The sequence below is a fragment of the Chrysemys picta genome, chromosome 17, assembly GCF_011386835.1.
Source record: "Chrysemys picta bellii isolate R12L10 chromosome 17, ASM1138683v2, whole genome shotgun sequence".
Classification (NCBI taxonomy): Eukaryota; Metazoa; Chordata; order Testudines; family Emydidae; genus Chrysemys; species Chrysemys picta.
The window spans coordinates 4,624,083-4,742,091 of record NC_088807.1 but is presented as its reverse complement, the minus strand read 5'-3'; the positions used below and the strand labels follow the sequence as shown (position 1 = coordinate 4,742,091).

The window sequence follows — 118,009 nt, the reverse complement described above, 5'->3', positions numbered from 1 at the left end:
CCCTAGCACTGCACCGGGGTATTGGGGTCAGCATGTACTGCAAGGGGAGTGCGCCTCTATCCCTGCAACACAGCGCCCCCTAGCATTGCACCGGGGCCAGCACTGGCTGCGAGTGGAGAGCACCCCCTACTGAGCCCCTCCACTGCATGGTGAATAAATGTACCCTCTAGCGCCGCTCCCCCGCAGGTCAGGGGCCGTCTCCCAGGGGGGCCATGGTGGGAAGCTCACACGGCTGCTGACCCTGCTCTGAGCACGAAGCCGCCCTGAAGAGGTTTGGTTAACCAGGAAGCAATGCTTCCATTTGCAAAACTCTCCCGTCCCACACCTGGTATCTCTCTGTTCCCCTGCTCTTGCACTTAGGGCAGGAACGGGAGAGGGGGGAAATGTAACATTAAGCCTCCCCCCACCACACACACACACACACACACTCGGTATGGGACATGCCAGGTCTCTGGTGTAAGACAGAGTCCTGCAGAACCAGGGAGTCCTCTATGAATTTTCCCCACAAGAAATCTTGATTTTCCTCAAACTGCATTTTCCTGTTTAAAAAAAAAAAAAAAAAGAAAATTCCTAACCAGCTCCAATATTCAGGCCCCCTAAATATGTGGGCCTGGGCTTACATGAAGTCCAGTACTGAACCCATAGTGCACATATTACTATCTACCCACCCTTCCACACGGTCTCTATCCGTCCATCTCTCCATCCTTCTGCAGTAGCTTTCTAGCCATCCAGTAGCCACCCAATGATCTACCCTCATATCCACCCATCATCTATCTATCTATCCCCATAGTCACCCACCCATCATCTATCTAATCTATCTAGCCTCATACCCACTCAACCACCTATCCCCATAATCACCCACCCATCATCTATGTAATCTATCTATCCTCTGTGAGACTCTGTATCTCGCGGGAACACCCTGCACCCCCATGTTCATCGTTATGATGGTGTGGTATCCAATGCAAAGTTTGTCATGTTGGGTGTCTTCGGAACGCTCACGATGCACTGAGCATTGTTGTTATAGTAATTGTTGTTATAGTAGTGTTATAGGTTGTAATTTCATGTATACTGTTATGAGGCTGAAAATGTGTCCTCATGGCTTAAAACGAGCCCAGGCAAAACTCTCCAGGAGCAGAGGGGCAGTTCACACCTCATCAGGGCATGTCTGGGACAAACCCAGCCCAGCCTCACAAGAACAAAGGACACTGGCAGAGGATGAGCAGTCCCAAACTGACCAAGGGAAGTCCAAAGGATCTATTGGACTCTCGAGTGAGTCACCCCCTTCCCTTGGTCAGTTTGGGACTGCGATGAGGTAATGCTCACCTGACCCTGAAGGGGTGGGGGGCAAAGCCAAGAGGGACGAAAGGACATGATAAAAGGGAGAGACATTTGCTATGCTCTTCCTCTCTCTTCCACCTCCATCTACAGACACCACCACCAAGCAACTGAAGCGCTGATCAAAGGGGAGAGCCTGGCTGAAGAGAAACCAGCCAGCCTGTGGTGAAAAGCATCTAAGTTTGTAAGGGCACTGAAAGTGTTAAGATCAGCTTAGAATGTGTGTGAAGATGCAGTGACTCACCCCTGCGGCGCCTCCTGCTGGTCGTCCAGGAATTAGCTCTTCTTACCAGCTCCAGCGCATCCTCTGCCAGTGTCTCACCGTTGCTGACCCATGTCCCTCCCAGACCCTGATGCCCTTTTACCTGGGGTGCTGCCCCTCCAGGCAATATCCCACAGATCTGGGTCTCCCCTCCCCCAGGAAACCCCCACCCTCTATCCCCACCTTGCCTCAGCCTATGGGCTACTGCCAGTCATCATCTAGCCCCCTTTCACTGGGGCCGACTGCAGTCTATAAGCCAGTCATCATAGGCAAGGGAGGTTTTGACCTGCTGCCTTTCCCTGCAACCCAGTACCTCCAGGGGCCTTGTACCTGCAGCCTGGGGAGTTGCCAGCCTGGAGTGCCCCAGTTCCTCTGGCCTTTCCCCAGCCCTGCTTCACTCCGGTACCCTTTAGCACTCACTCAGGCAGCTAGGTCCATCTCCCTCCTCCGCTAGAGGGAGACTCTTGTGCCTGGCCCACTGCTCTCTTATAAGGGCCAGCTGAGCCCTGATTGGGGCGTGACCAGAGCTGAGGCTGCAAGACCAATCCCCCAGCCACAGCCCTATTTACTTAGGAGTGGGGCAGCCCACTGGAGCAGGGGGGCGGGGCGGGGCCATGGGGAGCTGCCGGTGGGTGCTCAGCACCCACCAATTTTTTTCCATGGGTGCTGCTTCCTCCAACCCGGTGAGTCCAAAGACATATAAGGGGTCAGCTTGACAGTGCTGATTGATCTGGTCCGCTCAGACTTGCTCTGTTAATGTGTGTGTGTGTGTGTGTGTGTGTGTGTGTGTGTGTGTGTGTGTGTGTGTGTGTGTTCATCCGGTTCTGGGGCTGGAGGAACCCAGCCCTAGAGAACCTAGGTCCTGCAGGATAGTTCCATTGGGAGGGGACTTGCAGAAGGGAGAAGTAGAGCTCCATATGAAAACACACGTGACACAAGCAGTACATTACAAGAATGACAGAATCCCCAACCCCCACCTCCACCCCAGAAGAATAACGCGAATAAATGAGCATACCCCAAAGTAACGGGCAAATCTGGTAACAGTGCTGAATAGAGCAGGACAATTATGTATGACTGGCACGCGAAACCTTAAATTAGAGTGAATAAATGAAGACTCGGCACGCCACTTGTGAAAGGTTGCTGACCCCTGCCCTAGCCTGTGCTATCCAGGAGGACAGACTAGATGAGCTGCCGGTCCCTTCTGGCCTTAAACTCTGGGAACCTCTGAATACGAAACCCAGGTAATCGGAAGCTACTCCTAGGAAATCCAAACCACTCTGGGTGCTCCAGATTGCAAGCGTTCAAGTTGTCTCTGGTGTGTCTTATACTTAGATCCTTGGGGACAGGGACTGTCTTTCTGGGCTAAGCTTGCACAGTGCCTGGCATAGTGAGGTCCTAGCCCAAGACTGGGGTGCCTAGGGGCTACCGTAATACACCTAAGAGTAATAAAAATGTACAACGCCTAGCACAATGGGGTATTGGTCTGTGACTAGTGCTGCCAGGTGCTACCATAATATACCTAATAGGTATATTATGGTAGCATAATAGGTATATTATGTCAAGTATCAGGAGGTAGCCATGTTAGTCTGTATCCACAAAAACAACAAGGGGTCTGGTGGCACCTTAAAGACTAACAGATTTATTTGGGCATAAGCTTTCATGAGTAAAAAAACCTCACTTCTTCAGATGCATGGAGTGAAAGTTACAGCTGCAGGCATCATATACTGACACATTGAGAGAAGGGAGTTACCTCACAAGTGGAGAACCAGTGTTGACAGGGCCAATTTGATCAGGGTGGATGTGGTCCACTCCCAATAATAGATGAGGAGGTGTCAATTCCAGGAGAGGCAAAGCTGCTTCTGTCATGAGCCAGCCACTCCCAGTCCCTAGTCAAGCCTAAATTAATGGTTTTAAATTTGCAAATTATGTAAATTATGCAAATTATGCACAGCTCCTGATTCAGTGGGGGCTTGGGTGCTCCCGTAATACACATAATAGCAGTAAAATGTATAGCACCGGGAACAATTGTAGCGGAGGCCTGGCCTGACGTGAGTAATTAACACCTGGAGGAAGGCATCACTTTTCGGACAATAGAATTAGGGATGTAGATAAATCATCCAGTGGAAAATAAGTAACTAGGTCAGTAGGTTAAGAAGACAGAATGTCTGAAACTAAGATAAAAAGGAGAACTCGCAGGGAGCTATTTCCTATGAACTAGCTAGCCTGGGATGTTAGGAATGTAGAGATGAGGTAAAGAAGAAGTCAAAGCCCTGGTCAGAGCGTGGACAGTGCGTGCTGCACAGGGATTGGTTCCTGCAAAGTAACCAAGCCAGTCCAAAAATGTGTGATGCAATGTCTGGTAAATGCAATGAGATGTGTGATGTATACAAAGGGAGAAGGTTTCCATGAGGGACCCTGCAGCCATCCCCCCTGCGTTTGAAACTGATCAACTCAGCGTAGCACTGCGATAAGCCAAACAAAGACACCTGAGTGACGGAGGCTGGAGTCGAACTGAGCTCTTGGGAAGCCGAGTGGAAAGGGGTCTCGGAGGGAATCCCAACAAGGAGGGCCTAGTCCAGTGGCTCTCAAACTTTTGTACTGGTGACTCCTTTCACACCGCGAGCCCCTGAGTGCGATCCGCCCTTATCATTTAAAAACACTTGTTTCTATATTTAACACCATTGTAAATGCTGGAGGCAAAGCGGGGTTTGGGGTGGAGGCTGACAACTCGCAACCCCCCATGTAATAACCTCATGACCCCCTGAGGGGCCCCGACCCCCAGTTTGAGAACCCCTGGCCTAGTCCATGACTGGGGGTGCCCAGCCACTACCGTAATGCACCCAATAGCCATAAAAATGCCCAGCTTGTCACCTCTATCTGCCTCTTCCCAGGCAGGTGCTCCACGGAGGCAGGTGATAAGGGCCGAAGCACCCTATTATCCCTGTTGCTCATAGGAAAGGAGCGGGGAGAAGGGGGCAGCGCCACCCTGAGCTGCTAGGTTCTTCAGTTCCCTCCTCCATCCCGGTGAGAATGGCTTTGGGAAGGGGAGAGAGCTCAGCCCGCCGCAGCGCTGCCGGTTCTCCTGCCGCAGGAAGCGGGGCAGAGGCGCGGGCAGCCCGTCGGAGGGCTCAGATATGCCAGAGGCCGGTGGCTCCGGCTCCAGCCCCAAATCCCACCACCGCGGGGCAAAACGTGGCACCGGTGATGTCACAACGGCGTTCGGTGTCGCATCACCAAGCGATGACATCACGATGTGGCGGTGTTGGGTCACCGGGCGATGACATCACAGTGGCGCCTCAAGACGTCAGGGCCACACCGACGTCATGGCATCATCACCCGGGCGATGACATCACAAGGCAGCCTGGCCAGGGGATGACGTCACTATCTGGCGCGGGTACGTCCCCCTCCCCACCCCGCCGGGCACGTGGAGGAACCCAGGGCTCGGGCAGCCGCCGCCTTCGCTTCCGGCCTCTCTTGTCCCTGCTGGCGGCCCGTAGCGGAGCGGCTGAGGCGCGCCTGCGCAAACGCGGCCCAGGCCTAGGCGGAAGGCTTCTGAGCCTGCGCAGTGCGCGGCCTGGCGGGTGGTGCGGTTGCTATGGAGGCGGACGGGACGTACGAGCCGGGCTTCGTGGGGATCCGCTTCTGCCAGGAGTGGTGAGCGCGGGGGGGGGGGCCTGGACCCCCCCCTCCCCGGTCCCGCCGCCCCTCCCCCTCTCCCCTCGGGTCCCTCCCCCCCAAACCACCCCGCCCCCCCCGGGGCCCCTCCCCGAGTCCCCCTCCCCCCCCCAAACCTCCCCGCCCCCCTGGTCTCCCCCCCGCAGTCCCCCTCCCCCCTCGGGTCCCGCCCCCCCGGGGCCCCTCCCCGAGTCCCCCTCCCCCCTCGGGTCCCTCCCCCCCAAACCTCCCCGCCCCCCCTGGTCCCCCTCCCCCCTGGGGTCCCTCCCCCCCAAACCACCCCTCCCCCCCGCGTGAGCTCCCCGCCCCCCCAGTCGTCCCCCCCCGGTCCCCCCCCCCCGCAGGTGTCTGCCCCCACCCATCTCCTGATCACTCCCCACCCCTCTCCCCAGAGCGTGGGGAGCTGCAGGTGGCTTTTTGCCTTGTGATCAGGCCAGGCACGTGGCTTGGAACAAGAGACCCTAGAATAACACCAAGGGGCGTGTGGCTGGGTCCCCCCCCACGGCAAGCGGTCCTACAATAACATGCTCCTGGTGACAGGTATCCGAGGGGCAGCCCTGTTAGTCTGGATCTGTGAAAAGCGACAGAGGGTCCTGCGGCACCTTCTAGACTCACAGCCGTATCGGCGCGTGAGCTGTCGTGGGGGGACGCCCAAGCGTCTGACGAAGTGGGGATTCACCCACGAAAGCTCACGCGCCAATACGTCTGTTAGTCTATAAGGTGCCGCAGGACCCTTTGATGCTCCTGGTGTGCAGCCTGGCACCCTGATTAAATGCAAAGGCCCTACAATAACAAACCTGTGTGTCTGCCGCCTGAGGAGAGAATCTACAGCAGCCAGCCAGGCGGCACGGTCCTACAATCCACACGGCACCCCACAATAACAATCCCAGTTGTAGCTGCAGTAAAGACGGGGAGGGAATTTTTGCCTCCAAGGGTCTAATATAAAAAGCGAGGGAAGTGAATCTACCGTCTGCCCACTGACCCATGCAGGGACCTTGCTCCTCATTGTTGTCCTTTGTGTTTGTAATAGCAACAACATGCTGTACCCCAAGGAAGACAAGGAAAACAGAATCCTGCTCTATGCGGTGAGTTTCAAATGGCTGAGGCCAAATTCAGCCTGGTCTGAGCCCATTGAATGTAGCAGAGTTGGTCCAATTTCATACTGACTCCGCTGTTAGCCATCTCTCCCTCACAGTAAAATGAGGCGAGGGCTGATCTTGGCTTCCCGAGGGGAAGAAACCGCTTCAAAAGATCCTAGGGTTTAACCTCAGATGCACCTGGGCTGCTTTCTGCAATAGTAAACTGGAGCTTGCTATGGGAATTATCCTGCGCTCCCCTTCCAGGTCTGAGCCCACCATCCCAGTCCTTTCCTTCTGAGAAAGCAGGGTGGGATTTCCTAAAGTGCCTAAAGCACTGATCCTCCAAGGTATTTCAATAACTCCCATTGATTAAGTGCCGAAATACCTTTGAGATCTGAGCTTGAAGTGATTTAGGAGTGCAAATCCCATTGAATGTCAGTAGGATTTATGCCCCTAAACCTCTTAAGCTCTTTTGACACTTCCTCCAACCCCAACAGAGGGAAGAGGTGATTCTTGTACTTAACGTGCCCGTTGCATTGATTTTTATAAGGGTTAACGGGGCTCATTAAACAACTAGTCACTGCTGTGTGTTAGGAAATGGTATGTATTTGGGGAGAGGTTTTCTCTGATTCCTACTGGCTTTTCCTCTTCATTTTACTTCCCTTCCCTCCAACCTCTTTTTCCTCCTGGCTATGGAGGGCTGAGGATAGCTTCCCCCTCTGATATGGGGATCCAGATCTCACAGCAATGGGTGTGTTAGGAATAGCTAGATAGGCGGTGAACTTCGTGCTGTCAACAGCGAATCATTAGGTTGAGGTGTTGCGCTCTTTCTTCTTCGCTCCCAGTTTGTGTCTGTGCAGGAATAAGGAGTCAAGCTCTAATAGTCCCTTCCCCACACACACACATGCGCTATACCTCTGTGCTTCCTGTTTTGCCACAATGTCAGGGTTATACACCTCTACCCGATATATCGCTGTCCTCGGGAGCCACAAAATCTTACCACGTTATAGGTGAAACCAGGTTATATCGAACTTGCTTTGATCCACCGGAGTGCGCAGCCCCTCCCCCCGAGCCCTGCTTTACCGCGTTATATCCAAATTTGTGTTATATCGGGTCACGTTATATCGGGGTACAGGTGTATTTAGAATGGTTTAAGTAGAGATTTCCTGCCAGGAAAAGCAGTGAGAAATAAAGACACCAAGGGTATATCTTTACTGTTACCCTGGGCTCTTTCCCAGGTTTTAGCCCTAGCCTGCCCTTACCATCTACACAGAAAACCTCTGACCCAGGTCTGGAAATGCATTAAGTCCAGGCTAGCTGGAATGGCTGGAGAGGGATATTAGAGCCGGGCTCTTCTTTCACTTGGGTTAGAACCTGTCTACTTTGCAAAATCACTGTCCTGCTGATAGTCCTCCAGTGCCCTTCCCAAAATTCCCCTGCGAAGGACAGACTGGTTCTCCTGCAGTTAATATAGTTGACTGGGAAAGAATCCGAGGCCTGATCTAGGCCAAGTTTGGTGCTCAGATCTGGGAACCAATCACCTGGGCTAACTGTGCTGTGAAGACCTACCTTCATGCAAGGAAGTGCATCTGATTGGTTATATTAGTGAGACTGAACAGAGCTTACTAAGGTAGCAACTTCCGATTGGATATCCCCATTCTAGGGTACATTTTATTTCTCTCTTGGTTTCCTTCCCAAGTGTCGAAACTGCGATTACCAACAGGAAGCCGACAACAGCTGCATCTACGTCAATAAGATCACCCATGAAGTGGAGTGAGTATGAGAGGTTCATACCTGGTGCTGAACAAAGTCTGTGGCCATTCCAAGCCGTTGATGATCCCCTCCCCCATTTACCAAGCTGTTGCTTAAACACACCTCTCCTGGAGAGAATGTGGTGCAGTGGTCGGAGCCAACGGCTGGAGCCGTAACTGCGCTATCCCAGTTGTAAGCGTAACTGTGGCACCGTGAATAAAAGTTTATAAAATGTTGTTATAGTTTATCACAAATGTTAATGAGCAAAGATGTAAAAGGAAGACAGACTACGGGGGAGGGATAGCTCAGTGGTTTGAGCACTGGCCTGCTAAACCCAAGGTTGTGAGTTCAATCCTTGACGGGGCCACTTAGGGATCTGGGGCAAAAATCAGTACTTGGTCCTGCTAGTGAAGGCAGGGGGCTGGACTCGATGACCTTTCAAGGTCCCTTCCAATTCTAGGAGATGGGATATCTCCATTAATTTTTTTTTTAAATAGTTTAAACACCTTATTAATACAGTGTAAGAATTGTGTTAAGATTATGCCTGGTAAAGAAAAGAAATGAATGGATTAAAATTGATGTAGGGTTGGGGGTCAGGAATTCCCAGCTTTAGTCTTGGTTTTGGGAGTGAGCATGGTCTAGTTGTCAGAAACAGGGGACTGGGAGCCGGGACTCCGGGGTTCTCTTCGTGGTTCTGGGTATGAGTGTGCTCTAGTGGTTAGTGCAGGAGAAGGTGCGTCAGGACTCCTGGATTCTGTCTCTAGCTCTGCCATGCCGTGTGATGTTGGGCTAGTCACTTCACCTCTTAATGCCTGGTTTTCCCCCCCTGTTGAATGGGGGCAGCCCCATCCATCAGCGGGGTCATCATGAAGCACTTGGAATTGGTGCTGGACCGTAGAGGGGGAATATGGGTCCAGTTGCATGAAGGGTGATAAACAGCTATTTCACCTAGTAGAAAAAGTCATAATAGCACCCAGTGGCTAGAAGTTGAAGCTAGACAAATTCAGACTAGAAATAAAGATGCATATTTTTAAGGGAGGGGAATTAACCATTGGAACAACTGGCCTAAGGACAGGGTGGATTTTCCATCACTTGAAGTATTGAGGTCAAGACTGGATGTCTTTCCCATACGTCTGTCAGTCTGAACACAGGGTGGAGTCGTATGATTATCACGGTCCCTGTCTGCCCTGAAGGCAGCTCATTACTCATAGATTCTTAGCTCCTAACAGATCTGTTTTCATTGCAGTGAATTGACACAAATCATTGCGGACGTTTCCCAGGACCCAACTTTGCCCCGGACAGAGGATCACCCATGTCAGAAGTGAGTGTTAACCCCTATGGAGCCTGCTGCCAGCCATTCTTTTAAGTGTTTGGGGTGTGGAAATGGCCAGTGGCCTGAGGGTTACATGAACTGGTTAGCTCTGACATGCAAGATTTCCAAGAGTCTGAAGATAAACCAACACAATCACTTATCTGGAAACCTCTAGCTACAGTCTCACAAGCTAAGCAGGATTTCCTGGTGGGGAGATTGCCAAGGAAAACCCTGGCTGCAGCAGTCTGTAGTGCTCACTAGGGAGGGCTGGCCCCTCCAACAAGGCAGCTCCATCTATCTAGAGGTGCCATTTCTCAGATGAAATGTTAAACAGAGAACCTCCCGACCTGTGACCATTAAAGATCCCAGGTCGGTTGTGTGTGTCCAGGCTTGGGTAATTGCATTCTGCCTCCTTAAATTCCCTGCACCATTTTACTAGCAGGTGGGATTGTGTCCATTTCCTGCACTCCCCTGCCACCCCTTCTCCTCCGGCTCCTGCCCCCTCCAGTTTTCCTAAAACCTCTGCCCAAGCCGGCACTTCTGAACTGCAATTCATAGCCCTGCAGTCTGAGCCCTCAGGGGACTTTTATTGCAGTGCTGATAGATCCTGGGATAGGAACTGTCTGTACAGAACTTATCACCATGGGGCCTGATCTTGATTGGGCTTTAGCCACAACTGTAATAAACATGGTTAACAATAACATCATGTGTTTAACCACAAGACTCCCAGTGATCCTGCTGGTTCATTCCCAGCTAAACACCGCTGCCAACCCAAATCCGTTCTCTGAGCTTACATCCGTACTCTGATACAATGCTGACCTGTCCCTTCTTTGCAGGTGCGGGCACAAAGAAGCAGTATTCTTCCAGTCTCACAGCGCAAGGGCTGAGGTGAGGGGATCTGCTCCTAGGTTTGGAATAACATAGAGTTAGTTGGGGGCTTATTTCCATGTACCTGCCTGGCTTGGGCCCATGTGGAGCGGTTTCAAAGTTGTAACAGGAGCCACTGGCTGGAAGTTGAAGCTAGATGGACTGGGCTGCATCCCATCAAGGAATGGATTAGTCTGAGTGTGATGCACCTCACCACCAGCTGCCCTTAGCATGAGGACGCTTGGTCTGTGCTTGCCAGGGCGTAGCTCTCCACCACCACCAGCCTCCCCTCTAGGCCTACGCAGGTCCTACCGTCTCTTTGCAGGTTAACAGCAGACACAGCAATCCTCAAGCATCCCCCTGTGGTGTCCAACCCCTGATCCACTGGGCGCTCACAGAACTCCCAGCTCCTCCCCACAGTACATCACAGCATATCAGTTACACCACAGAACACAGCTTCGCTCAACCCACAGCACTTAATTTGTTTATAGAGAAAGCAAGAGTCAGGTTATTTAACAAAGAACAGCATCAAAGGATAGACATCAGAATTACTGGAAACACAGGGTTACATAGAAAATAAAACCATACCACGCATCCTAGAGCCTAAACTTAACTAAGACGACATTGTTGTGCCATAGAGCAAAAGCTCTCTCAAAATCCTTCCAGCGTATTACAGCCAGGCCTGCCCGGGATCTTTCATTCATGAAACAAGCACGCGTTCCTCCTCTGTGGAGTTTGTCTTTACGGTTATAGTCCAAAACTCCATTGTCCGCACTTGCAAACAGGACAACCCCTGGAGACTCTGTGATCACTTGATTAGCATTTTGCTCAGACTGTAAATGGATGTCCATTGTGACCCATCCAGTACTCACTTTACAAGTAGGCAGACAGCGAGATAAACAGCTCTTGCCTGAAAGAAACCCATTTCTCACCTTTTCTGGTGACAGGCCCCAAGCCACAGACCATAAGAACATAATGTTCAGTATCGATACCCAGCTCCTTGCATATTATTGGTATGTACGTTTTGCAATGATTATGGACACCAGTGAGACACAGGCTTTTAGTAGAGACTTTGTGACACTCTTTGGAGAACTAGTAAGGTACCAGACCCAGGGGATCCCTGTAAACCTCATGCATTTTAATACAACTAAATGTATCCATCTGGGAACAATGAATGCAGGTCATCCTTAGAGGATGGGGGACTCTATCCTGGGAAGCAGTGACGCTGAAATAAATTTTGGGGGTGCGGGGGGGATAATCAGCTGACTCTTAGCTCGCAGTGCAATGCTGGGACCAAAAGAGCCTATGCGATCCTGGGATGCATAAACGGGAATCTCGTGTCGGAGCAGAGAGGTTACTTTCCCTCTGTGTTTGGCCCTGGTGTGACCGCTGCTGGGATCCTGGGTCCAGTTCTGGTGCCCACCGTTCAAGAAGGATGTTGGTGATAAATTGGGGTCAGAGAAAAGCCACAAGAATGCTCAAAGGGTTAGAAAACCTGGCTTATTGCGATAGCCTCAAGGAACTCAATCTATTTAGCAGAACGAAGAGAAGGTGAAGGGGTGACTTGAGGGGTCTCTCAGTACTGACAGGGCGAACAAATATTTAATAAAAATGGGTTCTTCAGTCTAGCAGAGAAAGGTCTAACAGTCATACTCAGACTGACGCTGGAGAGCCACAAGTGGCCCTTTAATGCGGCTCTTTGCAGCACATATTTAAACACTTAATTATTAACCAATCTAAGTTATTAACCAATCAGGATGCTTGTAATATGTTATTAGCCAATTGTAGTTGATACAATATTTGGTCATTTTGCTGTGAGAATTATATATAACTCAATGTTTCCTATCCTACTCTTTCAATATGAATCTATAGTACTATAGAAAATGAAACCATGAATTCCCACGACTGTGGCTGTTTCGGGAAATGTTGCTTGCTAATCTGGCTCCTGAACCACTGAGGTCTGAGGATCTCTGGGCTAACATGCTCCCATGGCTGGAGGTTGAAGCTAGAGAAATTCAGACTGGGAATAAGGCATACATTGAACAGAGAGAGTAATTAGTCATTGGAACACGGGTCCTGGTGGATTCTCCATCAAGGACAATGTTTAAATCAAGATGGGGATGTGTTTTTAAGAGACCTGGGGCTGTTCTCTTGCTCAGGCTAGGATGGAGGTCAGACTAGAGGATCACAACTGGCCCTCCTAGCCTTGGAATCTGAGTCCCTGCACCTCCCACTAGTTGGCATCAAGATGTTCCTGGGCCGCACTCAGTTGTTGCTTTCTCCTGTTGTCTAGGACGCCATGAGGTTGTATTACGTATGCACCGCCCCGCATTGCGGCCACCGCTGGACTGAATAAAGGGACAGCCGTTTGAGACCTGACATCACCTCTGGCCCCCGGTTGTTAGAAACACTTGGGCTCTGTTCCCATCTTGGAAGAGCCTCTGTTCCTGGTTCTATCTAACCGTTGTATTTTTGTTAATAAAAAGGTTTTATTTTTCAAGTCACACCAGCACGTACTTCTGTGAAATCGGGCCTGTTGTAGCCTAAGAGTGTGTCTTCACTACCTTATTAACTAGAGGGACCTGCCTCGCGGGAGAGAGAGCACAACCCCTTGGGCAGGATGGGTCACCTTGCTCTACTTTATCAGGAATAGAGCTAAAGAAAGGATCTGTTAAGAGCTACAAGCTGCTGGGTGAGGATTATACCACAGTAAAGGAAATTAGAACAAACAAGTCGTGTCCCATTGCAGTGAATACTCCAGGCTCTGAAAAGGTGATGCTGCCGGGACTGTTTCTAGGGATCCGCCCTCTCAAAGGCCCCTCAGGTGTGTTGTCCTTTCAGCTCTTTCCTGGTTGAAGGTTTTCTTTGTTGCTACCAACAGGCGGCTGGCTCACCAAGAGAGCAGCGGATGTGTTTCAGCTACCGTGACCCCTTCCCCTGCAGCAGCTGCTCGTTAGGAACACAAGGACCAGCCAGACAGGCTCAGACCTGAGGCACATAGCCCACTATCCTGGCTCTGATAGCGGCCAGGACCAGTCGCTTCAGCGGAAAATGTAGGCACCTAGCGGTGGCAGTTGTGGGATAATCTGCCTCCACCCTAGATCTCGCCTGATCTCTATTAGGGATCAGCTTAAATCATGCAGCAGGAGGTTTGTCCCCTTGCTTAACGCATGAACTCTGGCTATTCTCCATGGAAACATCCACTCGCTTTTGGACTTAGCGGGATCCCGTGACAGAGAGTTCCACAGGCTAAATACCGCATTATGTGACAATGCACTTCCCCCTTTATCCTTGTGTTATGAGACAGGGAGAACAGAAGCTCCTGCGTTCCCTTCTCTCTCCCGTCTCTGCTTATTTGCATCCTAAACGTTAGGATCTCTCTTCCTCGGAGAGCGTTTCCAGGCCTCTGATCCGTCTCCGAATCCCCTCTCATTCTAACGAGGCTGGACACGCCACCTGTGTTTAGAAAAGACCTTGCTGGGAGGGCTGATCACCGTCAAACAACGTGGGGAAATCGGGGGAGTTCACTGAGGCACGCTGTAGTTCAGAGAATCGGTGACAGCATGCTGAAGGACTGGAAAACAGGCCTTCTCGCGAAAGGCACTCAAGCTCATCAAAGAGAAGGCAAAGAGGTGACTTGATCGCAGCCGGAGAGTACGTACGTTGGGAACAGAAGTTGGGTAACAGAGGGCGCCTCAATCTAGCGGGCAAAGATCGAACAAGAGCCGCTGGTTGGAAGCTGCAGCTTGACAAACGGACTAGAAATGTTTTACAGGGAGGCGAATCAGCCCCTGTACGTGATGTAGGGCTGTGACGGAGCCTCCCACGTGGACTGTTTTTCTAAGAGCTCTGCTCTCCTTCAAACAGGAACCAATTCCAGGCAGCCCGAGGGCCTGTGTTATACAGAGGCCTGACTCAATGATTACAAGGATCCCTTCTGGCCTTAAGCTCTGTGAATCGATGAAAAGGTCCCAGCAGCCCAGTAGATTCTTGTCCCTTAGAAGGGGCTTGGCTGTAGGGAACAATCCGTACTAGCCCTGTCGGGTGGCTAGATATCCCCTGGAGTGGATTGCTGGGGGATCCCAGCATGCACTGGTGCCGGAAGTCCCACGGCACGAGGCTCTGGGCCTTGCCTCAGGCGTAGTAGCCGCCGGGGTAGAGGAGGAAGCGGAGGGAGGCGGGGCCCTGCTTGCGGAGGTACGTGCGCAGCAGGGCGTTGCCGGGGTGGAGCCGCCGCACGTGGCCGTAGTACTCCTCGCCGGCGGCGCAGGTGAAGCCGCACTCCTCGCAGACGAAGAGCTTGGCGCGCCGCTCGCGGTAGGCGTAGTTCTGCTGCACCCCGTGGATCTTGCGGAGGTGGGACTCCAGGGAGCAGCGCTGGGTGAAGGCCTTGGCGCAGACGTGGCAGCGGTAGGGGCGGATGCCTGCAGCGAGGGGGCCGGGGTTAGGGGACAGAGAGAACCCAGGACCTAACCTCTCTCTCGTCCACACACAAACCTTCCCCCCCAAATCGGGGGGTGTCAATGCAGGCTAATGGGCACAGAAGCAGGATGATCCGGGGTAGGGCACCAACCGAGCACTTGGGAGACCTGGGTTCAGGTCCCTGATTTGTCCCAGAGGCCCTGCGGGACCTTGGCCGAATCCCACCTACACACAACTCTCAGATCTGGCTTTGCCGGCGCTTTAAACTCGGACTAACTGGGTTCTGCTCTAAGCTGCCCACTTTGTGCAGCGTGGACCCAGGCTACTTACCTGGGGTCCTCCAATGCTTTCCCACAATTCCCCTGGGGCTGCCTTTTCCTGCCATTCCACCTAGCTCCCCTCTCCTGCCCCGGGAGTCCACAAGGGAGAGGGAGAAGGAGCCTAATTATAAGCGACCTAGGCAGAAGGGAGGGACTGAGTCGAAGAGCCTCCCCCTTTTGCTGCTTCCCAAGTGCAGCCCCAGCCTCACCGGTGTGGGTCCGCGTGTGTCTCTTCAGATCGAAGGTGTCGTTGAAGCCCTTGCCGCAGTACCGGCAGACGTGCTTCTTGACCGAGCTGTGGCACTTCAGGTGGCGGGTCAGCAGGCGCTGCAGCGGGAAGGCCTTGCTGCACACCGGGCAGGGGAAGTCGCCCGGCCCCTGGGGGCCTTTCCCCTGCAAAAGGGAGCGGGGGGGGGGGGAAATGGAGCAGGTGTGGAGCACTGCCCCGGCCGGCTCCTGACAGAGCTGCTGAGCCAAGTGGTGTCGCTTGTTGACTTGAAAATCTGTATGCCCCCGCTTTCCCTTTCCCCCCATGCCAGGGGCTCTCGGTGCCCCCACATTCCTCCTCCCATGCCAGGGGCTTGGTGTGCCCAATCCCCTTTTCTTCCCCCAAGACAGGTGGGAAAACACCCCATGTTTCCACAACCAGGGTCATGGCAGCCATTGGGATCTTCCCCTCACGGCTGATTACGATCTAACCCTGGTCGTGCCTGAGGGGGAGCGTGATCACAACCCTACAGGAAGGGGGGAGGGGTGTGGCCCACCCTATGCAGGCACACGGGCAGCCATGCTGGGTCCGGTTTTATTTTTGGACAGCCCCAGGGGCTTGAAAGGAGCTGTACGGGCTGGAGCGAAACCTCCTCCCTCCAGCCTGGGAGAAAGGTTTTCTATCCTGGGTACTCACTACATTTCCCCTTTGGGCAAGGTCATGAGGTGCAGCGGTTAGCGCAAGCAACAGGGAATGGGGGGCGGGGGGGTGGTCTATTGCTGGCTTCTCCACTGACTCACTCTGAAGCTTCGTCCTCAGCCATGGCCATACGACCCAGGAGTCCCGATTCTCAGTCACCCTGAACTGCTAAACCCGCTCCCCAGAGCTGAGGACAGAACCCAGGCGTCCCGAGTCCCAGCCCGGCCCCCCACCCTAACCACTAGTCTCCCCTCCCCTCTCAGAGCTAGGAACAGAACCCATGATCCTCACCCAACCCCCTTACACCCCATAGCTGGAGACAGAACCCAGGAGTCCTGACTCCCAGCCCGCCCCACGCTAACCCACTTGACCTCACTCATCCGTCAGAGCCAGGAGTAGACCCCAGGAGTCCAGATTCCTGTTCATCTGCTCAAACTGCTAAACCAGTTCCCCGGAGCTAAGCATGGAACCCAGGAATCCGGACTCTTCGTCCCCCACACCCCCTCTAGCACACTTCGCCCCCAGCCAGGAATAGAACCCAGGAGTCCTGGCTCCCAGTCCCCCTCCCCGCTCTTACCAAATAGCCCCCACACTTTACCTTCGCTCTAGGGTATTTCGTTGCAGTATCAGGGGGCAGCAGGTTTGGACGGGGCCTGGGGGAATTCCCCTGACTTGGTCTGTCCCAGCCGCTCTTCCTGTCCTCTGGGAACGCCCCCGAGGCTGGGGGGCCGATGCTCATGCTGGCCTCTGGAAGGTCAAAACGCACATGACTTTAGACTTCCCTTGCTTCTGGGTGGAAATCAGGCACGGAGAGAGAGGCAGGTGGGGTGGGATCAGTGGGGGAGGCATGATGGGCATAGGTTGGGGGTCAGTGTGTATGTGGGGAAATCCCCTGAAAGAATCGCTTCCTGCGGGGTATCATCCTGGATTCACAGCCCTCAACAGCCCCATGAAAGCAAGGGGCAGAAGGTTAGCCTGCCCTGCGCCCATACATCCAGCCAGCCAGCCAGGCCGCCACGGCACCACAGTCGGGACACCATGGCCATTACGTGGGAGGGAATTGGACGGCTCAGGCTAGAACGAATCTTCCCTCGTGGCCACTGGTTCAAATCCCACTCAAGGCTCTCTGTTCCCTGTGCGGGCTAGGTGGGGGGGCCTTATGGGAGGCAGGGCCAGGTCACAAAAGCCACCCCTGTTGTCCCTGCCTCATTCACAGCCGGATCCCAGAGGCTGGGAGATGGAGCGCCCTTCTGCCCCAGAGCGGGTGCAGCTCCCTGGGCTGGGCACTTGGAGGGTAAGCAGAGAATATCAGAGCGGTGAATCTGGCCCCTTTCGCCAGCATTAAGAGTGGCCCATGCCCTAAAGTAAGTAGAATCCCCCACCACCCACCAAGGGTAATAAACTAGGCACCTACCTGGGACATAGGCATCACCCCGGAGCTGGTCCGAGAGCTCTCCCCAGTCCTGGGATCCCAGCGTGGCTGCCCGGTGTCTTTTCACCAGGAAAGCCTTCGGCATGGCGGATGCACTTACAGGCTTAGCCAGGGAAGTTCTCAGCAGTCCCCGTGGACCATTCCCCCACCTCGACGTTCCTTGTCCGACGCCCCGTTGCCAGGAGTAATAGGGGCGCCGAGGAGCAAGTAGAAATGGGAACGCCTTTGGTACAGGCAGGCGGCAACACGGGGTCTAGTGATCGAGAAGCAGCCGATCGCAAAGAGCACCAAGAATCTTCAAAGAACCACGGATGCGTCATGCTCCCCCCAAGGTGGCACGGTCTCCATTTTACAGATCGAGAAAGTGAGGCACAGAGAAGGGGAACTGACTCCGTCAAGCTCTCAGGACCCAAGAGTCCAAGCTCCCAGCCCCCCTGCTCTAACCACTAGACCCCACTCCCCTCCCAGAGCTGGCGATAGAACCCAGGAGTCCTGGCTCCCAGCCCCCCTGCTCTAACCACTAGACCCCACTCCCCTCCCAGAGCTGGATAGAACCCAGGAGTCCTGGCTCCCAGCCCCCCTGCTCTAACCACTAGACCCCACTCCCCTCCCAGAGCTGGCGATAGAACCCAGGAGTCCTGACACCCAGTCCCCTGTTCTATGCACTAGAGCAATCCAAGCGCCTAATCTAATCCATTGCTCTAACATCCAGACATGCCGCTTCCCTGCTGAGAGGTGCGTCACTATTTATTACCCTCTTTTGACACGTGGGGAAACTGAGGCACGCCCATTCAGTGCGGCTAGTCTCAGGTCACATCACAGTAGGATTAGAAGTTAAAGTTCCCAGAACTATGCTCAGTGCCCTGGCCTACACTGCCTGTCAAGCAAATAAATATGGATAGCAGCACCCTCCCAGATCAATCTCCTGCAAAGCTACCACCTACCCTCCAGATCAGCAGGACAGGGAGAGTGTGTGTGTGTGTGTGGGGGGGTGTTTATATAGACACTGATGGCAATGAGGATTTGAATTGCCCGAGCGGGCCAGGAATACGAAGCCTCGTTCTTTGCATGCTCCGTGCTCTTAGCTGCCAACAAAATAAACCCCTCCATCCTCTTCATGCAAATCTACAGCTCCGGCCCCAGGCGGAATCGCTGACGGTTACCTGCCCTTTGTCAGCAGGCTCGGATGGAAAGCGGGCTCGCGCCGCATGGGTGATCAGGATCCGGCCTTGTTAACTGCACATCTAAGGGACCCACCCGGCTCCCGCTCCTGTAGCATTTGAGCACCTTGCCATATCAATGAAGTCACCCTCACAGCCATCTTGTGAGGCTGCGATAGGGCAGGTGCAGACCTGAGACAAAGGCCCAGCTTCTCCGAGGGTCTGGAAATGAATGGGAGTTAGGTACCCAAACACCCGAGGATCTGGGCCCAGGTCACACAGGGAACCGTGGCAGAGCAGGGGCTTGGACCCAGGTCTTTCACAGCCTAGGCTAGTGCCCCAAAGCACTAGGCCATCATTCCGCAAATTAACACCCCTCCGATTGGATTCCTTCCAACCCAAATCAAGTCAGTGGCAGGTGCCAGACAGGCTTGGAGAAAACCATTCCTGCTCAGATCATTTTGGACGACCCTGGGGACCGGGAATGGGAGACTGAGTCTTCTGTACTCTTTGCCAGACCCATACATCACCCACTCCAACCCAAACTGGGCGCCCTTGGAACCGAGACGGGGGTTCCCAGCCACACTCTCGGACCTTCACTGCGCTGTAGATTTACATCCTGGCTTGCCACACACTAAGGATATGTCCACACTGGCAGCATTACAGCGTCGGCAGTTACAGCGCCGCTCAGAGCGCGCTGAAGGGAAACCGCTGTTGTGTGTTCACACCATTAGCTGGCCTGCCCTATAGCATGTTACCACTTGCGGCACTTGAAGCGGCATTCGGAGCGGTGCACTCTGGGCAGCTATCCCACAGAGCATCTCTTCCTCTTCTGCCGCTAAGAGTTGTGGGAAGGCAGAAGGGGTCGTGGGGCATCCTAGGTCCTGTCCCAATGCCCCATGATGCATTGCTTCGCATCCCATCAATCCATGTGCTTCCATCCGCATTTGGCGCCATCTTTCAACGGTTTGTGTGCTGCACGCTCTGCAGGAATGGATCCCGCACTCTTGACCAATATGCTGCTCGCTCTGACTAACACATCACAAATGGCAGTGGAGTTCTTCCTTAAACTACAAAGGCAAGAGGAGTGTGACACTGATCTCGCCACACGTAGTAGCTACAACACGAGAGTGCTTGTGGCATTCACAGAGGTGCTAACCACAGTGGAACGTCGCTTTTGGGCTTGGGAAACAAGCACTGAGTGGTGGGATCACATCGTCATGCACGTCTGGGATGACGAGCAGTGGCTGCAGAATTTTCGCACGAGGAAAGCCACATTCATGGGACGGTGTGATGAGCTCACCCCAGCCCTGCGGCACAAGGACACGAGAATGAGAGCTGCCCCATCGTTGGAAAAGCGCGAGGTGACTGCACTGTGGAAGCTGGCTACTCCAGACTGCTACCGATCAGTCGCTAACCAGTTCGGAGTGGGAAAGTCGACCGTTGGACTCGTGTTGACAGAAGCGTCCAGGGCCATTAATCGCATCCTGCTCCGAAAGACCGTGACGCCGGGCAACGTGTGTGACATTGTGGATGGCTTTGCACAAATGGGCTTCCCTAACTGCGGAGGGGCAATAGATGGCAAACATATTCCAATTCTGGCACCAGACCACCTAGCCACCAAGTACATTAATCGGAAGGGGTATTTCTCAATGGTTCTCCAGGCGCTTATGGATCACCATGAGCATTTCACGGACATTAACGCAGGCTGGTCCAGAAAGGTGCATGACGCATGCATCTTTCGGAACACTGGCCTGTTCAGGAAGCTGCAAGCAGGGACTTTCTTCCCGGACCAGAAGATCACCGTAGGGGAAATCGAAATGCCCATTGTGATCCTGGGAGACCCTACCTACCCTTTAATGCCGTAGCTTATGAAGCCGTACATGGGGCAACTTGACAGCCGCAAGGAGCGGTTCAACAACAGGCTGAGCAAGTGCAGAATGGTTGTTGAGTGTGCATTTGGCCGTTTAAAGGCCCACTGGCGCTGCCTCTATGGGAATCTGGACCTGGCTGATGACAATATTCCTACGCTTATAGCCACGTGCTTATGCTCCATAATATTTGTGAAGGGAAAGGTGACAGCTTCACACAGCACCTGGAGGCTGAATTTGAACAGCCAGAGACCAGGGGTATTAGAGGGGCGCAGGGTGGGGCCTTACTTCCGCGCTGCTGCTGGCAGCGGCGTTGCCTTCAGAGGTGGGTGCCTGGCCGGCAGCTGCCTTCCGGCTGCCCAGCTCTGAAGGCAGCAGCACAGAAGGAAGGGTAGTAATACCGTAACCCCCCTGCAATAGCCTTGCGACTCTCCCCACTGAAACCGCGAAATGTACGATTTAAAAAATCCTGTGACTATGAAATTGGATCTAGACGGTTCTCAGTGGTAGCAGATGACAGAACAAGGAGCAATGGTCTCAAGTTGCAGTGGGGGAGGTCCAGGTTGGATATTAGAAAACACTATTTCACTAGGAGGGTGGTGAAGCACTGGAATGGGTTCCCGAGGGAGGTGGTGGAATCTCCATCCTTAGAGGTTTTTAAGGCCCGGCTTGACAAAGCCCTGGCTGGGATGATTTAGTTGGGGATTGGGCCTGCTTTGAGCAGGGGGTTGGACTAGATACCTCCTGAGGTCCCTTCCAACCCTGATAGTCTATGATTCTATAAGGATCAGGGATGCCTTGAGGCAGCAATTTAAAGCAGAAAGCCACTAATATGTGTCGCTATGCTCGGGAGTGCGTGCTTGTAATGCTAGGAGGTGATTGTGATTGGTGCAGATGATGCACTATGAAGGTGTAAAAAAAATTACCTGTGGTTTTGCAGGGCTCTGTTTGCTTTCAATTAATGGAATACAGATGGCTTTCAAACCAAAACAGTTCTTTTATTAAAAAACAACCACCACCAGAGGAGAGAAACAAACAAAAAACCCTACATCAGCACTGAGGGGGAGGTGGGATCCCAGGATGGTTAAACATTTGTGTATGTCCAGGTATCATCTCTAACCTTCTCCTTTGGAGTACAGCGCAGTGGGTACTATACTTCAGCAGGGCTAAACTGCAGAGGGACGGGTGTTGAGTGCAGTGGGTACTGGGAGTCCGCAGGGCTGGGCAGGGATGGGGCAGCAGTGGAACGCAGCGGGTACAGACTGGAGCCAGGAGGTTGATAAGAGTGTGTTGGCGGTGTGTGGGAGCAGATGGGAAAGAGTTTTGCGACAGCGGCTGCAGGGGAGCTGCTCGGTTTGCAGTGCTCGTAGCGCCTGGCGCTCCATAACGTTTAAGAGCCGCTCCGTGGCTTCGTTCTGGCGCTCCGCGTTCTCCTTTCAGTCCCTCTTCTCGCTGTCCGGCCACGCCTTCAATTCTTGTTTTTCGGCCGCGGAGTGCATCACGACCTCGCGCAGAAAGTTCTTCGTGGCCACTTGCTAATTCTGTGCAGCCGTTCAGCCGGCGATAACAAAGAGGGAGGCTGGGCTCTCAAGGTCATATCTGGGAAGCCAAAATACAACATTTTACAGAAACAGTATTGTTTGCAACACACAGAGCCCTGATTGAAAACACAGCCACTATTCACACACTTGTCACTAACTGGCTGACCACAGGCAAGCACACATGAGCCACCAGACCCACAAAATAGTGAGTAACCGCAGGGGCAGGGGAAATCACTCTTCCCGGACCCTGCTGTACACTGGGCACGTGGCTCTTGGGAAGAGCCAGCACTGTAGGGGGGGGGGGGGGGCTGATAATCATTCCTGTCCCCACATTTTCTACCGGCTGTGTTCATATCTCGCTCCTGAGGGCGAGCAGGGAATCAAGGGAGGGTCTTCTCCAAGACTGGGGCTTCTGCCCTGGCCCTTACGCGGCTCGCCTGTGTGCAGCAATGGTCCCCCCCAGTGACAGCAGAGCGGCGCGGGAAAGTTACCCTTCATGGGGGCAAGAAACAAAGCAGTTCTGCCAAAGAACCTGCGGCAGCAGATTGCCCAGTGTCTCCATGAGAGTTTCCTGGAGATCTGAGGCAGATTCCCGTGAAGTGAGGGAATCAATCAACACCCTGTTCTGCCGCTCTGACTAGGCATCTGGTGGTACGCGCATCTTACAGACACAAGCCTGCTTTCTGCAACCCTCCTGCCCCCAACAACTCGCTTCAGCGATTCCCAAAACCAAAGCCACTTACCAGGGGCTTCCTCTCCTGTTTGCGCTTCGCCAAGATCCGACAGCTGTGACCGGCTAGCCTCCTCCAGAGTAGAGAACTCCGGGCTGCATGCATCTCTGACCTCCGAGTCGTCCTCTGCCTCTGGGTCCCCCTCCACGTCCTCGTCCAAGATTTCCTCCTCCTGGCTCGCTCTACTCTCGACTGGCACGTGAGCCACCGAAGTATCCACAGGGGCCTTCGCAGTGGAGGTGGGGTTGCCACCAAGTATCACGTCCAGCTCTTTGTAGAACCGGCAGCTCTCGGGAGCAGCACCGGAGCGGCGGTTTGCCTCCCACGCCTTGTGGTAGGCGTTCTGCAGCTCCTTCACTTTGACCCTGCACTGCAGTGTGTACCAGGCATGGCCCCTTTCTGTCATGCACTGTGAAATATGTCCATAGGTGGTAGAATTCCTGCAGCTGGGACTGGACAGCCTCCTCTCCCTAAATGCTGATGAGGTCCAGCAGCTCGGCATTGCTCCAAGTGCGGGATCGCCTGGTGCGTGGAGCAGGTATGGTCACCTGGAAAGATGTGCTGAGACCAGTGCACGTGTCACCGAGCAAACAGGAAGGGGACTTTCAAAATTCCCAAGGAATTTAAGGGGTGGGGATGACGATTGGTCACCTGAGGGCAGGGCAGTCGAGTTCAAACCAATGACCAGAGAGGTGAGAACAGGCATTGTGGGACACCTCCCGGAGGCCAATTGCAGCGCTGTAATCGACCAGGGTGTCTACACTGGCACCGCGGCGCTGTACCCCTGGCGCAGAAAGCTGTACGCCTCTCGCTGGGGTGTTGTTTTTTAAACAGCGCTGCAACTGTGGAGTTTCTGCGCACTAAGTGGCTTGGCAGTGTAGACAAGCCCTTTGGTTACAGAGCAAGCTCTCTGAGACAGAGTCGGCCTCTTTTTAGAAAGAGCAGTGAGATCGGCCCTGGGTCCAAACACAAGTGGTTAGGTTGGATAGAGGAATCCATGGGTTCAGACTAGATGATCATTATGGTTCCTTCTGGCTTGGAAATCTACAAATCCAAGGCACTTCCAACACCGTTCCGGTCAGATTTGCAGGAGTGAAACAAAGCTAAGAGGTCACCCTAGTTAGCCGTTCAGACACAGCCAGGAGAACACCAGCTGATCTCTTCTCTTGGGATGTTTGTTAGTCAAATAAAGGGCAAATGCATAAAATCAAACTGCTCGCAAAGCTGTCCATGGAAACAGGTTTATTCAAATCAAAGCACCAAGCAAAACCGTGGCAGAGGGATATGAAAATGTGGGTCTGTTTAAAAGAGATTTATTTACTTTGGTATCAATTAAGTGTCCGAGGAGCAGACAAGGAGCATTGGCTAGTGAACCCAAGAAGCGAACAGATCCCATCCAGTCTACACTTTGGCTAGTGTAACAAGAACTTGGCTTACCTCTAATAGCAATTTCATCTGTAGGCCTCAAGGCACTTCATAAAAGTTGGCAACTATTCTGCAGAGAAGCAAACTGAGGCAGAAGGCGGAGGGGAAAGACTTTCCAAAGATCAAGTGGCAGAGCCAGGAATATAATTCACGTCTCCTGGTTCCCAATCCAGTGCATCATCCCCTAGACCATATTGCCTCCCAGGAAAGGCATTGTTCTGTACAGTGTGTCATCCAGTCTAGGTTTTAACTGCGCCAAGTTCTGGGCTTTCTACATCATTCCCTTAGGAATGTTCCACCAGCCAGGAGTTCTCACGCTGGAGCCTTGATTCTGTCGCCACTCCGGTGCTCAAAAGGTTGTGTATAAGGTTCAGCTTTGAGTAAGACTTTGCCTACATAGCCAGTTCTCTACCACTATAGTTATACAGGTCTAGTTACACCAGTTTAATGCCCTGTATACACGACTTTTATTCTGGAATAGCGGCGGCTTTTTTCCCCGATCTAGTTTAACCCCCTTCACGAGCAACATAACAGGCACGAATTTTGGAATAGCAGCGGCCACACAGGCAGTTATACCAGTACAGTAGCCGTATAATTACGCCAGTAAATTTCCCCACATAGACAAGCCCTCACTTGCATTACACAGAGCCCAGGGCGTTCCCCTAGGACTGACAAAGGGCAGGCTTGAAAGGAAGTAGGGGTTATTTATAGCTCCTCTTCACATTTGGAGACTAGAGCGAGGCAGCCCGAGCGCTGCACACGTTTCTCATTTGGTAATTAAACCCCTTCACACCCACTTCTCTTCATGTCCTCTTGTGCGGCTCAGAACCCTCCGTGGTCTTGCTAGTCTCATCTTTCATTCTTCTCTCCCTGCTAATCTAACATTGGCCTCCTCTCTGGCCCATGGGGGAAACAAGAGCCTTCTCGTCCGTAGCTCCTGCCGTCTGGAACAGCTTCCCTGTGCCTCTACCCCCCCGCCATTTTCCATCTCGTTTCAAATCCCAGTCTTTGTGCAAGAGGTAATTCCTTTGTCTCTGGTTTTCCCTGCTAGACCTCGTCTGGTAAACGGAGCTCCCATTTTCCCATCTTCTGATGGCTATCGCCCTCGCCAAAATCTCTCTGCCATCCTCTGGCCTTTCCCCCATTATCTTCCTGGAACCCGACACGCCGATCTCTGCCAGCCTTTGTAGAATACCATCCTGAGCTCCAATTCACGGCTTCCTTACTCTCTCCTCCCAGCCCCGTGTTGTCGGCCCTTTCCAAACAGCTGATCAGTTTGGTTGGTTCTAGTCCCTTTTTGGTCCCAGCACTTAACATCAAGTCAGTTTCTGGCCATATTCCCGCCTAGCCTCCTTCCTTCAAGTGCATTTGCTCACCTCCCCCATTCCACTCCCCACCTGGTGCCGGTCTGATCTGACAGCGCTCAGAGTATGCCTGCCTCCCGCTGCACAGTGCCTCAGCTCACTGATATACATAGCTTGTATACTCAAGCCTTGGCTGCCTATAACCATTACAAATCCCACAGCCAAGGTAAGGGTTGAAGCTCCATTTAGCTGTAGGACAATCGGAGCATGGGCAGTGACCGGCTCCGCTTCCCTAACCTCTCTTTCGGGAGCTCTGGGGTTCTAGAGTCTTAACTCGGCCACTGACCTGCTGTATTGCTGTAGGCAGGTCACTGCCTTTCTGTGCCTCGGCCTCCTCCTCTAAAATAGGGAGACTTTTGGTCTTCTGGGTGACCGTGACAGTCTCCTCCCCTCCCTGTGCCTCAGTTTCCCTATTTGCCAAATGGAGATAATGATACTGACCTCTGAAAAGCATTTGAGCTCTTGGTGTGAAGAGTGCTATATTAAAAGCATAGTAGATAATCATTAGGCTACTGGGCAGTCTTCAGATGGGCTTCCTATCATGGTCAACGTAGGCGGGATTTGAACCAGCCGACTAGAGGTGAAAGGCTCAGTTATCCCATTACCAGTCTTCCAAAGCCATCAAATCACGAGTTTCCCCAAAGCGAACCCTTAGAGCAGACCAGGACGCTGGGACGCGAGCCCCGAGACAACAGCAGCGTTGAAATTCTCCAGCGGTGCCACGCAAGGGTCAGAGAAGATATTCGAGTGATGGCCCCTTTAAAATCTATTCAATCTATGAAGCACTAGGAGGACCATTCCTTCAAATAAAACACATTTATTTTAAAGACTTCTCGAAAGTGGCAGGGATCTAAAAAAAAACAAAACACACTTGTGCCGAAGCAGCTTACAACACACCAACCTAAAATACAGTTCCAAACCAGATCGACGGCACCTCAGTCCTCTCCCCTTGTTTCCGCTGTAACAGTCTGAGCGCTTTCTTCCGAAAAGGCCGTTTGTTAGGCTACTGCTTAGGACCGTGTTCGCGGAGGCCATTAAAAATACAATTTACACACACAATAAAACAAAAAACCAACAACAAACAGCAACAAAAAAACCAGTGCAGAAGACAACCGTTCACACGCATCTTATGTAAAAGGTCTGACTCCGCAGGAGTCACATGTGGGGCCTTGATTTAATTTGTGTTCTCTCAAGCTCTGCATCGCAATAAAATATACCCTGGGCAGATCTACTGGCCGGGGTCACTCAAGCCACTTCTGGTTTAATAGAGTCATCAAGTTTTTTCTGGACCATTCTCACCAGCGATTCGGAGTAATGTTTCAAGAGATAAAGCGTCTCGTTGTCATGCAGGCGCTTGAGCTGAGGGGACGGACTGTCCGTAGCCGTTGAGACGTCAGCCTTGTTTTTGACCGCTCTGGAATCCAGTTCAGTTTTCATCCAGCTGAAAGTGCTGGCAAGCATGGTTTTTATCTGGAGGAGCTCTTCCTCCGTGGATTCCTTGCATGAGGTCACCTATGGAGAGAGAGCTTTAAGGAACTGGACAGTACACTTATGGAAAGACTAAGAGCCAAGTAAGCTGTTTGAGTCCGGATCAGATCTATAGCCGCCTGTTGAGTGGATTTTTGTCAACATAGGGTCAGTTTCGTCATTAAACTCCTAGATTATTGACGTAATCTTACATTTTATGCTGTACTTAATCTTAGGTTTAAAGGATCCCAAAGAGCAACACAAGCTGGTGTGCAAACTATACCATATGGCTGCACACAGCCCCAAGGCCTAGGAAACACTTCAGGCCTGGCTCTGCCACCCTACTTCTTCAGTGGACTTGTGCAAGTCACAACCTCCGTACCTCAGTTTCCCCTCAGAGCGACACTCGTGCCTACCTCTCAGAAGCATTCAGATCAGTACTTGTGAAAGCACTTGGACAAGGCGCTGCTGTTTAAGTGCTCCATGTTAATACGCATTTTCAGCCCTGGGGGTGGAACCCAGCTGTTTTACAAGGCACAGGAATGCCACGCCAACCCCTGCGAAGACCTTTTCCAGCTGATGATGCAGATGGAATCCAAGTCAGCAGAGAGTGAGCACTCAGGATGGAATTTTCCTCAGCCAGCACCGAGCGCCACAGATGAAAGGCACTGATCCCACTGACATTCTACCTCTGACACAGCCTGGGGGCACATACCCCGGCTGAATTGTGTGCTATTTCAGGCATACTCCTTTCAACACAGCAGCAACGACACTCCCATCCTCTAGGCGAGGGACTACAGGCATTCAGAAATACACCAAGCACGCACACACACCCATCCCCTTCCTCTCTCCCGTTAATGCGCAAGTTCCTTCTTTCCCCATCCCGCGACGCGCACGGCGTATTGGGAAAAGGGCCTAGCATTTATAGAATCATAGAAATGTAAGGCTGCAAGGGACCTCGAGAAGTCATCGAGTCCATCTCCCAGGGCTGAGGCAGGGCCAAGTAGACCTAGACCAGCCCTGACAGGTGTTTGTCTAACCTGCTCTTAAAAACCTCCAATGATGGGGATCCCACAACCTCCCTTGGACGCCTGTTCCGGAGCTTCACTCCCCTGAGAGTTAGAAAGTTTGTCCTGATCTCACCTCAATCTCCCTTGCTGCAGATTAACCCATTTTGCTCCCTTGTCCTACCTACAGAGGACATGGAGAACAACCGATCACTATCCTCTTTACAACAGCCATTAACATATTGGACGACTGTTCTCCGTTTTCTTTTCTCAAGACTAAACAGGCCCAGTTTTTAATCTTTCCTCATAGGTCAGGTTTGCTAAACCCTTTATTATTTTTCTTGCTCTCCTCTGGACTCTCTCCAGTTTGTCCGCATTTTTCCTAAAGCGCGACAGCCAGAATTGGACACAGCACTCCACCTGAGGCCTCACCAGTGCCAAGCAAGGCAGGACAATTAGCTCCCACCTTTCCCAGACCCGTACCTCCCATGTGGTGTTTTGTATCTTCATAATGCTATTAAGGAAGTCTCGGCACCTCTGTGCTATGAGAATTATCCCAGTTTATAGCTGGTGAAGGACAGAAAGGTTAAAAACCAAGGGACAGATTTACAAAGGGATTTAGGCACCTAAAGATGCAGATAGGGGCCTAGTGGGGTTTACAAAGTGCCTAAGCAGTTTAGGTAGTTAATTCCTATTGAAAGTCAAAGGTATTTAGGTGCCTAACCACTGCTTTCACCCCCAACAGAGAGCTATGCACCCATGTATGCACCTTCCCTACCGTGCACCCACCCATTGAAATCAATGGGCGGAAGATGGCTAGAATACCTTTCAAAATTTGGTCCTAAATCGCCAAATATACGCATCTCTCTGATTCAGGTGCGCAAGTAGGGTGACCAGACAGCAAGTGTGAAAAATCTGGATGGGGGTGGGGGGTAATAGGAGACTATATAAGAAAAAGACCCAAAATCGGGACTGTCCCTATAAAATCGGGACATCTGGTCACCCTATGTGCAAGTGCCAGAAGAGAGAGAGAGAGAGAGAGAGAGAGTGTGTGTGTGTGTGTGTGTGTTTTCACAAGCTTACACACAGTGGAGGGATTTGAAAATTTCAGCTCAGTTACTTGCCCAAAATGACATCACGTCAGTTTCAGAGCTGGGATTGAAACAAGAATTTAGCACCAGCACCTACATCTGTAGTTACTCTACTACAACTGGACATCTCTAGTAGGCACGATGGCACCATACATGGACCATTTAGGGGACAGAGTACCCCACATCGGTCTACTATAGGGTTCTTTACATTGTCCTCTGAAGCATCTGGCCCTGGCCACTACAGGATACAGGACTAGGTGGACCCAGTATGGCCACTCCTATGACAATCTGTTATGGCAGGCCCAGTCTAGATGAATCACATTGTAAAGTCACCGAAGCAGGCTCAGTGGGCAACAGTTAAAGACCACTCCTTGACGGTGTTCCTCTATGCTAATCTAGACATCATTAACAAATAGCTTGCAGCCATTTTGATGATAAACATCACGGTGAGTTTCAAAGGCCAGTAATTCCAACAATAGGTAGGGCTCCTAGCAAGGATGTTGGAATTTGTTATTCCTTCCCTGGGTGTGATAACATCCCATGCTTTCAGTTTATCCCACACTGTACCTTGTCATAAAGCTGCAACGTCTCCTGGAACGCAGTGCACAAAGGCTGCAGGTTCATTTCAAAACTTCTGATGAGGATCTGGGTTTCTAAGAATAAAAAGATTTACTGGGTTTGGACATGCAGTTTCCACATCTGGAGCTTTCCTAGACAAACGTCATCAAGTGGTTGTACTGCAAAATTCAGCTGTCATCTTCCATTATTTTAGCCAGCGACTTTCTTTAAATGATGGTGCTAAACCTTTCCAAGAGGACGAGTATAAAACGTGAAGTCTCCTCTAATCATTCTTGCAGATTTAGTGACAAGTTTTTGGCTCTTCAAGGGCAACTTAGAACCTTTCCTTCTCTTCACAAAGTCAGAAAGATGACATCAGAATTATCTCAGTCTAGTAAACCAATTACAGCTAGAGTAGATTAAGTCATGGGAGAGTTTACGCAGAAGGCAGAGAGAGAGTTCAAGGCTAAACTGTCACAGAATTCATTAATATAGGAACAGTCCCATTTACATTGCTGATCACCTTAAAACTTACTTCAAGGGCTCTCTCTGTCTGGTGCTGGGACAAGCAAAGCTACTATGAATTAACAAGGGAGGCAAAGAAAGGTCTTTCTGAAGAGAAGAGAGCAAACAATGCCACCTTGTGGAAGTCAGAAGGGAAGGCGAGAGCTACTACAAAAAGGACAGGAATACTTGTGGAATCACTCCTGTTCTTTTTGCGGATACAGACTAGCCCGGCTGCTACTCTGAAACCTGTCAAGAGCTACTACAGCAACTCTGAAGATTCAAAGTGCGGTGCGCATGCCATTTCTGCGTATTATGGACATCACTGTCACGAAAGTTAAACCAAAGACAAGCGCAATGTTTTCAGAAGCTTCTAAGTGACTTAGGAGGCTAAGTCCCATTGATTTTGAAAATGGAATTTAGGTGATTTTGAAAATTGTACCCAAGCTTTTTCAGACCTATATTGCTAAATTCCGACAGACAAAAGGCACTAAATCATGTTTCTAGCCCTTTTTTTTTTTTTTTTAAAGCCAGCTGTATACTTGTGGGAACAAATGTGAAGCATGCTTGGGTCATTTTCCATGTTTTTCCCTTCCCCAAATGAAGGATCTCGTCTTGCAATTAATCAGCATCTTACCTGAGGGATTGCATGCCTTGGAGTCTGTTTTTTCCACCACCTCAAGGGGCTTTTCTTCCAATGGTTTCTTAAAAAAAATATACACAGAAAAGTAGGAAAATAAACCCATATAACAAAGATCTTAGTTTGGCTACAGTGTGTTACGAAAGTTTGAAATGATCCTCTAAGGTGGAATTTTCAAAAATACTCCAGTCCCATTGATTTTCAAATGGGATTTATGCATCTACATTACCTACTTTAATAAATCACACCCTTCGTTTTCATTTCCTCTCAATAAGACATACACTATATGTTTCGTATATCCTGGTTTTCATATTGCAGTAACCATTGTGCTGTGTTACACAGAAGAAGAACACAGAGGAAACCAGTATTTATTAGATACAGGCACTACAATCTTAACAGAATACCGAGGTGGACTTAAAATGACAAATTCATGAAAATAATGTTTTCCCTCCACTTCCAACACTCATAGTAACCGTTCTGTGTTTTCCCCGCTAAGAGCGAATAACATTGCTAGAACAGGAAGCAAGTGAACAATGAAAATCCTGCTGTATTGTAGCTGATGATCTATCACCATAGGTCCTGAGAGCCTCATAATCTTGAATTGTGAAAGTGAATCTGTAATTGATTCAGTTTACATGTCAAACGGTGATTTTCTTAACAGGTGGCGTCACAAATGCCACTGAGCATCTGAAAACCCAGCGGTGCCCTTTTTGCTTTGGGTATCATCCCTGGCAATACAGATCCTCCAATCAGAGACTAGCTGGTGTATCTGGGGTACTTATATTTCCCACAGTATCTCGATGCCTCACTGCTTTTTTATTTTTATTCTCACAGCATCCCTGAGAGGCAGAACGGTGCTATTATCCCCGTTTGCAGAGACGGGGAACTGAGGCCCAGAGAGGCTAAGACCCAGGTTCTCAAAAGATATTTGAGTTCAATGGAAGTTAGGAACCTAAATACCTATGAGGATCTGGGCCTGAGTGACTTGCCCAGAGTCACACAAAATGTCTGCAGAGGATCAGGAATTGAACCCAGGCCCTAACCACAGGACTGTCCTTCTCTAGTTCATTTAATGCCATCACCTCTGGGGGAGGGGAGGAGAACGTGTGTGGGGGGGGGGGGGGGGGAGGAGAAAGATAACTAGAGCCCTGGGTAAATCACATTTTCACAGAAGGCATGGCCCCCAAATGCCCCCAAACAGTGATCTTTTAAGTTGTTTGTGTTTGTTTGGTTGGGTTTTTTTGTTTGTTTTTTAAAAGGAGAATGTCTGCCAAAAGGCTTTCATACAAAAAATTATCCTAACTAGTCAATTTCAAGAATGGAATGAATTTTTACAAGTAACATTGAGACTAACCTTGAAATTGACTACATTTACTTGAAAGGTTTATTCTGTGCAAACTATGTAAAATTCAATACTTTGCCATTTATGCGGTTATGAATTTTCTAAAAATTGTGAGTTATACAGGGCCCTAGATCAAGAAACAATGAACCATGTTATTAATTGTTTATTGCTTTGAAGATTGAAGAGATCCCATCTGGTCAGTGTAATTTGTGGTCAAACAGTTTCTAGGATTGGAGTTAAAAACACACCCTTTGTCACACTTCCGTCACTTGTAATAAGACGCAGTGTCTCATTCAGTATTCTGTATCAGGAAGGGTTCTCTTTGGAAGATGAACATACCTCTGAATTCGTGGCCTCACGAGATAATTTACTCTCTTCCTTAACTTGGTTTATTGCATCTGTAGTACTTTGCAATTGCTGACGTGCTCTTGGAAGAAAGGCAGCGGCAAGCCTGGATGTAAATATACATGAGTCTGAATCAGGTTTGATGGATCAGTTAAAGTTGTGTACCAAGCAACCTTTATGATAGACAAGGAGCTTTACCACGAAAGCCCTGAAATTACCAGCCAAGAGACAAGACAGTTGTCAGTTTACAGACATTAGATTATTGTGGGCAGTGTTGTAGCTGTTTGTGTCCCAGGTTGGTTGTTGGACAAGGAGGATGAGGTAATAACTTTTATTAGAACACTTCTATTGAGCTTCTACAGAGCTCTTCTTTAGGTCCTTTAAAGATCTGAATCTAATACTTTAGGTTAGTCCTCTCTGTTCCCAAGTAAAATATTAAAGTTGTAGTTGAGTTTCCAAAAAGATTAGACCCTCCAAGAGTCCATACGTTCTACTTTCTAGAGCGAAGATGCTCAACTTGCATTTTAAAGCTTGAAATTAAACCTCTTCAATGGAATGCCCGCAAGCAGCTGCCTTATCGACTTAGGTGCTTCTGAAAAACCCTGCGCTAACAGAGTTAAATGACCAAGTTGCACTGGAAGTCAAGGAGATACACAGTTTGAAATTGCTTAGGTACTTTAGAAACCCCCACCTTTAAATCACTGTCACTATCTTTTATCCAGCCGTCTTGGACTAGAACTAGTGTACACAGTTCGGAGCTGGAGTCGTACCGATGAACAGTACCACTTCCTGAGAACTCAAATGACAGACAAAAAGGGAATTAAAATAAAAAAGAAGTGATCCAGTATGCATGGCACTTTACAGCCAAGACAGTCTCTGCACCAAGTGTCTTGCTGTCTTTAGTTATTTCAGATACTACGGTGATTGATGCTCTATAAACAGGATAGATTGAGACAGACTGGTGAGTGAAAGGGAGAAATAACCATATGAAAAGGTGTATTTGGACCCAGGAAACGTGCTGCACCTACCTGCTGTTCTTCTGGCAGCGTGAGAGAAATCTTGCAGAAATACTCAAACGTGGATTCAAGAACAGGTTTTTTTCGTCATCCGCCTCTTCAGGTGGCTTCAAATCTTTTAAGCAGCCATCAAACTTTTCTGTGTTTAAAGGAGAGAGAAACATCCTATCAGAACTGTGTTCTGATTCCCTAGTCCCACTGCTCTAGAATCACAGACCAATAATGAAAAAGTTCAAGAGGGGAAAAAAAAAAATCCTGTTTATTAGGGTAGTGCCCAGGGACCAAGTGAGAACAGGGCCCAATTGTGCTATGTGCTATACCAGGGATCGGCAACCTTTGGCTGGCGGGCCAGGCTGGTTTGTTGACCTGCAGCATCCGCAGATTCGGCCAATTGCAGCTCCCACTGGCCGCGGTTCGAATGGGGGCTGCGGGAAGCGGTGGACAGCACATCCCTTGTCCCACGCTGCTTCCCGCAGGCCCCACTGGGCTGGAACGGCAAACCGCGGTCAGTGGGAGCTGCGATCGGCCGAACCTGCGGACGCTGCAGGTAAACAAACCAGCCCGGCCCGCCAGCGGATTTCCCTGATGGGCCACGTGCCAAAGGTTGCCGATCCCTGTGCTATACAGTAGTAGACCGATCCAGCTCCAAAGAGCTTACAGTCCAGCAGACTAGACACCCACAAAGTAGGGGAAAGGATAGAATATTCAGGCAGAGTGACGTATAGGGATAATTATATTGACCACCTTTGTAAAGTGCTTTGAGATCAGAGATTGAAAAGTGCTACATCAGAGCTAGGAATTTATTCTTATCTGATTTCAAATACAGACTCAGAGTATAAAAACCAAGACAGGCCATAGTCTTTGTGCCTCAAGAGAGAGAATCGTGTGCAATCTGCCTGGGTTCTGAAGTGAACGACACTAAGCCTCAGTACTGTGTGCATTCCAGATACTGAATACATACTAATAAAGGCAAATAGAAGAGCTTCACGTACATGAAGCAATTTCAAAGGTTGCTGCCAGAAGTGAAGCTCCTTGAAATACCCCCAAGAAAGCCAACAAGCTGTTAGACAGGCTGTGGTAATAATTAGGTCTTTGAGCCATACAGGACAGTTGTATTGGCTTTGAGATGAAAAAGACAAGATCTTTGAAATCAAATGCAAAAGTCTCACTGACTTCAATGGGAGGGGCTGATCCTACTATACAAACAATTCCAGATAAGATGTAAAATGGGTGTGAATTTACCACACTACATAGATTTTTGATACACAGTAATTATGATTGAGGCACATGGGTACAGAAACATTACATACGGTTATGCTGAAAGGTGCTAATGGCTTGGCTCCAAAGACAATCACAGACTTGCTAAAGCCAATGGGTGAGCCAAGCACTCTTTCACGCTCAAGGGAGAAATCAAGCCTCTTCAGGTAGTTTAAAACAGCTGCTGCCTTGGGCAGTGATCCCTCATTACCCATAGGCCACATAGCAGCACAGTGCTGAGCTGTGTGGACGGAGGGGTTTTCCTGGCTGCAGACACAGGCTAGGAGACTGGTTGTAAGCTGCAGGATGGGTGTAGAAGGCAGAGAGCCAGAGGAAGAAGATAGTAGAGTGACCCTAAAAGGAAGCAGAGGGACAGGGCTCCTTGTCCATAGAGCCCACTAGAAGGGCAGATGTCCGATTTCTGAGAGAGGAAACGTTTGATTCTACTATGTGCAGGGAAACAGGACGCTCTGGACAGTGTCCTGTACATAACCAAGACCACACAAGCATATACCTGATTGGTATCATCAATTTCTCATCTTAATGAAGACAACCCTACAAAGCCCCGAATTTTGGTGAACCACTGCGGCCAAAGGGGCAACCATATATGGCGTTATTTTCATAGTTTATTTGGTACTTAAGCGGTACCTTCAGCCTGGGCATCTGCCAAGGTCTCAAAATGATGTTTCAGGTACTTCTCTTGTTCTGGGGTTTGGGGTAAAGAACTGTCTCTCTGGAAGTTTCCATCCAAATCAGTTGTTTCTATTTCCACGTCCAAGTCTCCATCTGAGCCCACGGAGTCCTCATCTAGCATTACATTACACCGATCAGAAAGAAAAAAAAAAGAGTTAAAGAGGAGAGGCAAAAGGAAGTGATAGTGGAGTCTGGCATATGTTAGGTTTTCTATTAATAAAGTCACACCCAGCTTAAACAGCTTTTCTGAATACTTTTAAATACTTCAAAAACGGCCATGGATATACAACTCCATACAAGTAGAGATTTTTAAGCCCCAACCCGCTGCTTTATCACCCTCCCATCGTTTAATATTATAAAGGCTGGTTATGCTGTTGTATTTTCAAACCTTACCTTCCTGTGGTCGATCAAAAGCAGATGTTTCAGAATCCAGAGATGTGACGAGGCAGCCTTTGTCTTTCCCATTTTTGACTTCCTTCTGATAAAGGGGCTGAAGATGGAGCTCCTTCACATATTTACTTGAAAACGAAAGGAAAAAAAGAAAAAAAAGCAGGGTGATGCATTAAGAATTCTCACAATTTTCAAAGCACTGTTAAAGCATTGGGTTTTTTATGATACACTGGGAGAGTCAATAACTCAGGCACAGAGGGTCGTTCATCTGTAGGCAACAGTGTTCAGCCATCACATAGTAAGTTTTGATCTACATTATATGATTTGGAAATTCCAGTCTGGCTTTTCACGGGTGGATAACACTGAGTGGGGGGGGGAAAAATCCCACCATCACAATTATTCTAGCTCAAAGGCTCAGCAGGAAGGATCAGGACTGAGTCCCAGATCCTCAAAAGATATCTAAGCTCCTAACGTCCATTGATTTCAGTGGAAGCTAGGAGCCAAAATACCTCTGAGAATCTGGGCCTGCTGCTTCTTGAGGCTAAAATACTTTTTCATCCGGAGAGGTATTTCCCACATCAGGGTATTAGCAACAAGAGCGAATGAACTTTTAGAAGTTACACTGAAAAAAGTTAGTTTTGAAATTCTGTTTGAGAGTCTCAGAATAGCCACATCATAAATAAGTGTGTTTGGATGGTAGAATATCTAGTGATTTCATTTGTCATCTCTTTTTCCATTAACAATCAAGAACCATTACTTAAACCGAGCAGATACTTTGGAACTGACACCCTCAGGCGAGAAGCTTTCTGGGCCATCTGAGAAACCAAGGGCTGGATATTAACCAGGCAAGTAGGACAGGAGGAAAATAGCAGGAGGACAGGAAAGAGAAGAGTAACAAGCAGCAATTACGGATAAGTAGTTTTATCTTGTCTTCTCTTCCCCAGATCTAGAGAGAGACATACGAGGCCTAATAAGCTGAACAGATTTGCAGAAGGAGCTCAGAAAACCCGAGGAACGAACTCAACACTGCAACCAGTTCTATAGGAAAGTTAGCTGCCGGGTGGTGAAGGAGGCAAGCACTACCTCATGAAGGAAGAGAAAAGCCACGTCCCAACTATCATGCGGCTGACCCATCACTTTAAGTGGAGCATCACTTGCTCACAGCATGAATGGGGGACAGGGAGCAATAAAGGATATAAAGCCAAGTTTGCCCAGTTGGTTTGCCAGAAGCTGGGAATGGGCGACAGGGGATGGATCACTTGATGATGACCTGGTCTGTTCATTCCTTCTGAAGCACCTGGCGTTGGCCACTGTCGGAAGACAGGATACTGGGCTAGATGGACCTTTGGTCTGACCCAGTATGGCCGTTCTTGTTTTTCCAATCTGCACAACAACAGTTGTTTGGATTGCTTTCTGACCTAACTAGGGCCTTCCAGTGAAATTATTTTGCAACATAAATAGCCTTCTATTGTCCTTTGTCTACAGAAGAGCTTAGGGTTGCAACCTCACAACACAGACATGGCGATTCACCAGGGAGGTGGCTAGACAAGTGGCTATATGGAAAGCACAAAAGCAGACACTTCCCAGTTTCTGACCCCTAGCCGCAAACTTCCTTTTTCCACCATAGGAAACGTTAAACTAGTCTGTCTTGCAGTTATCGGAGCACCTGACATGGACCAAGACCCCGTTGTGCCAGGTGCTGTACAGAGAATTGCCAGTACTTCGGGGAAATTAATTCTAGAACACACAAGTCACTCAGCCCAATAAGACCTATGAACTGCTAAGACTAACATATGAATGAATACCTTGATACAGCTCTACAAATAGTTTTAATTTGGCACAAAGGAAGGGAGGGCTAATACGTAGGTACGTGCCAATTTAATCTTATTGCGTAGCAACACTAACCTTTCTGCCTCTAGAGACCTGTCTCCGGTCTGTGCATCATATATGCTGTTTCCACTAGTTTCAAGAGATTCCAGCTCCTGATTGGTTTCGTCCTCTGAGAAGAGATCCGAGCGTTTGAAGTCCTCAATGACATTGCTAGGGGAATTCTCAGTCTGTAAGAAATACAAAGCTTCATTTCTTCTTAAAACACAAAGGTTCTCAAGCTACGCGTTGGCTTGCAGACCTTAAGGGTATGTCGTATCTACGCTACAATCAGAGGCGTGATTGCAGCTCGCATTGGCATACCTGTGTTAGCTTTAATCTAGCTAGCGCAACTGAAAAATAGCGGTGAAGACGACATGGACCCCAGCTCAGGCTAGGAACGTGAATATGTATCCAGAGTTCCAGGCGGGCTGCAATCACATCTCTGACTGTACTACACTGACCGCCCTGAGGCTAAGTAGACGTACTCGGAGATGGCTGGATGTGGTTCTTTACACAAGGTAGGGTAGGTACAAGTGCTCAGGAATCATATTTCTTGATAAACAGCAAGTGCAATAAACGAGGGATATTGACAGAAATGAAATTTATTCTGAACAAAGTGACTTTGGTTCTCTTAAAAGAATAAAAAGAGGACAGTCTTAACTATAAGGATCACTAACCTCCAAGAGTAGTTGGTCCAGATTCTTCGGCTCGAGTTCAGTGTCACCCAGGAAGTCATTTTTTATTGGGGTAAAGTAACTAATCTCGGTGTCTAAAAGGGTTTTAATTGGCTCTTTGTCAGCACGTTCCGCCCATCGTCCTTGGGGCTGGTAATTCACCCTTGGGTTAAATGTCATGCTGTCCGAATTTTCTGCCTCTCCCAGCTAGAGAAAGAAAGTTTTCCACGTTTTTAAAGCACTGTGTGTAGTTTCTATGGATTAAATGCAATTGCAATCATTTTTTCAGTTCTCAGTGAAGTTATGAAATGAGTAGACTTAAAATATTTTAAGGACAAAAACAATGTGTTTGAGAGGGAGAAAAATCACTGTTTTACTTAGCCGCCAAGACATCAGTTTGAGATCGGAGGGTTACGCATTTGGAGAACTGCAGTAAGTAAATTAAAAGGTAAGCCATTTTGCTGACGTTTCTAACAGAAAAGCCCATACTGATTGGTGACTGACGTTTTACTAATAGAAGAAATGCACTTTCTGAATGCAGATGGCCTGTCTTGATCTGGGGGAGAATATCCAGAAACCGTTCAAATCAATGGAAGAAGAGAAAGTTTGGGATGACCCCCTTTTATAACTCTGGTTTATTATGTCAAATCCATGGCCACTGTATGAGCGTTTACCCCTGCCCCATGGTCAAACGGTTTTACAATGATTTTAGAACCCTCAACTCAAAGTGGGCACCTGCCGAGGCAGTTTAATGATGAAGGCTCCTTAAAACATCTCATATGCCCCGTACTTTTTAAATCATTTTTGTAATTAAATGAAGGAAGCAAAGGACAACAGCTTTCTTTTTAAGTGCCCAATTGTATCTCCAAGAATTGTTTAGAATCCTGTCAAATGCCTCACCTTTCATGAAACTCATGTTAGAGTCTATGAATCTTTATTCCTGCCCCTCTCATGGGTATATTTAAGGCAAGGGAGAGAAACGTGGCCAGCAATTTGTTGCTATTATTGTCAGATGAGGGACGTGTGGAGAACAATACCAACCAGCTCGTAGATTGAGATCTTCTGATGAAAAACACTGAGAGCTGCATAATCTTTAATGTATTTATCACCACAACATCCCAGTGCTATTGTCCCCATTGTATAACTGGAGAACTGAGGCCCAGAGAGGCTAAGTGACTTGCCCAAACTTACACAGGAAGTCTGTGGCGGAGCAGGGAAATGAACCCAGGTCTCAGACTAGTTCCCCAGCCGCTGCATCGTCCTCTCTCTCAAGTAAAGCCCTTTTATACAGCTACATAATAATGCCCAGCTTACCAGTCTCTTTGCCCACATAGGTAGCTTGCCATTAGTTAGTATGCAGATAGGATCTGAAAAACAAAACCAAGCGACTGTTGAGACGAGCAATACAGTTTATGCTGGGAAGCACGGACTGCAGCGGAATGCACTGAAGGGCGTGGGACCTTGTGATTTCTAGTCCTGCGTGTAATGGGTCAGCAGGCAGCCAACCACGTCTGTGTTTTAACCACAGGAACATGCTCCCACTCTACTGAAGTTTAAAAGACTCCTTGACCACCTAAAATATTTTCTATTCCCCTCTCCCCCCTCTGTGATTCCCCAACAAATTTCCAAAAGGCTCAGGGTGCACAAGCAGGAGAGTGCAAAAGACAGTAAGTTTACACAAACATCACAACGGATTGACACACTAAGCTGGAGCGCCTGCCTGTGTCAAAATCTTCTTTGGCTGGAGTCTGCAGAGAGGACTCTTCTTCCCTCTCCTCGTCAGTATCGTAGTCGGTCGGCTCTTCTGCCTTCTGGGACATCCTTCCACTTGGCACAGCAACATACGTCTCCCGCCTGAGGAACATTGTAAGTGTACAACCGTTACCCGCATCCTCTGCCTTACTTGTTACTCACGCACATGCCCTACGTTAGAAAGTTCCGGATTAAGGTAACAGAGACGGCAGCGGCCACTATCCCCAGCGGAAGTTCAGGCTACCAGCCCAAAATACCATTAGGCAAGTGCAGCACACATTTGGCCAACCATTGGGCTGAAGCTGTAGTTCCCCATGTGGGCCAATAGATGCCGCCATGGAGCCCAGCGTCGGGCAGACACAGAACAGGTCTTCCCCCCATCTGGCTGCTTCCCCTGCTCCATTGGAGCAAGGAAGAAAGAGTGGGCAGTCATGGCATCATCATGGTTGCAGCAAGCGGTGAGGAGGTGATGATGGCTGATGAGTGGGGACAGATGGCAAGGGAGCCTCAATACCAACCCCAGGCTCTTCCAACTCTCCCAGATGCCACCCACCTACCTGCCCCAGCACTCACTCAACTCCAGTGACCCACTCCCCCAGCACCCATGCCCCTACTTGACCACACCCAGTTATCCCTAGGGGGGGCTCAGACCCCCCAATTAACCCAGGCACCCACTTGCACCCCCCCCTCCCCAGAGATATCTTCCCACCGCTACCTGCCAAGTTTTGTGCAGCTCCTTCTCCTACCCCCAACCACTGCTTGGGGAAGGGTGTATTAACCATAAACTTAGCTTTATGGTCATCTGCGAATTATTCAAATATCCAGGTTCGCTCACTGCATAATTGGCAGAGAAGGTCAAACATGGAGCTGCCGAAAACTTGCAGCTATGAATAAGACCTGCCATAGAATCAAATTACTAACCCGCAGTTAATGAAAGCCCACTTTAATACCTGATTTGATTAGACCAGTTTAATTCCTTGGCTTTCTTCTGCTGTTGTATTTGATTGAGCTCCACTAAGTGCTGTTTCATACAGTTTGTAATCTCGGGGCCAAGGTGCCATATAAACACACAACTGTTGATAAAAAAAGTTTTGTTTAGGGCCTAATAACTTTCAAGCTGAAGAATCCCAAATTGATTTACAAAATCTAATCCTACAAATTACTGAACTCTTCTCAGTTCTGAATAAAGTCTCTAGCCAATGGTCATCAAGTCAATTGAGTGAGCTAGAACCCACCCAGAACGATTTAAAAACAAACCACACGCACCACACACAACCATCCAACACCCTCAACCCAAGCCAGATCTACTCCAAACACCATCATCAAGATATAAACAGAACCAGAAATACCAGGTACCACCTCACCTGTTCATACCATCAGATTCAACTCCAATCTGGTAGACCCAATTCAACTCCCATTGAAGCCAACCCTTAGTTAAAACAGATCTGTAATCTTCCACCGATGATGCTCCATTGACAGTAGCAATGGTGGGAGCCGTAGCATAGACATGGTGCAGTTTTCTAACAACCATCACATTGTCTACATAGTGAATAAAAAAAAAAAGCCTGTACCCTGGCTACACTGCAGATTCCACCATTGCTACCAGTGATAATGAGTTGTGTATTCCAGGACAAAACTCGTCATACAAAGCCCCCATTAACTTTGATGGGAGAGAGAGCCTCCTCCCTTCCCTCCCATTCCCCTCCCCCAGGAACGATGGCTTACTGAGTAAATATGTTAAAATATTCATATTTGCCCTACTTTAGTACCTTCCCTTGGAGTATTACATTCAAAGTAGCGCTGACATAAGCATATTTGGTCAAGGCACACACGTACCTGTCTCCCGAGACTGTGATTAAATGCTTGCAATCATAGGTAAACTTCATCCCAGTTACTATTTCTGTAACATAAGAAATTAAGCACTAGTGATCTCTTGTTCAGAAGACAATGAATTTGTGTAGTACTTTTCAGTATTATTCAAGATGACTTTAGGAACAAAATGAGTTTTGGTGAGTAAGGGCATATTCTTGGTTCAATATGAAGTGACTGAAGACACAGTTGATAATTAAGTTACGGGCGTATCCTGATTTGAATTAATTTAATCATATTCCTCTTTTCTCACTGGAATAGTTCTAGTTACGTGACAAGCTACTAGTGATCCCTGATCAAAGTTCTCATTTCCTAAATATTAGCTCTCTGGATACAAGCAATTCTGGAGGATAGTGTTAAGACAGCATGTAGGTTTTGATATCTTACTGAATATTCTGATTAAAATATTTCTAAAAGCTTTGGAAAAACGTATTGAAAAACACTGGGTTGTGCTTGGCGTTTAAAAATGTTCTAAAATATGCTATTACTGGATGAAATGAACCATGTAACTAGGATTAAAGCTGGTTAAGATAATTTAATGAAAGGCATTTAAAAAAAAAAAAATCATGTCCCTTTTACTACATTTGCTACTGAGGGCAGGTCTTCACTATGGGGGGGGGGGGTCGATTTAAGATCCGCAAATTCAGCTACGCGAATAGCGTAGCTGAATTCGACGTATCGCAGCCGACTTACCCCGCTGTAGGGACGGCGGCAAAATCGACCTCTGCGGCTTCCCGTCGACAGCGCTTACTTCCACCTCCGCTAGTGGCGTAAGAGCGTCGATTCGAGGATCAATTGTCGCGTCCCGACGAGACGCGATAAATCGATCCCCGAGAGGTCCATTTCTACCCGCCGATTCAGGCGGGTAGTGTAGACCTAGCCTAACTATGCTTTATAGTTTACTGTTTGTTTAGAACACACAGGATTATTCCTGGTAAAGTTTCACCTGAGGAATTGCTGGCTAGGATAATGCTTTGGGGAAATCTTTAATAACTTAGAAGTTTTCAATTCACAGGTGAAATGAGTAGTGGAAGAGACAAGCGCTAAATTCTAGATTAAGTGTTGTTGAGATAAGCAAATGTAATGATAAAATGGAAAAGCACACCTGAATGGCCAAACATTTTTGCAACGCACTCGCCGGAATGGAAGTCAATGACCGAAATACTCTTATCGGAGCAACTGGTTGCTAGAAAAGTTCCCGAGGGATCCAGCTGTACCTGCAGAAACGAGAGATTTCAAATAAATCCTCTTATGAGAAACTGCATATCCTCCTTCCAAAGCCTACAGAGCACAGGGTAGTTACCTGTAACTACTGTGCCCAGATAATTTCAACCACAAATTATGGAGTTATACATATTGACCGTTGTGGGAGCATTAGAAACTGTTGAACTGGTAGATTTCCAGTCAGCTCTGTCATGCCCAGAGTTCTTTTTTTTTTAAATGAGTAGACATGTTGCCTTGGAGGGATTAATCCTCCAAAAGGTTTGAAGAAACAGCTATCAGATTGTTTCGGAGCAGATTCAGGTTTCAGAACAGAGTAGATGCTCTGGGGAACCTACCAAGAGGTTGGATTTCTGAGAAAATAGGACAACTGAATGGATAAACAGAACTCTCAAGATGGGAACTGGACGGAGATTTCCTGTGGAAGAACCGATCAAACATGCACAATACACCAGTGCCAACTCAAAAACAGAACAAAAAGAAACGCTGATAATTGGCAAGTCTAAAGCCATCGTATGGATGGCTCTCTTGTCCCTACCACAGCAAAAACATCTCAAAGAGTGCAGCTCTTGACAGCCCACATTCAGCCATTGCTGACAGAGTTGGCAATGCCCTATCAGGGATAAAGTTACAAGGTCCCTCCCAAGACAAGAGATCTTACTAGCCCTCTAAACGTGAGGGATCTTTAACTGTGGAATTGGTTTCCTCCCTTGGTCCACACTATAAACTGGATTTCATTATTTCCCAAGTATGCTGTAAAACCCATCTTTCCCACCCAGACCATCACACACACAGGCTTTTGGGAGAGAAGTGTTCATAAGGATTGTAGATGGTACAGAATATTGTAGGCAACCTGTGAGTCTAGTAGATATTTTTCCCCTGCCACGGCAGTCAGAAATAAAGGGAAATTATTAATTGCAGACTTGCAGGATAGACGACTGAAGAACTAAATTATTATATTGATTTTTTTTTTTTAAATGTTGTGGCTGTGTATTTCAAGAGAGATGTGCAGCGCTTAGTGCTAGATAAATTGAAATAAAACAAAATAGGGAAAAAGTGATCAGCAAGAGATGGACACGTATTATTAGGACACAATGAATGGTTTCATTCGAATGGGTCAGCTAAGGGTCAGGCATTTAAAGCCTTTTACGCAGAACTACTAATGAACGAAGAGGACTATGTAGATCAGCCAAGACTAAGCAAAGAATTACAGAGGACTTGGGAGCCGTAAAGCGTGTCAAAGATGAAAAAGGAAAAGTGCTGATGGATGACAGTGAAATCATTAGGAGGGGGCAGCAGTTTTATGAGAAACTGCTCAATGAACTGAAAGTGAAGAAACAGCTGAGGTAAGTATGCGCAAGCAACAGCCTCCCAAGAGCTATCACCACGGTGGAGACTTGGACATCGGCAGTGGGACTGGCTTGAGACATTTAAAGCGTTTGACCATGGGGAAGTGGCGACAACGAAGAACTTTTTCAGCTTAATTCTCTGTACTGGAAAAATGCCCGACAAGTGGAGGAAGAGCCCATTGGTCCCTGTTTTCAAGCATAAAGAAGTGTGCAAGAATGTAGAAATTGCCAACCCATCAAGTTAATGAGTCACACGATGAAATGGCTGGACAGAACTATGGAGGAAAGACTTTTGGAGGAGCTGGAGCATCGAGTAAGCTGCAACGAATTTGGATTTAGGCCGGGAAAGTCAACAATGGCTGCAGTGTTTGCAGCTCGAATATTGCAGAAGTATAGGGTGAAAAGCAGGGAACTGCACTTCGCGTTTGTGGATTTGCAGAAGGCTTATGACAGAGTTCCTGTAGAATTGTTACAGTGGCGTCTGTGATCGTACAATCTGCCGGAGACATAGGTTCACGCTATTATGGACATGTACCAGGGTAGTACAACAGTTGTGAGAAGCAGCTGTGGATTCAGTGCGTCACTGACAGCGAGGGTAGATCTAGATCAAGGATCATCAGCCTTAAACCCATTCCTATTTCTGGTTGTAACGGACACCTTGGTGTACGAGATTAAGACAGAAGCTCCGTGGAACATGCTTGTAGCCGATGATGTCATGTTGTGCTGTGAAAATAAATATGAACTGGAAAAAGACCTAGAACTATGAAGGGCTGCATTAGAAGCAAAGGTCTTACAAATCAGCAGACAAAAGGCCGAAGAGATGCAATCCTTTGTTCAGAGGGACAAGGAGAAGCCAGTAAAACTAGATGGTATAGAATTAAAGTCTGTGCAACAAGTTAAATACCTCAGTTCGGTGTTAAGCCATAATGGGAACGTTAGGATGCTAGCAGCTGCATGACGAGTGCTTGCTGTCAATGGAGGGAGCTGATGGGAATTCTATGCGATGAGAATATGCCGAGTAAATTAAAGAGTAAAGTGTATAAGATCGTGCTTAGACGTATGGGTCGGAATAGTGGCCAACGAGGAAGAGAGAAGAAGAACTACGTCACACTGCCAAAATGAGAAGGCTCAGGTGAGTGCCAAGTAAGATAAGAGCTGATACCCTTTCATTGCATAGTCTATGAGCCACGAGGCAGGTAGCCCCATCGTCAAAAAGCTGAGGGAACGTCGACCGAGATTGCATGGTTATGCGAAACAAGGAGATGTGGGATACGTTGGCCAGAGGGTACAAGAGCTAGCAGTCATGGGACAAGGACCAAGAGAAAGACCTAGAAAAAAAAAGTAGTTCACGTTGCTGAAGGAGGACACGAAGAAAGTGGGTGTCAGCTTGGAAGATGTACTTGACAAGAACATGTGGAGACAAAACAGCAACTGACTCCAATTGCCAGGACACGGGAAAAAGGAAGAAGAAATAGTTTCATCCAAACCAGGGGAGCGTTGTGACTCCTGCCTTGCTAACCTGAAATGTGACAAATTCAAGGGAAATTTTGGAAAATTCCCATAGTCCCTTGCAAACCACCTATAATATGTTTCACCGGACTGTAAATCTAGAAGCGACGGCGCTGTAATCTCTCTACATCAGATTATGTCTCTTTAGACTTTAGACCTACAACCATGAAATACATAGAACATTATGCTTTAATTTCATATATGCGTACCCATAGCACAAGTTTCAACAGAGCACTTTAAAAGCGGCAGCAATTACTTGCTTACCTTTAGTAACGACCCATCATCACCTTGCGATCCTTTGTAGCACCACTTTTGTTTCCCACTGACAGTGTTGTATACTCTGTAAGAAGGTCATTCCTTATTTTAATGGTGTGCAGTAGACAAGTGATTTGGCTCAGTCAAGACTTGCCTTATGTGCACACGTAACAAACGGAACAGGGTAACTTTGCCAGGTAGTTTTCAAATCAAGAAAGACCTTTATAAAGTACCTGCTTATAAAAGCACAAAGCTGCTAAACTAAAACGCTTCCGCAAAAAGAAGAACAGGAGGACTTGTGGCACCTTAGAGACTAACAAATTTATTAGAGCATAAGCTTTCGTGGACTACAGCCGAAGTGGGCTGTAGTCCACGAAAGCTTATGCTCTAATAAATTTGTTAGTCTCTAAGGTGCCACAAGTCCTCCTGTTCTTCTTTTTGCGGATACAGACTAACACGGCTGCTACTCTAAAACGCTTCCGCGGTTTGCCCTAGGGCTTGTACATATTTCTACTTATGTCGGTATAATTTATGTCGCTCACGGGTGTGAATAAGTCGTAAGTTACACCGACCTAAGCACCAGTATGGACAGCGCTATGTTGACGTGAGACCTTCTCCCGCTGACACAGCTACCACCCCTCACGGAGGTGGTTTTATTATGCTGACGGGAGAGCTCTCTTCACCAGACTAATGTAGACTAGCCCCTGGTCTCTGATATCCCAAGCACCTGCAATTCACATTGGGAAAAAAAAAAAAAACCCAGGTCCTAAATCTCAAGACAATAATGCTGCTTGAACTCATATGCACTTAGCTACATGTGGTCTCCCTATAGATGTCACCTTTCGGCAGCCTCACAGAAGCATGTTACCACCCCTCTGGTACAGCTGGACCTTCTGAAAGGGGGAAATCTGTTCGGTTATTAATAATAAATAATAATTATTTATTATTATTATTTTAAAAGACTGACTTGAAACTAGAAACTCTGGTTAGGTGCAAGTTCTAGCCCTCTGCACCAAGAAAGTCACTTTGCCAAAATGCTATCAAACTATTTATAAATGGCAGTTTTAGTTTACATATTCAGGGTATTTTAAAATTGCATTTATTCTCTCATAAGCTGTTTGAAATTTTTGCTGTACATTGTGCCATGTTTTAGTTCAAAGTCTTCTTAATTATCGCTTAGATTTCAACAGTGCAAAAATAAAGTGTGCCAAGCAATTTCTAAACGCAGAGGAAGATAGAACTTGTCTGAGAAAAGTGTATGATGTACAAACAGTTTCTATAATGAGAGTTTACTTCATACCTGGCTTACGGAGAACAACAGACAAGCCAGTAGCATAACAAATAAATAATAAATAAAATAAATTAATGGAGATATCCTAGAACTGGAAGGGACCTTGAAAGGTCATCAAGTCCAGCCCCTTGCCTTCACTAGCAGGACCAAGTACTGATTTTGCCCCAGATCCCTAAGTGGCCCCCTCAAGGATTGAACTCACAACCCTGGGTTTAGCAGGCCAATGCTCAAACCACTGAGCTATCCCTCCCCCCCTTAAACTTAAGATAACAAACTTATCTACTGAAAGTGAAACAGACCTTTGGAAAAAAGTATGGGGTAAATATAGTACTCTGATGTTGTGGAAAGTCAGCAATGAGGATTGGACAGGATAGGTTGGTATTTGCCCATGATTGGTTCCACCAGAACCATTATCTAAAGATGAATTCTTGGAAGAATTGGACATTTACAAATGGTTCAGGTTAACCAGCGTATTAAAACTGCTGCAAGCTTTGTTGTCAAAGATGGGGTCAAAGCATCAGAGGAGGATAAAGAACCTTGGAGTACCATTTGTTTGAGGGATTACTAAATAAAGAATTACCATTTCATTAAAATGGGCACGGCCATTATTAGGGCACTTAAGACTCTGGTGTCTTCTCTGACCTTTGAGTTTCTCGACTCAAAGGCTACCAGACAACCCTTGAGATGTATTCCTGTTATTCAGACATATTGGGGAAAATCTCTCTATTAGGAACAGTGTGTTTTATAGTCTAGCCCGCATAAATAAAGCAAATAAAACAGATCACCTGACATTTCTATCTTGGCAGGCAACAGCTACGTATTTCTGTGTGATATCAATATCCATGTCATATAAGGTGGTTTTTTCAGCAACATGGTGAGTTCTAATGAAATTAATCCCATCTGCAACCTGCATAAAAAGACGTGCAGACCAGAAAACAAGATTGGAGCACTCTGCTTCTTGTACTAGAACCCTGACTTCTGTCAACAACTTTTCCCCATCTGTGTTTATGGGTACAATTAAAAAATCCCATATAGAATGGACAACCCCATGTCAGATAATGCCAATAAATCCCTGCTATAGAAACCCTGTAAAATCTACAGTGCCTGCAAGGACCTGAAATTAAATCTCAAACTCTAGACAGAGTTTTGATTTTTCAGGGGTAAGTTTATAGTATGCAGTGTAACTTCAATTTTGTTAAAGAGAGTACACACCACAGAGAAGACAGCAGCTGATCACTGGCAAGATACTATCTACAGAGGGATGCTACAGCTTACCTTCTGTGCACTGCGAAAATAAATACTTTTATCAGCTCCACAGCTTATCATTTGAACTTCTCCATTACCTGAAGGAAAAGGAAGGAAGGAAAAATGAAGTCAGAGTTTAAGGTAGGCATCAAGCCCTAATAAGGATTCATTGCAATACCTCCCTTTGAAGAGCTGTAAAGCAAGAAAGCTAAAATTGCACTAAGTAGCGTATTTTAAAAATTAAATGCTTAAGATCTAAAGGTCAGATCCATAGCGGATCTAAATCTGCCAGGCTGTATAAGAGTCAATGAAGCTACTCAGCTTACATCAGATGAGGATTTGGTTCCAAATTTCCATTGACAAATAGAGAGTTATGAGAACGTGCCGAAGATTGCGTCCCATCTGGGGAAAACGAACATATGGGAAACCACTCTTTGTCATTATGCATTAACACTCAATGACAATAACTAGTCCCTGGGTCAGGAAAAGGGTAAGAATAGACTGGTTTTTCGGGAGCTCACCTAAGATGTGAAAGTGCCCATGTTCGAGTCCCTGCTCCAATGACTATTTAACGTATACAAGGTGGAACAGCTTCAGCAGGAGGAACCGAAAAAAAGATTTGCCCCAGAATATGCCACAGCCCAGAGGTTAGGACACTCCCCTGCACTGTAGGAATCCAAGTTCAAATCCCTTCTCCACATCAGGCAGAGGAGGGACTGAACCCAGGTCTTCACATCCCTGGTGGGTGCCTTAGCCTCTGGGCTAAAGGTTATAAATAGGCTTGGAAAGATGTGATTAAATGTTGATTTCAACACACACACACACACACACACACACACACACACACACAACCTATTTCCATCGATAATAAAAAGTTTACAAAGTTCTCAAGCAGTGTTTTACTCAGAGTTTGATTTACGGCTATTTATTTTGTCAACATCATATGTCAAAATATACAATGTGTATTTTAAATGGTTACAAAGCTTTAACTTTTTGAATCTCAACATCCACTGTAATTAAATAAAAACTGTGACCACCCCCATAATCTCCCACAACTGTGAAAATTTAAAAATCAATAAAACAGAAAAAAAATGCTTAAAAATAAACAGTCAAAATTACAAAAAACAAAAATCGAATGTTACCAAGTCTAGTTATAAGGGAGCGGACTTCAACAGGCACTTTAGAAGTGCCCCATACCAAAAAAATCTATTCACTGATATTTTAATTTTTGTCTGTGCAAATTTTGGGTTTCGATTTGAGTCAAACTGAATTTCCCCCAAACACAATTTTTCTGAACTTCCAGCAAATTGGAAAAAAAAAAAAAAAAGTTATTTGCCCAGCTCTACTGCCAAGCTATGCAATGAGACATCCTTTTAAAGAAAAAATTCAGTTACTTTACAATAGGTTTTTAAGTTCTCTCTTCGCAGCACTAAGACAGATCAATGAAAGTTTAATAGAAACAATAAGTGTTAATATGAAGTCTGGAAACTTACCTGCAAATTTGACAGCTGTTATGGCAGATGAATGATCATCCAGAGTTTGCTCCAATTTATAATTTTTATCTACGTTTAATACATGAATCAGTCGGTCTCTGCTTGCTGAAGCCAGCAGTGCCATACCTAGAGACATTAAAGGGACATTTGTAAAGGCATGGGGATTTCTGTTTCCTTTAAAAATAAGCAACATTTGTTTGAAGCATCATATTCTGAAAAATTACGATGTAAAAATGGAATCTTCTTACACAAATGATCATGTGTATTCAGACTCAATCTCATTTTACTAAAAAAAAAAAAAAAAAAAACACCACTTTTTCCAGTAAAATATATTAAAATCTCAGATAAAATATTTAACAGAGCTAATCAACAGAAGGCAGTTTTAGACGAATATTTCTGCTAACCTAAAGTTACACATAGCTTGACAGAGGGTCCTGTGGCACCTTTGAGACTAACAGAAGTATTGGGAGCATAAGCTTTCGTGGGTAAGAACCTCACTTCACTTCACACCCACGAAAGCTTATGCTCCCAATACTTCTGTTAGTCTCAAAGGTGCCACAGGACCCTCTGTTGCTTTTTACAGATTCAGACTAACACGGCTACCCCTCTGATACATAGCTTGACGCAGACTGAAGCCAAAGAAACACAAATAATCCTTCAATATATTTTCAGCACCTTCCATGTGTTCAATTGTGCTTTTGTCATTTTCCTCGAGTTTGTTTTCAAAAACTTACCAGTTTCTGGTTTGGAATACTCCAAGCAGAGAACTTCTGAATCATGAGCTTCCACCTTAACCACTTCCTGCATAAACTGTAACTCATGTATCCTACAATAAAAATGCAACAGTGAAAAGCCAGCAATTTTACCCATTGATGGGGGGGAGGAGAAGCAAACCAGTCCAGCAAAGCACTTTTTAATTATGTTTATTATGGTAGTGGCCTAAGGGCCAACCAAGAATGGGGCCCAGTTGTGCTAGGCACTGTACAAACACAGAACAGCAAATGGCCCCTGGAGAGTTTACAGTCTTAATAGACAAGACAGACAGAGCGGGGAAAGGGATATAACACACATAAGCACATGCTTATCTTTAAGCACTGAGTAAACCCACTGAAGCCTCAAAAAATGATTTGAGGACTGGGAAAATGTCTTACAGTGAGAGATTTAAGGAGCTCGATCTGTTTAGTTTATCTAAAAGAAGACTGAGAGGTGACTTACAGTGTATAAGTACCTTCATGGGGGAGAAAAATACCTGGTACTAAAGGGCTCTTTAACCTAGCAGAGAAGGCAGAACAAGAACTAGAAGTTGAAGCCAGACAAATTCCAATTAGAAAGACACAGATTTTTAAACACAGTGAGGGTGATTAACCATTGGTACAAACTCTCCCAAGGAAATGGTGGATTCTCCATCTCTTGGAGTCCTCAAATCAAGATTGGATGCCTCTCTGGAAGAGATGCTTTAGTCAACACACAAATTATTGGGCTCAGTACAGGCATAACTGGGTGAATTTTGTGTGGCCTGTGTTATACAGGAGGTCTAGATGACCTAATAGTCCCTTTTGGCCTTAAAGTGGATGTATCAATGGGACTACATACATGCTCAAAGTTGAGCACATGCTTAAGTGCCTTGCTGGATCAGGGCAGAACTATACAGTCCTAGCTTATTACACACTGGCCAGTCAGATAATAGTGATAATACAAAACCACTAACATTTAAGGAATAAGACTACTCTCATGAGGAGTTTTGTAACTAGACACAGAAAAACCCCAATATGGAGAAATCACAACCAAAAGCAGGTATTAGCGAGGGGATGAGATGAAGTGGGACACTTCCTCCAAAGTCAGGATTGAAAGATACATTCTTTCATTGCATATATGAAGATAAGTTTAGCAGTAACAGGAATTCTTGGAGCACTGCATATGCATCTTGGGATGAGCATGTAACCCTGGATCTGCAAGTCACATGCTCTCTTACAGATTCAAACATTCACACCAAGGTATAAAAGAAATCACTCCAGTTGCTTACCACACATCCAAAATCCAAGTGGAGCTGTTCAAAGCGTTTTGCCCTTTCGGCACTAGTAGCAATTTTGGCTTACTGGGAGCACAAGACATGGTACTTATGGGAATCGTTTTTGAATGCGCCATTCAAACCAGTCATACTGCAGTAGAAAATACCCTTTCCTTCTTAAGGAAAATGGAGCAATATCTATTTAGACTGTCCAGAAAAGTTAGTGCTGCTAATCTATTTAGGGATTTATATTGCTGCCCATCATGGTGGTATCCGACCATCTTCCACGTAAAATCAAAAGCAGCAGCAAAGTCCCTAGTGGGGTTCATGGAGTCTCTGGCACATCTCACCTTTTAGGGTCAAAACTCTGCTTGCGATAGGGGGTTTTGGAGTAGAAAGGGGTGTCAATGTCAAGCATCACCTTTGTGGTAGCCAGGTTTGAGATCTGGACCAAATAACCATCCATGACTGAATGGAGTTGGAGGGTGTGTCTACACCCAAAATTAAGATGTAGGGTGGGAAGACATAGCTGTGCTAGCGTTAATCTAGCTAGTGCAGGTAACAATAGCGGTGAAGACACAATGGCATGGACCCCAGGTGTGCTAGCAACCCAAATGTGCACCCAGGGCCCCCAGCAGGCTTGTACGCAAGCCTGCACTGCTGTGCCTTCACCGCTATTCTTACCTGCACTAGCTAGATTAAAGCTAGCACGGGTATCACTACCTGTGCCACAATTATACCTTAATTTGCAGCGTAGATGTATCCGGACAGGTACAGAACCTGTAGCTGTTTTGCATTTCCAGGATCATTTCTGTTAAAACGTGCAACATTCAGTGAAACGGAGTAGAGGTGACAGCTGATAGATATGATCATACTTGCCTCAGGTTGCCTCCTCTGTCACCTGAGGCTAAGTGCTGGCCATCAGGGCTAACCTGCATCACACGAACACCTGCTTTCACATCTAGATATCCTGCATTTTCATTTCGGTCAGGCACACTGGTTGAATCTTGCAAATGCTGATTATTATTGTCCATGTACACCACCTTCAGCAAGTTCTTTATATTGTGAGGGGGAAGAAAGAGCGAGTTAGGTATATACCATAACAACAAACAATAGAATGCTTGCGACCGTCTCCGGTAGTAGAGTAATTTTGACTTCAATAGTATACTAGTACCTTAAGGATGGGATTTTCAAAAATGTTTGAATGCTTGAGGAGCACAAGCCCCAGTGACTTTCAATGGGACCTGTGCACCTAAGTCACGCAAGTTTCTTTGAAATCCCACCTTAATGTTTATAATGCTGTCTGCCCCGAGAACTCAAATCATCAGCATCCCTAGTTGTAATATGGGGCTTTCCATCAGCAGATCTCAATGCGCATTATAAAAGAGGGCAGTGTCCTTAGCCCCCTTTTACCGATGGGGAAACTGAGGCACAGAGGGGGATGTTCACCCAGTGGCAGAGGCAGAAACAGAACTCAGGTCTCCTGAGTTGCAGTTCAGTGCTCTATCCTCTAGGCCACACTACCTCCAAAGCACTGTCAGATACTGACTGAGCCTCACGGACGCCCTTGCAAGGGTGGTAAGTATCCCCATTTCATAGATGGGAAAATGCGGTACAGAAGGGTGAACGCAGTTTACCAGTCTTGTTCTTTAGCCACTAAATCCTCATCTCTCACTTTCAAAAAAGGCAAATCTGTACAGAATGTTGTTGGCTTAGCTGAACTGATAAATGTGGATAGGAACTGCTCCTATAGGCAGGAATAAGATATCCAGGAACCCTGGGTTCTTCAGATCATTGTAAAACTTCTGAACATGTTTAAAATAAAAGCTAAATACCTAAAGGCTTTAAGTTGGAAGTAACTTGTTTTGAGTCAGACAAATGCATGTGAAAGAGAGAGATGACTGCTGAAGAGAGGTACTGAACCAGTACATCCCACCTCACCTCAATGTCTTTCTAGCCAGCACCAACCAATTTTTCAGCTGTGCTCTCTCCCAATACTCCAGCACAGGAGAGAGATTTTATCTCATTTCCACCACTAGACTTTCCCTCCCTGCAGTACACTTAAAGGCTCATCTGCCAGGCTTTAGACTGGGGTAAGCCACCGGTGAATTTGGCCCCATTATTCTAAAGCTGTGTGTGCCGGTCAACAAAAAGCCACCAGGGTGCGTACATTACTGTAAATGTTCTTCTGGAACATAGGTCTAGCGTCGCTTTCCGCATTCCAGAATCGTATGGTGTTATCGGATGAACAGGTTAGAAAAGATCCTGGAGGTAACCGGGCCCTGTGATCCTCAAACTCAGGGTAAACCTACATATTTCCACAACATAAAAGGGAGGTGGGGGGACAACGGAGAGAGGAAAGGTACAAATTAGTTTACATTCCAAAAACAGAGTGGGAGTCCAGGAGCTTAAGTAACAGCAGAAGTTTGTTCTACAAGACTCCTCTGCAATCCTCTGCTTAAAACTGGAGAGATTTTCTCTTCATCACATGGCTTTTTTAGTAGGTGAAACTGACTAATAAAAAAGGGAAACTGGAAACCTTTGTCCAAATGGGGTGGGGTTTTTTGTTTGTTTATCTGAGTTAGGGGAGTTATATTTAAAACAATCAATAATGATAGAATCTCTTTATTTGTGCCTAAAGGTCCCCATCCCCATGGCGTTAGGCACGCTATAACATATAAGACAGTCTCCGCCCAGAACAGCTTTCACTCTAAGTATAAGATCACAACAGGTGGATACCACAGACCGGGAAGCACAATGGAACAGTGATACGGTTATAACGGTAATAGACAAGAGTCACCATGACCAGCTGTCTCACCATCCCTCACCACTGCCCTTTCAAAGAGCTCCCCCATCATCAGATTCCTTGTCATGGCCCCAGGGGGAAGATGACTGTGACGTTGTGCAGTCTATATGGTTTTATAAAAACATAATAAGAAGTGAATATAATGTAACTGGAATATGCTTCATGCAAAAGGTCTCTTGTAAGGGATCATTACAAAGCTTATAATCTACTGAGTGTGATCATCCCATTTGTATAAATGTATCACTCTTGTATCTAAAACTAGAAATATAAAATGTAACTCTGAGGGCCTATTGTAATTGTGTAAAGTGTGGGCCATTAATGATGGTTTGGAAGCTTGATGACTCCCATTAACAAGGACCATTGTCTGCAGATGGCTGTGTTTACCTGATAGCCTTCCTGTATAGGTGTGTGCTGGCAAGTGGGCAATGAAGTCTTGCAGTGACATGTGATCATGTCACCTGAACTGGAATCCATCTTTAACCTGGTGCTTTTCCAGTGAGGGCGGGTGGAAACCCAGAGGGACAAAGGGTTCCCGCCTTATGCAAAAGATATATAAAGGGGTGGAAGAGAACAGAGGGGGAGAGGAGCCATCATGAAGAATCCCCTAGCTATCACCTGAGCTGGAACAAGAGCTGTACCAGGGGAAAGAATTGTGCCCAGGCCTGGGAGGGGTCCAGTCTGAGAAAAAGCTTACTGAAGCATCTCTGAGGGTGAGATTTTCTGTATTCAGTTTGATTAGACATAGGAGGTTGACAGTATGGTCTGACTAGAGGGAAACCTTTATTATTAATCAGTTACTAGTCGGATATGGAAATAATAGGATAGTAAAAATCATCTTTTCTAAGTGGGTGAAGCTAGTAAAGAAGCTTATAAGTCATTTTTATTCCCCACCACCACCTTCAGAAGCTCGGTTTAATGCTAGCACACGAACTACATCTTACCTCAACATTCCATACAAAGGAACTGTGGAAGAGGTCTGACCACACTTTGCTAACTTTGTTTGTGTCTTTAACATCCCAGATGTATATACTGTGGTCTTTATACACACAAGAGAGCCAACGATTGCATGGGTCAAAGGCTAAGGCAATGGTGTCTGGGTAGACGGAATCTGGTCGTCTTAAGAGACAGAGAAAGAGGAATTATTCTTTTTAGCTGAATTTAAAAAACAAAAAATGCAAGCTAAAGTATGATATATACAACAATTTCTGTTTTAAATTCACTAATCTTCCAGCCTACCGAACATCTTAAAACCACAGCTACATTTTCTGAGCATGTACCTAGTCTCACAAATGTCCATGCTAGATGCACTTCAAGTCTTACAGTGCAGATCATTATTCTTGGGTTTTTACCCTCGGCCATCCAGAATTTCATATCTGTGAAAAATCTCTATGTCCTGGGTACAGCCCAACAGACTGTTCTGATGATGCACAGCTCCGAAAAGCCACCTAGCTATTTGGAAAACATTCACGCCAGTTAGTTACACTGAAAGAAAAATCAAATTAATGATACCTACCTCATCCGTAAAGTGCTTTGAGATCTGTCGATGAAAAGCCTGATACAAGAGCTAAGTATTTTATTAAAACAGGCAAAGAGGCTGTCAAGTCTGATTTGTCTTAAAACCTTACATTGTTATATGCAAAGTATCAGGTTTTAGTTTCTTCAAGCTCTTTCAGAAACCCGTTTTAATGTTAATAACACTGGATTAGAGACTCTGAAAGATGACTGATTTCAAGTCAATTTAATCTTAGATATCCATTTTCTTCTTTTCTTAAATGTAAGACTGAAACACACAAACTTTCAGAAATGCTCAGCTCACATTAATAAGGGTCACTGGCCACTTCTGAAAATCTGGCCTTTGCTATTTAGCCACTATCTTTAGAAGCTGTATGAAGTATTTAAGATGCACAAAGAGAAGGCACTTTTTCCTTCAAGCCAAGTCAAACATAATACACACAGTGAAGCACTATATTTCATGTCAAAACTTTGTACCTTGGTTCAAGCTCTTTGGCTACATCAACGCCCAAGTAGTGAGGTTTCGGTAGATCAGTGAGATAATGCATGTTGTGGGAATGAAAGATCCTCACAGTTCCATTTGCACAGCCACAAAAAATAAACTCTTCACTAACACAGATGCAATTTGCTAGCGATACCTGAAGGAAGAATTTCACACGCATAAAGTTACCTTTTTTATAACAGAAAACAACTAGGAGTCCATGGGTGGTTTTTTACCCACGAAAACTTATGCCCAAATAAATCTTAGTCTTTAAGGTGCCACTGGACTCCTTGTTGTTTTTGTGGCTACAGACTAACACAGCTACCCCTGATACTATAACAGAGAACGTATTTCTATAAAACAATTACAGTAAGATATAAGGGAAGCATAGGTATCTGAAACTAAATGGAATTATTTTACAATAATTAGGCAACAAGGCATTTTACCTTCAGATCAATCCATTTTTCCAGCATTCGCTTCTCGTTAAATTGACAGAGAAGTCCAGAATAAGACACACAGAAAGTGTTGCCCAACAATTTCCCTTGCCCGCATGCTACACCACAAAAGATGTTATTGTGAAGTTCTCCCAGAAGTCCAGAGCGACCAACCAATGGCACAGTCTCTTTAATCTGCAATGAACACATTAGTTTGCATTATAAATACGAATACATTTGTCCTTCTGATACTTTTCACCGAGGATCTAAAGAAAGCCTCAAAATATCCCTAGGAGATAAGTAAGTTTTTCCTTTTTAAAAATGGGAAACAGGATTGTCAAACATATTGATTCACGTTTTCTGGAATCCGGCAAGTATGCAATAGCTCTGTCAAAGAACTGACACATCCTGCAAATGCGTTTTAAACGTTAATTTAGCAATTTCTTGCCCCTTCATCCCTGTGCTCTATTGTGAATGTGATTTTTGAAGACTACTTCCAGAAAGCTAGATTCAAAACCCACCTAGAGCTGCCTGGCCATAAGTCATTGTCACCTGCCCTGCTTCAGGAGAGAGATTGAGTGTAGGGCATGAAAAGCCTTACTGCTCTTTGGCGCCACTCACCTAAACGAATATTCCTGACTGCTGCAGGGACAGATACCTAGTCAACTGTCTGAATATCCTGAGCACCTTTTTTTAAAGTCATGTACTCCCACATCCAACTGGTACAGCACATGAGAAAGGTTTACCTTAACTTCCCTCGATGCGTCCAAGAACCAGAATTTAACATGGCGGTGGCCAACAGTAACAAAGTAGCTGTCCTCAGAGAAGGATACTGCAATAACTTTACAGGACACTTTGTTTGATGCTACTAGGGTATCCTTCTGTAAAGAGACAAAAAATGTACAAATTATTGGGTGTTCATGAGAGATACACAGCACAAGAGACATGGAAGTTACGACTGAAATCCTGATTCCACTACAAGGCCAATTTTGACACACTCCCACTTCATCCTCATCACTTAACAATTCATATGAATATTGACATGAAGTACAATTTTGCAAACAATTCATCTGCCAGAAAAGATGGTTTTTCTGACAATTTGGACAAGGTTTTTTTGTGAAACGGTGATTCTCCTGAGTGCGAGATGCAGGAATGCTGGACGCTCACTAGAAATGGAGGGGAGGTACAGGGAGGCACCAGTGCCCGAACCATGGCCCCACCCCAACCGTTCCCCGAGGCCCCACCAAACACCTCTTCTCCCCCTCCCCCCAAGACCTCCACCTCTTCCCCCAAGACCGTGCCCCTCACTTGCTCCTCTCCGCCCCCTCTTCCCTCCCATCGCTCACCCTTAAGGTAAAAAGTGATGGGGCCATTGACCCCTGCCCCGTTCCAGCCCTCCTGGTGGGGTAGGGAGGAGGAAAAGGTTTTGAAAATAATCTAATACTTCCTCCACTCTCCACCCCGGTCTCCTAATAACTCTAAGGCAGCTTGACCTAGAAGCTTCATGTGTATACCGCTGAGCTGACTCAATCAAGCAGGACTGCCTTCACTGGACTTCTCTTTTTCGGAGTAAACATACTGCAAAAGGTGAATAAATCCTTTAGGATATACATGTGCTCTGCAGGCATTATAATGTATTACCTTCCAAGCTCTGCACGAATGATATGTGATCTACACCTGCTCAAGATGACAGGTCCTAGGTACTTTCATATTACAATGCGTGTGACAAATAATACAGTGGGGAGGCAGGAAGGAGAGAAGACAGTGAAATCAAATCGTGTTCATCTGGGAGCAGGAGGCAGGATAGACAAGCAAGTGAAGAGGAGAGATCAGATAATGTTCATAGATTATAAGGCTAGAAGGAACTATTGTGATTATCTAGTCTGATCTTCTGTATAACATGGGCCATGGAATTTCCCTGAGTTAATTCCTGTTTGAATGAGAGCATCTTTTTTTTTTTTGTAAAAGATCCATTCTTGATTTAAAAATTTCCAGTGATGGAGAATCCACTACAATCCTTGGTGAGTTGTCCCAATGGTTAATTACCTTCCCTGTTAAAAAATGTGTGCCTTATTCATCAGGAAAAGGGAGGCAGGATAGTCTCAACAAAGTCCTCAGCTCTGAAACTTGCCCTTGCTCCAGGAATGCTAGAGTTTGCTATGTGCCTACAAGATTATCAAAGTCCAGCTGTTTTCCCCAAGTGAGATCGTTTTCTTGGTTTGAATGAGGGAGGGGTTATTTTGATTGCATTTGATTATCATATAAGCTAACAGATATATTATCTTTTATTATAAAGGCATCAGTAAATTCTTTGCTTTTCAGTGAGAAATGACAGAGGCTATTTGTCTCGGACATCTGTAGTGCCTTACCTTCCAGTCCCATACATTGACAATCATGTCATGTTGATAGCCCACTGACACAATATACTTCATGTTGGGAGAAAAAGCCACACAAGCCACTCCATGTTTATGGCCATGCAGTTCAGATACTTGCATCTTCTCCTCGACGTCCCACACTCGTACAGCTGGCCTGTGCCCGTTCTGCAAGAGTCATTTGAATATGTGAAGCCATTTGAATTGTACACACAAAAAATCGGAATTGCCATCCCAGATCAGAACAATGGTCCATCTAGTCTAGTATCCTAGTGCGGACAACTCACAGTTCGGCCACGTTAGTCTGTAGTTTAAATGCTCATCTTTACGGTTTAAATTCCAGATTAGTACTACCTGATCAACTGGCCAGAATTCAACCAATGTATGGAGGCCGGAAAGCTAGCATCAAAACAGAGGGCACTAACTGGGCATTCCTTCTAGTCTTACTATGGCAGGTTTTCCAGGCATACAAGCATTTGCATTGGTAGAGAAATCAGAAATTCCATTCCAAGTGTACACACTATAATACACTTCAGCAGAACTCACCTCACCAGTAACAATAAATTTTCCATCAGGTGAGAAAGACAGAGCACTCAGCGTTTTCCTGAAAGAAAGATATGGCTTTCGTTTTCCCTCAGAGAAAGTTCAGACAGTGCTCACTGCAATAAACACTGATAAGGAAAAAACATTCTGACGTTACCCACCATAGTGTTATTCAAACACACAGTCTACGATAGCTTATCTACTTAGACTGTCAGCTCTTTGGGGGCAGAGACTGTCTTTTTGTAATGTGTTTGTAAAGCAACTGGCACAGTGGGGTCCTGGTCCGTAAGGAGGCAGATAGCAGCCATGCACAGTATCAGTTACACTTTGCTCAGCTGAGAGTCACATTCCTTTCTCAGCAACCCAAATCCCAAAAAGCAAGTTTGGAATAAACACTATCGAGGTGGTGAGTAAATTTAAGCATTGACAATACCTGGAAGTATTAAAGATGTGTCTTTGTTTATTCTTTTGGGGATTTAAAATTACAACCACACACCTGAAAAGAAAGAACAAGACATTTACATTAATAAGTGTTTCACCTGGTTTGTGGAGCGCTGGGGTGTTCAGAGGAGGATGGCAATCTTCAGAGTTTGGAAGACTTCCCAGAAAAGGGAAAGCGTTGCAGAGAAAAGCACATCCTATTTTTTTAAATAAAAACAACAACAGCAACCCTAGCTCGGCATCAGTCAAGCCCCAAGTGCTTGACAAAGGGGGTCAGTATCATTATCCCCATTTTGCAAATGGGAAACTGAGGCACAAAGTTGTGACACGACTTGCCCAAGGTCACCCAGCAGGCCAGTTGTAGAGCCAGGAATAGGACCAAGGTTTCCAGAGTCCAGTCCAGTGTTCTATCTACTAGGCCAACTTTAATATGTTTATGTTATGTTATATTTTTAGAAGGCTTTTGTTCTAACACTAACCTGGAGATTACTACAATAACTGAAAGTGTTACCTGAAACCCCTGTTCCCATCGTACAGCAATAAGCACTTACCCTTAAAACATGACTGAATCTGGTTTCAGCCTCTGACAATGGATACCGATGGTGATAGTGTCACTTTTGACTAATATTTTAAGTTAAACAGACCATTTAAAGTATAATTTAGGGTTTGTTAAAACAAGCTTTTACAAGGCTAATAGTTTTTTTTTCCCATTTGTTTTTGTTTTTAAATAATACCAGTGTAAATAGTGGGATTAAAAAAATAAAAAAAAGAGACAATCCTGCAGTGTTTGTATGCCAAATGCCACAGCATCAGGCCAGAAAATGAATCTGACTAGTAGTTGGCTTTTAACAAGCCAAGAGAAATGCAAAGCAGTTAACATTCAGAAAAGTTTTCAATTTTAAGAATTCTTTCAGTTGTAATCATTCAAATCAACAGTCTTTTTGTTCTGTGTTCGTACTGCACCTAGCACCAGGCCGCCCTGGGCCATGATTGGGGCAGCTAAGTGCTACAGCAATACAAAGAAATAATAATTTGTGAAATAGGTAAGAATGTTTCTTAAAAATAATTCTCAACATGATTGACTCTTTCCCTCTATTTCAGTTGAGCACCATAAAGGAAACAAAATATTTAAAAGTTTGTGTTAAAAAATACAAATCTATTTTGTTCTTTTGAATAATTAATCCTGCAAACATTTTTTAAATTGGCTGTAATGTATCTATTCTGTAACTGAGCAAGCTAATTTTGACCTGTGCTGTTATAACTTTCAGTGGGTTAGCTACTGATTAATCAGGTCCCTTGATTTGCTGTTATATGCTCACAGCACACACACAGAAGTTAGATTAAAAACAAACACTCTTGCTGGAAGGTTGCAAAGTAATACAACTTTGTTTCTTTGAAATCAGAACGATGACACAAGAACCCTCAACTCAAAAACAGAGAGAGAGAAAACAGGCTGCTCCCTAGGGCAGCAAGACATATAAGCTGGCTCTTTTCAGAATGACTCGGATTGCATGCTTTGCTACAGACCCAGCCCCCGTGCTGCAAGCAGGGCCAAGAAACCACCCCGCATTCTAAACATGAAAGCTTGCAATCCCAATATAGTCCTCCATACCCCACACCTAACACATTTTATAAACAGCAAGCCAGGCCAACTGGTAACTCTCATACCACGCACTGTCATACTGGGATCAGAGGTCAGGACTCTTTCTTGGTCACTTTCTTGACTCTCAGCATCAGAGACTGAGTCTGAAAGTAGGGGTTCCGGAACAATTTTTATAGTGGGGGTGCTGAAAGCCATTGAACCAAACTGTAAATCCTGTATATGATGGAAACCATGTTCAGCCAGAGAGTGCGGCAGCACCCCCAGCACCCTAAATTCCAGCATCTATGCCTGGAAGTGGTGGAGTCAATACAGAGGAAAGAAAAAGTATAGCTTAAACTACTCCATTACCATGAAACTCACAGGTCTAATCCAGCAGTGATATCAGACTTCTGGATGCCCATGAATGAGAAGGTTAACTTAAAGCACTCGAAAATACCTCTTTAGCCAGATCTAGAAGATGTAAAGCTCTTAACAACTATTACATTTCCAGCCCTTGGCTGCTTGAGGAACCCTGTGAGATAAGGTTTAGAGAAGCCCCACAAGGGGAAAAAAAAGAAAAAACCTACTAAGGGCTCACAGCCCTATGAAATGCTGAGTGTCTTTATCTCCTACTGAAGTCAGTTGGAATTTTGATGCTCAAGCATGCCTCTAGCTACTCTGAATATTCTTACAGTGGTAGCTGATTCTGTCATGGGATGGGATCCAACCTTTACTCACGCAAGCTGTCCCATTAGCCTCTGCTTACGTAAAGCCTACCTGAGTGACAAAGGACTGTAAGATGGAGCCCCAAAGTAACAGTGAAATAACAATACTGCATACACACAGTTGGCAAAACAACCAGGGCCCATGTCCATTTTTTTCTCTGTAAGTTGCAGCGGTTTCTAGAATCATGCAGGTAGACACAGAACATAAACTTACACTTTTCCACATTTATATAGTACACTTACCCTGTAGGATATGCTATCTGCCCGGTGTTTGGGTCACAAGCTAAACCACTACTGGTTTGGGTAGTTATTCCCAATACTTTCTCAAGCATAACCTGCCCAAAAAAAAAAGGGAAAAAAATATTGAAGTCTAGTACAGTCAGAACTATGTAAGAGCTTATAAACAACTCCCAATTATTAGATTCTTGAAGCAGTTGTTCCAGCGACCTGGAAGGCATGGTTTCCCGCATCAGGTAAGAGGGAACCAATAAAAATTCAAGCAAACAATCACGCACAACATACAAGCTTAACACTGAACTTTATTTAAAAATGGAAACATTGCTTAACAGCCCAAATCATTAGAGACTATATGTTCAGGCTTTACAACAGTGGCTGGAAATAATTCCCCCCCACATACTTCCAAAACCAGAGATCAAAGTAAGTATCTTAGACTATGTTTATACTAGTCTATGCTGGCATAATCCCCAGCATAGATGAAGCCTACACTGACAGAAGGACTTCTTCTGCCTGTGCAGGAGCACCGCCTTCCCAATGGACACTGTACTCTTCAAATCGGCGTGGCTGTGTCTACACTGGGAGGTTTGACAGCACAGCTGTGTCGGTCACAGGAGTGGGGTTTTTTTTCCACACTCCTGATCAATCTAGCTATGACAATATAAGTTAAGTGTCTGTAGGTACTTATCAAGCCCCCCATTACCATAGTATCCGAACACCTCTCTATCTTTAAAGCATTTACCCTCAACACCCCTGTGAGGCAGCTTTATATCCCCATTTTATAGCTGGGGAACTGAGACACAGAGGCCAAGATCCTCAAAAGTATTTAAGTGCCTAACTGCTATTGAGAACCTTTGAGGAGCTAAGCCACAGAGTCTAAGGCCTGGTCTACACTTCAAAATCAGATTGACCATCACGAAGCGCAGTGAAAACATCTCCTGCCCTGATTGCCAAAGTTAGGTCGACCTAACCGCTAGTGTAGATATAGCTAGCTCAACGGAAGAACTCTTCCATCAACCTAGTCACTATCTCTCGGAAAAGTAGATTAACTAAATTGACAGAAAAACCCCTTCTATCGATGCAGGAAGTGTTTACACCCCGATGCTACAGCAGCAGCACCATAACCGTGCCGCTGTAGTATAGAAATGGCCTAAGTAACTTGCCCAAGGTCACACAGGAAATCTGTGGCACAGCAGGGAGACCATAGGAATAGAGCTCCCCGCAAAGGCTTAGGTGTCAGTGATAAAAACGGTTTGAAGAGGAAATAGAATTGTGAATGCAGGTCTCACTAGCTTAAATGTTTTATTCAAAGATTCCAATCGGTTAGTTTTGAAGGGATGCTTTCAGAACTTGTTAAAAAAGATAGACTTTGTAGAAATCAGTTTTCGTTATTTTCAAAATATTGTAGTAGATTAAAAAAAAAAATGAACAGTTCCTGTTGCGTTTCTAACCCATATGCTGCTGCACTGGGACATGAGACTCTCAATGAGATATAAACAAGAAAAGCAGACCAATCAGAAACTATTACTTCACTGTAAAAAGATATGATTACATCAAGACAACTAACTCACTGAAAAATTCTAGTAGAAACAAGACTGTGGTTTTACTTCAGTGTAGCAAATTGAGGTCAACCACAGCTGGAGGAAATAGCTTGGTCTTCACTATTAAAAGTACGGGTTTTTTAACCTCGAGGTAACTAACACATGAGCTATCCCAAGGCAAAAGCATAGTGAAGATAAGAACAGGAGTACTTGTGGCACCTTAGAGACTAACAAATTTATTAGAGCATAAGCTTTAGTGGACTACAGCCCACTTCTTCGGATGCATATAAAGAAGATAAGGTGTTTTATTTGTCCGGTGAGGTCAGGCTGACCTCAGCAAGTCTACCTTGCTGTAAAACTGAAATATTTGATCTTCACTGTGCTTTTACCTGAGGATAACACATTAGTTACCCCCAGGCAAAGGACACACCTGTTTTGGCAGTGAACACAAGGTCTGTAGGGCTGATCTTGTCAAGATAAAAAATAAAAAACTACCCATGCTGTCTCCAGGAGGATTTTACAGCAAGTTAGCTATCTCGCTGCTGGAGGAGGTAAGGAGTTGAATCCAGCGAAAAGGAATCCCAAGAGTGCAAGAAGCAAACAAGCCACCCCAATGGCACAACAGACTGTACAAGCCCTCAAGCTGCTGAAGCAGCCAGGGGGTGGGGGGTATTTGTAACTTGTATGTGTGTAACTTCCACCAAGAGCCCTGCTCCCATTGAGACCCAACCCCCATCCTCAACACACACACACAGCCATACACCCATTCCCCAAAGAAGTTAGACCCACCCAGCTCCATGCTAGGGGATGCTCGGGGGCAGGGGGTCTACATCCAAGAGGGGTGAAAGACACCCGCAGGAGGGTCTCAAGTCACTGCCCCTTTTCACCTCTATCTCCCCAGCCCAAGAGACGACCCCGCCCACTTCCTTAATCCAACCTCCCCACGCATCGCCAAAAGTTTCTCACCCCCCCACACACCTCCCCAAGCCCCGCCTCTCATGTCGCCCCGCCCCCTCCCCATGTCTCCCCAAGCCCCGCCCCCTTTGCATCTGCCCACGCCCTGCGTGTCGCCCCGCCCCCGCCCCATGTCTCCCCAAGCCCCGCCCCTTTGCATCTGCCCACGCCCTGCGCGTCGGCCCCGCCCCATTCGCATCTGACCACGCCCCGTGTGTCGCCCCGCCCCCTCACCAAGCCCCGCCCCCTTTGCATCTGCCCACGCTCCGCCCCCTCACCCAAACCCCGCCCCCTCATAGGTCCCCCAGCCCCGCCTTCTTTGCATCTGCCCACCCCCCCCGCGTCACCTCGGCCCTTATCCCCCAAGCCCCGCCCCCTCCGGTGTGAAGCCCCGCCCCCTCAAGCCCCGCCCCCCATTGCCTCAGCCTCTCTCCCGCTCATCCCGTCCCCTCACCGCCTCCTCCGGGCCCTGGTGCCTCGATCTCCGCCTCAGGCTCAAGAGCGGCGGCGAGTCGGCGCCCCCGCTCCGGGTGTAGAAGCCGCCGCCGCCGGACCCCGCCATGGCTGCGCGGCCCTCCGCGCCCCTTCACCCCGGCGGGACCCCCCCCTCAGCAACCGCTCCGAACTGCGCGCGGAAACCCGGCTCCCCGCTCCTATTGGCCGCCGCGCACGCCAAACATCTCCGCCCGCTGCCAACGGCGGCGGCTCTTCCGTGAAATCCCGCCTCCGTAACGCCCCAATGGGTGACGTGTATGCTAATCCTTCCTCGCTCAGCCAATAGTGACGGCGCTGCCATTAAAGCTCGCCTCCCCTGAAATATACTGTCAGCATAATGGAGGGGAGGGGCGGAGAACCCATCATTTTCAAGATCAGCCAATAGCGGCGGAGCTACCGTAAAATCCCGCCCCCTGTCTCTGGTTTAGGTCTAACACCCAGCAGGGGCCTGAAGATTGGCGGTTCGAATCCCGCCCCCCCCCCTCAATGCCACGCGTTAATTATTTAAAACCCAATTAATGAATTAGCACCCGTTCTCAGCAATTCAACCATGAATCCGGGAGGAGAAAACTAGAGCCCTATGGTGCAAGCCCTCTCCCTACACAGGCGCCCGCTGAACCCAATAGTCGTTCTGTGCCAGGTAGGGCTTGTGGGAGCAAGCCTCATATTCAGACTCCAGAAGATTGAATGTAACTGGAAGGATCGGAAGATGCTTCACAGCTTGTACACGCTAAGCTTATTGCACACACATCGAGGGACGCAGGGAACCACTGGTGTCACACGCCCTGAGAAAAGGCTCTATGCATGCCCCTTTCTCCCTCAACAGGGTGCCCATTTCCCCCTCCCCCATGGTAGGGGCTGTGTGTGTGCCTCCTATTTCCCCCAGCCTCTTTCCCAGTTAAGCAACTTAACAACATAAGAACAATCATAGTGCATCCATAATGGTCCATCTGGCCCAGTGTCCTGTCATCCAACAGGGGCCAAAGCCAAGCGTTTCAGAGGGAACGAACAGAACAGGCAATCATCAAGTGATCCAACTCCTGTCATTCACTCCCAGCTTCTTCCACTCACAAGCCAGGGCTACCCAGAAGATGGGGTTGCATCCCTGACCATCTTGGCTAATAGCCATTTGATAAACCTATCCTCCAGGAATGCATGTCTTTTTTTTTTTTTTTTAAACCCCATTACAGTTTTGGCCTTCACAACATTCTCTAGCAATGAGTTCCACAGGTTGACTGCATTGTGTGAAGAAGTTTAGTTTGTTTGTTTTCAACCTGCTGGCCTATTAATATCCCCTGGTTCTTGTGTTTGTGAAGGAGTAAATAATTCTAATTCGCTTTCTCCACACCGGTCCTAATTTTATCATATCCCCTCTTAGGCATCTCTTTTTTCCAGGCTGAAAAGTCACCGTCTTTTTAATCTCCCCCCCCCCCCCAGACAGAAAGATGACATTCAGGGTGTTGTCAATATGCTAAATTCTATTGGGAAGATGATCAGAGATGAGGTAAGAGTATTACCAATGGTTTGATCAATAGATAATTGCAGTGTAGCTCCATGGCATTGAAATAATTTTTTTAGTGGGGGTACTGAATGCCATTGAACAAAACTGTAAACCCCTTTATCTGACGGAAACCACTTCAAGCCAAGGGGTGCTGCCACATCCCCAGCACCTCTGGTGGAGCTTGAAAGCTATGGCTGTGCTAACCAGATGGGAACACCATACATTCCCCCCGCCCCTGATTTTGCCCATTTGGTTTTCTCCAAAATGGGGTGTGGGTTCTGGCCATGGGTGTCAGGAACATTCCCTGAAGTTTTGTGAGGTTGATTGAATAAAGCATTCTAGAGTTTAACATGTTACAGAGAAATGTTGTTGAGTTGACTATAAGGACTTCACAAACTTACCCAACGAGGCTGATTGGAGGGGGGGGAGGGCTGGGTAGAATAGGGGGGCAAACAGAGTTCCTCCCATAGGGTGGAGTGAGGGACCTGGGAATGGGGGGTAGTGTGACCCCCCATCCCTTATTTTAAGGGACCATCGACCTTATTTAATAGATTTTTTTTCCTTAAGGTGATTCCCCCCCAACCCTTGTTTTAAGATGTATTGAAATGTATTAAAACCTGCTCAGAAGTCCTATTTTAAACATTACATTGAAGCTAATGATAATTGCATTGTATCCTTGAGGGCAGTAGAAATGTACACTTCAGAGAAAAAAAAAATATATGATTTGCTAAGGGAAATAGTGTTTCTTTAAAATATCCCTTAAAATAAAGCAGCCCCTTATTTTTCATGTGGTTTCCCCTTACTTCCATCCAACAAAGGTGGTCACTCTAACCAGGGGAAAGGGGGAATAGGAGCAAACAGAGACTCTGGCTGGGGAAGGGAAGGAGAATTGGGGGGGGGGACAAAGTCCTTGAAAAAGAGGGGAATGGAAGGATTCAAGTCCCTGCTGTGTGCAATAAGTCAGCCTATACTAGCTACAAAGCATATAGCCCCAATAGTAAATATTAATAGTATAATTCAGTACATTTAAATAAATAACCTGAAAACATCCTGGCTAGACCTGGGAAAATGTCTGCTTCTATAGACCATCTACTCCGGGGAGCACATCTTCCATTTACCTCTGACTGGCTTATCTTCAAGCAGTTCATTCCCCTTCCTCCTTTCACTCTGGGTACCATGTTCTCCTCCTTCCTCCCCCAAACGTAGGGCTTCGCTGAGCAGGGGGAAATGGTTCTGCTGTTTTGCCCCGGGAGGGATCATCACTGGTATATTCTGCTAAAGCCCAATCCAGTTCTAGGACTGAGTTTTTAACCCTTGGGGGAGGGCTCTTTAAAAAAAAAAAAAAAAAAAAAAAAGCTTTATGTGTTTGTCACATCTCAGTGCCATCATTAAATGCTTGGTGAGAAGAGAAGCCCAGAAAGCAAACGTAATGATAATCAGATTGGTCTGTAGACCTAATACTTATGGCCAAGCTAGAGTTGAGGTATAAAAACTTAACAGTGGGGGAGGTAAAAGCAAGGTAGAGGGAACTCAATAAAGCTGAGTTGCTGGTCTGTGTATTTATCTGTTTACAACTTACACCTGTGCTGTTCGCATCAGTGGCACCAGCAGTCAAGGAACCTCTAAGGGCCTAATCATTGGGATAGCTAGGCACCAAGGCTAGCATCAAGAATTTCACAATAGACCACACTTCCTGTCCTTTCCCGACTACCTAGGTTCAACTGCCATCACTTAATTTTTTAATACACTTAGAAAGCTGAGCTGTGACAGCAGTAGCCACTTTGCAGCGAGGTGGGAATTTAGGGGACAGAGCACTGGACTCATGAGACCTTGGGCAAGTCATTTCAGCCCAGATCCTCCAAGATCTAGTTAGGTGCCTAACGCTCATTGCCATCCGTGGAAGTTAGGCACCTAAATACCTTTGAGGATCTGGGCCTCACCCCAATGTGCCTCAGTTTCCCCATCTGAAAAAATGGAGATAATGATACTGACCCTCCTTTGTAAAGCGCTTTGAGAGCTATGGATGATAAGAGCAAGATGTGGTTATTATTATAAGTGATAAAGCAGAGGGATAGCAGAGGGAGTGTTGCCCAATGATCAGAGCACATGACTTGAGAGTCAGGAGCCAACGGTTCCAAAAGTAACTAGTGATTTTGAATAACTCAGTTTTTTAGTGGTGGGAGGGAGGCCAAACTTGAGAGTCTTCAAAGGGGCTGTCCACAGGGTGGGCTGTCCCTTTAAGGGGAGTTGGGCTCTGACCCACCTGCAATTAATTATCTGCCTAGTGGGTGGTGGATTAGGTGACCAGGCCATGACAGATTTGGGGGATACAAGTGTGTCAATATATTAATTCCATTTTGGTGTTGTGGTTGCCACATTATAGTTCAACCTCTCATCTGAATGCAACCTGGAGTTGGGCTTGGAGCATTCACTGTTGTAGGAGACGCAGGATGGAGAAACCACATCCAGGAAGCTGTGACAGAGCAATCGAGTGCCATTAGCATTGAATGGTTCTACCCCAGTGGAACAACAAGTTTGGTGCCAGCCTTGACTGTGAACCACTCTCTGCCCAGCAGCCTAGTGGAGGGGTTGGTGCTGTGCAATTCTACCACAGCGCAGGGGCAAAAAAGAGGCGGTGTTTAAGAAGATGAATGCTGTCTAAGCCAAGGGGATATATACACTGCGCAGAGATGTGATTGCAATACAGGTTGATACCAGACACCTCTGTGTTCTTGGGGAACCAGGGTGTAGTATCCAGCCTGACTCATGAAAGACACCCCCCCCTCCTCCAGCCTCTGCTTAAACCAAAACCCATGAGAGGAAAAACTTGCAGAGAGCAGTGAAGGGCGTTGGGAGACACACCTAGACCCCTCCTGACAAGGGTGACAAGATGAAGACATCTCCATTAGCATACAGAATGGAGAGCAGAGACAACTCCCCTCGCCTCAGCTGCATGGAAAGATGGGACAGGGTAGGGTTACCATTCGTCCGGATTTACCCGGACCATGTCCTCCTTTTTGTGCTAAAAATAGCGTCCGGGGGGGAATTTGTAAATCACTCACAATGTCCGGGATTTCCCCCCTCCCCCTGCAGAGCAGAGCGAGCGGCTGGGAGGGCTGCAGGGAAGTCCCGGGCTGGACTCAGGAGCAGCTGTAGAGGAGCCGGATCCGCCCTGCATTCTGAGCCGGCAGCTCCCTTGCAGCCCAGTCCGGCAGCACTGTGCAGAGCCAGGGACCGGGTTTTGTTGTGCAGGGGCCAGGGGACCGGGTTTTGTTGTGCTGGGGAGCGCAGCCACGTGTCCGGCTCGGCTGCACAGAGCCCAACACTCTGTTCTGAGCAGCAGGGTAAGGAGGTCAGGGGGCAGGAAGGTTCTGGAGGTGGCAGTCAAGAAACGGGGGGGGGCTTTTTGGGGGGAGTGGAGAAAGTTTTGGGCAGTCAGGGTACAGGTAGGGGGGTAGGGTCCTGGGGGGCAGTTGGGGGGGGTCTTAGGAGGGGGCAGTTAGGGGACAAGGAACAGGGAGTCTTAGGTAGGGGGTGGGGTTCTGGAGGGCAGTTAGGAGCAGGGGGTCCCAGGAGGGGGGCAGTCAGGGGACAAGGAGCAGGGTGGGAGTGTTTGGGGAGTTCTGGGGGGGGGTCAGGGGACAGGGAGCAGAGGGGTTTAGATGGGTTGGGAGTTCTGGGGGGGGGGCTGTCAGGTGGCAGGAGTGGGGAGATGGATCGGAGCAGTCAGGGGACAGGGAGCAGAGGGGTTTAGATGGGTTGGGAGTTCTGGGGGGGGGGCTGTCAGGAGGTGGGGAGTGGTTGGATGGGGCGTGGGAGTCCCAGGGGTCTGTCTGGGGGTGGGGGTGTGGATAAGGGTTGGGGCAGTCAGGGGACAAGAGGCAGGGAGGCTTAGATAGGGAGTGGAGTCCTGGGGGGCAGTTAGGGGCAGGGGTCCCAGGAGGGGGCAGTCAGGGGACAAGGAGCGGGGGGGAGGGTTGGGGGTTCTGGGGGGGCGGGAAGTGGGAGGGGCAGGGGCGGGGCTAGGGCGGGGCTCCTCCCGTCCTCTTTTTTTCTTGCTGAAATATGGTAACCCTAGGACAGGGAGACATCTCAATTTGCACACAGAATGGAGAACAGAGAACCGCACTGAACTCTGGGACCAGAAAAAGCAGGGAAGCACTGCATCCTGGGAATCTCTGCTCCAGATGCTAATGAACCTACGCCTGCCCCCACCCAGCTCAGCAATTATCAGACCAATTCTAGTAATGAATCTTTGATTGATATCCAAAATACGGAAGCAGCCTAGTTGCATTGTGAGCTCCTTGGAAGAAAACCCCACCCATAGCCCAGAGTGATCAGCTCCTATTGTCTAGTCTAAAGAAAACCCTTGAGTCATCAAAAACAACAAGGAGTCTGGTGACACCTTAAAGACTAACAGATTTATTTGGGCATAAGCTTTCGTGAGTAAAAACCTCACTTCGGCTACCCCCTGATACTTGAGTCATCAGTTTACCTATAAACAAATCTAGAGTTCTCCCTTCAACCATTGTAATTTCTCTACAAAAATCCCTACTCACCCTCCAGTCACTGTTCTGATGCTTAGATCCAAAGTATGCATCAGTTCCACTGGGACTCCATATATTCTCCTGACTGATCGTGCTGGGGACTCTACCTGTCTCCTGCCCTCAGGACCCTCAGCTACCATCACCTGGGAACCCTGACCAGTTCAAGCTTCAGGGAGCGGCGAGATCCCCTTCTCTTTCTCTCTCTCTCTCCTCGTTTTCCTTTCTACCTTAGGTATTAACCTTTAATAATGTATGTTATGTTGGTTTAGCTCCTTGTGTAGTTATCACTAGTATTCAATAAATAACTTTTATGGTTAAGTTGGTTGCTTCTCTCTCTCGCTGAACTTTACTCGTTTGTGTTTTAACTTCCCCCATTCACTCTACAGCGACGCTTCTTGTACCTAAGCTAAAGATCCCTGCAGCGCCCAAAATACTGTGTGGTTTGCTCATCGAGTAGGTTACTGCCAGTACAATTGTGATGTGAGAGTGGGGATAGGGACGTGCTGAATCTGGGACACATAAGGGTAACAGCTTGAAAGTGCTGCTTGACCCAGTCCATGGAGCCCAGGGGCGTATAAGGAGAGGCAGCTTGAAAGTGCTGCTTCCTCCAGCCCAGTGAGTCCAGAGACATATAAGGGGTCAGCTTGACAGTGCTGATTGACCCGGTCCGCTCAGACTTGCTCTGTTAATGTGTGTGTGTGTGGGTGTTCATCCGGTTTTGGGGCTGGAGAAACCCAGCCCTAGGGAACTTAGGTCCTGCAGGATAGCTCCACTGGGAAGGGACTTGCAGAAGGGAGAAGTAGAGCTCCATATGAAAACACAAGTAGTACATTGATAGAATTACAGAATCCCCTTCCCCGGAAGAGTAACCCGAATAAATGAACATACCCCAAAGTAATGGGCAAATCTGGTAACAATGTAGACCCACCTTAGCTAGCGTTAATCTAGCTAGCTACCAGAAACAGAACACCCTGCTGGAGTAGGATGATGACCAGGTGTTCAGTTTTCAACAGGAATACGGTCAAAAAGGGATCCTGGCGGCTCCGGTCAGCACCGCCGACCAGGCCGTTAAAAGTCCGGTTGGCAGTGCAGCGGAGCTAAGGCAGGCTCGTTCCTACCTGTCCTGACTCTGTGCTGTGCCCCGGAAGCGGCCAGCAGGTCCGGCTCCTAGGCAGGGGGGCCATGGGGCTCCGCGCGCTGCCCCTGCCCCGAGCACCAGCTCTGCACTTCCATTGGCCGGGAACCATGCCTGCCACGCCTCCGCCTAGGCGCCAGACCTGCTGGCCGCTTCTGGGGTGCAGCGTGGAGACAGGACAGGCATGAAGCCTGCCTTAGTCCCCCAGCTGCGCTGCTGAGCGTGAGCCACTGGAGGTAAGCCTGCGCCCCAACTCCCTGTCCCAGCCCAGAGCCCCCTCCCACACCCATAACCCCTCTTCCCCACCCCTCAGTCTGGAGCCCCCTCCTACACCCCAACCCCCTCCTCCCTGGCTCCACCCCAGAGCCCTCACCCCTTCCTGCACCCCAACCCCTTGCCCCACCTCAGAGCCTGCACCCCCAGTTGGAGCTCTCACCCCCACCCGCACCCCAGTTCAGTGAAAGTGAGTGACGGGGGGGAGAGCAAGCCACCAAGGGAAGGGGCATGTCATGAGCGGGGGGAAGGGGGATGGCAAGGACATGGCCTCAAGGAAGGGGCAGGGTTAGGGTGTTCGGTTTTGTGCAATTAGAAAGTTGGCAACCCCATGTTGGAGGCTAAACTCGGGCCTCACAGGAGTGGAGAAGATATGGAGAGGGCTGGCATTGTTTTCCATAGATCTGGAACTGGGAAACCAGAGCTCCCATCGTCAGAAGGACTCTGGGGGGAACAGGTGGAATCTATGAAGGGAGTTGGGCATTGCAGGCTCAGGCTAAGAGTGGAGGTAAGAATTTTGTGCTTTCAGCTAGCCTGGTTGACTACAGTGCCCTGTGGCTTTTTCTACAGAATCAGAGGTCACCGGACCACAGTGGCCTGCACTGCCTGGAAATCTTGCCCAGAGACCAATGCAGAAATGCTGTATAAAGACCTGTCTCTTGAGGACGTGCTACAATTAATGGCCACCGCCCATCTTTCGAGATGTCCCTGTGCCTTCCCACATGGTGCATTACGGTATATAGCACTTGCTGAATTAAATGCTAGTTGTGAGGAGTGTTAAATTCTATATCAAACAAATGACAGCTCGGCATAGACGTTAAACAGAACTGCGGCAAAACACATCCATTTTTATGGACCCTACCGCAGCAATAATGCAAGTTTCTTTTAAGAGTAATATCATCATTTGCAACAACAATGCAAGCTATGGCAAATTAGGAGTATGGAACTAGGCAATATAAACGATGCCTCAACCATCCAAATGTATCAGACAATCATGAGTTTGGAAAGTGGAGAATTTGGGATGGCTTGTTTTTATAACCTTCCCAGCGATAGAGCACATTATAATGGGATGGTGATTTTATTTTAGTGGAGCACCTATTCTATACCTCGGAGCAACGGTTCCTGCCCTAATAGGTTATTGTTTTCTAAATGGATATTGGTGGCAGAGTTTTTCTGAATGTTCATTCGTGAAGGAATCAAGGAGAAATAGAATAACAGGCTGTCTCCAAGTTATAAAGAACAGGAGTACTTGTGGCACCTTAGAGACTAACACGGCTGCTACCCTGAAACCTGTCCAAGTTATAAATGACTTGTATTGAAAGTAACTATCTTCCATTTTGACCATTGGGATTATTTAAAATCAAGGTGTTATCTATGAATAGGGAGCTTCTTATGTGAAGGTGGTGATCATTATATTTTAAAACCGAGTGCTCCTTTTCCAAAATAAAGAGAGGAAACTAGTCTGTTACGTGTAAATTTCCAAGAGATTACAGACTGCACCACAGAAACAAACATCACTGCTACAAAAATCACTAGTCGCACCAGAGGAATTAAGTGCACATTTAAAATCTTGCATCTGAAGAAGTGAGGTTCTTACCCACGAAAGCTTATGCTCCCAGTACTTCTGTTAGTCTCAAAGGTGCCACAGGACCCTCTGTTGCTATTTAAAATCAGCTTCATTTTGATAAGATTCTCAAGATTTGAAGCTTCCTTTGTATTTTAAAGAAGAGTTTTTTGTTTGATCAACTTTGTAATTTCCTCTCTTAGAAATAAATGAAGCTCCGATCTCAGTTGGGGTCTCTGGGTCCTACTGTACTATAATTTTCCTTCTCTTTTATTCTGCCATATCCTTCGATGTTCTGTTTCTTCTGGAATTTCCAGCATGTACAATCCTTAAACATATTTTAGTGACAGCTCATCCTGCTAACAGTGCATCCAATAAGAGAGTAAAAACAGACGACAAAAGCGTGGTTTGTTCCTTGTGCTGCTCATAATTGACGTGATACCAAGTTTGATTCCTGTGTAATTCTGCAAGAGGATAGTGAAGAACAAAAACAGTTCTGTGTGGGCCAGACCTTCTAGCAAGCTCATTTCCCTATGGCAAAGAAAAGCAGAAGGGTGGTCAAGAACATGTACACTCAATGGCTAGTCAGTTTTTTCCTATTATTCATGTGGGTCTTTAACACAGAGACAGACCTTTAGCTGGAGTAAACCAGTGTAGATCCATTGACCTCACCATTGATTTACACCAGCTGGGGTTCTGGCCCATGGCTTCAAACACAAGGGAGATAAAACACTGTTAAAATAGGAAAATGTGACCTTAAAACCACAAATTTTGGCAGGTGGACTGAGAGAGAAAGATGGGGGGGACAGGGCCTGGGACTATTTTTGGCCTCCTCCCTCCCTTTTTTGGGTTGACTAGATTTCAAGGTGATGGCACCTCTTAAATTATGTTCGGTTGTTTTTTAATTGCTGCAGAATTCCTGGGACCTGATCTGGGTGATCCATGTCTGTGCTTGGGGCATGGACAAGTTTGGGTGGAAGGGGGAATTTAAGGAGGCTTTAGGCCATCTGTACACGCCTCATTATCTGGAGACATGCAGGGGTTTTCTCTGGGCCCCCCATGTCAATTACAAAAGACTCAGAGGCCCCCTGCATGGGGGGATCCTCAAGGGGCTGTTTCCTCCCACTTTAAGGCCTCTTAAAGCTGCCAGAGCAGGGCAAAAATATTGTTGTGTAACTGGCCATCAGCCTTCTGGAGTGTTGGCCAGGTGCTGAAAGAGGGCAGGCTTTGCCAAAGACTGAGTGAGTAAGGACATGTCTACACTACAAAATTAAATCAACCTAACTTATGTCAGCATACAGCTACCACGGTAATTACATCGCGTGTCTGTGTCTACACTTTGCTCCTTGTATCAGGGGTGCTTGTTCTCACCAGAAGCACTTGTATAAATTGTACTGTCAGTGTGGGGGCATTGAAAGGCTCCTGAAAGCCAGTACCAGTCGGCATAAGCAATGCAGTGCCTTCTACACTGACACTGCATTGATCTAACTACCTCAAACTTGACTCTGTGCCGCTCGTGGAGGTGGAGTTATTAAGTCGGTGGCACCGAAATTTAACTGTAGACACTTCCATACTTATGCCGATGTAAGCTGCCAGGCATCCATCTAACTCTAGTGTAAACCAGGCCTTAGGAACACAAAACTCACTGAAAGTCACTTGGAGGTGGCCCTAGGGGAGATGCCATTTATACTGTTCTCAAACTGCTATAAATCTAGAAAAAGGACTTTTTTTGCCAGTGTAACTGCATCTACACTAGGGCTTTTGCCACACAGCTATGTCAACCAAGGGTGTGGTTTCCTCCCTGCCCCAAACACACATGCACACACTCCGCCCTCACTAATATAGCTATGCGAGCAAAACTTTTATGTGCAGATCAGGCTTTGGTTTAAACTCAGGCAAAACTCCCAGAAACATCATCTAGAGTTGCATCCAGTAAAGACCTCAGGGTGCAAATCAACCGGGAATTCCTGACAGCGGCCTTTTTATGGGGACCTCTAGCTGTGCTGTGCAAAGGAACGTACACAGCACCTCTGGAGAATGGCACAAAGGCGCCGCTCTTCTGAAAGCCACGGAATTGCAAAATCAATTATTCAGTCACCTCTAATCCCTCTCTCTTCGCTGCTCCTTTTAGAGCAATGCCCCACCAGCCCAGATCCTTCCTCCCTTCTAGGGTGACACCCCCACCTCAACACTCCCAAGGGGACCCCTCCAGCCCAAGCCCCCTAATTCAGCCCCATCTCCAGGGTGAACTCCCATCCCAGGCCGCGCCTCCCTCCTGGGGTGACACCCCCTAACTCAGCCCCTCTCATAGCAACCCCCCATCCCAGACCCTGCCTCCCTTCTGGGGTGACACCCCCTAACTCAGCCCCTCTCATAGCAACCCCCCATCCCAGGCCCCGCCTCCCTCCTGGGGTGACGCCCCCTAACTCAGCCCCTCTCATAGCAACCCCCCATCCCAGGCCCCGCCTCCCTCCTGGGGTGACACCCCCTAACTCAGCCCCTCTCATAGCAACCCCCCATCCCAGGCCCCGCCTGCCTCCTGGGGTGACGCCCCCTAACTCAGCCCCTCTCATAGCAACCCCCCATCCCAGGCCCCGCCTGCCTCCTGGGGTGTCGCCCCCTAACTCAGCCCCTCTCATAGCAACCCCCCATCCCAGGCCCCGCCTGCCTCCTGGGGTGACGCCCCCTAACTCAGCCCCTCTCATAGCAACCCCCCATCCCAGACCCCTCCTCCCTCCTGGGGTGACGCCCCCTAACTCAGCCCCTCTCATAGCAACCCCCCATCCCAGGCCCCGCCTCCCTCCTGGGGTGACGCCCCCTAACTCAGCCCCTCTCATAGCAACCCCCCCATCCCAGACCCCTCCTCCCTCCTGGGGTGACGCCCCCTAACTCAGCCCCTCTCATAGCAACCCCCCCATCCCAGGCCCCTCCTCCCTCCTGGGGTGACGCCCCCTAACTCAGCCCCTCTCATAGCAAACCCCCATCCCAGGCCCCGCCTCCCTCCTGGGGTGACGCCCCCTAACTCAGCCCCTCTCATAGCAACCCCCCATCCCAGGCCCCGCCTCCCTCCTGGGGTGACGCCCCCTAACTCAGCCCCTCTCATAGCAACCCCCCATCCCAGGCCCCGCCTCCCTCCTGGGGTGACGCCCCCTAACTCAGCCCCTCTCATAGCAACCCCCCATCCCAGGCCCCTCCTCCCTCCTGGGGTGACGCCCCCTAACTCAGCCCCTCTCATAGCAACCCCCCCATCCCAGGCCCCGCCTGCCTCCTGGGGTGACGCCCCCTAACTCAGCCCCTCTCATAGCAACCCCCCATCCCAGGCCACGCCTCCCTCCTGGGGTGACGCCCCCTAACTCAGCCCCTCTCATAGCAACCCCCCCATCCCAGGCCACGCCTCCCTCCTGGGGTGACGCCCCCTAACTCAGCCCCTCTCATAGCAACCCCCCATCCCAGACCCCGCCTCCCTCCTGGGGTGACGCCCCCTAACTCAGCCCCTCTCATAGCAACCCCCCATCCCAGACCCCGCCTCCCTCCTGGGGTGACGCCCCCTAACTCAGCCCCTCTCATAGCAACCCCCCATCCCAGACCCCGCCTCCCTCCTGGGGTGACGCCCCCTAACTCAGCCCCTCTCATAGCAACCCCCCATCCCAGACCCCGCCTCCCTCCTGGGGTGACGCCCCCTAACTCAGCCCCTCTCATAGCAACCCCCCATCCCAGACCCCGCCTCCCTCCTGGGGTGACGCCCCCTAACTCAGCCCCTCTCATAGCAACCCCCCATCCCAGGCCCCGCCTCCCTCCTGGGGTGACGCCCCCTAACTCAGCCCCTCTCATAGCAACCCCCCATCCCAGGCCCCGCCTGCCTCCTGGGGTGACGCCCCCTAACTCAGCCCCTCTCATAGCAACCCCCCCATCCCAGGCCCCGCCTCCCTCCTGGGGTGACGCCCCCTAACTCAGCCCCTCTCATAGCAACCCCCCCATCCCAGGCCCCGCCTCCCTCCTGGGGTGACGCCCCCTAACTCAGCCCCTCTCATAGCAACCCCCCCATCCCAGGCCCCGCCTGCCTCCTGGGGTGACGCCCCCTAACTCAGCCCCTCTCATAGCAACCCCCCATCCCAGACCCCGCCTCCCTCCTGGGGTGACGCCCCCTAACTCAGCCCCTCTCATAGCAACCCCCCATCCCAGACCCCGCCTCCCTCCTGGGGTGACGCCCCCTAACTCAGCCCCTCTCATAGCAACCCCCCATCCCAGACCCCGCCTCCCTCCTGGGGTGACGCCCCCTAACTCAGCCCCTCTCATAGCAACCCCCCATCCCAGACCCCGCCTCCCTCCTGGGGTGACGCCCCCTAACTCAGCCCCTCTCATAGCAACCCCCCATCCCAGACCCCGCCTCCCTCCTGGGGTGACGCCCCCTAACTCAGCCCCTCTCATAGCAACCCCCCATCCCAGACCCCGCCTCCCTCCTGGGGTGACGCCCCCTAACTCAGCCCCTCTCATAGCAACCCCCCATCCCAGACCCCGCCTCCCTCCTGGGGTGACGCCCCCTAACTCAGCCCCTCTCATAGCAACCCCCCATCCCAGACCCCGCCTCCCTCCTGGGGTGACGCCCCCTAACTCAGCCCCTCTCATAGCAACCCCCCATCCCAGACCCCGCCTCCCTCCTGGGGTGACGCCCCCTAACTCAGCCCCTCTCATAGCAACCCCCCATCCCAGACCCCGCCTCCCTCCTGGGGTGACGCCCCCTAACTCAGCCCCTCTCATAGCAACCCCCCATCCCAGGCCCCGCCTCCCTCCTGGGGTGACGCCCCCTAACTCAGCCCCTCTCATAGCAACCCCCCATCCCAGACCCCGCCTCCCTCCTGGGGTGACGCCCCCTAACTCAGCCCCTCTCATAGCAACCCCCCATCCCAGACCCCGCCTCCCTCCTGGGGTGACGCCCCCTAACTCAGCCCCTCTCATAGCAACCCCCCATCCCAGACCCCGCCTCCCTCCTGGGGTGACGCCCCCTAACTCAGCCCCTCTCATAGCAACCCCCCATCCCAGACCCCGCCTCCCTCCTGGGGTGACGCCCCCTAACTCAGCCCCTCTCATAGCAACCCCCCATCCCAGACCCCGCCTCCCTCCTGGGGTGACGCCCCCTAACTCAGCCCCTCTCATAGCAACCCCCCATCCCAGACCCCGCCTCCCTCCTGGGGTGACGCCCCCTAACTCAGCCCCTCTCATAGCAACCCCCCATCCCAGGCCCCGCCTCCCTCCTGGGGTGACGCCCCCTAACTCAGCCCCTCTCATAGCAACCCCCCATCCCAGACCCCGCCTCCCTCCTGGGGTGACGCCCCCTAACTCAGCCCCTCTCATAGCAACCCCCCATCCCAGGCCCCGCCTCCCTCCTGGGGTGACGCCCCCTAACTCAGCCCCTCTCATAGCAACCCCCCATCCCAGACCCCGCCTCCCTCCTGGGGTGACGCCCCCTAACTCAGCCCCTCTCATAGCAACCCCCCATCCCAGACCCCGCCTCCCTCCTGGGGTGACGCCCCCTAACTCAGCCCCTCTCATAGCAACCCCCCATCCCAGGCCCCTCCTCCCTCCTGGGGTGACGCCCCCTAACTCAGCCCCTCTCATAGCAACCCCCCATCCCAGACCCCGCCTGCCTCCGGGGGTGTCGCCCCCTAACTCAGCCCCTCTCATAGCAACCCCCCATCCCAGGCCCCGCCTGCCTCCTGGGGTGACGCCCCCTAACTCAGCCCCTCTCATAGCAACCCCCCCATCCCAGGCCCCGCCTCCCTCCTGGGGTGACGCCCCCTAACTCAGCCCCTCTCATAGCAACCCCCCATCCCAGACCCCTCCTCCCTCCTGGGGTGACGCCCCCTAACTCAGCCCCTCTCATAGCAACCCCCCATCCCAGACCCCGCCTCCCTCCTGGGGTGACGCCCCCTAACTCAGCCCCTCTCATAGCAACCCCCCATCCCAGGCCCCGCCTCCCTTCTGGGGTGACGCCCCCTAACTCAGCCCCTCTCATAGCAACCCCCCCATCCCAGACCCCGCCTCCCTTCTGGGGTGACGCCCCCTAACTCAGCCCCTCTCATAGCAACCCCCCATCCCAGGCCCCGCCTCCCTCCTGGGGTGACGCCCCCTAACTCAGCCACTCTCATACCAACCCCCCATCCCAGGCCCCGCCTCCCTCCTGGGGTGACGCCCCCTAACTCAGCCCCTCTCATACCAACCCCCCATCCCAGGCCCCGCCTCCCTCCTGGGGTGACGCCCCCTAACTCAGCCCCTCTCATAGCAACCCCCATCCCAGGCCCCGCCTCCCTCCTGGGGTGACGCCCCCTAACTCAGCCCCTCTCATAGCAACCCCCCATCCCAGGCCCCGCCTGCCTCCTGGGGTGACGCCCCCTAACTCAGCCCCTCTCATAGCAACCCCCCATCCCAGACCCCGCCTCCCTCCTGGGGTGACGCCCCCTAACTCAGCCCCTCTCATAGCAACCCCCCCATCCCAGGCCCCTCCTCCCTCCTGAGATTGACACCCTCCAGCCCCGCCCTCCCCGCGGCCACCCCCTGCGTTACGGCCCTTGCGGCGCTAGTCTACGGCCCTGTTGCCATGGCAGCAGGGCCCCGGAGATAGCTCCGCCCCCTCCACCCTGCTGCGCAGCCCGCGCGCCCTCGGACGGACAGGCGGCGGCGGCGGGGGGAGTTCTATGCGTAGTGACGCACGACGTCGCCTTGCGTGCGGCCGTGGCGCGGCGCGTGTCACGTGCGAGGGGAGCCAGCCCGGCGCTGGGGCGGGCGAGTGACGATGCCCAAGTACTGCCGGGCGCCGAACTGCTCCAACTCGGCCGGGCCGCGCCGGCCGGGCGGCGAGCGCCTCAGCTTCTATCGGTCAGTTCCGCCCGCGCGGCGGCGTGACGTCAGGACACGTCACGCGCTGGTCCGTGATGTCACGCGCGGGGCGCGCTCGGCCGCCCCCCCCCCCCCCGGACAACGCGGGCTGGCAACGGGAGGCGAGCGGCCGAGCCCGCGGGGGGGGCACGAGGCGTTAGAGGGTGGTGGGGAGGCAGGAGCTAGGGGGTGGGGGCTGGGGGTCAGGAGGCAGCAAGGTGGGGGAGGACTGTGGAGGGGGCAGGTGAGGTGAGGGGGCAGGACACAGTGGGGGGCGGTCTAGGGGGCAGGAGGCAGTGGGAGGACCGTGGAGGGGGCAGGAGGTGGTGGAGGGGGCAGGAGGCAGTGGGGTGAGGGGGTGAGACACAGTGGGGGGCGGTCTAGGGGGCAGGAGGCAGTGGGAGGACCGTGGAGGGGGCAGGAGGCAGTGGGGTGAGGGGGCAGGACACAGTGGGGGGCGGTCTGGGGGGCAGGAGGCAGTGGGAGGACCGTGGAAGGGGCAGGAGGCGGTGGGGTGAGGGGGTGAGACACAGTGGGGGGCGGTCTGGGGGGCAGGAGGCAGTGGAAGGACCGTGGAAGGGGCAGGAGGTGGTGGAGGGGGCAGGAGGCGGTGGGGTGAGGGGGTGAGACACAGTGGGGGGCGGTCTGGGGGGCAGGAGGCAGTGGGAGGACCGTGGAAGGGGCAGGAGGTGGTGGAGGGGGCAGGAGGCAGTGGGGTGAGGGGGTGAGACACAGTGGGGGGCGGTCTGGGGGGCAGGAGGCAGTGGGAGGACCGTGGAAGGGGCAGGAGGCGGTGGGGTGAGGGGGTGAGACACAGTGGGGGGCGGTCTGGGGGGCAGGAGGCAGTGGGAGGACCGTGGAAGGGGCAGGAGGTGGTGGAGGGGGCAGGAGGCGGTGGGGTGAGGGGGCAGGACACAGTGGGGGGCGGTCTAGGGGGCAGGAGGCAGTGGGAGGACCGTGGAAGGGGCAGGAGGTGGTGGAGGGGGCAGGAGGCAGTGGGGTGAGGGGGTGAGACACAGTGGGGGGCGGTCTAGGGGGCAGGAGGCAGTGGAAGGACTGTGGAGGGGGCAGGAGGTGGTGGAGGGGGCAGGAAGTAGTGAGATGAGGGGGCAGGACACAGTGGGGGGCGGTCTGGGGGGCAGTGGTGTGAAGGGGAGGACCGTGGAAGAGGCAGGATGTGGTAGTGGGGGGCAGGAAGCAGTGGGGTGAAGGGGAGCACCATAGAAGAGGTAGGAGGAGCCAGTGGGGTGAGGGGGCAGGAGGCAGTGGGGTAAGGGGGAGCACAGTGGAAAGGGCAGGAGATGGGGGGGTAGGAAGCAGCAGGGGGGCAGGAGGCAGTGGGGTGAGGGGGAGCACCGTTGGGGTGGGGAGTGGGCCATGCATGGGTGAGGTGCATGGAGCAGGTCATGGACCATATTAGACTGGGGTATTTGTCCAACATGATTATATCAGTGAGCGCCACGTGACATATGTTAATGGAGGGAGTGGAATTCCCCTCCCCCAGTAACAGGATAGTGCTGTCATATGGGTATGGGCCACGTGGTGGGTGTTGCCAGGTGCTGTACAGGGAAGGCGGGCCCTTTATTTAACAGCATTTAGTGACAGGTGCCATATAGTTACAGGGATGTGTACAACACCAGGGGTAGCCATGGTTAATAGGTCAGAGGCACTCTTCGGAATGGGGCAAGGAAATGGGGTATGTAAGGAATGGGGCAGGAAAACGCGCTGGAGAGCAGTAGATTCTGTCACTGCATCTGTTTTTATTGGTGTCTGGCTGAGCCCATGCATCTGCTGGCCTGGGGTGTAGGGGGAGGAGGAGCTGGGTGTCAAACATCTGGAATTTAGTACTTCCCTGGGGTTCATATTCAGGCCCTGCCAGCCGAGTCCTGGTGTCTGCTGCCACCTCTTTAATCACTGATATCTGTTTGGATATTTGATAGAATGCGGGCCAAGAGCAGTGCTCAGGGAGTCAGGACTTTTAGGTCCTCTTCCTAGCTATGCTGGTGACTCACTGCTTGAATTTGGGCAAGTCTCTTCACCTTTCTGTCCCTCAGTTTCCTCATCTGTAAAATGGGAATCCTAACACAGACCTGCCTCAAAGGGGGCTGTGAAGCTAAATCAGTGAATGTTTGTGGGTTGCTTGGCGATCAGAGGCTGAATGTGGCCATGACAATGTGAGGTTTGGTTGTCACTGAAGACCTCTTCTGATGTCCATGCAGGTTTCCCTTGCATAACCCAGAACGGCTCCAACAATGGCTCTCTCAGATGAACCAAGAGAAGTGGGTACCCACCAGATACCAGCATTTATGCAGTGAGCACTTTGCTCCGTCGTGTTTCGAATACAGGTGGGGGGTTCGCTATCTAAAGCCTGATGCTATCCCCACCATCTTTCAACTGTCTGAAAAACCCTTGGTAAGTCTCTGGTCATCAACTGATGTAGGGACTTTCCAGTGTGAACTCAGTGGGGGATGCTTGGGAGAGGGTTTTACAAAATAGCTGACATGGGAGGGAGCGTGGCTGAGTAACTAGTGTAGAGGACTGAGCTCTATTCCTTACTCTGGGAAGGAATTATCCCCATTTTTTAAGTTGGGGAAACTGAGGCACAGACGTATGCAGGGACTCAAAGTAAGGGCTTCTGAGCTATATTCCCAACCCTGGGAATGGGGTCTAATGGCTAGAGCAGGAGGGACTGGAACTCGGCTCCTGGGTTCTAGTCTCAACCCTGGGAGTGGGGTCCAGTGCTTAGAACATGGGGGACTCAGGGCTCCTGAGTGCTATTCCCAACTTCGTTACTGACTCTGTGTGACCTTGGAAAAGTCTCTCCCCCTCTCTGTAGCCTAGTTGTCCCATCTGTAAAATAGGAAGAATGATATTGTTCGTTTCCTGAGGGGACTGTGAAGCTTTGAGCCCCTTGGGGCTAGCTTAAAGCACCCTGTTTATTACTTGTGCAAATCTCGCAAGATGATCAGAAACCGGCCTAGTCACTGCCAGGTGGCCTGCCTATACCTGCTCGCTAGTTCAGGAGGCTATTGACAGTCTGTCACTCCCAGAGCAAACAGCTTGAGAGTAAACAGCTCTGTCATGTGACTTAACGAAGGCTAACAGCAATGGAGGAAATAATTGCCTAATTGGAACCTAGGAGGGGGAGGGGAGGAGCATATGGATCTGTCTGACTGTTTATGCTTGTGCGAGGTGTTGGAGAGGGGGCTGGATTGACGACTCAGGGACCCCGGAGGCAGGCCTTTGACAGCGCTTTAAATCTGGGCAGTCCCTGCAAAGCCCGGGGAATGGGGCCTGAGAATCGGGCCTGTTGGAAAACCTAAAGCCACTTTGTGTCAGAGGCCTCCCCAGCTGGGATAGAGCAGGTGTAAGGGCCCTGCCTGTAACACCTGGCATGGGGGTAGATCAGGGGACGGCCAGAGCACACAGCAATGTGTGTGTGTGGGGGGGGAGGTGTCAAGGGGGCAGCCAGAGTGCACTGTGCTGTGTCCATCCTCTGCTCCCCAGGGTCCATAAAAAAAGAGCATAACTTAGAGCAGCTCTGAGGCTGCTGTAATTGACCCTGGAAGCCGGATAAGGCTCTCCTGCAGCATTGGGGAATGCAAAGGGAACTTCTAGCCACCTCTTCCTCCTGCCCCAAGTAGGGCAGGTAATTGGACCCCCTCACCTCTGCGTTGTCCTTCAGAGGCAAATACATGTTGTTTCTTTGGTGGCTTGCAGAAAAGGGAGAATCCTGCCAGGCCCCCATGCGAAACACAGGCCAAGAAGCTAATTGGTGAGAACAGCATGGACAGGACCTCACAAGGGCCACAAGCCGTGGCCGCCCACCCCACTCCGGACACACTGGAAGCTCTCGCCATAGCTATCGACCCGGGTCTGTCCTCGGCCCCGATCTATGTGGAAGCCCAGCCCTCTGTCTCGGATCTGGACCTCCATGCCCTCTCCTCCCCTCTGGTCGGGGCGGTGAACCTGATGCCTCTCGTTCAGATCGTGGAGCCGCTCAACGCTGTGGCGCTGGCCGTGGCCTCGCCCACGGAGGGCGTAGAGTCCATCCCCATCCATCTCCCAGGCCAGCCGTTCCCTCCTGCCGTGGACCAGCGTGTGGATTTCTCCGTCGAGGCCTCTCCGGACTCTTTCGTGGCGGACGTGCCCGAGCAGTTTGCCACAGAGATCATGGTCTCTTGTGAGGACGCTGCTGTGGTGGACCAGGCCGAGGGCACCTTCGCTGCTGATCAGCCGCATACCCTGGTGGCCACGGTGGACCCACAGGAGATTACAGACCAGGGCACCCTCTTCATTGAGAATGTGTCCATCCAGCCCCTTCTGGAAACCGACCCTTCCACCGCAGCTGTCCTCAGCTCCCTGCAGGTGTCGACCACCCAGATGGTGGCGTATTTCGAGACCATCCCCACCGCGCCGGTGGTGTCCTCCGGCGCCATGGGGCCGCTGACGTCCAGTGCGTCGCCTCCCGAGACCGTGTTGTCCTCAGCCTTGACAGTGCCCATTGTCTCCACGGTGCCCATAGTGTCGAACTATGCTGCCGGCTCCCTGGATGACGACTCCTCCTCCTCCACCATCGAGGTGGAGCTCTGTGCCGAAACCCTGGAGGAGCAGCTCGAGGAGCACCGCTACCACAAGAACGAGCTGACCACCCAGCAGCTGGTCAACCTGGTGATGGGCCTGCAGAAGAAGGTCAAGGTGCTGCAGCAGCGACACCGGCGTCACTGCACCAAACTGGAAGCCATGGAGGGCGTGGTGGAGCAGTTGAGGAAGGAGAGCCTGGTGTCGGATGAGAAACTCAAGCTGCTGGAAATGGTAGGTTGGGCGTGTCTAAGCTCTGTCTGGCTGTTTAAGGGTATGTTCTGATGCTTGCCGGGTCCCTCACCACCAGTTGCCCTTAGCATGAGGGGGTCTTGTCTGTCCCTGCTGTGGGTCGGCTTCCTGAAACTACCAGCCTCTGGGAGCACAAGCCCTGACTTCCAGGCCTCTGCAGACCCCAGTCTCTCTGTACAGGTAAGCGATAGGCACATGCCCCCCGCCAAGTCCTTGCCGCATGCCTAGTCCTGTTCTGCTGAACACTGACAGAACTTGTACATCTGTTGTTCCCAAAGGAACACTACACTCCATCTTGTAAGATTCAACTCTGGGTCACCACACCCACCCACCAACACCACTTAGGTGTCTATATAGTGAAAACAAGAACAGGTTCAGCTGGAAACGGTTACTCATAGAACATCAGGGTTGGAAGGGACCTTAGGAGGTCATCTAGTCCAACCCCCTGCTCAAAGCAGGACCACTACCCAGACAGATTTTTGCCCCAGATCCCTAAATGGTCCCCTCAAGGATTGAACTCGCAGCCCTGGGTTTAGCAGGCCAATGCTCAAACCACTGAGCTATCCCTCCCCATGGTTACATATGAAACAAAATCATAACATGCTTTCTAGAGCTGATATTTAATTAACACAAGACATTCCCATATCTCCTACCACAGGGGTTCTCAACCTTCTTCTTTACGGGGCCCCCACAGCATGCTATAAAAACTCCGTGGTCCAGCTGTTCCACAACATCTGTTTTTCTGCATATAAAAGCCAGGGCCAATGTTAGGGGGTAGCAAGGAAGACAATTGCCCGGGGTCCCCACAAAGCTAAGTTGATCAGGCTTTGGCTTTAGCCCTGGGTGGTAGGACTTAAGGACTCGGTCTGCAGTCCCGCGTGGCAGGACTTCGGCTTTCTGCCCTGGGCCCTAGCGAGTCTAATGTCAGCCATGCTTGGTGGACCCCCTGAAACCTGCCTGTGACACCCCAGGGGGACCCGGACCCCTAGTTGAGAATTACTGTCCTACAAGATAGCCTACCCCACGTCCTTTCCCCAGCATTTTCAGCAAGTAGGGTTGAGTCTCCTTCTCATAAAATCAAGCCCACTGACAGCTTGAAGGAATAAGGGCGGTTCATAGGCACCCCCTAGAAATAGTCCTCCAAACCATTGTTTGCAAACAGGATAAACCCCCTGTGGCTTGTTTCTTCCTGTGTGCTGCTTTCTCTTTGATGTCACATCCCTCCATTAGTATTCGACAAGCCAGACCAGAGAGAGGAATGTTTCTTAGCTCCTATCTGGTGGAACTAAGGCAGGTTACCTTATGCATTGCTTTAAGAACATAATTTTTCTATGGAAACATAACTCCTCAAATATCCCCTGTACATCCATCTTGCACTGATCAAGAGGACCAGTATATGACACACTTTCAGTAGACCCTGAAATGAACCTTTTGGTGAACTAGAATGTAAATACCAGACTCCGGGGATCCCTGTAACCCTTATACCCTCTGTCAGTTGGCACCATGAGGTCCCTGGGTCACACATGTATGCATACATGGGGGTGATTTGCAGTTCGTGTGGATGTACCTGTGCTAGTTGCACTTCAGAAGTCAGGATGTGGCACTGCGGGTAGCTGGAGTACGTCTCCAAGACAAAGCCCTGGCTGCAGTGTAGAGATAGCTGGAGGTATTGTCATGGTGGTATCTCTGCACTTCACAGTCTTTAAAATCCTGTGGGGCAGGGCTCTTATCCCTCTTGTACAGATGTGGAACTGAGGCTCTGAGAGGCTAAGTGACTTGCCCGATGTGTCACAGGAAGCCTGTGGCGGAGCCGGGGATTAAACCTGGGTCTCCCAAGCCCTAAGCTAGTGCTCTAGCCACCAGAACACCCTTCTGTTTTACCTAGTGGCTATGCCCCATAGAGAATGCAGATACGGGCCTTTAGCTCAAGCAGTAGCAACTCATGCAGTTAGAGTGAGGGGGTCTCATGTTTGATACCCACAAACAGCCTGAGCAGGATGCAATGAGTGCCTTGTGTGGGGATACAAGGGGTGGGATTTCCTCCTGCTTTGGTGGGTGGGGGACAGACCGTATAGCCCATTACTCCCTAATCTATACCATATGTGGGGCCAGATTCATCCAGCTGGCTTCCCTCTGCTCTGTGGAACAGCTCCAGCCTGTGCTGTCCTGAGGACTGGATGGCCCAGTGTCTTGTGGGTGCCTGTTCCTAACGGTGGTGTTGCTGCTATGGGAATCAAGGCTACAACAACCGTTGGAAAGTTGTTCCCATCTGCCAGCCTGTCTGGCTGTCCCTGTGTGAGGAGAAGCGGGAGAGAGGTCTTTTGCAGCGAGTCTGTGTGTCAAGCCGAACCACTAACTCCCATGTCGGCTTAGTCCAGAATCCATCGGGCCATTGGGACCTCTCTTCCCTGCTGGGGTGATGATGGAGGCACCTTGGTAGGAGGAGCCGTGACACTTTTCAGCATTACCCAGGATGACTGGGGTTAATACCACCACCTGCTTACAGCGGGAGGACACCCTGTCTGTGCCATAGCAGGGGAAACTCTCCCCAGCCACCAGCTGCCAGCAACACAGGTGCACTGCTTTGGGCTCCAGGAGCCCCCTCTTTCCCAATGCAGGCGAGCAGTTTACACACCCCGCTTTGTTACATGCGAGTGTCCAGGCCCCTATCTTCTGGATGCCTGCAGTGTGCGCCAACCTGCTGCCTTTGTGGAAGCCGTGCACCCCAGTTCACCAGCTTCTCAGTTCAGCGCTCTCCTTATACAGGTGCCACCATAAAAAAAAGTCTGCAATCGACCATTCAGTATCTTGCTCATGGGGTGTAGTTGGTGAAATGGTCAGATCTTGCTGGGGGTGGGGGTGAGGAGACTCAAAGCCTGTGACTTAACCCTCATTGACTTCAGTGAGGGCAGGATCTGGCCTTGAGTTCATCCCCGTTTGGAAGCAAAAGAGCTTTCCTAATGGAGGTGCTGCAGCCCTGGTAATACTCCCCCTGCTGGACACTCGGGTTGTTTGAGTCCTACCACCCTGGGCTCTGTCTTTTTTAAGCTTCCAGACTGGGTGGTCCCCGACCCTGTCTTTCCTTTGCTTCTCTGGCGCACTCCTTGGGCACAGGCAGAAATGGCACCCCATGGTCCAGCTGCCCTAGGCCCCGCAAGAACAGTGCTGACCCCTCGCAAGGCACACCCCCGTTGCTCAAGCCCACCCTTTCCCAGAGCGCCAACCTGGTGGCCTCTCTGCTGTTGAACTCCTCGGGGACGTGTGACCGTTGATGTGCACCATACAGAGGCTTTGCAAATAGGGATTCTAAAACAATCACTCTCTGCTTGAGACGGCCCAAGAAATACACAGATCCAGACAAAACACGCGCACCTTCACACGTTCCCTGCATCCGTTTCCTCACCTCTCTGAAACGTTCTTTGGACTTAGATCAGAGTAGAAAAGTAAGTGGCGCCTTTTATTGACTTCTGGGGCAGGGACATGAGACACAATAAAAACCAGGTGTCCGGGACCCTCCTCCTGCAACTCACGGCTTCTCTTCTGACTGCTAGTCTCGCTCTCTTTCCTCTCCAGTAAGCTTCTCTGACCTTGAGCAGTGCTGCACTCAGAAAAGCTGTCATCTGCTATGAAAGCATGGCCCTTTCCCCCCTCTCTATAGTCTGAGTTCATATGGGTTCTTTGTTTCTCCCCTTCTGGGAAATTCCAGTGCTCCAAACCCAAGGCCCCGCAGAGGTGCTGGAGACAGCCAGTCCTCCTAGCTTCAGCCATGCCTGGTCCTGAGGCGCGCTCCCATTTGAATGAGAGCCATGACTCTCCATTGTCCCTGGTCTGGAAGAGATGTGCTATAGCTCTGAGAGTTGAGGGTGGATCCCACATACACTGAGACATTCAGCGATACATCAGTTTCATAAAACCAACCAATACATAGCTGCCTCGCCCTCCTAGGAGCCAGTTCTTGCAGATAGCACTAGCAGAACGGCACGATGGCCCAGCGGTTAGGGTGCCAGCATGGGATATGGGAGACCCAAGTTCAATTCTCTGTGCTGCTACAGATCCCCTGTATGACCTGGTGCAAGTCACTTAGCCTCACAGGGGTCGGGGGGGGAGACACTAAAGCATGTGAGATGCTCAGATACTATGGTGAGGGGCACTGTAGAAGTACCCTAGATAGGTAATCAATCTGACACCGTTCACAGCTCTGTATCTTCCCCCCACCCCGTGAGAGGCTGTTAATACCTTGTGCCGTGGAGATAGGCCCCTACTGCAAACCTAAGGAAGCGGGTCTGTCCATTGACTAGTGCCATAACCTTCCATCCCTAATAATCTTTTGCGGGAGTGGCTTGCGTCAGTCCTTAAGTGCCACATTAGCTATGGCGTTGGGCTCTTTGTTAGCACATCTGTTCCGAGGTCTGTTCAGTCAGCCGCTGGGCTCCGATGCAAAAAGATTCACACACAGCTCTTGTTTTAGGAGGGTTTTAATTGTTAACTTTGAACTTTCCCTTCCTCCTTAATTGGAATTCACTCAGCCGGTTTATTGTTCTTGATCATTTTAATTGAACTGGATAAATGCGTGTGGATGGAATGTATCCCCCCAGTCCTCTTCAGATCGCAGCTTGAAATTGGATCTTTTCCCGCCGCTTGCTCATGCTGGCCTTGCAACCAGAGGCTTTGATTTAATTTATTGCCTAGACAGTATCGTGGGGGTGGGAAGTTGAGGGCCTGGCAGCGTTGTCTCTGTGAGGATGAGAAATTGATGATACGAGTCAGGTAGACTTATGATGTCATCTTGTCTATATACAGCCATCTCTACAAAACAGGCGTCTTCCTTGCTCGTAAATCTTCAAGTCTGTCCCTCCAGAGCAGTCTGTCCCCAAGAAACTCCATCTCTCTGCTTCCTATCAGGGTCACACACACAGCCCCTTCCCCTCGTTCTCTTGCCTGAGCCATTCCTCAGTTTACATGACATAGCTGTGATGCGCCATGCAGCCTGTTTCCTTGGGCAGTCAGTCTTCTTTGTCTGCAGCTGCCATCACTACATCAAGTGGCTTGATTGCTCCTTTTGTTTAGCCTAAAAGAGTGCTTGGCCACACCCACTGGCTATAGAGACGCCTGTGATTGTGTTTGGATCCAGGATTTGCTTGCTGGCAGCCTTTAGCCCTTTCAGCATGACAGTGTCTTTATACCCCCACTCTTTCCTGTAGCATTTTGGAATGGGGGTATGGGAGAGGCAGTTGAAGCAAAATTATGTTGCATGAAACACGGTCTGCTTTACCCAGGCCAGACTAAGGTAATGCGGTAGTCCCTGCTACCCTTAAAAAAAACAACAAAAACTACTGATCTGTGGACCTGAGGGTTTGTCTACCTGGGGAAACTGACCAGAATAGCTTCCCATATGGATACTCTTATTCCAGAAAAGCTATAGGACTTGAAATCCAGACCCTGCCTTGTTCCGGAATGACTTCGCATGTTGATGAGACCTAAAATAGCTTGGGTGGGCTCTGAATGGCTTGTGGGCTTGACTAGGGGAGGGGCAGCATCTTTCGCTTCTAGGTCATCGGTTCAAGTGGAGCATTCAGACCTCTGCCTGCAGTTCCCATCACTTACCAGGCCTTTTCCCAGCAGCCTAGGCAGAGAGGCCAAGGAATGCACAGGCCACTGAGACTGAAGTCCTCTGTCGCCCCCATCTCTGTGATCTGCAGGACCCTCTTTAGGGCTGAGAGGGGAGAGTTCAGCCCCCGGGGTCCAATCAGCCCTTGGCTTCTCTGCTGAGGCTGCCGACGAGGGGCCTAAGTGCCCCTCTGTCTCCTGCACCCTTGTTCGATAGCAACCAAACTTGGTTTATCCAGGGGCCACCAAACCGATGTCAGACGGGAACAACTAGTTTGCTGTTCCCCGGGGCTGGATCGAAGGCGCCATCTGGAGCTAGAGTCAGAGAGCCTGAGGCCAGAAGGGTCCACCAGACCATCTAGACTTATCCGCTGTATCTCACAGGCTACCAGCAGCACCTGCCTGCTTAACTCAGCCACTGAAATTAGACCAAGTATTACAGCTTGCAGGAGACTGACCTATCACGTGCCGCAGGCAGTGAATAGGAGGGACCGAGGGGCCCCAGGGCCCAGCAGTGACAGGGGAATGATGAAGGGAGATAGACCCAGATCATCCTGCCAAGTGACCCACCCACCCCACGCTGGTGAAAAACCCCTGAGGTCCCCGCCAACGTGACCTGGAGGGGGAAATTCCTTCTCAACCCCACATATGGCGACCCGTTCGACCCTGAGCAGCAAGAACCAGCCAGCCAAACACCAGAGGGTACGTCTACACTGCAAGGCAAAAACGCACGGCACCGAGGCTTGGAGCCCAGGTCAGTTGACTTGAGCTGCGGGGCTAAAAATGGCAGTGTAGATGCTCGGGCTGGAGCCCAGGCGCTGAGACCCACCCCTCGCCGGGTTTGAGTCTGGGCTCCAGCCCAAGCCTGGCCGTCTACACTGCAGTTTTGAGCCCCGCAAGCCAAGTCAGCTGCCCTGGGCCAGCCGTGTAAAGCGCCAGTGTGATCAGAGCCTGCAGCGCTGCACGCTCTCTCGCAACGCGGCAGCACTGGGAATTCCCGAGTGTAGCCAAGGCCGGAGAGAGCAAACGGTCAGTGCCACCTCTGAGCCCTGGCCCCTCCCGTCCTTTAAGCAGCCCTGCCCGAAAACCTCTCCAGGCAAAATCTTTAACCTCCCGTCTTGCTCTCCCCTAGGCGTGCCTGCAGTCCAGCGCGGTGATGCCAGAAAGCGGCAGCACGGTTGCCATCATCTGCCAGGAGGAAGACCGGGCTCTAGTTTACGCCGTTCCCCAGCTCCCAGAGGAAGGGAATGAGACAATCATCCACGTGGAAGAGCAGTAACCAAGAGACCCGTGCTGTAGAGCCCTCCGCTCCCTGCTTCACTGAGCTGCACGTTCAGGGATCACCCAGGTCCTTCTCTCCCCAGCAACAGGAGCAGCGATTCCCGTGCTGCTGGCGCTGATGCGGCAGCTGCGTATTCAATGGCCTTCATGCTACGGCACTTTATTTGGGTGGGGAGTGGAGAGGTGGGTTTGTTTCGAGTTGGAATGATTGTTTATAAAGGGTCTTCTCATGGGGGGATTGAGTTACTGGCTTGTCCATGTATCCACCTCCCCAAGCATCCGAGCTGCGGGGTCCTGCTGTCACCGGGTTAATAACCACCGATTAAAAGCTGTATTTACTCGTGTACTTGCTGCGCATAACTGGCTGCCTGCTTGAGTGACAACAAAAATGAGCAGGGTGTGTATAAGCCAAGCCAAACCAAGCCAACTCACCCCTTCCTAAGCTCCTGAAAACTCCTGTCAACTTTGCTGCTGGCCCTGAGTTTTCTGCCTCTCTGGCACTGTTGGGGCAGTTAACCTAATTGTTCCTCTGGGTCATCCTGTGTATAAGCCCTCTCCTGCTGAAGCACAAATTTCTCGGCCTATGCACAAGTGCAGATGGGAAATGGACCGAGCAGACCAAAACAGCAAAGCCGGGCTGGAAATCTTGAGGATAGCCGTGCTTGCCCGAGATCTGGGCTGCAGAGGTCCTGGAGGGATGTGTGACTGTGTATCAGTTAACACTGACCAGCTGCGTTGTCACGCAAAACGCTGTCGTTACAAGGCTCACCGTCCATCCCCGGGGTCCCAGGCATCCTGGGTGTGCGCAGTTTGCCGTGATATTTAAACGGCTTGTTCTAGGCGGTAGTGCCAACCCCAAATGTTCAAAACATCACCAAAAAATCATGAGCTTGGCTTTAAAGTCATGAGATGATGCCAACATAATGGCTTTGGTGTTCTTTTTATTTGCCTTCTGCTTTTTGAGCCTTTAGGGTGCCATGGGGTCACAGCTGGAAGCTTTCTCCACAGCCAGGAGGGCTAGAAACTTACTTTTTCTTTAAGAATGAAGGCTGCAATCATCACATCTCCAGGAGCTGGGGCTTTAAGGAAAACAATAATTATCATGAGACTCATAACAAAATCATGAGAGTTGGAAACACTGTGTAGGAGGCTTGTAACGCTGTAGGCTTAGCAGCTGGGGAGACGGGCAGGGCCAGTCACTTCAGGGAACATGGGCATGTGCACTAGCTCAGGGGAGAGGTTTGGGGCTGCCAGGAGCTGGGGTCATCAGAAAGCTTGATAAAGGATTTGGCAGAGGGGTTGGGCAGCTGGGATTTTTTTATTTTTGGAGGGGGGTGTGGAAAGATGGGGGTGTCTCCTGACGCCTATTTTTTTCTGAGCCCATTCCATGAATGTTTAGAGCCTGACCCATGACTCCAATGGGGGCTTTTGTGCTGGGTACCCTACCATTGCAGCCAGCTCTTGTCTACGGCTTCCTGCTATCGGGTTCCCTGTTTGGAAAACACTGCAATTAAGCAATTCTGCTGCTGTTGAGGACGATGGCAAAGCTCCCACCGACTTGAGTGGGTGCAGGATTGGTCCCTGAATTGCAAAGTTATCAGGAGAGGAAAAAACTTCATTAGATCTAAGGATAACTCATCCTCCAAAGGTTTTAAGCAAGGCTCCCAACCACCATCATGTTGTCCCATTGCCATTGGCTTTCCCTGACTAGCTGCGTACTTGATTCTTTCCTGAGGGCGTGAATAAATTCTCTTCCACTTTATTTTTTTATTTAAGTTTATTTTTAATACGATTGTTTGCAAATGAAGCAGCTGGAATCAAAGGTTGACTGGCAGTGCCACGATTGTAGATCCTGTTGAATGTGTTGAGGGGAGGGACGGGGACCTCATCGTGTTTAAATCTTGATTTGTCTCTCCACGGGAGAGATTGTGTTTGTACCTGGTTAAAAAATGCTTTAATAAAAATGAATGATGATGACAAAGAAGTGGAGGTTTCCACAGTGAAAAATTCTTCCCTGGAGCGTGTCCTTCCAGCCTTTTGGGTGTATTAACATCAGGGGTCTGATTTATTTATTTTTTCCCCCTCACTCTCTCCCAGTGTAAATCAGGAATAACTCCACTGCTGTCAGCGTGTGGAGCTGGGGCGCTGGTCCTGGATCCGCATGACGTCCGTACTGGAGCAGGGTGCCTGAGGGCACATTTGCGCTGCGGTTTGGAGCCTGCCAGCCTGGCTTGACTTGGGCTGGTGAGGCTTGCTCTGGTTTTTCCAAAAAATGCCGTGTAGACAATGCTCTGAAGTTGCATCTTGGGCTGGAGATCACATCTTCAAAGCGTTCCTGCTACCCGGAGTCTGGCAGATTTGAGCTAGCGGATTTGGGCGGGGGAGCGTCGCTGCTGCAGGCCCCAATATGCAGTGTAGATACACCATGAAGCACTGGGCAATCCAGCACCTCTAGGCACCTATGGATGGCTAAGTCTCCTGCAGCAAACTCCTGCTTGTTCCCTTCCGTTTTTTATTTGGGCGAACGCCATTCCCTGCCAAAGGAACGTTCCCTAAAGCCCATTATAAATCACACCCTGAGGTCAGGTGTGTCCCGGGCGTTTGAAAGTTGAGCTCCCCGTAAGGAAAACACAATCCTACCCACAAGCGTCTCGGTCACAGTTAGTCCTTCATGTGTCTCCTTGCCTCCCCGCCTGCTCTCTACAAAATGCTGTTGGGGATCTTAATTTGAGCCTGCCTCTCCTTTCTGACCTGCGTTAATGAGCAGGGGCATGGTTAATAATTAAGGGAGGCCTCATGGATAATGCACTGGCTTGGGTCTCAGGAGATGTTGGTTAGATTCCCGACCCTGCTCGCTGAGTGAGCTTGGGTAAGCCACCCCCCGCCCCTTCTCTGTGCTTCAGTTCGGGGATGATGATACCTACCTCCTTTGTAAATCTCCTCGGGATCTACTGATGATAAGTACCATATGAGAGCTAACAATGGGGACATTTGGGCTTTGCCTTCACTAAGGAAAGTAGCTGAGTTTAGGGCTGGCTTTGCTAAAGGGCCAGCTAAGCCTGACTTAAGTGTGTCCACTTTTCTGAGTCAGGATAAAGCCTTGAAACCATAATTGGCTTAGCAGCCGTTGAAATCGGTGAGGCAGTCTCCACATCAGAGCTACTGTTACAGGCTCTCTGCAAACTCAGGCAGGCTCTTCTGAATTGGTAACACTCGGGGCAGCTCTCCCCTCTCAGATTGATCTTAGTGCTGGTCTACACTTAAAAATTAGGTCAACCTAGCTACGTCACTCAGCTGTGAAAAATCGCCTGTCCTGAGTGCTGTAACCTAACCCCAGAGAGGGCACGGCTAGGTCAATGGAAGAATTCTAGCTACCGCCTCTTGGAGAGGTGGATTAGCAACATCAATAGAAACCCCACTTCTGTCAATGTGGGAAGCATCTACACTATGGCACTACAGCAACAACAGTTACACTCAGAACAGTTACCCTCTCTCCACCAGTGTGTCAGGCTCTCTGCAAACTCAGGGAGACTCTACATCAATCCTCAATCCCACTCTTCACATTTTGAAGATTTCCTTTGTAAGCGTAACAGCCAACATCTTATTTTTTCCGTTTATACAAAAGCTTTGGCTCTGAGGAACAATTGGGAGGTCTGGCTATACCCCCTGCCCCAATTAGTTGTTCAAAGGCACATCCCATTCTTTGTGAAACCTGGTCCTAACAGGAACACAGCCCTAGCTCTGAGTTGTTAGTGTGGTGCTGCTAGGTTTTTCCAGCACACAGCGGCAGGGCGCAGCATTGCCCTTCTGCAGTATGCGCTCCCACAAGAGCTGCGTATGTGCAAATTGATCCTCGCGTTGCAGAAGGTCTGCGTGGAAAAGCTAACCTAACCCCAGAACAATCGGATGCTTGACTAGCATCCACTGTATGTGCTTTAAACATAAATCTCCCAGGGGCATTGCAGCTTCCAAGGCACCAACCTCCATTTTGTCCAGCATGTGTGGCAGGAGATCGGCTGATGGGGGGATGGAGTTTTATAGCTGCTTTTAAGGTGATTTGTAGTAATGGACGCTCGGTTTTCTGCTAGCTCCATGCCAGCTCCCTCCCCTGAATTACCGGCAAAATCTTTCATGCTTGACACAAAGGATCACACACACGTGCTGCGGAAATGGGCCTTCTCCACTGAAAAGCTTTTCTCTAGAGCTCGGATTGAATTTATTACCCTCTCCCCACCCTGACCTCTGAGCTCCTAATCTGATTTTGCAGATGGCTCATGCCTTTATCATGGCGGGGGGGGGGTCAAGTTGGAGGAGGGATGAGGAATAAAAAGCGGCAGTGCTTCAGCAACAACCTGTAACCCCCCTATTCTGCCCACAAAGCAGAGTGTGGGGGTAGTTGCCATTTTTACTGTATATGGTCATCACTAGGTTCCAGAGTTATCATCCATTTGCAATTAACGGGACCAGCTGCCTTCCCAAATAGAGGAGACTGTTGTCGCTGCAGCGGTTATATAACAGGCCTGTATTGGGTCAAACATGCTCGGAAGGTGTTTGTCGTTAGAAACTTTTACGAACTGTTCAGGGCCATCTGTGGCAGGCAATGCCCGTGGATGGGATGGAAGTTTCAGGCCCCACCCCACAGAACTCATGGGGTATTTGGAATCTGGTCTGGGCCTCCCATCCTGGGTCCTGAAAAGATCTTCTGCTAACAACTGACCCCTTCCCCCTGCCCCCAAATGATTCATAAGGGGGTGGTTCTGTTAAAAAACCCGGGCACAACAGGGTCTCACGCACTGAACTCAAGTCTCAGGAGCTCCAGGGTTGCTTTGTCACTCCCTGTCCCAGACGGTGCAGGGTGGCCACCAAGAGCCACCATGACCCCACCCCTGAAGCAGTCGCATTTCCATGGACAGGGGTTGCACCCACAGTCCGCTAGGCACTTTGTGGCCCCATTATTGGAGGGGAGGCCTCTCTCTCACTCAGTCACCCCCCAGGACTATCCCACTCCCTTCCCTATGCCTCTCTAGCTATGCTCCCCCTTATCTTACCCCACAGCCCCCTACTTCCCCTATAGCCCCTACAGCACCAGCTCCCCTCTACACCTCCTGCTCCCCCTTATCTTACCCCACAGCCCCCTACTTCCCCTATAGCCCCTATAGCCCCAGCTCCCCTCTCAACCCCTTGTTCACACCTTATCTTACCCCACAGCCCCCTACTTCCCCTATAGCCCCAGCTCCCCTCTCAGCCCCCTGCTCCCTCTTATCTTACCCCACAGCCCCCTACTTCCCCTATAGCCCCTATAGCCCCAGCTCCCCTCTCAACCCCCTGCTCCCTCTTATCTTACCCCACAGCCCCCTACTTCCCCTATAGCCCCTATAGCCCCAGCTCCCCTCTCAACCCCCTGTTCACACCTTATCTTACCCCACAGCCCCCTACTTCCCCTATAGCCCCTATAGCCCCAGCTCCCCTCTCAACCCCCTGTTCACACCTTATCTTACCCCACAGCCCACTACTTCCCCTATAGCCCCTATAGCCCCAGCTCCCCTCTCAACCCCCTGTTCCCTCTTATCTTACCCCACAGCCCCCTACTTCACCTATAGCCCCTATAGCACCCGCTCCCCTCTCAACCCCCTGCTCACCTTATCTTACCCACAGCCCCCTACTTCCCCTATAGCCCCAGCTCCCCTCTCAACCCCCTGCTCACCTTATCTTACCCTACAGCCCCTACTTCCCCTATAGCCCCTATAGCACCCGCTCCCCTCTCAACCCCTTGCTCACCTTATCTTACCCCACAGCCCCTACTTCCCCTATAGCCCCTATAGCACCCGCTCCCCTCTCAACCCCTTGCTCACCTTACCTTACCCCACAGCCCCCTACTTCCCCTATAGCCCCTATAGCCCCAGCTCCCCTCTCAACCCCCTGTTCACACCTTATCTTACCTACAGACCCCTACTTCCCCTATAGCCCCAGCTCCCCTCTCAACCCCCTGTTCCCTCTTATCTTACCCCACAGCCCCCTACTTCCCCTATAGCCCCTATAGCCCCAGCTCCCCTCTCAACCCCCTGTTCACACCTTATCTTACCCACAGCCCCCTACTTTACCTATAGCCCCTATAGCCCCAGCTCCCATCTCAACCCCCTGTTCACACCTTATCTTACCCCACAGCCCCCTACTTCCCCTATAGCCCCTATAGCCCCAGCTCCCATCTCAACCCCCTGTTCACACCTTATCTTACCCACAGCCCCCTACTTCACCTATAGCCCCTATAGCCCCAGCTCCCCTCTCAACCCCCTGCTCCCCCTTATCCTACCTACAGCCCCCTACTTCACCTATAACCCCTATAGCCCCAGCTCCCCTCTCAACCCCCTGTTCACACCTTATCTTACCCACAGCCCCCTACTTCCCCTATAGCCCCTATAGCCCCAGCTCCCATCTCAACCCCCTGTTCACACCTTATCTTACCCACAGCCCCCTACTTCCCCTATAGCCCCTATAGCCCCAGCTCCCATCTCAACCCCCTGTTCACACCTTATCTTACCCACAGCCCCCTACTTCACCTATAGCCCCTATAGCCCCAGCTCCCCTCTCAACCCCCTGCTCCCCCTTATCCTACCTACAGCCCCCTACTTCCCCTATAGCCCCTATAGCCCCAGCTCCCCCCTCCCCCCGCAGCCCCATCCCCCCGAGGAGGCGGGGATGCAGCGCTGATGCTGGTGCTGATGCTGCGGGCGGCGCATGGGCTCTGAGCGGCTCCGGACCAGCGCCAGCGCCCGGGCACCGAGACACGGAGCGATCCTCGTCCGCGGTAGGTGCGGCCCGGGCGGGCCCCCATCGGGCCGGGCCCAGCTGCCCCCGCCCCGGGGGGAGGGTCGGGGTTTATCTGGGGCCCGGCTGGGATCAGCCCCCGCCCCCCAGCCGGGCGAAGATCAGCTCCCTCCCCTGCCCCCATCGCCCCACTTCTGCCCGCCCCACCCGTCACCCCCACCGCCCCCCAACCAACCCGCCTGTACCCCATCGACCCCTGCCCCCTTCCCCATCGACTGATCACCCCACCTGTACCCCATCCCCCCTTCTCCCGTCACCCCTCCCGTCCTTCCCCATCCATCCCCACCGCCCCCCAACCAACCCACCTCTACCCCATCTCCCCCCTTCCCATTCCCCTCCCATCCTTCCCCATCCATCCCCACCGCCCCCCAACCAACCCGCCTGTATCCCATCGCCCCCTACCCCCTTCCCCATCGACTGATCACCCCACCTGTACCCCATCCCCCCTTCTCCCGTCACCCCTCCCATCCTTCCCCACCCATCACCCCCACCGCCCCCCAACCAACCCATCTGTACCCCATCGCCCCCCCTTCCCATTCCCCTCCCATCCTTCCCCATCCATCCCCACCGCCCCCCAACCAACCCGCCTGTATCCCATCGCCCCCTGCCCCTTCCCCATCAACTGATCACCCCACCTGTACCCCATCCCCCCTTCTCCCGTCACCCCTCCCATCCTTCCCCATCCATCCCCACCGCCCCCCAACCAACCCGCCTGTATCCCATCGCCCCCTGCCCCTTCCCCATCGACTGATCACCCCACCTGTACCCCATCCCCCCTTCCCGTCACCCCTCCCATCTTTCCCCATCCATCCCCACCGCCCCCCAACCAACCCATCTGTACCCCATCGCCCCCCCTTCCCTTTCCCCTCCCATTCTTCCCCTTCCATCCCACCCCCCCAACCAACCCGCCTGTACCCCATCCCTCCCATCCCCCCTCCCATCCTTCCCCGTACACCCCATCACCCCCCAACCAACTCGCCTGTACTCCATCCCCCCTCCCATCCTTCCCCCGTCCACCCCATCAGCCCCGAACCAACCCGCCTGTACCCCATCCCCCTTCCCATCTCCCCTCCCATCCTTCCCCTGTCCACCCCATCACCCCCAACCAACCCGCCTGTACCCCACCCCGTCCCATCCCCCCTCCCATCCTTCCCCCGTCCACCCCATCAGCCCCAACCAACCCGCCTGTACCCCATCCCCCTTCCCATCCCCCTCCCATCCTTCCCCCGTCCACCCCATCACCCCCAACCAACCCGCCTGTACCCCACCCCCTCCCATCCCCCCTCCCGTCCTTCCCCGTACACCCCATCACCCCCCAACCAACTCACCTGTACTCCATCCCCCCTCCCATCCTTCCCCCGTCCACCCCATCACCCCCAACCAACCCGCCTGTACCCCACCCCCTCCCATCCCCCCTCCCGTCCTTCCCCCGTCCACCCCATCACCCCCAACCAACCCGCCTGTACCCCACCCCCTCCCATCCCCCCTCCCGTCCTTCCCCGTACACCCCATCATCCCCCAACCAACCTGCCTGTACCCCACCCCGTCCCATCCCCTCTCCCATCCCTCCCCCATCCACCCCATCAGCCCCAACCAACCCGCCTGTACCCCATCCCCCTTCCCATCCCCCCTTCCATCTTTCCCCCATCCACCCCATCACCTCCCAACCAACCTGCCTGTACCCCATCGCCCCCTTCCCCATCGACTGATCACTCCAACTGTATCCCATCCCCCCTTCCCATCCCCTTCCCATCTCCCGTCCACCCCCATCACCCCCCAACCAACCCACCTGTACCCCATCTCCCCCCAAACTACCCTGTCACCCCCCCTTCCCAGCTGTACCCCAGTGCCCCTCCCTGACTCTCCATCCTCCCCCAACTACCCTGTCACCCCCACCTGTCCCCCAGCCACCCCATTACCCCCACCCTTCCCATCTGTACCTCCAGTGCCCATCACTGCTCCCCCAGCCACCCCATCACCCCCACCCTTCCCATCTGTACCCCAGTGCCCCTCCCTGCCCCTCCATCCTCCCCTGCCCCAATCCACCCATTCCTATCCCCATCCACCCCACAGTCCTGCCCTGTGTGCCCCATTCTCCCCTCTAGGCCTTGACAACGCCCCCCCCCCATCATCTCCCTCCACTCTCATGTCCTGATCCTTCTCCCTCACCCCCAACCATCGGTCCCATCCCCCCCGCCTCCCCACTGCAGGGCCATCCCATTTCTTCCCCTTTGTCCACCAGTCCCGCTGTTTCTGGGGCTCTTGTGCCCTGCAAGGGACTTTTGGATGTCAGGCCAGGGGTGTGTATGGGGCGGGGGGGAAGGGGAGTGTCCAAGGGAACCCCCCTCCAATTCCCCCCTCTGCTGAGACCAACGCCCCCTCTTTCTCTTCCCTGTTGCACACACGGCAGGGGGAGGGGCTGGGGAAGCCCCATCCGCAGCCGGGGCAGCGGTTCTGATCCGCAGGGCAGGCCCATGTGGACCGGTGGTGGGAGAGGCCTGGCTCACCTTTCCCATAGGAGCGTTTGGGAGATGGGAGGTAGGGGGCTCTGAACTGCTGGGCTTTCCTAAGCTGGAGCAGGAGACAACAGTGTACGCTCTGGTGAGATGGGCAGAGGCAGTGGGGTCTCATGGTTAGAGCCAGGACTCCTGGGTTCTATTTCCAGCTCTGGGAGGGGAGTGGGGTCTCGTGGTTAGAGCCAGGACTCCTGGGTTCTATCCCCAGCTCTGGGAGGGGAGTGGGGTCTCGTGGTTAGCGCCAGGACTCCTGGGTTCTATCCCCAGCTCTGGGAGGGGAGTGGGGTCTCGTGGTTAGCCCCAGGACTCCTGGGTTCTATTTCCAGCTCTTGGAGGGGGAGTCTATCTGTTGTGATTGCAAGGAGATGGTGAGCCTAGGCCCGCCCATAGCTAAACGCCCTCCCCCCTTAAGCATGGGGGAGGGACCAGTGAACCCAGGCCTGAGTGAGTACTGGGGACAACAGATGAAAGAGCAGAGACAGGAGTGGGGCCTAGTGTTTAGAGCAGGGGACTGTAATTTGACCCTGGATTTCAGTTCCCCTTCTGCCTTGCTGCAAGTATGCCCCTTCACTGGTCCATGCCTCAGTTTCCCCATCACCATTTTTTTTAATAATACCAAACTCACTGTGGGGAGGCGGGGGCGAGCCTGTGGGGCTTAAAATGAACGTGAGCCCATGGGACAGAGGGTGCTGCAGAGATGCCAGGTCTGATCCTATTAGCCCTGCCCAACGACGGCGAATCGACCCTTGGGTGTGGGGGGGGCGCGGTGGGTTCTGCTGATTGTTCAGAGACCTGGATGTTTTTTTCCCCCCTTCCCTCCGCAACCAGGAGTAACAACCCATCATGACCAAAGACGACTCAGCCGAGCTTCCCTCCGAGGAGGCGCGCCAGCCGCTGGAGTTCCAGAGCCCCGTCCTGGAGCGGAGGAAGAAACCCATCGTCCATCCCTCCGCCCCTGCACCCTTGCCCAAGGACTATGGTGAGCTCGCCCCGCCGCCTGCCCGGGGGCTTGTCTGTGTCTTGCTCTCACCCTCCTTTCGTTCCCCAGACTTCCCCTGGCTTTGGATCCAAGGGCCAAGGCAGCCGCACGGGGTAACATTTCCCGTTACCAAGGGGCCTCATCCCCAGAGGGGCTGAGCACCAGCCCGTGAGAGGCAGCGTGGCCTACCAGCTGGGGCCACGGGAGAGTTGGGTTCAGTCCCCATCTCTGCTGCTGATCTCCTGCTCGCTGTGTGCCTCAGTTTCCCCTCCTGCCTGTTGTCTGGTTTGACGGCACGCTCTCTAGGGCAGGGGAGGAGGGGGGCGCTTGCTCTGAGTCTGTGCACAGCCCGACACAGTGGGACCCCGATTTCAGCTGGGACCCCAGGGCGTTGCCATGATGCACGTATGAGTGGCAGGTGCTCAGAACTTCTAGGGATCAGACTCCAGCATCCAAATCCTAGCTCTTGTCATTAAGGGGTCTCAGAACCCCATTTGACAGATGGGGAAACTGCTCCATGCCTCAGTTTCCCCCAAAATCACCCAGCAGGGTGGGGGCAGAGCTAGGATTAGAACCCAGGTTTCCCGGGGCCTAATCCAGTGGTGGATTCACTAGGCAGCACTGCCTCCCCGCATTGGCCTATGGGTGACAAGGATGTAGTTGTAGTCTCCTCCCGTGCGACGCTGTGTCATTCAGCTTTTAACCCCAGGGCCAGGTGCCCTGGTGTCTGAATCCTTCTACTTATCCGCCATGCGTTCCACCCCGCCCCCCACCACAGCGGCTCACCGCTGCTCGGACAGGGCCAGCTCCGAGCCAGCAATCTCCACGGCCCAGTCAGGCCCCGCTGTCTGTGCTGAGGCTGCCAGCAAGAGGGGACTGTGCTGTCTGCCGTCTGAGAAAGCGGGCTGAGACCAGCCAAACTCGCTTCATGTAAGCCGCCGACCCGCGCGTCAGTGCTAATGGAGCTGGGCCATAGAAACCGAGGCCTGATCTGAGCGGAGTTAGGACCAGTTTGTGTCAGGTGGGAATATGATTCTTTCTCCCTATACAAGGCGGATGGGTTATACCGGTATAGCGCCTATAGGTGGGAATAGTTATCCATGTCTGAGCATCCTGACGCCTGTAAAACTGCACCCGGGTCTCCTCCGTTAACTAGACTGGGATAATTAAGGCAGGACGACTTGGGAGGGGAGACAAAATCCCTAGGCTGGATTTGAACCAGAGGTTCTGAAACCTTCCCTTTGACCGCTGGGGCGGGCGGGCTGGCTGGCTCCATGGGCCTGAAATTTACGACCGAATTACCCCTCTCAGGAGCAGGACCCGGTGGAGGTGTGCCGGGGACGAACTGGCAGGTGATCGGTTTCTAAACACAGCCCAGTGATTCAGCGATGCGTCATCGGATGTCATTATTCTGGAAAGTCTCCCCCCCACCCACTGCTGCTTTTGCATGAATTTGGCTAGGACGGTGGCAAGAGCAGTATAGATTTTTGTTTGGGGAGGCGGGGAGAGGAGAGAAGAGCACGTGTCTCACCAGCAATAGAAATGGGGGGGGGGGCTGACGTTGGAGCCTTTATTTATGATGATTGGATTATGCTGTGAGTATTTTGGCAAATAAGATTAGCTATGAAATCCACGCTAGGAATATGCTTACAGCAAGTGCTAGGACAATAAGCTTAGGGGGGAGTTTTTGCAGCGTGGATTGTGTGGGAGACCCATTGGCTCTGCGCAGGTCTCCAGGTGCTTCCACCTTGCCGTGATTAATTAAAAGAACCCAACAATTTAAAACAAAAGGTGAATGCAGTGGAAGGTTGATCTTGTTTGCCTGAGACTCAGGAGAGCCAGGGTCTATCCCTGACTCCCCTACTGACTCCTTGTGTGATCCCGGACAAGTGACTCAATCGTACCGTGCCTCAGTTTCCCCATCTGTAAAACGGGGAGAATAACCCTGCCTTTGTCTATTTAGATTGCGTGCTCTTTGGGACAGGGACTGTCGCTCACTCTGTGTCTGTGCAGCGCCCAGCACAACGGGGCGCCGGAGCTTTAATCATTTAGCAGTGGTGGAAGGTGTCAGATAGACGGCCCCAGACAGGCGGAGATATGGTTTGTTTATCTGAGAGTTCAGTCTCCAGGGCCGTTCAGGCCCCTGATTCTTTGCTTGCTGCGAGCTGAGGCCCACAGACTCATTTCACCAAAACAGCCTGTGAATAGTAAAAGACGGCTGGTGACTACCCGCCTGGCTAGAGTTGGAACCAGTGACCTCCACCCAAATGGTTTCTTATGTAGTTGAGACAGTTATTTGTTTAATCATAATTATTATCCTTTGTTTTATTTATTTATTTATTAGTAGTAATACTGTAATGCCTAGTCATGGCCCAGGAGTCCACTGTGCACGGTGCTGCACATATTAATGCTATTAGGTGTGTTACGGTAACACCTAGATGCCCCAGCCGTGGACCAGGAGTCCACAGTCCCTGTACATTTTTTATTGCTATTAGGTGTATTGCGGTAGAACCTAGGAGCCCCAGTCACAGACCAGGACTCCATTGTGCCAGGTGCTGTACATTTTTTTGCTGTTAGGTGTATTACGGTAGCACCGAGACACCCCAGTCACAGACCAGGACTCCATTGTGCCAGGTGCTGTACATTTTTTTGCTGTTAGGTGTATTACGGTAGCACCGAGACACCCCAGTCACAGACCAGGACTCCATTGTGCCAGGTGCTGTACATTTTTTTGCTGTTAGGTGTATTACGGTAGCACCGAGACACCCCAGTCACAGACCAGGACTCCATTGTGCCAGGTGCTGTACATTTTTTTGCTGTTAGGTGTATTACGGTAGCACCGAGACACCCCAGTCACAGACCAGGACTACACTGTGCCAGGTGCTGTATTTTTTTTGGGGGGGTTTTAGGTGTATTGTGGTAGCCCCTAGGCACTGCAGTCGTGACCCAGGCCCCCGTTTAGCTTACGTGGCAGGGGCTGGGCTCTCCGCTCCGCAAGGCCTGCTCCCATCCCGCAGCGGCGGCACTGGGAGCGGGACGAAGTCTTAGGCAGCTGGGCATTTTTACAGCATTTACCGGTAATCACAATCACCAGTTTAGCCGGGACTGAAAGCCGCGGCCTGAGCCGAGCAGCGGATCCCAGAATATGTCCTGCCAAATGGAAAAAGCAGCTTTGATGTTATGCAAATGGGCGGTTGGCTCAGCCTAGAAGAATCCAGCAAAGGCAAATGAAAGGCAGGGTGTGATGGGATGTCAGATGGATCACGGGGCTGGGGAATGGGACCTTTCCCATCAAGGGGTGCTGGCTCCAATCCAGCCCCAGGGTGGGGGAACTGGCTGGCTCTGGGTGGGACACAGGATCTTTCTCCTCTTGGGGTCTCCAATTCCAATCCAGTACCTGGAGGAGGGGCTGGCTGGCTCAGGGGATGGGGAATGGGATATGGGACCTCTACCCTCTAGGGGGTGTGGGCTTTGAGCTGGCGCCAGATTGGGAAGACTGGCTGGGATATGGTGGGGACCGGGATATGGCACCTCTCTCTAGGCGGCGTGGTCGTTGATCTGGTCTCAGGGCAGGGGGACTGGCTGGCACAGGTGCTGGAGGTGCTCTGTGAGGTAGGAGCCGCAGGGGGGGAGGATAGCAGACAGTGCGGCTGCCTGGTTTGCGGAGGAATACCATCAATCTGGCACCTTTCACCCGTGTGAAATTGACTCAAAAGCCTCCCCGTCACACAGCCCAGCTCTTGTGCTGCTCACAAGCTGTGTTTTATCCCCGTGTGCTGCCTCCTGACAGGCCATTCTGAAAAGCTCTCTCCTTTGTCCAAGGGCCCTGCACTCAGGAAATCTATACCTCAGCCCCAGAGTCAATTAGATGATTGAAACAATTGAAACGATGTTTAGTCCTCCCCAAATCAACTGGAGAAACTGAAGCACGGTACAGTTTATTAGGCCAGTTTCTGCTTTTATTAGGTAGATGATAGGGTTACCATATGTCCGGCTTTTCCCGGACATGTCCGGCTTTTTGGTAATCAAACCCCCGTCCGGGGGGAATTTCCAAAAAGCCGAACATGTCCGGGAAAAACACTCCCTGGCTTACCTTAGAGCGGGCGCCGGGGGCTGCTGTGCTCCCTGACTCCTGGGCTCTGTAAGCGCCGAGCTGCCCGAGCGCTGCTGGCTTCGGGCAGCCCCCATGCCTCTGGACCCTGCGCCCCCGGCTGGGCGCTTCCCCTCCCGGGCTCCAGCTGCGCTGGGGAAGCGCCGGCCAGGAGCACAGGGTCTGGGGGCTGCCCGGCAAACCGTGAAGCCGGTAGTGCTCGGGCAGCCCTTTTTGCGTGGCTGGGAGGGAGGAGGGGGAATGCGGGGCGCTCAGGGGAGGGGGCGGGGTTAGGGCAGGGACTTTGGGGAAGGGGCGGAGTTGGGGCGGGGCCAGAGCCCCGTGGAGGATCCTCTTTTTTTATTTTTTAAATATAGTAACCCTAGTATATGATGGTAGTGTCTGGAGCCCCCAAATCAGTACCCCTTTGTGCTGGGTGCTGCACAAACACAGCAGGTATGGCAGCCCCATACCCCGCCCCCATTAGGGCCCCGTTGGGCCGGGCGCTGCCCAGACACACAGTGACCGAGATCAGGGCCCCGTCGGGCCGGGCGCTGCCCAGACAGACAGAGACCGAGATCAGGGCCCCGTCGGGCCGGGCGCTGCCCAGACACACAGTGACCGAGATCAGGGCCCTGTCGCACTGGGCACTGCCCAGACTCAGCAAGAGATGGTCCCTGTCCAAAGACCTTCCAGGCTAAACAGACAAGGCAACCCAAGGCCGGATGATTCTCCCCCCAGTACAGCTGTGGACGCTGAAGCCCAGAGAAGGCAGGGTTTTCAAGCCCTGAACTTGTAGCCAGATTTTCCAAAGAGCCGGGGTCAGCCCTGAAAAATGGAGCAGATGTTTCAAGCAAGATGAGAGCTCAATGTGCTGAGTGTTTTGATTTGTGAGGGTTATTGCTTCTATCTAGTGCATGAAAGGGAGGGGAACTCCCCTCAAAGTTTGCTTCTCTTCTACCCCATCTGTGTAATGCAGAGTGGATGATTGAACCTAGGAGTTCTGCATGGTAGCCCACTGCCTTAACTACAAGGCTGTGGGGATGACCTTAGGGAGATGGTGCCATGCTCAGAGCTCTGCCAGGAAAGGGTTTATTTGCTGGCAGGCGTAAGGGATAATTCTCCACTGGCATAAAATTCGTGGGGCCTATTTTTATGTCTTTATTTTCTTTTCTAAAGCTGCTTCAGGTTTTGGGTTATAAACTCGGGCTCGAGCCTGTTGGACTCGGCGGTAAATCGCACGTTGATTTCAACAGCAACGGGCGCGCCGCCCCTTTCGCTCGCCTCCCGTGTCCCCACCCGGCGCACCCTGCTTCTGCACGGCGCGTCCGAGAGGCCGCGCTCTCATCTGCACGTGTGTCAAGACACGTTCCCCCCACCCCTCGTGCGTGGCAATCCGGCTACTTCCGCTGGCGTGGCTCTCTGCACGGATGAATCGGAGCCCGGAGAGCTGCCGTGCCGTGGTGCTCGCGAGCGACAGTCATGCTGGCCTGTTTTGGCCGTTGGGCTGCCGCTCAGGCAGTGTTTCATAAGAAGCTGTTGCTGGGGGAGGGAAGATCCAGGCTTTGTGTTTCCTTGGCAGGCTGAGACAAGCTCTTGTGTGAGGGTCCACTGCCCGGGCTATTTATCTCTAGGCTGCCTGCAAAGGGGATAAATATGGCTGCACCGCAATGTCGGCTCACTAGAACGTTAATCCCTGCCGTGGTTAATTCAAAGGACCCTATGAGTCAGGACTGAGTCAGGGTGGTACTGGGGGGTGGGAGCGGGGGGATCGGTCCATCAAAGTGTGGGTGGAGAAGCCTATAGGAGATACTCTTCCCTCTCAACGAGTGCTGGTCCTTCTGCTTTGCTGCAGGGAGCAGGGTGGGTGACTCAGTAGAGGGCGCTCTGCCTTTGTATTCAGTGTTGACCCACTGTGGGAGCTGCGCTGCAGGGCTTCAGTAGGGGGCGCTCTCCGCTTGCAGTCAGGGCTGACCCCAATGCGGTGCTAGGAGGCGCTGCACTGCAGGGCATCAGTAGGGGGCGCTCTCCCCCTGCAGTCAGCGCTAACCCCAAAGTGTCACGAGGGGGCGCTGTGCTACTGGACTTGGCGTCTTTCAGATCAAATGCGAAACTGACACCCGAAATCCTCCCGGTGATCCTGCCACGCTCTTTGCAATATAGTGGTGTTAGCCCATTTAGCCAGGGCACTGTGGTTAACTGCAGCCTACTTCCTTCCAGTCCCTCATGCCGTGTCAATTATATACAGGGTTTTTCTTTACTTTCTATCCTAAACTGATGTACCGTGTTGCCGTTGAACGCTGCTGCGCCCCACCCCAGAGGAGGCTGCATTCATAGAATCATAGATTCTAGGACTGGAAGGGACCTCGAGAGGTCATCGAGTCCAGTCTCCCGCCCACATGGCAGGACCAAATACCGTCTAGACCATCCCTGATAGACATTTATCTAACCTACTCTTAAATATCTCCAGAGATGGAGATTCCACAACCTCCCTAGGCAATTTATTCCAGTGTTTAACCACCCTGACAGTTAGGAACTTTTTCCTAATGTCCAACCTAGACCTCCCTTGCTGCAGTTTAAGCCCATTGCTTCTTGTTCTATCCTTAGAGGCTAAGGTGAACAAGTTTTCTCCCTCCTCCTTATGACACCCTTTTAGATACCTGTAAACTGCTATCATGTCCCCTCTCAGTCTTCTCCTTTTCAAACTAAACAAACCCAATTCTTTCAGCCTTCCTTCATAGGTCATGTTCTCAAGACCTTTAATCATTCTTGTTGCTCTTCTCTGGACCCTCTCCAATTTCTCCACATCTTTCTTGAAATGCGGTGCCCAGAACTGGACACAATACTCCAGCTGAGGCCTAACCAGCGCAGAGTAGAGCGGAAGAATGACTTCTCGTGTCTTGCTCACAACACACCTGTTAATACATCCCAGAATCATGTTTGCTTTTTTTGCAACAGCATCACACTGTTGACTCATATTTAGCGATCCCTGCACAAATATGAAAGGAGGGTTGTTTATATGGTTATGGCGGAAGTCACCAGGTGGCGCTGTGACAATCTTATCAATTCTTTCTCTTAGCCTGTGAGCAGTGGTCAGTCTTGGAATCCACGCTGGGCTCTTTTTCGGGGTGCTGTTTCTCTTTGGAGGAGCTATTGCAAGCAGCAGGAGATAGCTCAGAGTTGTGAGTTCAATGCTTGAGGGGGCCACTTAGGGATCTGGGGCAAAATCAGTACTTGGTCCTGCTAGTAAAGGCAGAGGGCTGGATTCGATGACTTTTTGGGGTTCCTTCCAGTTCTATGAGATAGGGATATCTCCATATATTATTTCATTAAGCCGCTGCTTCAGTCTCCCCAACTCAACTCCCGAGTCTTTGGGCAGAATTGCTCCCTGGGAACCAGCCATTGGTATTTGGCCAGAAAGAGGGCAGGGGTCAGATGGGAGAGAGAAAAAAAGGTGGTACTCTTCCAAGCTCCGCCCACTAAATACGCCCCGCCCATGTGTGTCGCCAAAAGGAGATGCTGCCCACAGCAGATCGTGCTGACGTTCATAAAGGGGGCCGTGGTGCCGCTTGGTTATCTCGGCTCCATACGCTGAGTTGCCCCTCGGTGGGGTTTGTCCCTGGGCTCTGCTAGACTCCTGGACTCAGTGTGACAGAGAAGGCAATTTCCTGCAATCTCCCGGCCCAACCTGATTGAATTAAGCGTCAGTATCCTAAGGGTTGTCTACCTTTGCAACGCTACCGTGGTAAAGCAGGTCAGCTACGCTGCTGGAGCGCGCCGGTGTAGATGCTACCCGTGCCGATGGGAGGGGTCCTCCTGTCACTGAGGTTAATCCATTTCCTCGGGAGGCGGAGCTGGCATTACTCCGTCGGTGTCACATCGTCAGGAGACACATTTCAGTGGAGACACATGTGCCGCTAAGGCATAGCTGTGTAGTGTAGACCAGGCCTAAGGCAACAGCTCACTTGCGCCCCGAGGAGACATCCGTTGTCAGCTGATCAGCTGTTACAGAGGGGACGAGATCCGACGCCCAAACTGGACCGGCGAGTGACTCTCAGATTCACGGCGGGGCTGGTTCTGAGCGAGAGCCGTTGTGAACTTGTGGCCACAAAAAAACCGCTGGGTGGGATTACAAAGACTGATCACCGTCCAGAGCCCTTGTTAGAGCCCAGGTGATTGCCCAATCCTTGCCCTCTGCCGGCTCCAGGATTTTGGCTGCCCCAAGCAGCCAAAAAAAAAAAAGCCGCGATTTGCGGCGGCAATTCGGCGGGAGGTCCTTTGCTCCCAGCGGGAGTGAGGGACCATCCGCCGAATTGCCGCCGAATACCTGGACGTGCCGCCCCTCTCCGGAGTGGCCGCCCCAAGCAGCTGCTTGCCAGGCTGGTGCCTGGAGCCGGCCCTGTCTGCCACTGGAGGAGCATCCGCGCCCAACCAGCAGGTGTTGCAGGAGATACTTTGTATTTTGGGTCTCTCTGCCACAGTCACAGCTATTGCAGCCAGTGATGTAGCCTCACTTGATCAGCGCGTCTCTGGACTGGCCAGCTCCAGCGCGGAGTCGATTAATAGCCCAGGGCTGTTCTGGGGGAGAGGCTCAGCTGGTGGGAGCCGGAGCGTGCAGGTGACAGGGTCGCTGGTGTTTGTCTGACTGGGTGACGGTGTTAGGGCTTTAACGGTGGCCAGAAACCTTTGTTGGGACGTTCAGCATCCGGGTTATGTCTTGGGTCCGCGCGTCGCCTTGTGCGCTCGAGTCTACTAGCAACTTCCCGGCGTATCTCAGGAGGAGCAATACGGCTGAGGCAGGCAGATTTGCTGGGGATCAGGCTGCCTGGATGTATCCCGCTGGGATGCACGACTCCGCCCCAGAGAGGCGATGGCTGAGGAACTGGGAATCCAGAGCGGGTGCCCCTGCTGGACCCCAGAAGGGGAACACGGGCGCAGTTACCCTGAACTGTAACCGACGACGCCTTCCTGATTGCGGAAGAGAAACAAAAATTCTTATGGCTGCTCCCAAACCCCGCCCGGCATATTGGGCATTTCCGTGACCTGCTCTGGCCTGGCCTCACATGAAATCGTTAACACAGCGGACGTTTAAACAGGCTCACTCTTTCCTGAGACGAGGGGGGCGGTTCACACCTCACCGAGCAATTACTTCAGACTCTGCCTGGGGACGTGTTTTCTGGGCAGCCAGAAAACCTAGCTGGTGTGTAAATGAAAGCGGAGATTCTGGAGAGCAGGAGAGTCGGTTCAGAGAGGGGCAGGTCTGGCACGCGGGCACATACTGGGTGTAGCTGAGCCCTGGCGGATGGGGGGGCCTGCATGCTGTTTGCAACCACCTCTGTCCAGGGACTGGTGTAAATGAAACAAGCTGTGCTCAGAAAACACCCAGACGCTTCATCGCTCCCGGTTCTGCCACTGGTCTGCTGGGTGACTTTTTGCACGTCCCTGCCCTGCTCTGTGCCTCAGTTTTCCCTCCCACTTCTGACTATGTAGGCAAGAGCTAACTGGTGTCCCTGCAGCACCCAGCACAAGGGGGCCTTGGTCTGTGTTGGGACCTCTAGGTGCTACTGTCATACAGGCTCGGTGTGGTGTGGTATCGATTTTGGATGGGGAGTCAGGTGCTACCATAGTGCACCTAATAAAGGGGTAGATTCCCCTTTTTAAAGACCTTCCTTCTCTTTCCAGCTTTCACTTTCTTTGATCCGAATGACCCGGCTTGCCAAGAAATCCTCTACGACCCCAAGACCACGGTCCCGGAGCTGTTTGCCATCATCCGCCAGTGGGTGCCCCAGGTGCAACATAAGATTGATGTGATAGGCAGCGAGGTGAGTGAGGGGAACCGACGCGCCTTGCACAGTGCCTGCGTCCGCGCGGCCTGGCGCTGGGGAGAGGCGCCAGGTTGCCCGCCCTGGGGACACGGGACGCGCCGAGGGGGGGCTGCAGCTGGGTGAAACCGGCACACCCTGATCAGAGAAGGGCCTGATTCCACCAGGGGGTCTGAGATCGGTGCCACAGCGGGTCAGAAAACAGTCCACAGGAAATTACGACGCAGAGTCTAGTGGGTAGAGCTGGGCGGGGGCTGGGCGTCAGGACTCCTGGGTTCTGTTCCCAGCTCTGGGAGGGGAGAGGAGTTGAGCGGGTTAGAGCAGAGAGGGGCTGGCAGCCAGGATTCCTGGGTTCTATCTTCAGCACTGCCACTAAGTCGCTGTGTGACCCTAGGCAAGTCCCTTCCCCGCTTTGTGCCTCAGTTTCCCCCTTCTGCCAAAGGGGCAGTGCCTGCCTTCGAGATCCCCGGGGCAGAGGTGCACCGTGTTGCTGCTGTTAGAAACTCCCATCAGGCCTCCCTTGCTTGTCTCTTGTATCCCCCAAGTCCCCGTCACCAGGGACCTTCCCACTCCATGCTGGGTGCAGTTCTGACCTGGAAATTAACCGGAGATGCAGCAGGATGGCAGGTGGGGGTGGGGAACGCGGCTTGACCAGCTCTGACCAACCCCACCCCCTGCTCTCCCTTTCCCCTCCCCCTCTTCTCCTCCCCCCAACCCTCTCTCCCCCTGCCCTCCTCCCCTCTCTCCCCCCCAGATCCTGAAGCGCGGTTGCCATGTGAACGACCGGGATGGCTTGACCGACATGACGCTGCTTCATTACGCCTGCAAAGCCGGGGCGCACGGTGTCGGTGAGCCGGCGGGGTGGGGTGGGGGGAGGGGGACGGGCTGCACAGTGGGCTGGGAAGGGGTAGGCTCCCTTTTGGGGGTCGCCCTCTATCTCAGCTGAGGCGCGAATGGCTGAATCCCCTGGTTGGGGGGCAGGGAGCTGCTGTCCTGGAGCAATTGGGACAATCTGGGGGGCTCACACTCCCCCACGCAGGCTCTGCCTCCGTGCCATGGGCTAACCCCGCACTTGAAGGGGGGTCGCAGGCGGCCCCCATCCCCTTGAGGCAGGGCCAGCATCGGGGGACCTATTCCTTCCCCTGTGGAGCAGGATCGGGGCCATTTTCCTCCTGCACAGAGGTGTGTGTGGGGGCCCCTCAGTGCTCACCTCAGCTGCTGGGCCACCTCTGCTTGGTGGCGGGGGGGTGGGGCCTGCTGTACTCTCCCCAATCTGCCCCACACAAAGCTCCCTGCTCGAGTAGGGTTGGCTGGACCCCCTGGAGCAGGGAGGCTGGGAGTTTAAAAACCCACTGAGACACCTCGGGTAAATCCCCACACTCAGAGCGATGGGCTCAGGCTCTCGCCAGACCCAGGCAGCGTCAGTTACACCCGGGACAGCTCCCCACGCTCAGAGCGATGGGCTCAGGCTCTCGGCAGACTCAGGCAGGCATTAGTCACATCCATTGCTGTATTTCGGGCTTTCCCCCCTATTCGCCATGGCTGGAGAGCTGCTTCCTTTCCAATGCAAGCCAAGCTCCTCCTGGGGTCCCGTGACTCAGGGAGCCGGGGGTCCCGGCCTGGGCCCAGCGTGCCTCTTCCTTCCTCCAGTCTGGAGTGGGCTGCTGTCCCTCTCCTGCAGTAGCCTCAGGGGGAGGGCGGTTCCAGGGGCTGTGGTGCCCACTCAGAGGTCTGATCCCATCGCCTTTGCCCCCCCTTCCCCCCTCAGGTGACCCTGCTGCTGCCGTCCGCCTCTCCAACCAGCTGCTGGCCCTGGGGGTGGATGTGACCCTGCGTAGCCGCTGGACCAACATGAACGCGCTGCATTACGCCGCCTACTTTGATGTGCCTGAGCTCATCCGCATCCTGCTCAAAGGCTCCAAGCCCAAAGGTGAGCCGGGGCGAGAGGTGGGGAGACACAGGCCGAAGAGGCGGACGCTTCCCCCTGAGTCCAGCTGGGGGCCCCCCGGAGTGCTACTGCCCCGTGGCTCTGCGGTTGCATTGCCCTGGCCCAAGCGGGTTCTATCCCCAGCTGTGGAAGGGGAGTGGGGTCTAGTGGTTATGGGGGAGGGGCTGGGAGCCAGGACTCCTGGGTTCTATCCCCAGCTGTGGAAGGGGAGTGGGGTCTAGTGGTTATGGGGGAGGGGCTGGGAGCCAGGACTCCTGGGTTCTATCCCCTGCTCTGGGAGGGGAGTGGGGTCTAGTGGTTAGAGCAGGGGGGCAGCTAGCCAGGACTCCTGGGTTCTGTTCCCACTTCTGTCACTGACTCATTGTGTGACCTTGGACAAATCACTCCCTGTGCCCCTGCTTCCCCTCTAGCCCTTGGCCTGGGGGGAGGCAAGTCCCTTCAGGGCAGGGGTCGATGCCTCACCCTGGGCCGTGTCCGCGCTTTGCCTTGCAGTGCTCAACTCGACCTGCAGCGACTTCAACCACGGCACGGCGCTGCACATCGCCGCCTCCAACCTGTGCCTGGGGGCTGTGAAGTGTCTGCTGGAGCACGGGGCCAACCCCGCTGTCAGGGTGAGAGTGCGGGGAACGGGAGCTAAACTGCCTAGAGGGGAGGGGATGACCTTATACAGACAGGAGACCAGCTGGGGCAAGATAGGGGGGGAGTTGGCAGCACATAAAGGACACCAGACTGTCAGGATATGGACCGGGGGGGGCGGGGAGGAGGGAAGGGGGAAGTGGCAGCAAACAGAGGACCTAACTGGGGGGATATGGACTGGGGGGAGGGGCTGCAGGCAAAGAGGGGGCCCTGACTCTGGGATATGGACTGAGGGGAGGGGCTGCAGGCAAAGAGAGGACCTGACTATGGGGATATGGCCTGGGACTGGGGCTGCCTGGAAAGAGGGGACCTGACCCATGGGGATATGGACTGGGGGGAGGGGCTGCAAGCAAAGAGGGACTCTGACTCTGGGATATGGCACAGGGGATGGGGGAGCGCACACAGACAGCCTCTCGGGCCCTTTCCCCCCTCCCCCGGCAGCCCCGTCCCCTCCCCCCCGTCCCAGCCTCTCTCCCGCTCTGCCCCCTGCAGAACAGCAAAGGGCAGGTGCCGGCCGACGTGGTGCCCGACCCCATGGACATGACGCTGGACAAGGCCGAGGCCGCCATGGTCGCCAAGGAGCTCAAACAGCTGCTGCTGGACGCCGTCCCCCTGAGCTGCAACCTGCCCAAGGTCACGCTGCCCAACTACGACAACATCCCTGGCAACCTGATGCTCACCTCCCTGGGCCTCAAGCTCGGGGAGCGCGTGGTGGTGGACGGACAGAAGGTACCGGCCCGTCGGCCCCCTCTGGGAGCTCCCCAAGCAAAGGGGCGGTGGGCTGGGCCGGGCTTGGATGGGGGATCTCGGAGCAGAGCGGGGTGGGGGCTCAGTAGGGGGCGCTGTGCTGCAGGGAGTGGGGTGGGGACTCAGTAGGGGACGCTCTCCCCTCGGTGCCTGCGCTGACCCCAGTATGGTGCTAGGGGGCGCTGTGCTGCAGGGAGTGGGGTGGGGGCTCAGTAGGGGCGCTCTCCCCTCGGTGCCTGCACTGACCCCAGTATGGCAGTAGGGGACTCTGAGGTGCAGGAAGTGGGGTGGGGACTCAGTAGGGGGCGCTCTCCCCTCGGTGCCTGCGCTGACCCCAGTATGGCAGTAGGGGGCGCTGTGTGCAAGGAGCGGGGTGGGGGCTCAGTAGGGGGCGCTCTCCCCTCGGTGCCTG

The 118,009-nt window shown here is 51.0% G+C and overlaps 5 protein-coding genes across 8 annotated transcripts in view; 3 read left to right on the top strand and 2 right to left on the bottom strand.

Annotated features, from left to right (window-relative positions):
* Positions 1-5,092: 5,092 nt before the first annotated feature.
* Positions 5,093-12,786, top strand: POLR2I (RNA polymerase II subunit I). Its single transcript, XM_005283724.4, has 6 exons — positions 5,093-5,251; positions 6,303-6,357; positions 8,051-8,124; positions 9,350-9,424; positions 10,252-10,303; positions 12,576-12,786. The coding sequence occupies exons 1-6, from the start codon at positions 5,193-5,195 to the stop codon at positions 12,636-12,638; spliced, it is 378 nt and encodes a 125-aa protein (XP_005283781.1). The 5' UTR covers positions 5,093-5,192; the 3' UTR covers positions 12,639-12,786.
* A 1,531-nt stretch (positions 12,787-14,317) lies between these two features.
* Positions 14,318-17,448, bottom strand: OVOL3 (ovo like zinc finger 3). The gene is made up of 3 exons (XM_065571818.1): positions 17,346-17,448; positions 15,234-15,464; positions 14,318-14,706 (listed from the first exon to the last, which is right to left on the bottom strand). Exons 1-3 carry the CDS (start codon positions 17,446-17,448, stop codon positions 14,417-14,419), a joined length of 624 nt encoding a protein of 207 aa, XP_065427890.1. The 3' UTR covers positions 14,318-14,416.
* An 8,808-nt stretch (positions 17,449-26,256) lies between these two features.
* Positions 26,257-69,232, bottom strand: WDR62 (WD repeat domain 62). Of its 2 annotated transcripts, none has more exons than XM_065571539.1 (30): positions 69,040-69,232; positions 63,440-63,531; positions 60,882-60,944; positions 60,452-60,509; positions 59,903-60,073; positions 58,280-58,414; positions 57,546-57,728; positions 57,096-57,256; positions 56,048-56,222; positions 54,471-54,608; positions 53,180-53,355; positions 51,027-51,118; positions 50,293-50,418; positions 48,830-48,897; positions 48,340-48,461; positions 46,273-46,348; positions 43,035-43,146; positions 41,897-41,960; positions 41,011-41,133; positions 40,029-40,162; positions 39,623-39,675; positions 38,312-38,515; positions 37,671-37,822; positions 35,769-35,893; positions 35,331-35,489; positions 33,438-33,564; positions 32,404-32,515; positions 30,720-30,786; positions 29,588-29,673; positions 26,257-26,967 (listed from the first exon to the last, which is right to left on the bottom strand). In XM_065571539.1, the coding sequence occupies exons 1-30, from the start codon at positions 69,097-69,099 to the stop codon at positions 26,701-26,703; spliced, it is 3,681 nt and encodes a 1,226-aa protein (XP_065427611.1). In that variant the 5' UTR covers positions 69,100-69,232; the 3' UTR covers positions 26,257-26,700. The 2 variants fall into 2 exon arrangements, with proteins under 2 accessions (XP_065427611.1, XP_065427610.1); XM_065571538.1 differs by lacking the exon at positions 69,040-69,232 and adding an exon at positions 66,380-66,647.
* Positions 69,233-82,140: 12,908 nt separating this feature from the next.
* THAP8 (THAP domain containing 8) lies at positions 82,141-96,015 on the top strand. Of its 2 annotated transcripts, none has more exons than XM_065571536.1 (4): positions 82,141-82,313; positions 84,533-84,725; positions 86,034-87,128; positions 93,886-96,015. In XM_065571536.1, exons 1-4 carry the CDS (start codon positions 82,231-82,233, stop codon positions 94,030-94,032), a joined length of 1,518 nt encoding a protein of 505 aa, XP_065427608.1. In that variant the 5' UTR covers positions 82,141-82,230; the 3' UTR covers positions 94,033-96,015. The 2 variants fall into 2 exon arrangements, with proteins under 2 accessions (XP_065427608.1, XP_065427609.1); XM_065571537.1 differs by lacking the exon at positions 82,141-82,313 and adding an exon at positions 83,883-84,009.
* Positions 96,016-100,700: 4,685 nt separating this feature from the next.
* Positions 100,701-118,009, top strand: part of CLIP3 (CAP-Gly domain containing linker protein 3) — a 26,762-nt gene continuing 9,453 nt past the window's right edge. For both annotated transcript variants that reach the window (XM_065571797.1, XM_065571798.1), the window contains exons 1-7: positions 100,701-100,839; positions 104,204-104,354; positions 114,127-114,266; positions 115,021-115,114; positions 116,035-116,196; positions 116,707-116,825; positions 117,343-117,579. In XM_065571797.1, the coding sequence (XP_065427869.1) occupies positions 104,219-104,354; positions 114,127-114,266; positions 115,021-115,114; positions 116,035-116,196; positions 116,707-116,825; positions 117,343-117,579 (888 nt within the window). In that variant the 5' untranslated portion in view covers positions 100,701-100,839; positions 104,204-104,218. The remainder of the gene's footprint in view (positions 100,840-104,203; positions 104,355-114,126; positions 114,267-115,020; positions 115,115-116,034; positions 116,197-116,706; positions 116,826-117,342; positions 117,580-118,009) is intronic.

Bases quoted from the DNA above. Each gene is read 5' to 3' on its own strand.
- POLR2I (XM_005283724.4), top strand. From the start codon at position 5,193: ATGGAGGCGGACGGGACGTACGAGCCGGGCTTCGTGGGGATCCGCTTC. The intron at 6,358-8,050 runs GTGAGTTTCAAA...TTCCTTCCCAAG, and splicing joins ACAGAATCCTGCTCTATGCG to TGTCGAAACTGCGATTACCA. The intron at 9,425-10,251 runs GTGAGTGTTAAC...CCTTCTTTGCAG, and splicing joins GAGGATCACCCATGTCAGAA to GTGCGGGCACAAAGAAGCAG.
- OVOL3 (XM_065571818.1), bottom strand. From the start codon at position 17,448: ATGCCGAAGGCTTTCCTGGTGAAAAGACACCGGGCAGCCACGCTGGGA. The intron at 15,465-17,345 runs GTAGGTGCCTAG...CGGCCGGGGCAG, and splicing joins GGGTGATGCCTATGTCCCAG to TGCTCCACACCTGCTCCATT. The intron at 14,707-15,233 runs GTGAGGCTGGGG...CCCTCGCTGCAG, and splicing joins ACACACGCGGACCCACACCG to GCATCCGCCCCTACCGCTGC.
- WDR62 (XM_065571538.1), bottom strand. From the start codon at position 66,487: ATGGCGGGGTCCGGCGGCGGCGGCTTCTACACCCGGAGCGGGGGCGCC. The intron at 60,074-60,451 runs GTGAGTTCTGCT...TGACTCTTGCAG, and splicing joins AATTTATTGTTACTGGTGAG to AACGGGCACAGGCCAGCTGT. The intron at 40,163-41,010 runs GTATTAAAGTGG...AATGTTCCTCAG, and splicing joins AACTGGTCTAATCAAATCAG to GCGGGAGACGTATGTTGCTG.
- THAP8 (XM_065571536.1), top strand. From the start codon at position 82,231: ATGCCCAAGTACTGCCGGGCGCCGAACTGCTCCAACTCGGCCGGGCCG. The intron at 82,314-84,532 runs GTCAGTTCCGCC...ATGTCCATGCAG, and splicing joins GAGCGCCTCAGCTTCTATCG to GTTTCCCTTGCATAACCCAG. The intron at 84,726-86,033 runs GTAAGTCTCTGG...GGTGGCTTGCAG, and splicing joins AACTGTCTGAAAAACCCTTG to AAAAGGGAGAATCCTGCCAG.